The sequence below is a fragment of the Gopherus flavomarginatus genome, chromosome 6 (assembly GCF_025201925.1).
Source record: "Gopherus flavomarginatus isolate rGopFla2 chromosome 6, rGopFla2.mat.asm, whole genome shotgun sequence".
Classification (NCBI taxonomy): domain Eukaryota; kingdom Metazoa; phylum Chordata; order Testudines; family Testudinidae; genus Gopherus; species Gopherus flavomarginatus.
In genome coordinates this window covers 136,310,111-136,452,008 of record NC_066622.1, presented here as the reverse complement: position 1 = coordinate 136,452,008, position 141,898 = coordinate 136,310,111, and the positions used below count along the sequence as shown (strand labels likewise).

Below are 141,898 nucleotides of genomic sequence, written 5' to 3'. Positions count from 1 at the left end.
GAGGGAAGGAGCCAATCAGGGGGCCCCCTGAACAGCTGATTGGCGGCAGGTGGGAGGTGCTGGGGGGGAGGAGCTGGTCAGCGGGGCTGATCGGCGAGTGGCTGGTGGGTGCTCCAGCCACGGAGTTGGCGCCTTTGGTCTTGTTGTTTCTCTGAGCCGTTGTTAGTTTTCCGCTCTGGCTCCTGAACTCCAGCGCTGGTTTCTGATCTGGCCGTTTTGTCTTTTCTCTCTCCTCATCCAGGTCCATTCAGCACCCCGGTCCCATTCCTACAGAGCGTCCCCATGTACCCGTGCCCTAGCGTCAGCAGCTCTGGAGCGGAGAAACGCAAGCACTCCGCGGCCTTCCCCGAAGGCAGCTTCCTAGAGCCATCGTCCGGGACAGTGGCTAGCCAGTATATGAGCCAGGGGGCTTCTGCTGGTGAGGGCCAGTCCGCACAATCCATGGTGCCTTGTACCTCCACGCAGCACATTGTCGGACTGCCCAGTGGCCCGCAGCCAGTCCACTCTGGTTCGGTCTTCAACCCGTCTCACTATCCCAATAGCACGTCATCTCAGCAGTCTGTGCTATCCCAGTACGGCGGACGCAAGATCCTCGTGTGTTCTGTGGATAACTGTTACTGTTCCTCGGTGTCCAACCACAGCGGGCACCAACCGTACCCCAGGTCGGGTCACTTCCCCTGGACAGTCTCTTCGCAGGAGTACTCCCACCCGCTCCCCCCTGCTCCGGCTGTTCCTCAGTCGCTTCCCGGACTTGCCGTGAGGGAATGGATTGACGCATCCCAGCAGCACGGGCGGCAGGATTTCTATAGAGTCTACGGCCAACCTTCCACCAAACACTACGTCACCAGTTAACCATCAGACTCCCCATAGAGTGTTGTTAATTACACATTCGGAGCTAAAAATCCAGTTTTGTTGCTTTCTTTTTAAATCGCACCCAATTTTCTTCCTTCCCACCTCTTCGGAATTTGGGAGGCTCTTTTCTCTCATCTCTCTCTCTCTCTTTTTTTTTTAATATTGGTTTTTAATTTAATTTTTTCAAAATTCCTCCCTTCGCTGGAAAAAGATGAGGATGAAATTAATGAAAAGAAGTGAATGAGGTTTTTCAATCAGACACCTGGTTTCGAATTTCACATGTACCTGCTACTTTCTAGTTTGGAAAACTTAGAGGGATGGTGGCTCCTTTTCTATTTCAGTGTCTGTGGGTTCTTTTTGGTTTGCTTAATTCTTATTTTTTCCTTCCCTTAAAAAAAAAAATTCTATCATTGATTCAGTAAGAAACGATACTTGTAGATTTTGGATTTGTTTTTTTTAAAACAAGGCTTATCTTTTTCTGTGTGTGTGTGTGGAAAGGCCACTTATCATGCATCCTGGCTTTTTTTTTTTTCCTTCTTTTGAAGATTTGTAAATACACAATGGCAGGAGATTTAATGCACAAACAAACAAAAACAAAAAAAAAGGGAAAAGAAACTTTAAAAAAAAAAAGAATAAATAAGAAAAAATATTTCTGTTTTAGTTTCCGGGGGGGGAAGCGTCGCCAAGTTGCACACGCCCCTTCCCGTGTATCGCTGATGCAACTTCCTGTAACAAGCACTTTGTATAAAAAAAAAAGTGGACTTCCTGCTATAAGGCACAGGTATTTATTCTGTAACCAATTTTAGAACACAAAAAAAATATTCAAATAAATGTGATCACTTAGTGCAAATGCCTCGCTTTGCTCCCCCTCCTGCCTCTCCATGGGCCCCCCAGGGAACAGGGACCCATCTCTGCTCCAAAAGAAGGCTCTGACTTCATTTTAAAGAATATTCTCCAGTTAGGTGGGTTTGTCTCTTTAATTCAGGCGTTGGAAATGACCTAATGAGCAGTGCCCAGGTTGGGGGAACACACGCAGGCTTTGGGCCGCTCGCACTGATGTAAATCTGGAGGAACCCTTTTACAATCAAGGGGCCCGATTCTGCAGTGGGTCAGTGCTTTGGATCGTTGCGGTTGACCTGCTTCTCCGTTGCTTTGCACACTTTACCTGATTCTCCTCTCATCTTACTCCAGTTTTGCCATGGTGTAAATCTATTGACTGGAGCAGAGTCACTCTTCATTTATGCTGGAGGGAGCAGCAATTCAGCCCCCTTGCGTCGACCTTTTGCCCTAATGCAGCAGAACACTTTAACACATGCTTCAGTCCTGTTGATTTGACTTCCGTTGGGTGCTGAGCGGGCGCCTTCCCTTGTTCTGATCTGGAGCATTTTACATTCACTCTGGCAGAGGAGTGAGCGCAGTCCTTTGACTTCAGTGGGCCTACACCCGGTCATAGGGGTTACTCCAGGTAATTGCGTGCGGAACCAGGCCCTCATGCTGGTTCTACCTGGTGACGTAAAGTGTAATTACTCCTGATTCTCGCTGATGGAGCTCGAGATCCGAATCGGACCCATTTTCTTGTCAATATAAACTGGTCCCCCGGGGAGAGCCATAATTGGGCTATAACGTACTAAAAGCTGTGACCAAGCAAGGTTTATTGGGGTATGGGGACAGGACGGAGATTGCTGTCCCAAGGAACTAGAGTGAAATCTTGTTGACTACAGTGTGTGTAAGGATCTGCCTGCCTTTATCAAGTAGCAGTGAACCCAATATGGATACAGTTCAGAGCTGCCCCGGGCACATCGGGGGCTGGATTGCACTCCCGGCTGTGGCCAACTAATCGGTCCCAGGGATGGGTGGGCGTTTCACGTCTCTGCTTTTTATAGCGTAGCCCGTACTTAGGCCAGCCGACCTGGAAGCTGTGGGGGCGGATCAGAGAGCTGTAGAGACGAGTTCTAATTCGTGTTGACTTCCACAAACCACCGAACTCCCCCCTTTTTGCTGCAGAAGCAAGTTGAGAGGTGCAGCCGGTGAAATCTGGCTCGGCTCTGAGCTGGTGCCTGTGGGTTTAGGGCCGTTGACTTCACTCTTGACTTACATGGGCATTAGTGGCATCTGGCCTGGCCCAGTCAGGACACCAGACTCCTTCCTAGAGGAACATTTTCGTTGAGCTCGTCTGATGTTTTGGCTTCAGACACCAGGGAGTGGGAGGGAGGCTGTGAGGTCCAGAAACATTTGTGGTTCCTGAACTGGTGACAGCTTCCCATGCGCCCTCCCTGTTAGCTGGCGGAGGGCTGCGTGCTGGGGAGAAGAGGCAGGCGTAGTCTAGGCTAGCGCTGCTGAACCCAGGGTCTGGGCATTGGCTGCTCTGCCGCAAACAGAACCAGAGTCAGCGCCTGGGTGTGCTTGGACCTGGAGTTCCCATTTGGGCCCCTCTGATCCACGCTGCCTGTGCATGGCCCTCAGTCAGCGCCGTCTCCCGGTCGGTCACAGGAACAGGAACTGCGGCTGCTGTCTTTTTTTCCCGACCTGCCATGTGCAAACGTGACGCGCTGCTGCTTCTCCCCAGTGGCTACTGACAGGCGCATGGGCTGCAGAAAGATCCTCACACGGGCTGCGTAGGCATGAGTGTACCAGGGTAAGACATCGTACAAAGGGATCAGATCCCACTGGGGTTTGTGTTCTTCTCTTTCCTGTTGCATTTGAACATGTAGACATGGAATAAAGGTATTTTCTGTCCCTGTCCCCCTCCCGCCCCCCCCATTCAGCATGTCCCCTCCTCTGGTTCCTTCCTCCCCCTCACCTGGCCCTGTCTCCTCTTCCTCTGGTTCCCAGGAGGCCAAAGTTCACAGGCTGATGTGGCTTGGTGGAGGACTGGTGCTCAGAGAGAGCTGGGCCTGCTCCCATGCTCCTACAGAAGTAGCTCTGTCTATTACAGCAGCACCGAGAGGGTCCCTGGCAGGACCAGGCCCGGTTGTGTTCTGCTCTGTACAGACCCTTAGTGAGAATCAGCCCCTGCCCAGAAGAACTCGTATCCCAAATACACAAGAAGAGTGGGAAAGGAACCGATTTGCCCAAGGGCACCGGCAGAGTCAGAGATAGAACCCAGGTCTCCTGAGTCCCAGCCCATTGTATTATCCACTGGACCCAATGGCTAAACTCTCAAGTGTCTGTCTATGCTGCAATGAAGGACCCAAGGGGCTGGGTCCCAGAGCCTGGCATCCAGCTGAGTCAGTTGACCCAGGCTCAGAGACCCAGTGCCGTGGGGGGTTTATGGCAGTGTAGACGTACCCTTGTTGGCTTTGTTGAGAGACAGATCGCGCCGCTGGGTTCTCGTGGGATGCCCCAGCGGGCCATGGCGCAGCTCCCCCCTCCGCAGAACGGGGCGGGGGAGTGAGCCGAAGTGGTTCCTCTCTCTCATGCAGTGCGAAATGCAGTGGTAGTTCCTCATTTCGGCCCCAATCCAGCAAACCACTTACATATGGAACAAAGCGGCCGTCTCTGCCCGCGATGAGATCCCAGGGGAAGGGCTTTGCTCAACAGGGAATACAGCGAAGCAGGCGCTTAAGGCCCTGTCTGAATCCGCTACGGAGGGTCCAGTCCTTGCTTGACTCAGCTCAGCATGTCTGTTTACAGCGGAGGGGCAAACGGGATGGAGGCACTGAACGAGAAGCCTTTACTTTCCCCCACCACAGTGTTCCCATGAGAAGGAGCTGCTGTCCTGGAAGGGGGAGGGGAGGACACCTCAATTGCTGTTTCATTCCTATCAGGTTGGAGCAGGAACTAGTCCTGTTGTGTAGGGGAGGCTCATCCTTGCTGCTGTTTGAAGTCAGTCGGCTTTGATGGCAGCAGGGCCTCGCCCTAGATTTCCTCCCTCCCCCCACCCTGGTATGTCATTGCTCTGTCCTCCCCACCAGCCTTTCCTCCAACATTTGTCGCTCAGGTGTTGAGCGGGTCTCCGGAGCTGGGCTGAGACGCCCGGGCAATGGCGCTGTCACATAGGGACCAGAAGGCCCCCGGCTGCAGGCAGTTTGCCTCTGGCAGCTGCAAAGTGTTTCTGTCATGCAACCTGCCCCATACGGCTGGTGGCCTCCGCAAGTGTTTATTGCCAGCCTGTGGGTTAGGGACGCATAATGAGGCCTCTTGGAAGCCTCATCAGCCAGGCTGAACAGGGCGCGGGTCCAAAACTCGTGCGGGTTTTAGAGGAGCAGCTTCGCAGCCCTCACTAACCAAATAGCTAATGCAAGGAAACTAAAATGAGAGTTTGTATTGCAGTACGTTGCCCAGTGGGTCTGGGCTCCGCTGCCCTCTGCTGGCTGCAATCAGCACTGCTGAGCTCTGTGTCATAGGCCCTGTACTGAAAACAGCTCATGGAAGTTCTCTTTTAGCACAACTTGTACAGTCCTGTGCATTCGGAGGAGAGATTTTTTCCCTGACATTCTGGGTGATCGTGAGGCACAGCACAGAGACCCCCAGGACGTTCTAAGCCACTGTGGATTTGCTACAGGAACATTCTTCCCATTTTACAGTTAAAGAAACTGAGGCACGGAGATTGTGACCTGCCCTGGCCTTTGACTCCCTAGGTGACCTCAGCCAAGGAATTTCACCTCTTTGCCTCAGTTTCTCTTCTGATAAAATCTGTTTCCCCCACCCTCTTTTTTGCAGCGGGTCACAAGTTTCCATGTATTTCTTTAAAGTCCATATGCAGAGAACTATAGAGAGGTGGGGTTTTGCGGGGAGGGGGTGGTTGATCTGTGATGGTTCTATACAAAGGTGATGTCAGGCATCCAAGAGGAACAATAGTCTAGAGATCATTTTTTGAAGTGGGAAAAGGTGCAGCGGGGAACTCTGCTAACAGGTTAAATAGACACAGCCTATTAAAAATGATATTGTCCATCACTCCTTCCTTTTGCTACTAATGACACCGGTGAGTGTCAAAATCGAATCCCGGCACTGCTGTTTACATTCCTTTTGCACTTGGACCGCGGGTCTATCTCCCCTTGAATACCCTTGAGTCCTGGTTTGGCGCGTGTTAATGAACATGACTGACTATGCTCGTGTACAGACAAGCTCCCACGGTGGGAAGTTGAAGCTAGAGCAATTCAAACTGGAAATAAGGTGTCAGATGAGATGGTGACAATGGACCCTTCTGGCCATTAAAATCTACACCCCAAACATTTCTACCCAGCCGCGAGGCCAGCCTGGGGTTAAGCATATCTAGTAACAAAGGGTTGTGTCCTGTCTACACTAGAATTTATAGACATGTCAATACGTGTTAATACCCAGCTAAAAACTGACATGGAGCCAGACCTAGCCTGGGCAGCGCAGTTTAGTATTAGATTTTTGTACAATTTCTTTCTTTCAAAAAGATCCAAAATCTGTACTTTTGTGCCAGGCAATGTTTCAATAAAGAGGGGTTCTTTACCCTTCTGCCTGTGCCTTTGTTTCCTGGCAGGCTGGGTAAGATGGTCCCACTTTGGTTCTCTTTGCACTGCTCAAGCAATCAGAGTTTGGTACCCACTTGTGAGCAACTCATCTGCCCTGATTGCCACGGCTGCTTTTTCCACCAGCCATGCTGCCTGTGTTTGGACTGGCAGAGTCTGGGAACATCTGGCCAGCTCTCACCTCCTGCAGGGTACAGAATGCCATGGGGGCGTGCATTACCAGGTGGAGCAGTGCCCTCTCACAGAGAGCTGGATGGATGGATGGACACCTGGCCTCCCCGTCATAGGCAGGTGGTTGGGGATCACCTCTGTGCAGCGGTATGAGGTCTGGAACCAGACTCCAGGAAGACCGCCATGTGGCAGTCTTGGGCACAGCTAGCTGGTGGTTCGTATTTGCCTTGTTGGGAAGCAAAGCGTGGCTGGAGCACCCATGTTTCCCAAGGAATCACAGACCCAGTGAAAAGCTGGAGTGCAGACAGGGCCTTGGGGGGAAGGAGCGGAAATCAAAACTGGGTGTGAGGCTGATGTAGGGGCGTCCTTGCATTGGCCATCTCCGAGGCGCCTGTCTGGGCTACAGAGGGACTGACGTACACGTTCGTCTGACCAGCTCCCACTACTCCAGTTCAGTGTGTCTACATGACGGTATTTGTCCCCTCACAACAGAGTGCCTGCAGTGCTGGTCCGCCCAAGCCTCCTCTACTCACAACCATGGTCCCATCAGTGCTGTCTGTGCTATCCTATCCCATCCCATCCTGCTGCTGCTGCTGGGGGCGGTGAGGTTACAGGTGCCTCTCACCCAGGGCAGTGCTTTCGGGGCCATCCTCTCACTAGGAGGAAAGACTTAGCTGATCACACAGCTACACCTGGAAGGGACAGAAGCCAGTTAGTGATCTAGGCTTGGTCTGGAGTGACACTGGCATGGTCTGTCGGGATGGGTGAGTGGGTAATAAAACCACTCCCCTGACCCCCCATAGCTATCACATCCCAGTGCGGACACGGCTGTGCAGCCAGAAGAGGGCTTCGGTGGGCAGAGTTAAGTTTGGTTGGGGAGTTGGTGATCCTACACTGGCAGCAGAAAACCCCTTCTGCCGGCGTACGCTGCCTTGACACTAGGGACCTAGGATGGCACAGTTTCCATGGTGTAGTCATAGCCCCGGTGACCTCATCTGCAGCAGGAATGAAGCGAACCTGGGTGTGGTAGGATGTGACTCACGTGTGGAGTCGGCCATGCTATATCCTGCCTGCGTGCTCAGAGCAATCTGTCTTGTGGCTGGGTGCTGGGGCGGAGGCTGACAGGACCTTCCTTCCTGCCTTGCCCCCTCCCTTCCCAGCAAGTGGCCTGGCATCTCTTACCATGCAGCTAGGCCCACGCAGCTCCAAGCTGCCTTGAAACCTGACATCATCACACTGTTCCCATGCACCGTCCATGCAGTCAGGTTCTCGGGGCCAGAGGGAGGAGAGGCCACAACAGTGTCTTGCAGTGAACCCGCCCCCAGCAAGAACAGAATTCCCTGCATGTCAGAGCAGGCACCACACATGTTATTTTAACATGGTGGTTGAAGCACAGATGGGCTGAGGTCTGTTTTAAAATGGAAAAGCTGTCAGTCCCTCTGCAGATCGATGCACTTTGGCTTGTACTGGCCTGCCTCAGAGAATCGGACAGCCCATTACACTGCACCCAGAGAGAGGATTTCTTTGTAAGATGTTCTGTTGTTATTAACACAAGTATCTAGCACAGAAGCTCATTGCTTTACAGTCTCTATATAGGGAGCTCGCTCACCCACGGCTAAAATGCAGCCACCTCTGGGGTGGCTAGAAATATGGCCAGTTACTAACACCACGTTGATAGAACCCGGAAGAATCCCATTGCTTTGCAGCCCCCGAGCCCGCTTCTGCTCTCGCTTGTGCTGGTGTAAATCAGGAGCAACGCCATTCAGGGCAAGGGAGCTGCTGGTGGGAATCAGCTCAGAATCTGGCTCTTTGCGTCAAGCGATCACCATGGAAATGCAGCTAATTCTGGAGTGGAATGGGACAGTCATTCCTGCGCTCCAGCCCTTCCTCTCTGTTCCACCCATCGCTGGCTCTCAGAGCAGTTTCACATCCCCAAGGTTGCTGCTGCCCCTGCAGCTTAAGTCCTCTGTGTCACTGTTGCAAAGTTATTGTGCTGCATTATCATCACCGTGTGCTGTGCAATGAGCCAGCCTCACCTGCTAAGCTTGGCCCGGGTGCCGGCTCCGTCAGCACTTCTGATGCGCTGCCTCTCAGCTGCTGGCCTTTCTCCCCAGCCCCCACTGCCTTTTCCAGCTCAGGCAGAGCCCGGATGAGCACAACTCGGGAGAGGAAGGACGAGCGGCTCGGAAATCTAGGCAAAGCTATTGCTTGGCCCCTGAGCTGGACAGCTCGAAAGTTCAAAGGAGGCTCTTCCCTGGCATTCTGCTTTGGGGCCATCTCTAGGCCAAGGCAGGGTGAAAGCAGCGTGAAGGGAGCAGAGAATGTGGCTCGGGGCATTTCTACATTGCAGCCAAAGGGGTGACGGCAGCACCTGTAGGATAGGCCAGCAGCCAGCTAGCAGGGCTCGATAGAGCGATAGAGCAGTGGCATGGAGACTAGGACCTCAGGTAGGTACCCACCATTCTGGGCCAGCTGGTATGGCTTCTGCTAACCCTGCCACTGCACAGGGCCGGCTCTAGCCATTTCGCTGCCCCAAGCATGGCGGCACGCCGCGGGGGGCGCTCTGCCGCTCGCCGGTCCCGCAACTCCGGTGGCCCTCCCACAGGTGTGCCTGGAGCCAGCCCTGCCACTGCATTTTCGCTGTCTTTAGCCCAGCTAGAGCTGCAGTCACCTCTCCCCCCTCCCCCGGATTGCACTGTAGCTAGATCCTGAACCTCTAACGCCCTCAGATGTCATGGAAGGTGCTCGGCTGACCCAGGAGAGGGGAGCCCCTGTTTAGCCATGCAGTAGACACAGCACGGGCTGTGGCAAAGCCAGCTTCCTCGCACGTGCTGCACTCAGCTGGGAGCCAGCTCACAGGACTGGCATGCAAGCCCCAGGATCAGTTCAGTCCCAGGGGCCCGCCAGAACTATCGCTGTGGGATTGGGCTATCGCTGGAAGATTGGAAGCAGAGGGCCCAAAATGCGCAGCCCGGGACTGTTGGTTGGATATTTCCCACCTACTCCAAATCAGGAAGCGTTGGAAAACTCAGGGCCAGTGACATTCCTGGAGTCGTGCCATTGCAGCCAGGGTGTTTGGTGCTTTTAGGAGCCTGCCTGTCCTTGTAAGAGCCAGGAAAAATCTGATCCTGCCACTGGGTCCTTCATTGCTCCAGACCCTTCAAGACAGATCCTCTCCTACTGCTGTGAGCCTCATCTGAGGACCAGCCTACCTCCATGCCCTCCGTGTGCTCTTCTGCCATGCAGCCTGGGGAGCGTCCAAGCCTTTAGCACAGTGGGGATTAGCCCAAACCTGCCAGAACACAATGATTTCTGTCCCTGGGTCAGCCCAGGAGAGCTAAACTCCCACTGGCATATGGGCCCAGCACAGCTCCCATTTCAGTGCCATCCACCCACGTACACACCAGGACAGAGGAGGGTCTCAGGGAGCAGATGGCAATGCTGCAGTCACAGCCTCCGTTCTTACGCTGCCCGAGCCCCTTGGTCAGACAACGAGGGATCTGCCTCAGGCAGGGGGATGTTGGTAGCGACTCAGAGTGGGGGGAAGTGCCAGCCCACAGCACAGGCCCGTCAGCGTCAAACCACAGCCCAGGAAACGAAGCCACTTTGGAGCACGGATCTGCCTGGCATATCTGCCTGTCTGTCCATCTGCCTGCCGGCAGCCTGGGTGGTATCATTCACCTGGGCTTCTGGTCTGGCTGCATGTGAAGAACTAGGGAATGTACAGGGGCTGTAGGGGAGGCAGGCGGGCAGCAGGAGACTGCTGGAGTGGCGGGAAGGGGACCGAGGCCCAAGGTCATGGGCAGGGAGAAACCCGTCCTGCCTAGCTGGAAGAACTGTGCGTGTAACTCGGGACTGTTGCCCTGTGGCTTGTTCTCGTTTTATGCTCGAACATTGAGCAGCAGGGACAGCACCAGCCCTTGTTCCCTAGGCAGTCTTAGTTCATTTCCTTTCCTTTCATCACTCACTGCCTACAAAGCCTCCTGCGTCAAGCCCTTTCACCCAAGCAGCTGCACCTGCAAAGAGAATCCGACCTGTGGTCGCGGTCAGTTTCATTATGCAGTCAGCTCGCTGCACAGGGACGACTCTGTCTTGGTGCTCGAAGCTGGCACCTGGACGGATTGCAGGGGAGGTTGCAGGAGAGCGGTGTGGGGGTTGGATGAATACAGCAGAGGGGCCTTGTCTGGTTCCTGGGCCAGGCTTTTAGCATCCCGGCTCCAACATTCAGCAGCGGTCTGATTGAGCTACTCCTTCCTGCCGGAGAGGAGGACGGCAGACAAGGCAGCTACTGCTCAGCAAGCAGAGCCAGCTCTAGTTTTTATGCCGCCCCAAGCAAAAAAAATTTGGTGCCCCCCCCCGCTTTTTTGTGGTTTTTACACGTTTGCACAGCCCCTGATTTGCGTTGCTTTCCACTCTGCTCAGCAACGGCTGCTGATGGCTCTTTAACCTCATTCCAAGGGCATCTCTTAGGTTCAAAAGAAAGACGGGGCTTGTATTCATTACTTGGTTTATTGGGGGCAACCTGTCTTATTAAAGGAAAATCTCTTTTGTATTTGCTCTTCTTTCAGCGCTTGCCCCTCCAACTTCACTTCCCACCCAGACTGGAAGCGAGATCAGAGAGTTTCACTCCTTTTAAGTCTAAAAACCACCAGTGTTTCCTTCCCTCGCTTCTCTCTCCTTTCGGTAAAAGGTTCCTGGTGTCTTTCCCTTTCACCTTAATTGGAAGGAATGTCCCCTGTCACCCCTCTCCCCGGTCCCCGCTTTCCCATCAGCACCCTCCTTCCAGTGACCTGCTCCTCAGCGAATGCCTCACATGTCTAGGGTCGGGAAATATCCTACAAATCAAAAGGGAAGCGGGGGTGGGGGGATTAGGACAATGGGGTCTGGGGGTGCCACTCAGTCTGTTCCAGAGCTATGAAAAAACCTCACCTGGACAATTCAGTTCCCAAATCCTTCTCTCCTCTTCCATAACACTAGCGGGGTTTGCATCCAAGCAGCTGTGAATTACACTCGTTGTTTTACCGCAGCGAGACAATAATCCGCACGAGTTACTGGATGCTCTTTTGCTAGCAGGGCTGCACTTTAAGGCGCTTGGGTTTGGGAACCCCCTCCCCCTTTGCGGATCTGATGGCTCTGCAAAAAGACCAAAAGAAAGCAGCAGCCGGTCCTCAGCTGGTGTGAATTGACACTGACTTCAGCTCTGACCATTCCCACCATCTGAGGAGCTGCCCCCAAAGGTGTTTCTCTGCTACACCTAGCACGTGTGACACAGGTCCGGGAATATCTCCACCACCCGAGGCCCCGAGGCCCCGAGCCTGCTCTCATGAGAGAGAAGTCAGCACAGATCCTTGTCAATCCCTGCATGACACTGTGGGATTGGGTTCCTGGGCACACCTGGCTGGCCGGGGGAGTCCCAACAGGCATAAACAGCAGCCTGCCCCAGGCCGAGACTGAGTTTTCTCTCCTTTGACCTCCAATAAGCTCTTCCACATGGTGACATCCCTGCTGGGTGAGCTGCAGTTGCTTCACACACTGCTTCTATAGCAGTGAACAGGGTGATTGTTTGCAGGACCAAGTGACCCGCTCTTAAACCCCATAGACCACATCTAATCACACAACCTGCCTTCCCTAGACTCTGGCCTGCTGTATGCACAGGGGAGGACAAAACCCTGCATTAGCGGGGTCCTTTTCCTCTCTCTCCCCTGATCTAGCACCTGCAATGAAGATGTGGCTGCGCAGTGCAACCGCCCAGTGGCCGCTGATGCGCTGAGCAGAACCACAGGCCCATTCCCGAGCTTGGATCCCCTCCATGAGCAGAAACGTGCCATCTCTGGAGGAATATTGTCAGCAAGGACCCTGCCCTGGTGCTGAACTGATCCGGATCCGGATCTCCGCCAATCCGCTGTCGATTCCTTCCCCAGGAGTTTATAAGAATGTCTGGACAGGATCTATACATCTGTTGTGCCGCCCCACAGTCAGCTACACCCTGACACGGGGGAGCTCTCCTGGGGCTTGTGTTGTGTGGGGTCTCACTGCCCGTCGTGAGCTCGAGGAAGGAGCAAGGCTGGAAATAGGATGTTGGAGTCCTCACTCTCCAACCCTTCCTGAGGCGAAACTCCCATTGAGTGCCGGGGGGTGGGAGGGGTAGGCTCCAGCCCTGTGCCTTTCCATGCAGCCCTGCAAAGCACATTCCCCTGGCAGATCTTGTATCCGTGTGGCTGGGCCTGCACAGGAGAGGGAGAGAAGCCAATTATCAGGCAACCTAGCGCCTCGCATCTTTCCTGTGACACGGGCAGCACCTGCCTGTCTTTCTGGGCTGCTGCTTGGCAGAGGGGCTGTGTTCAGGGGGGAGCACGTGTGGGTCCCTGGGTGCAAGCCAGGGCCACGGGCAGCAGCTCGGGAAAGCGCTTGGTTCTCAGACAAGCAAAGAACACATGGGACTCACCTCGTCATGTCCAGAGTAGCGCAGAATGAGCCCGGGATGGCGTCTGGTGTCGCTTTTGTTCGGAGTGTGTTTGAGTCTGACAGTTACGTTCATGGGAGTCTTTGCTTCTCCCAAAGCCACCTGGGTGGAAGCAGCAGGGTGCTGCCGAAATACAGAGACAAGGAGAGAGAGGAGATTGCCTCTCCTGGAAAAGTGCCCTTATGCCCTGTCTCTCTGACCAGTCCTTGTTTCTTTAGAGTCAGGTCTTCTTTTGACACTGCCCTGTCAGATCAGGTGCCTTTGGCTGGGGCAGCCTGCTGCAGCCATACAGAGCAATTGGGGGAATTGGGCTCCAGCGGTGATGGTGGGGCAGAAATGGGGCTGGCTGCATCAGCCTGACCCCCTGTGTACGCTACCTATTTGTACAGACAGGTCCCTCTAGGTTTCCCTAGGAGCGCCCAGTCTGGAATTTCTCTCTCGATCCAGACACACGAGTGTGAAATAGCCTGAACTCTGTGTTAGCCTTGCCAAGGGTCAGTCCACGTTTGCTTAGAGGACAGGGTCAATGCACGTGTCATAAACAGATAGTTAAGGGTTAATGTCTGTTTTACCTGTAAAGGATTAACAAACAGGGAACCAAACACCTGACCAGGGGACCAATCAGGAGACAAGATACTTTCAAATCTCGGTGGAGGGAAGCCTTTGTTTGTGTTTTTTGGGTTTTGCTTTGCTCTCTCTGGGCTCTGAGAGTGACCACACGTACCTACAGGCTCTCTAATCTTCTATTCCAATTTTGTGAGTACAAAGGTAGATAGGCGGTATAGTCTTTTTATTTGTTTTCCTTTATTTGCAAATGTGTAGTTTGCTGGAAGTATTTTAAATTGTATTTTGCTGGGGGGGGGGAGGCTTCTTTCTAGTTTCTATAAGCTGACAGACCCTGTAACTTTTTACCATCTAAATTGCAGAGATAGACTTTTACCTTTTTTCTTTCTTTTTATTAAAAGCTTTGCTTTAAAACCTGTCTGATTTTTTTCTCCTAGTTAAGGCTCAAAGGAACTGAGTCTGTACACACCAGGAAATTGGTGGGGAGAAGGGAAAGAGAGAATGGGGGAGAAGGGGAAAGTGAATTTCCTCTTTGTTTTAGATTCACGGAGTTTGAATCTGGATTGCCTCTGGGTGAAGGGAAAAGAGGAGGGGGGAAGGTATCATTCCTCTCTGTGTGGTGATTCAAGGAGTTTGAATCACGGTGATCTCCTAGTGTACCCAGGGCAGAAAGGAGCTGGGAGGAAGAAATGGGGGGGAAGGGAAATGGTTTATTCCTCTTTGTTGTGAGACTCAAGGAATTTGGGTCTTGGGGTCCCCAGGGAAGGTTTTGGGGGAGACCAGAGTTTATCAGGCACTCTACTCTAAGTCCTGATTGGTGGCAGCACTACAGGATCTAAGCTGGTAATTAAGCTTAGGGGAATTCATGCCAGTACCCATATTTTGGACGCTAAGGTTCAGAATTGGGAATTATATTATGACAGCACGTGGGATCCAGCTGTCAGGCTGAACTTCACTCTGCAGATCCATTAATCAGCTGTTTGATCTCTCCCCTCAGGTGCCTTACTGCGTTCTGACACTATAAACCATTGGGGTTACAAGGTATCCCAGTGAAGACCCTGCACTGGCTGACACGCTGTGCTAGCCCCTATGTGCTCCCCTCTTCCCAGGTGTGCTGGCCCCTTGCACACCCCTGAAATTCAGGATTGAGGGCTTCTGAGCTTGATGCAAACTGGTTAGCTTGAAAACGGTACCGATTTCCATTTGAACCCTGCATGGATTGGAGCCCAGAGAGGCAAACCTGATTGGAAACAGTGAGGTCTGTGCTCGGAGAGGTTCTTGATTTCAGCTCCATTGGGATTTTGAGAGTGGCTCTGCAAACCCTTCCTAGCCTGAGTAATCCTTACTCCACAACTTGTTCCACCAAAGCCAGTGGGGTCAGTCCCATTAGTAGGGATGGCAAGATCTTGAAGAGAACTAGGCCCTGCAGACATTTGTCTGGTCAAGCCCCAGTTTCTGTTCCCAGCACCTGAGCTCTTCTAGCTTTCCATGTGCCCAGCTTCTCTTTTCTAGCGGGCAATTGTACCGTAAACCCCGTGAATCTCGAGTAAGCCCATGGACCGGTGCTCTTTTCCTTGCAACACCCGAAAGCCTCAATTCCTGGGAAGAGGATGGCCGGAATGCCGCCCCTGGAAATGTGCCGCCCCAAGCACATGCTTGTTTTGCTGGTGCCGAGAGCCGGTCCTGTCAGCAAGGCTGCCGGACACCAGGACTAGGAGGGCACAGTGATGCTCACATAAGTTATCGGTTGGGATCGAGCCAGGGACGGGGACCTCTAGCACAAAAGGCCAGAGCCAGAGTCCATTGAAATCAATGGAAAAACTCCCAGTAACCGCAGTGGGATTCGGCTTACGCCCTGAAAGCATAAGCCTTTCCCCTCCGCAGTAATTCTGGGCTGGGAATAAGACAGCAGCCGTCAGAGAGGGAAGACAAAGGCCTTCTGCATAGTAAACTCTCCCTCTGTGACTCAAGTGCAGGGCCTGTTTTTCCATAGCAGCACAGAGCCAGATGGACACCTTTTGCTTTTATTAGTTCCTCTTGATTTCTGGGCAGCTGGTGCCTTTTCAGTTCAGATGCCCCGTGCTGGATCTCTAGCGCTGTTAGCTGAGGCGAATCCGAACCCTCTCCTTGAGGGAGGCAGCGCCGGCCACAGGTACTAGCGTAGGCATAAAATCATGAATGTGGAGAAGGCTGTGGCCTTCCTCCCCAAGCAGCGCCATCTCAGAGTGAGAGAGGGGCATTCTGGGCCTGGGAAAAGCCACCCCACCGAGGCAGAGGTACTGTTTTAGAGGCAGAGAAAAATTCCAACAGCCTTCCCAGGGCACTTGCACCTACAGTTGCCAACCCTCCAGGATTCATAGAATATCAAGGTTGGAAGGGACCTCAGGAGGTCATCTAGTCTAACCCCCTGCTCAAAGCAGGACCAATCCCCAGACAGATTTTTGCCCCGGATCCTTAAATGGCCCCCTCAAAGATTAAGCTCACAACCCTGGATTTAGCAAGCCAATGCTCAAACCACTGAGCTAGCCCTCTCCTCTGGAGTCTCCAGGAATTAAAGATTGTCATGTGATGAATACATCTAACCGAAATTGGCCACCCTACTCGCCTCCAGCTCAGCCCTTGCAAGAAGGACTTGTTGCTTCTGCGGGCGTGTCTGGCTGGGGGAACTTCCTGGGTGTAGAGGTAGCAAGTGTTCAGAATTAACAATCGCAAACGAGGCCTGCCCCAGTCAGTCCTCATCACAAGATTTTTCTGTCTCAACCATTTCCCAAGGCAGACCTGGCTTTTCGACTAAATGAAGCCTTATGTGAAAGGTGCCTGCTTTCCATCGAAAACTTCAGTTTTTCATCAACAAGCCCCAATACCCAAAAAGCAAAATATTTCCTGCCAGGGAGCCTCATGCAGCCTGTCGTTCCACGTCCCTCTTCTCCTCTATGGGCCAGGTGCACCATGATGCACCACAGCCAAGAACTCCACCAGGAGGGGAGATGGTGGTGCATTGTAAGAAATGCAGTCTGAGCTGGGAGCCCATGAGGTTCGCCAGTGGGAGGGAGCCATTTCAGATTTCAACAGAAATATTTCAGTTTTTCACTGAAAAGTCTAAATTTTCAATGGGGGTTGGAAAACTCTCATTTTTTTTACCAGCTTTACCATCTAGCGAAGCTTTCTATGGAGCATTTGAGCTCTCTATATAGAGCCAAGTCCTGAAAGTGATGAGTACTCCCAGCAGTACTCATCACCCTTGCTTAATTTGTGCTGGGGCTTGCCAGGGCTATGCCCCGGCACCTCTAGGCCTGGCAGTTCACAGCCCCGGGACCTCTGGGCTTGCCACGTCAGTTACGAAAGTAAAAAAAAAAAAAAAAAAAAAAAAAAATCACTTGAACTCCAGCACTTCTTTCATTGCAAATTAAGCACTGCTCATCATCACCTCTCAGGATCGCCCCCACCTTGCCTCTGATGGACAGGGAGACCTGTACTTATAGGGCTCCAGCTCCGCCTCCTTGCAAAGCCCCGCCTCCTAGCGGCAGTCCCCATGGGAAATCCAGTGGGCATGCTCCGTAGGATCTCTGCTGCTTTAAAAACCCAGGAATGCTTTGAGAAGGAAGAACAGTGGCTGCAGCTCCTGCTGGCCAGACTGCATCAGGAAAGTGAGGAAGCTTTGGGGTTGTAGCGCACAGCGTGTGTGTCCTGTAGCTTATACATTCAGCCATGATCACAGGGAGAGACACCAAGAGGCAGAAACAAAAGAGAAAAGTGACTGGAAAAGCAATGGTGAGGGAGGAAGGGGTGACGCCTCTCATGTCACAGCTGGCTTTGGCCCCCTCAGTCTTGGAAACTGAAGCCTGACTGGGGGCTTGTCTACGTGGGGAAGTTGACTGGAATAGCTCCTGGGGGGGATACGCTGTTCTGGGATCCAAGTGACCAATTCTGTAATCGAGTCCCCATGGGGAGCTAGTCCAGTCAATGTCCCTGCAGAGAAAAGGTTCTAATTGCGGTACCCCTATAGCCCATGGCAAGGGGTTGCTTTCACTGCTGGTTGGGGCACTCCTGGCTAATGCACCCATCCTGTGTATTCATGCTGCACATCTTTACCCCACCAGCAGATTTGGCCCTGGGCGTTGATCGTGTGCCCCTCACCCTAGTATTGGGCCTGGCAGGGGTTGAATTCTCAAGGTGGTTCTCCTCCAGGTAGGCCTTGAATGTCTTCTGCAAGGCAAAGGTGGTTTGTCCGTCCACCTGGTGCCCAGATGCGTGTGCTGGATCTTGTCCGCTGTTACATCGAAGGGATTGCTGTGGGGCAAGGTAACGGCTCAGCAGCCCTGGGGGCTGACGTCCAGTGTTTTCCCCAGAACAGATGCAGCCCAGGCAGCGGCTGGATGAGCTCCCCCATACTGCCCAGCTGCTGAGCTTTAATCCTGATACATGGGCAGGGGAATTTCTGGGGACTTTCTACCCAGGCTGCAATTCTTGCCTCAGGCCAGGTCTGCGTTTGCCTAAGGCTGGGGAGAAAGGATAGAGGAGCCCAGCCAAGGAACAAGCGACAAGCTGGGGGTCCCAGCCCCTTCGCCTGGCTGGCCTGTTCTTAGCATTGAGGTAGTGCCTAGGAGGCCCAGCCCCCCCAGGCCCTGGGAACAGCAAACAGCACCCAGTGTACTGCTGAGACACCGCCCCCCCTCCATGCCAGCGCAGAGCCTTTGTCAGCCGCGGAGGACCCTGTGCGGGGGGATTCTCAGGCTGCCGTCTCCACCTCGCTTCCGCCACCAGCTTCACTGTGAATCCTGGCCCTGGCTCCCAGGCACAGAAATGCTACGGGAGCCCCTTGTGGTGAGACCAGCCCATGGGGTGCAGAGACGCCTCCAAAGGTTGTGCTGTTTCTCCCAGCCCGATCCCAGCTTGTCGGGAAGCTGGGCCTACACCAGAGCCAGCCCCCTTGCCACATGCAGAACATAGCTGGCCTGCAGAAAGCTGCCTGGCTCTTAAGCCAGCAGCAGTGGTGGCTGCTGCACCTGCTGGTTCCCAGGCTCGCTGCTGCCTGGACAATCAGTATTATCCCTGCCTTGCCTTGCTCCGGGTAACCTGGTCCTGACCTTCGGCTCCGGCATCTGGCTACTGCCTCCAGCTCCAATTCCTGGCTACTGACTCCAGCTCCAGCCACTAGGCGTGACTGCCCACGCCCCAGTCATTGACGCAGCCCCTGCAGGTCACCCGACACTAATTCTGGTGGGAGCTAGGTCTGAAGCAAAGCCCATCTCCCTTCTGTGGCTCCTGGCCGGGCGAATCTCCAGCCGCAGGAGCAGAACCTGTGTGCTGCCTCCCTGGGAGGGAGGGCAGGGGGAGAGAAGGACAGGCCCCAGCCGAGCCGGGGGGTGGAGAGAGCTGGATCTGACCTCCTTCCATGTGCTCTGCTCTGGTGCTGTGCAGTCACCTAGGAACCATGGGGAATCAGTGGCTAGTCTGGATTCCCAGAACAGTTTCTGAACAGCTGCGTGGCTCATAATAATCCCCCGAAAACCGGCCTATAAACTGCCTCCCTGCTCCAGCTCCGAATTGCCCAAGAGTTTTTGCAAGGGCTTAACCGGGCTGGGGTGGGGGTGGATAACTCACCCCTGGCCCATTCCCTCCCGCTACGGCTCCCAGTGGATGGCTCAGCGGAGAGGACACCGCCCCTCCCCCCCGCCAGCCTTCCCTCTTGGAACCCCCTCTGCTGTGGGGGGGGGGGGGTAGGAGACAGGAGGTGAGCCGAAGGTGGCCCCTTTGGGATGGGGGGGGCCCAGGGTGCTAGCTGGGAAATGGAGGCGGGCTGGCAGGGCAGAGTGCTTGGGGGGGAGGGCCCTGCATGGGGGAAAGGGGCTCTAGGGAAAAGGAGGCCCAGGGGCGAGAAGCGGGGGGCTCAGATAAAAGGTATTTTAGGGGAGAGTAGGGTGAGGTGGCCCTGGAGAGATGGAGTCTGGGGGGCACAGAAGGGAGAAGCACTGGAGTGTGTGGGGGGGAAGCTTGCAGGGTAGAAGCCCAGGGAAAGCAGCGGGTTGGGGGCCTTGGATGCCTCAAAGCAGCAAATACAATTTCCTTCCCTGGCCACTGGGCCTGAGATGGGTTGTTGTGGCCTTTAGGGGATCATTAAAGCCCCAAATACAGCAGGGAGAGGGATTTCACCCCTCCCCTCTCTTAAATACTCCCCTACCGCCCCTGCTCCCCATCCTCTGAAAGCCCGAGTGTATCAATCAAGCTGCTCTCCATCCCCCACCTACACACAGACCCCTCTGAACCCTGGCAGCTCTGCCTTTCCCTTGCACTGAGGGCAGGAGACTGCCAAAGATAGATAGATAGATATATTGGTCAAGGTGGCTAGCAGGGACGGGGTCCCCTTAAGAACTCCGTGCCCTGTCGCCTCTGAGCGCGTGTTATGGTGGATCAGTTGCAGACAGGATCTGTGGAGGGCTGCGGGTTTCCTTCCCAGGGCTTTGCCTGGCTTCCATCGCTGGGACACACGCATACACACAGAGCCTTTGTCCCATTGTTTATCGCCGGCTGTAAACACGCAAGGCTGCAGCTGTATTTAAAACAAAAATAATTCAACACCACCAGCCCTGGAACGGGAGGATAGGCCACGGGCTGGGTGCGAAACGGCGGCCCTGCTTTCAGAGGGGTGGAGCCCGTCTCCGACGCTTTGGAGGAGGACCTCCCAGGGTAGGAGGATGTGGGATGCACTGCCCCCAATGAAGATCTCATCCTAACACTGATCGATAAAGATCAGCTGAAACACTGCAGCACAAGGTTTTCTATTCCTTGTTGTCCATACAAGTGTCTGGTCCATCTTGCTGAACTTGGCCTGTGGGACACCCTGGGAGGTGCTCGGCACCTCCAAAAATCAGGCCCGACGAGGTCACGCTGTGGTGCCCAAAGGCTGGTCTCAGCGCCTGCTTGTTTTCATACCAAGCGCTCTGCTGGCAAAGTGGCCACTCGGTGGCAGGAGGGTGAGTCAGCGTGAACATGTCCCAGGTGAGGAGTGACTAACCAGGCCCACCGGGCAACCAGAGAGATGTGATGGTGTTCCTGCTTTACCCCAACCTGCCGGCCCAGGTGGAAGGACAGCAATGTGTGCTGGCTGTTCATTCCCATCCCTTGTGGCTTACGCAGCTTGCCCACCAATCTATAATAACACAGCTACAAGAGCCCCTCTTCCGCTCCCACGCAGATGTCTCGGCTAAGAGGCCAATTCAGACTGTGTTCAGGGAGCCCGATAAGAAGGATCGCCTGGTCCTGGTAACTTAGCTCTGCCCATGTTCCAACTCTCCTGGTTTTGTCACGAGCCTGGTGCTATTTGGTGTTTTTCACAGAGGCTCAGCACCGGGAGGCGTGTGATTAGGTGCAACGCTCAGCTTTCGTTTGAAAAAAATACAAGTTTCTGGGCCTCAGCGTTGCAGAGAAAAGCTTGAAAATGTGCCCCGCGTGCGACCTAAAGGCTCAAAACCCAGAAGACCAATTAAAAGAACCCTAATTTAAAAAAAAAATCTGTTTTCGGGGATTTTCTTTGTTTTTTTGTTTGTTTTTGAGGCCTAAATCACAATACAGCCCTTACCTATCACTTTCCATGATGGACGTGCTGCATAATAAACACACTAACCATTTTCAAGTACATAAAAGGTTGTTACCAGGAGGCAGGAGAAAAGTTGTTCTTGTTAACCTCTGAGGACAGGACAAGAAGCAATGGGCTTAAATTGCAGGGTTAGGTTGGACATTAGGAAAAACTTCCTGTCAGAGTGGTTAAGCACTGGAATAAATTGCCCAGGGAAGTTATGGAGTCTCCGTCATTGGGGATTTTTAAGAGCAGGCTGGACAAACACCTGTCAGGGATGGTGTAGATCAGTGGTCCCCAATGCAGTGCCCGCGAGTGCCGTGGTGCCCGCCAGGGCTCCTATGTGTGCCCATGTGTACAGGACAAGCATCCACTGAAATGCCACCAAAAAGCGACGTCACCGAGAGGCATTGCTGCCGAAATGCCGCTGATTTTCGGCAGCATTTCAGCAGCGGCGCCTCTTGATGACGCTACTTCAGCACGGATGCCTCTTGACGTTGCCACTTCTCGGCGGCATTTCAGCAGATGCTTGTCTGCCAGCCACGGTCCTTGGTGGCTCGTCGTCTGGCGCCCGCCACCTGGAAAAGGTTGGAGACCACTGATAATACTTAGTCCTGCCATGTGTGCAGGGGACTGGACTAGAAGATCTCTCGAGGGCCCTCCCAGTCTTGTGATTCTATAATGATCGAACACTCCCGACAAGTCCCAGTGTAGCTCTGGCGTGTAGAATGGTCTCTGGATTTGGTTCTGTTGGGCCAGCTGGCTCAGCAGGAGCACTGGGGGCTGATCGGTGATAAATGATGAATTGCAGGAGCGAGTCTCTAACGAGGAGCCAAGGACAGCTGCTGGAGATTTGCCTTTTGAAACATTTTAAAGTGAAAAATGACCTTTTTAAAGCAACTTTTTTTTAGTGGAAAACTTTCCTTTTTTTTTAATGGGGAAAGACTTTTGTGGAGTTTTTTTTGTTTTTTTTTTTCAGTGACTGGGTCTTCCCCGGCCCCTTTTCCAGTGATACATTTGGAAAATAAAGGGGCAGGCGGGAGAAATAAAAAGAAAGGGGACGAAAACTCAAACATTTGAAAACCAACTCATGTTTGCTTTAGTTGGGTTTTCCAATACTATAAAAAGTCAGTTTTTCTTTTGGGGCGGGGGGGGATAGTAAAATTTTCCAAGCTTTTCAGAAAAAAGGTTGAGAAAATGAACAAGTTTCTAACTGTGTGTGAACGCTCCCCACTGTGTTGGGGTCATGCCTAGCCCCGGTCGTCCTGCACTGGGGGACCAGACAGCCCCTGGGGCACGGTTTTGCAAGGGAAAGCTTTGCTGGTGATGCTGGGCATTGTCTTGGTTTCATATAACTGACCTGTTCCTAATCTCTGCCAGCCAGTGACCAGACAATATGCCTCTTCTGCAACGCCCGCTCTGGCTTCTAGACCTTGTGTCTGCAGCTGCCATCTGCACACGCGCGCTTTGAGCAGGACGTGTCCTGGCTGGCCGCATTCCTGTTTGCACTGGAAATTGCAACCTGGGCCCAAGTTGCAACAAGCCAGCTGCAGGCTTCTGCCGACGGCATCTTGCACCGTAACCATCGCCGGGCACATCAGCAAAGCTGGACAGAGGCCCCTGGTTCATTTACTCGCAGTGCTCAGCACTGGTTGCCAGGCACCCAGAGGTGAACCAAGGGCTGTAACTGAATGTATTTCATTTGCATCAAATCATAACAAAAATAGACGCTGTGACCATGCTCAAGGTGCTCTGCTGCTCAACATGACCATGTAACCCAGTGGTGGGCAACCTCCGGCCTGCCACTTACAGCAGCTCCCATTGGCTGGGAACGATGAACCGCGGCCACTGGGAGCTGCGGGGGGTGGGGGGGACGTGCTTGCAGACGGTCACTGCCAGCAAAATGTCTCACGGCCAGCAATCAGATTATGACGCACGTTGCCCACCACCGATGTAACCCCAGTAGCATGAAACAATCCATCAAGGAGACACCTGGCTGGCCAGCCACCTCCAAAACCGCTTCTTTCCACTGCTGCATCGCTCTGGGAGCGCATGCTCAGCGCTCTGCAAATCCCACCGTGGGTAGGGATCTTTTGCCGTGTGCCCAGGCCACCAAATCCAGGCTCTTCTGGATCACGCAGGGCAGCAAATTGCCCCGAGGTGGCCTGCTGGCTGCCACATCTCTTCCAATGGGTGGGAGCAGCTCAGGCATCTCCACTGGCTGCAGCTGTGGCAGTGTGGCCCAAGGAGAGAGCTCAGACCCAGGCCATAACCAACCCCTTAACCTCCACCCAGAGACCAAGGGGTAGCCAGTGCAGACCCCAGAGCACAGGATTCGGGCGCTCCCAGCGAAATGCCCCGCACAGTCAGTGAGCTGCTGCATCCTGCACCAGCTTCCCCCTCCGAACGGAGTGTCTTGCAATAGTCTAAACCCGAGGTGACAAAGGTCTGGATGATAGTGGCCGGCTCTGCAGCCAAAAGGCAAGGTCGCAGCCTCCCAGCCAGATGCAGAGGGTGGAAGCTGAGTGGGTCGCTGCTCTGCTGGGACCGTTACACAGCAGGGGGGAATTGCCCTTAGGTGGCCAACCCTGGTAACTAATGGAGGCTGCACTCCCACTGTCAAAGGGGCTGTGATTACCTCTGCCATCTCCTCCAGCAGCTTCCCTCACACTCATCCCTCTGTCTTCTCGACTGGACACTGGCTGAGAGGCTGAAGTGCATCGGATGAGACACAGATATAGAATCATAGGACTGGAAGGGACCTTGAGAGGTCATCTAGTCCAGTCCCCTGCACTCGTGGCAGGACTAAGGATTATCTAGATCATCCCTGACAGGTGGTTGACTAACCTGCTCTTAAAAATCCCCAATGATGGAGATTCCACAACCTCTCTAGGCAATTTATTCCAGTGCTTAACCACCCTGACAGTTAGGAAGTTTTTCCTAAATTACAGCCTAAATCTGCCTTGCTGCAATTTGAGCCCATCACTAGCTTTGCTCTCTTCCAGTCTTCTGGAATCTCTCCCGTCTTCCATGAGTTTTCAAAGATAGTCGCTAATGGCTCCACTATCTCCTCAGTCAGCTCCTTGAGTATTCTAGGGTCCGTTTCATCAGGCCCTGTGACTTGAGGACATCTAACTGGTCTAAGTAATTTTTAACATACAGCGTGAGCGTCATAGCATCCTGAAAACCCAGCACCATGTGCCTCCTATGCTATGAGTTCTGCTCAGTCCAAGCTGCACGAGCAGGCTGGAGAGAGAGAACCTTCCACTCTGCCCCACTGCAGGGAATCTCCACCTGCCCACTTCAATAGCCTCTCGTCCTTTGCACCATCTCACTGGCTGATCATGTGAGGGCAAAGAGCACAATTGCCAGCTATCTATGAAAGCGGAAGCCTTGTATTGTCCTAGCATGGCATGCCCAGTTGCATAGACAGCCTGTGCCTAGCAGTGCACCTCCCCAAATACACTGACACACACTCACCTCCCAGACCCTGCCACAAAATCGACATAGCTCAAAAGGACAGGAACAAAAGCCCACACTCCCCAGCACTTTGTGTTTCTAATTCAAGAGACAGAGAGCTCTCTGCAAGGAGACAGTTCAGAGGCAGGAAGGCAGAACCGAATGGGCCGCTAGCAGCCCCTAAAATCTGACCTAAGCCAGCCATGCCTAAGCCAGAGATAATTCATTTAGTGTCTCTGTCACTCTGCCTCCTGCAGCCCAGATGTTGCCAAAGTGGTTTAGTCCTAGTTTTGATTAACGACTGTGATTTTTGCAACGCTCCCGAGCTGGCCAATAAAATGGACTCTTCCTTCCCCGTTTCCAGCTTCGATTTTGATGCACCCAAACCAGCAAATGGGCAAAAGTCTTATGCTGAACTAGACATCAAATCAAACCCCTCTGGTTCCCGGCTTCTGCCACACTGGCCCTGTTCTATTGAAACCTCTAAAACAAACGATGCCCGAGGGACGGGTTAATCTTGTAAGGGAAGCATGTTTCTAGCTATGCTGATGCTTTAAAAATCATGTACCAGGTTCCTTCTCCACATTACGCATAACGTGGCAGCTTACGACAGCTGAGAGGATGTATAAACTCCAGGCTGCTTTCACTATTTATGCTCTTCGTTCACTTTCTGCATTTCTCCTGGTTTGGCCAATGAATAAACTTAGGTCAGCCAGTTTCACCTTGTCTAGTTCATCTCCGGTCACACGACTAGCACAAGGCTGCAGGGTTGGGATTGTAAACACTGCAGGGGAAAGTTTATTTGAGCCAAACCTGACTGGTTCATGTCCCCATTCATATCTCTTGTTTAGCTGCAATTTAAAATCGGAGATGAAAATACGTGGGCCTGGGGTGCCAATCTAGCCATGTTAACGCTGTACAGCAGAGGCTCAGTATGCTGCTCGCTCTCCAGTTGAAGGTAGTGATACTATAGTGGTTATGCTGGAGGGTAGGGCTTTAGTGAGCTAAGCTGGAGGCCGGAAATACCTAAATTCCTTCCAATCCCAGGTTCAAATCCCAAAAGGGGTCAGCTCAGCCCTTGCTCCTTCCAAGGTAGAGAACCATGTCTAATGAAATGCAGTATCAGATGAGATCTTGAAAACCAACATGCTGCATGGCACCCTTGGTCAAAAATGCTGTTTTCAGTGTCTGCTCAGGAGGCACTTGGCTGCTGCACTCCACCCCAGAGGCAACTGCATTTCAGCAGTGCTTGTCAAGTTTGGTGGGGTTCCAGGGGTGACAGCAGCATTATCATGGGAATGCATAACACTTCAGGGCCAGAGCCTGCGTCCCCTGGTGTCACTGACCCTTGGGTCACCACCTGATGGGAGCAGGATTAATGGACCTCTATTTTAGGAGCAAGTTTCTTCTCTTACTAAGTCACTTTTAGCAGAAAACAGCCGCCAGCCTCCCCTTCCCCCACTCCATTGACCCACAACCTCGTCCGTCATGGCATTGGCCATTGGGCCTGCCAGCATTGTCCTCCACGCCAACATGGGACCATTCAGCGAGCTGTGCGCTCGCATCACTTCAGCAGCCTCAGTGGCTTTATAATGGGGACGGAGTGGCTCCTGGCTAAGGCACAGGACAGGGGAGCAGGATGCCTGCTGCGTCCTATTCCCAACTGTGCTGTCTAGCCTTAGGCAGGTCACACCCCACCCCTGCTCTGTGCCTTAGTTTCCCCATCTGTAAAATGGGGGCTATGATACAGACCCGCCTCACACGGGCACTGGGCAGCTTAGCTCAGTGGTGTCTGGAAAGCATATTTAGAGTATTGTTTCTGCTCAGCCCATTTTATTATGCTGGTGTTCTGGCATTCAGCTTCTGAGCCCCCCGATGCCCCCCGGCATAAATCTGCCAGAGTTCCCATTGATGCCAAGGAAGTTACTGCAGAGCTAGGGGGCCAGTCCTGCCTCCATTGACCCCAGTGAGAGTTTTGCCCTTGACCTCCATGGGAGTGGGATTTAGCCTGCTGTCAGTGGGGATGTACTGATGGAATGGCACCAGAATAACAGACTCCTGTATGGAGAATGCCCCTGGTTGCCTGCTCCACCATTCACACTGCACCCGACGCACATGCATATGGCCTGCCCTGGAGCTGGGCTTTCCTTGGGGATGTTGCCAGCGAGTGTTTCAGTTTGACGTGTCAGCCAGGATCGTGGGAGCTTATCATGGGCATAGATAGATCAGCTAGACAGGGCCAATGCTTGGGTCCTCGTCCCTTATAGTAAAAGTTTTCTTTTGTTATACACAGACTCAGTGCTCGGGTTGCCTCTTAGAGGCGCCGAGGGGTGGTGGTAAGTTTTCCCCAATTGCTGGGTAGAGACTCGAGCCAGTTCTGTTGGGTATTGTTAGGAGACACCAGTACTGAATAGCTGAAAGCGTCATTTGGCTGAAGGCGATGAGCAGCGTGACCATGAATCTTCCCCTCATTAAAGCTCACCTCAGACCCTCCCATTGCTCGTTACCTGACGGCTGGATTTTCGGGGAAGGTGTGTGGGGTCACTATTGCCACCCCTCAGGGTACGGCCACCCTGGCGCTAGAGGTGTAATTTCCAGCCCTAGCTATGCTAGCACTGAGCAAGTGAATGGGCTAAAAATAGCTGCACCTGCGCCAGTGGGGCTAGCCCCTTCTTCCCCTGAGTACCTGTTGAGGGGCTCGGCCAGGATCTTACGCAGGTGGCTAGCCTGTGCGGCCCCGGCCTCACTGCTGTTCTCAGTGCACTCACTCGCTCAGAGCTCACGTGTGCTCGCCTGCCGGAGCTGGGAATTGCAATCCGGCTCCAGCGTAGCCACACCCCTCAGCCTGGCCACAGCCCCTGCCATCCACGCATGTCCAAGCGCCTTACACCCTTGGGTGGGCTAACCCTCCCAGCCTTCTGCACAGGTCAGGATCATTATCCCCATGTCACAGACAGGCAAACCAAGGTCCCTGAAAAGCTAAGTGATTTGTATCCAGCCAGCACATCTCACGGAGCCATTAACTGGCCCGGTACAAACTCCACAGAATCCCCCACTTCCCTCGCTCAGAGGGGCCTTAGTCTCTGCGAAAGCGACCAGTTTGTTGAGGCTTCACTAGGCAAAGCTGCCCCTTCCTTGACCTTCGATCTCCCTGCCTCCTTCCGGATGGGAAAGCATGTCTCCCAGGAGCTAGGAGCTGGCTGCTGATTCCGTGCTGGGCCTGTCTCTGAGAGGCGCTGGCCCGGCCTTGCTTTGTGTGCTGGACACCTCAGGCCATGGGGAGCATGTTCTGGCCTCAGGAACGTGGCTCAGGCTGGTGCGATCTTTGCTCGGTCCCTCATCTCCTGTCAGTGTTTACACCGGAGGAGGCTTGGCAGCTCAAGCCAGGAGGGGCTGTATAGTAGCTAAGGGGAGGCAGGGTGGCCAGCACACAGGCGGGGCAAGTGAGACAAAAGCAGGAGAAGCGAGAGCAGCTGCCATCTGGAACCGGATCTCACTGGAGGGACAGCGAGGCCACGACAGGAACATGGGGGGGTCTCTGAATGGCTGGAGCAATCCCCTATCAGCCAACCCCGTGTGTCACTGCGTGGGGGGGAGTCAGGGCCCTGCACCCCCCCACTTCCTGAGATTCACTGTCACTCTCGGCCAGCCAGCAGAAGAGAAGGTTTATTAGCTGACAGGAACACAGTCCAAAACAGAACTTGTAGATACAGACAACAGGACCCCTCACTCAGGCCCATCTTGGGGGGCAGGGAGCTTAGACCCCAGCCCTGGGCCCACCTCCATTTCCCCAACCAGCTCCAAACTGAAACGCCCTCCAGCCCCTCCTCTGGCCTTTGTCTCTTTCCTGGTCCAGGAGGCCACCTGATCCCTTTGTCTCCAACACCTTCAGTTGGCACCTTTGCAGGGGAGGGGCCCAGGCCATCAGTTGCCAGGAGACAGGGCGTCGGCCATTCTCTGTGCAGACACCATCCCACTGGGGCTCTGCAACAATCACACACCCTTATCCCACCACCTAGATACTTAAGAACTTCATAGGGGAAACTGAGGCACCCATACAGTATTCAGAGAAAACATTAAGAACATTCCCACTTCATCACACCATGACTGTGAACAATTCCTTTCGAGTGGCGAGAAGCAGTCCCTGCAGGGGATGGGACCCCAGCTGCCAAATGGAGCCGCCTCAGCAGAATATCACCTCACCAAGAAGGGACAGGGGCCTTTCACCACCCTGGCACCCCGCCTCCCCCACAGTCACAGGGTCAGTGCAGGGAAGGGAGAGTGAAGGACATTCATTCTGCAGGCAGCCAGTGGCTTTTGTTCAGATGCCAGGGACGGGCCTTGGAAGCACAGTCCCCCCCGTAAAGGACCTGAGGGGGTGTTTTTAGGTCATCCAGGGGCTGGGCAGGACCCCTTGCTCCCCTGCATGGATAGTGTGCAAAGGCCAGGCTTGATTTTGATGGGGCTGCTGTGGGCCTCATGGGGTATTGCAGCCATCCCCAAAATAGCCAGTGTCCCACTAGGAGGCAGCAGTGTTGTCCCTGGGGGATGCTGTGGAGTCAGCAGGGTCGTCTATGATGGCTAACTCTAGGTTGACCAGGTAGCAACTGTGAAAAAAAGGGACAGAGAGTGGAGGGTAATAGGTGCCTATGTAAGAAAAAGGCCCCCCAAAATGAGACCGTCCCTTTAAAAACGGGACATCTGGTCACCCTAGCTAAGTCCAGCCCAGGACTTAGCTCCTGTGCCTGGGGTCCCTGTCTGTGCCCAGAGGCCTCAGTGAAGAATCCCCTTTGCATTCATTATATCCGAGTCCTGGTTCTTCCCTACCACCGGGGAGGCTCCAAGGGCAAAGTCTGAATGGCAGCGGCCCCGTGTGCCAGGCTGTGGGAGGGGCTAAGGCTTAATGTGGTGCATCATGATGCCCTGTAGTGGTGGTCCCAGGTACAGTGCTCCTTAGTACAGGAAACCCCTGCTCTGCTAAGACAGCCTTAGCAGCATACTTCAAATGATCAGCGAGGTGACTCCCAGAAAGACAGGCTCAGCCTGGCCCAGCCCCAGCAAAGTGACTCCCAGCACAGATGGAGATGGTTCAACCCCATGAAGGCACGAGGCTCCCACGAGCTCTGCCAAGACATAAAACCCCATCTGAGACCAGCTCCGTGGATCTCCCAGCAGCTCGGTCCAAGAAGGGGAGATGGCTTTGAGTGGAGGCCAGACTTCTCAGCTCCAGCTGGCTCAGCCTACGAGGAGACTAGGCCCACTAGCTCCCCCAGGGGCAGATTCCCTCTTTCTTCTCCCGAGAACATTGCTCTCTGGCTCTTGGGCTGGGTCTGAGCTGTGGGGATGGATGGGCCCCAGTGCAGCCTCTGGCTAGCGCATGGAGACTGCAGCTCTGGAGACTGCCAGCTGGCAGTCTTGCCCACCTGCTGTCCCGTAGCTGCCTCTTTCCATCACAGCCACTGCTGGGAGCAGCCCTACTGGGCCCTCACAGCAGCTGTCACCCTCACGGGGGTGTCAGTAGCAACACTGGGGATCAGAGGCAGAAGGATGGTATGGGGGAATGGGGATTAAAGCAGCTGTTGCCTCCTGCTGCTGGGGCGGGGGGGCAGGGTGGGGAATCTCTCACACACCCAGCACCCTGAAGGGTTAACTCACTGGTATAGTCTCTCGCTGAGCAAGGCTGGAGCCCATGGGCAGTGTCCCTCCCATTGCTGCCTGCAGCTGCTGTCATATAAACAGGAGGGAAGCCGCCAGGCCGAGGAGGCCAACAGCTGTAGCAGCTGTACTAACTCCTTGCCCTGCCGTGGCATTGCCATCCTGGGAGCTCTGCACATGTCACAGTGCTGGAAAGGCCATTGCTAAGGCAAGACTGGAGGCTGATGAGGAATTGTACAGAAGGCTGGAGGAAGATGGCAGCAGGAAATTGGGTTTGGGTTGGCAAAAACAAGAGGAACAATGCAACCCAACCTTTTTGTGGGAAGAATGGGCATCAGCCCATAAGCAATGGTAGAGATACGGGAAAAATATTAAATGAAAAGCAAGCTGCCGACTGTTATGTGGATGCCTCAAAAGATGTCGAGCTCTGTAGCCGAGGCAGAAGCAGCACTGGATGAAATGAAGTGAAGACTGGTGAAGACGAGATAACTGTTGATATGGTCAAGGCAGTTGGAGGCACTGGAGTCAAGCGGCTTCATAGATTACTAAATGTTTGCTGGGATCAAGCTTGGGTACCCGGAAAGCAGGATCGATGGTGCCTCTTTGGAAGGGTAAGGGTGATGCAAATGATCCAAACGCATATCAGGGGATCACCCTGTTACATCAGCCTCTCAAAGTCCTTGTGAGAGTTTTGGAGGCAAGGTGGGGGAAAATATAGGAGAGGGGCAATATGCCTTTAGGGCAGGAGAACTCTAGACCTGGTATTTGCAGTGAGACTGAAGTTTGAAAGAATGATCAATGGAGGGCATTGTTGCTGTGGAGCATTTGTTGATCTTGAGAAAGCATATGGCTTGGTTCCACCAGAGTTGGTGTTTGGAGTTTTGAGATGGATGGGAGGGGGCCTTCAAGAAGTGGAGAGGATAGAGAAACGGTATTGAGGGTCAGTACCTAAGGTAACAATATATGGAATTTCCGAGAGTTCTGAGGTGATGGTGCAATGGAGACAAGGCAGAGTGCTGAGTCCACTTCTCTTCCTCTGTAGTAGAAGCACCAAGCCTGAGGAGACAAAGAGAGCTAATGAATGCTGCTGATCTGGCCCTTTTGGCTGACAGCAAAAAGGAATGGCTAAATATGGTATCAGACTGGGCATCTGTGTTGGAAGATCCCGGTTTGAAGAACACAAAGAAAGCTGGAGTTATGCAAGTTGAGAAGGTGCCAGAAGCTGGTGATAGACATTTCAGGAGAATAGCTGATTCAGAAGAAAGAATCTGTGTCCTTGGAAAGTACACTTAGTGCCACTGGAGAGAGATGAGGAGAATTGAAAAGAACCCCTTGTGCGTTGGTGGCGGCAGTGAAAAAGGTGGCAGGCAAATAAGGAACAAATTGAAAGGAACAGTGTATGCAGCCTGTGTTTGTCCCTCCTGGCTCTGTGGTTTGGAAACAGTGGTTCTAACCAAGATGGAAGAAAAGATGATATAAGTAGTAGAAAATCATATACTGAAGAGAATGCAGGCAAGTACAGAGTAGGCAGAGTGTGCATGGAAGAAATGAGGGGTAAGATGAACTTGAGACCTTCAGTGATAAATGGGATGGAGAGGGCATGTTTGAGGGGGGCTGGACATCTGATAAGAATGGGAGAAGAATGACCAGCAAAGAAAACCAGGGATGAAAAAGAAAGCAAGCAAGGACATGGAAGACTGAGGATACAATGGAAAGACTCTGTTGACCTGGTGGTGTCTACATGAGGACTGAGGTCAGCTTAACTATATCTCTGTGTAAAATTTACACCCCTGAGTGACAGAGCTAGGTAGACCTAAGTTTTAAGCATAGACCAGGCCTAACTTAGAGAAATTTTCAGTCAAACCCAGGAACAGAACTCAGTACCTTGTGTTCTATAAGGTAAAGACTCCTACCACTGGAGCCAAAGGGGAATCTCTGTTTGTGCTAGCAGTGGTAGGGCTTTCATGCTTCAAGGGCTGTAAAAACTCTAGGACAACAGGATTGCTCTGTCACACTCGCCCACACACTAGTTGCCATTCCAAAGAGCTGTGATGCATGCAAACACTACATGGCATCTTGCAGTTTCCAAATTCTCTCGTATCCCAGCAGTGCCCTAGGACCCAGCTCACTGGGTGGGTGGGCAGGGAACAGCCAATAGCTACAGTCCCCGAGGAACCTATAAATTCAGGCCAAGTAAGGCCTTTTCTTTCATTTCAAAATGGCTGCCGTCAAGACAGTTCTTAGCCCTAGAGGCCAGGGGTTCAAAGTAAGTCAGTCATTTTAAAGTGAAAGTTGCCATGCCCTAAAATAAAGTGTGTGAGAGAGACACACACCCATCGTCTGTCATGCAACAGTCCAAACCCATGTGGAATTCAGTCCATTATGTCTTGGTCTCTACTCCACTTTTTCCATCTAGAATTTAAAATCCTGTCATGACCAAGTGCAGGATTCTGAGCTTGTCATGTTCATCAGTCTCACTTGCTTCAGATATGATGGGCCAAAGCAGGGGGGAAAACACAGCTTTTTAAACTGGGGTCTTGGAAGAGACATAAAACAGGGAAGCTGTTTCTCAAGTATTTTGTGGCTGTTGGGAATTTCTGAACACTTTCCAACCTCTGCTTTTGTTTGACCGGGGAGCTGCAAAATCTTTGCTGTTTGACTAAAAAAAAACCCAACGACGCCTTTGTGTTATGCAGGTCAGACTAGGTGGTCACAATGGCCTTCCTGGCCTCGGGATCTGTGAAAATAGTAAAGGATCAACTGTGAGCAAATGTGCTTTTAATTTGCCTCTAAAACAAATCTCTTTCAGGTCTGCCTTGTGGGTGATCAGCTACGTCTTCCAGGCTGGTGAGTCGACTGAGTAAGGAGCATCTCTGCCAAGGGTAAGACTTGAGGATTTTTCCCAGACTTACTAGTCAGCAGTTCTCTAAGGCTTTTCCTTTCTGTATCCCTACCGTGACACAATGGCTAAGAGTTCTGATCCCAGATTTGCATGTGACTGCCTCTGTGATCTTCGGCAAGTCATTTTACCTGGCTGTCTCCTCTATGGGGTGAGACGCTCCTACTTCACTGAGGGGCGGGCGGTGGTGTGTTGACAATGAATGTGTCAATCAAAGTAAGTACAGTGCATTGAAGCTGTAGGTGCACAGTGACAGTAGTACTCTCAGAGCTAATCGGGTGTGTCCAATGTCTCTCTCCAGCGGCTGCTGCTACAGGTCATAAATCTTAGCACTGCTGCAGCGAGTGGGGGGTAATCTCTGTACCTCATGCGACAGAGGCCTGTGCATTTGGGGTTGAAGATTGAGATTTCTCTTCCTGGGTGCTACGTGAAGGAAGTGGAGCTGAGTTGATGTCTGTTCGTTTATGTGGCAGATGTTAATTAGTTTGGTTTGCCTTACACTAGTATATAGTATTACAGATGCCATTTGGGAAGTAGAAACTACTTAGGACTGGATTAAAAGGTCTGGGGATGTTGTAGGAGCAGAGGGAAGATCCATTCTGGCACAGTTGGTAAAATGTGCTTTGGAGTTGTTTTATCATTATACTGAGGCTTGGCAGAATTCCAGCTTTATTTTTTGACAATATCAATGTGTATATTTTTAAGCATTTTTTCTATTTTATCCATTTCCGTTTGCAGAGTTGCACAAAATTCTGGGTGCGAAGGCATTTACTGTTCTTCGTTTCTATTTCAGTGTTGCAGGAAATGATGGGCAGGTCAGCCAATAATTATCTCATGACAGTAGATATGGAGATTCCAAAAGTGAAAGCTTTATAACCATTAAAACACAAATTGTTCACATCACATGACAGCATCTACAAAGTAAATGTCCTTAAATCAAACTCGAATAGGTTCTCAAGCAATGTTTTTCTTACTTTGCCCAGCTGAACATTTCGATGATTATCAATGGAAATGTTTTTTTGTGGGTTTGTGTGTGTATAGTGAAATTATGGATAAAAACCTAATTCTTCTAAGCCTAATTATACTTTGTGTCGTCAGATGCTCCTGGTGTGGTGCTCTATTCTAGTCAATGTTGATATCAATCGGCTGCGTGCGTGTTCCCTCTGTGTGCTGCCCTGGCTCTGCGCAGATCGCTGACCCAGCAGACCCCGAGAGAACCCCCAATGACCACAGACTCTAGTGAGGTATGAAGGCACCCGGGCCAGGTTTATTGTTGAAGAGAAACACAGTCTCCAGCTCTCCGGCATAGAAGTCCAAGGTGCTGCTAAGGTGCTGCTAGCTAGTACATATGTGCTCCCTGACAATGGACCAACTCAGTCAGTGGCAGGACTTTCCACTGCCCACTAGGCTGGACAAAGACATCCATTCAGGGTGCATTCTTATCCACGGGTACAAACAAGTTACACATCACTCCTGATGCATTGAGGTGCAACCCCTCTACATAGCAAGGTACAACCCCTCTACGTAGCAAGATGCTGCCTCTCACCTTGTACATGTTGGTTCAAACAAAACTCTATCCATCATATTACCCTTTTGGCCCGGTCATTGGGATGGGTCAGCCTGTTCCCTGTTATCTGTGTGGAGTGTACAGTATGCGAATGTTCTGATATCTGGTGTCCAGCACCTTTTAGGTCTGTCTCTTTTTGCAGCATCAGCCCTTTCCTTGCCAGCTTCTGTGGGCAGGGGCTGCCTCTGGCTCACAGCTTCACTTGGCTTTGTGTTAGCGAAGTCTTGACCATTACTTTAGTTCAGGCCTTAGGCCTCATACTGGGCCTCTGATAAGGGTTTATGTTTCAGGGTCTCATCTTACTACACTTTATTTGTCCCACTCTTTTGAGCCAAGTATCACAAAGCTCACGGCAAACAATTAAATCCCACAATTTGTTGGGAGGTGAGAATTGTCACGCACACATTCACTCACTCACTCACACTCACACACTTTACAAAGAGAAATGGAAACAAAAGTAGAATCATTTGTCTAAGATCACACACTGAGCTTACTTAGATTATAAACAGCTTGGGGCAGGGACTGTCTTTTTATTCTATGTTTGCACCGGGCTGAGCACAATAGGGCTCTGGTCCCTGACTGGGGCTCCTAGGAGCTACCACAATACGAATCATAAATAATCAGTGGGCTGCCAGGACTCATTGCTCTAACCGCTAGATCAGGGGCGGGCAAACTTTTTGGCCTGAGGGCCACATCGGGGTTGTGCAACTGTATGGAGGGCCAGCTAGGGAAGGCTGTGCCCCCTCTAAACAGCCTGGCCCCTACCCTCTATCCATCCCCTCCCACTTCCTGCCTGCCCCCTCAAAACTCCCAACCCATCCAACCACCTGTGCTCCTTGTCCCCTGACCACCCCTTTCTGAGACCCCCCCACTGCCCCAACCACCCCCCCAGGACCCCACCCCTTATCCAACTCTCCCTGTCCCCTGACTGCCCCAACCCCTATCCATACCCCCACTCCCTGACAGCCTCCCCCTCCGGGACTCCCATGCCCATCCAACCGCCCCCAACTTCCTGTCCCCTGACGCCTCCCCAGAACTTCCACCCCATCCAGCTGCTCCCTGACTGCCCCTCAGGACCCTCTGCCCCTTATCCAACCTCCCCACCCCCTTACCATGCTGCTCAGCACAGCATGAGCTCACAGCCCTGCCGGAGCCAGTCATGCGCTGCCCAGCAGGAGCACAGGGTCAGAGTGCTGGCGGTGCAGCAGCGTGGCTGCAGGGGAGGAGGGACAGCAGGGGACAGGCCAGGGACTAGCCTCCCCGGCCGAGAGCTCAAGGGCCAGGCAGGATGGTCCTGTGGGCCAGATTTGGCCCGCGGGCCGTAGTTCGCCAACCTCTGTCCTAGATCATGCTGCCCCTCAATTTGACTCTCACTGAGTGTTTTACATGGAGGCAGTATGCATTCTCTCTGGGGCTTGCATCCAGGCTGGAGAACATTTCCACTGCACTGCTTAGCAAGACCTTTCCTGTGTAAACAGTCCTTGTCTGCTTTGCACTGAGCCTCCACTATAGATTTCCCAGGATGCTGGCAAGGGAAGGGAGGGTGCACGGGAAACCTGACATGGCATGTTATTTTATTGATAGGCTGCTTCGTCCTGACTGGGGGCAGGGGGAGGGCGGGTTAGAAACAGCGCATCAATAAACAACTCGAGTTGTGAATGGAGAGAGACGGATTAGGAGCCGGGTGAAAACGTGTCAGAATGCAGAAAGAAAAATGAGCAGCTGGCTGAGCAAAATTGGTATCTGATGAAGGCCGCGGGGCCTGGTGGAAGCAAGACACCAGGGCCTGGTGACACTGATCGAGAAAGACTGATGAAGAACAGCTGGAGCTGGTTGCAAACATCTGGAGAACCAGGGCTGGTGTGAGGGCAAAGTCTAATAACTACAGTGGCTCCAGCAGCTACTTCTCGGTGTTTTACTTCGTGGCCTCGATAACGCGTCAGCAGGAGTTTAATTAAAAGGTTGCAATTGATGTGTGTGCAGGCAGGATAGGAGCAGTCACTTCTTTGGTGAGAGGAGATGGAAGTGTAGCTTTAGATACCGGGCCCCTGCCCACCCCCCCAAACTTAGATTAGGTGTAAAACTTGGGAACATTGAGGCCAAATGCAACTTCCTTGGGCTAGTGCCTGAGAAACAGGATTGGAGAGGTGCAATCGACACAGGCCTGGGCAGTCCAGTCCTGTTCCAAAGCCCAAGCTAATCCAATTGCACCAAGTTGGCATAAACAAGAGGGGCTACTATTGGGAAGGACATTTTCTCTGAGCATCTCCGGACTTCAGAATTCACTCCTTCCTCCTAGTCTGAAATAATCGAAGTATGATAGCCTGCAGGTCTTATCATTTTTCTCAGGCGTTTGAAAATGAGGTAGGGTGGGGGGAAGTATCAAGGATGGGGGAATTGTTGGAAAGGGAGATAACTTTCAGGGTTTTAAGTTGCCTGGGTCACTAGCACTTAAGTTATAATTAACTGGATAGCAGCTTAAAAGTACAGCTAAGCGCAGTGGCAAGGCCCCCAGGGCATATGGATAGGAGCCTTTTTGTAGCATTTGCATAAATCTAAATAAACAATCAGGGTAAGGATGGGGAAAAAAAAGTTTGATTGTAAATCTGATTTTAGTGTGAATCTAGAGGGTAACGTTTGTAACCTAAGGAATCTTTAAATGAATTTCTTGTCCCTTTCCCAGTGTTTCCGTTTTATTGAGTCTTACATGAGTTGGTGGTTTTCTTAAAGCCCTAGCTGCTGGAGTCAGGTGATGGGTTGAGGACTCAGCTTTTGTTAATAAATTAAAGGAAATGCCGAGCAGAGAGAAATGTAACCTCTCCTAGCTGTAACAGCAGAAGGCAAAGTAAGACATGCCCCCCCCAGGTATTACTGTGTAAAACTCATGATTTTTAAGCCAATCTAATAATTTTGGCAGGCCCATCTCATGATTTTGGAATGCCAGGCACAGTTCTGCTTGTCAGTATGATTTATCACAAGTCATTGGGTTGGATGCAGGCATTACTGGATGAAATTCTCTGGCCTGTGTTATGCAAGAGATCAGATTTGGGGCTCATGCTGGACCCTTCTGGACTTGGCCTATGAATATCCAGGAACCGAAGAGAGCTCCTGGTTCACTTGTCTTCTAAAATTCCTTGAATTTAAAATTCTATTTCAGGGGAAATCTTCCTGGTTCATTAGAAGTTAAACACAGAGCTTAAATATGATGGGAAGCATACTTAGATGTCATCAGCTGAAACACATACATCAACCTCATCAATATGGAAGATAACATCATCCACTCTTGGAAATTATGAAGGAATATTAATTAGCCAGGATCTGGGTAGTATAATAAATCAAAACCCTCGCTGCGTAAGATAAATCACTGTTGGGGGGAAGGGGGGGGAGTAAGTTCCCAAGATTGATTATTGTTTTATACAGCACCTTCCTACCTCAGAGAACTTTGCAGATATATAAAGATCACTGCAGCTGCTTAACAGCTGATAGCCCCACAACACAACTGTGTTTTTATTTAGATTTGAGACAGTAGCTAGAGACCCCAAATGGGGATCAGGGCTCCATTATGCTAGGAGTTGTACAACACACAGGCCATGTCTAAACTACAAACTGGGATTGCCGGTCCCTGCCCCAAAGAGCTTAGTTTAATAGACAGGGGTACAAAGGGTTGGATGGGAAACAGACTGACCCAAGGGGTGTCTCAGACAGCAGATCAGTGGCAGAGATAGGTTTAGAATGCGGGTCTCCCAGTTTCTAGTCCAGCACCTCCATCCACTAGGCCAGGCTCTCTCTTCCTGACGTGGCCCTCTCCCTCGCTAACGTGGCTGAGGAATTTCAGAATGTGCTGCGACAGCTCGAGCTGGAATTGAGCTAAGATGCTGCATGGAGCACCTTTGCTCTGCGGGGTGGAAACCCTGGAATCTTCCCCAAACTCAATTGCCCAGGCCCTTGGTTTGACATTCACCCCCAGCAGCACGGCATCCCCTGCCTTGGTTTGTCGAGCATTTGTGTGTTACGAGCTAAGAGGGAAGCGTGCCTGCCTCCCTACTGAGTCATCAGCACTGCTTTCGGCAGCATCCTGAGGAAATGCTGTTCTGTCTCCTGTCCGCGGGCTGAGTTAGATCAGAGAAAGAGACGGCAGCATTCCCAACCATGTGGCGCTCCCTCTAATCCACTGCTGGCTTGGCGGGTGCCAGGCAGTCTGTTACTTAACCAGACAATTATATGAACTCAAGAGGAAGCCATCTCTTCCCGCGCGCCATCATCCTGTCTCCAGAGGGTGTTGGTGGCAGACGTACCTGTTGGAGCTACAGTGGTATGATGCCACTACCTGTTGGCTTGGTGTATGGAACTTATCCGGTCCCCATTGCAAAATCCTTAGTATATCTCTCCTCACACCCCCGTGCAAGGTAGGACATTGTACAGATGGGGAACTGAGGCACCTGGAGCTCCAAGCTTTGGCGCATGGCCTGGAGTATAATTTAGGACTTTGCCCCAGATGTCAGTGGAAGGTTTGCACGAAGATCAAGGGAAGACTAGGGACTGCATAAAGTCCCTAAACTTCCATCTCCCATTTGTTCAGTGCTTTGCTCTCACATTCAGCTCCACTCAGTGGGAAGTCTGCTCCCCTTCAGGGCCAGCGCTGTTCCAGCCCTTTGTTTCTCTTCCTCTTCCCTGTCTGTGTGTCACTCCTTTCTTCCTCCTGCATTGCCTTCCTTGTGGGCTTCTTCCCTTCCCCATTCCATCTGCTAAAATGAAGAGCAATGGAATAGTTAATGCTGACATTTTATGTGACTTCATTAGACTTCAGTGTTAACGTTCCAGTGGGATTAATGGGGGCTGGCCTGTTCACACCTTTCTGAGTTATTTTTTCAGGCTGTCTGCAGACTCAGGCAGACGTCACTGCATTGGTTATGCTCCGTTCACACGTTCCAGGTTTACTTCCCAACCACAAGGCCTAGAAACATACCTGTTAGAATGCAAACTGAGATTCTGTGTAATCTGAATGTGCCACATGCATACGTCAGCAGAGCTGGGCACTTTGTGCCAATGAGCTGAAAGGTGTGTGTTATTTTCTAAATGATCTGCCCTTTCTCGCTCCTAAGTAAAGAGCAATGGTGCTTTAGAATCCTGTGCAAAGTTTCTGTGCGTGCGTATGCACCTGTTATGTGCTACACCGATCATGTGCCATCAAAGATTTAACCTGTGGACTCAAAAATGCTGAGTTCTGGGAGTGGGTGTGTTGAAGCTATGGGGGAGTTTGGGGACCAGTTCTGGTCCTGGGGTGAGGCAGCTGGTCTGTGGAGATCTTCAGCAGGGAGCTCTGCGCCCCGAGAGTGTGTCCAGAGCCCTCAAGCTAGGGGCAGTGCATGGACCCTGTTGAGTCTCCCGAAGCTGAAAGCACATGGTAGGGTTCAGTCTGGCGCATGCCCAAGAAGTTAACGAGCTCTGTGACAGGGGCACCCGTTCTAGTGTCCCCATTTTCAAAAAGATGTTGAAAAATTGGAAAAGATGGAGAAAAGAGCCAGAAAAAATGATGTTAAAGGCTGGAAAAAAATACCTCAGAGCGAGACTTAAAGAGCTGAATCTGTTTAGCTTATCAACAAGAAGACAGAGAGGTGACTTGATCATGGTGGATAAGTCCATGAGGGGGGATATGATAGAGGTAAGGGGGGCTATGACAGAGGTATATAAAATCATGAGTGATGTGGAGAAAGTGAAGGAGGAAAAGTTATTTACTTGTTCCTATAATATAGAACTAGGAGCCACCAAATGAAATTAATGGGCAGCAGGTTTAAAATAAGTAAAGGAAAGTTCTTCTTCACACAGTGCACAGTAAATCTGTGGAACTCCTTGCCTGAGGAGGTTGTGAAGGCTAGGACTATAACAGGGTTTGAAAGAGAACTAGATAAATGCATGGAGGTTAAATCCATTAATGGCTATTAGCCAGGATGGGTAAGGAATGGGGTCCCTAGCCTCTGTTTGTCAGAGGTGGTGATGGATGGCAGAAGAGAGATCACTTGATCATTACCTCTTAGGTTCAATCCCCCTGGGGTACCTGGCCACTATCGGTAGACAGGATACTGGGCTGGATGTACCTTTGGTCTAACCCACTATGGCCATTCTTATGTTCTTAAGTCCCTTTGCAGAGAGGAAATAGCAGGAACTAAGGTGCTCTGTAATCTAGTGACGAAAGGCAGAACAGTGGCTGAAAGCTGAAGCCAGGCAAATTCCGGTTAGAAAACCCTGAAGTGAAGTGGTGGGTTCCCCATTGCTTGATCTCTTCAGATGCAACCTGGATGCCTTTAAGAACATAAGAACGGCCCTACCAAAGGTCCATCTAGCCCAGTATCCTGTCTTCCAACAGTGCCCAGTGCAAGGTGCCCCAGAGGGAATGAACAGAACAGGGAATCATCAAGTGATTCATTCCCAGCTTTTGGCAAACAGAGGCTAGGGACACCATCCCTGTCCATCCTGGCTAATAGTCATTGATGGACCTATCCTCCAGGATCTTATCTAGCTCTTTTTTGAACCCTGTTATGGTCTTGGCCTTCACAACATCCTCTGGCAAGGAGTTCCACAGGTTGACTGTGTGTTGTGTGAAGAAATACTGCCTTTGGTTTGTTTTAAACCCGTTGCCTATTAATTTCATTTGGGGGCTCCTAGTTCTTGTGTTATGACAAGTAGTTAACAACACTTCCTTATTCACTTTCTCCACACCAGTCATGATTTTATAGACCTCAGTCATATCTCCCCTTAGCCATCTCTTTTCTTTTCTGAAATTTGGGCTCCAGCCAACCACAAGTGAGTGGGCTCAGTATGGAGAGAAATGGAGTCAATGTGCTATTCAGGAGGTCAGCCAGGTGATGTAATGGCCTTTTCTGGCCTTGAACTCTATGATTCACTTTCTGCTTGGAAGACTCTCTCAGGGCCGGTCATGTTCTTCCTCTCACCTCACCCCAGGAAAGGTTAGACTCTAGTTCATAGTTCTGCTGGGTGGGGTGAGTCCCAAAGCTGCCCAGTTAATACACAGGGCTCTGCTTATAACCAGTCCTTGACTCCTCTCTGCTACAAATCATGGAAAATGAAGCCCCGTGCGAGGTTACCGGAACTGATCTCACCGCACCGCTCCGCATTATAACAGCGCAGGAACCCCCCTGCTGCCCAAGGGATCCCTCGCTCCATCTGCCTGTGGTATTTGCACCACGTTTTTCCCTGATAGCCAAGGGGAAAGGAAAAGCAGCGATGTTCTGCCGAGCGTCTCTGCACCGGGCAGGTGGAGCCAGGTTCTGGGGAGATGGGAATGGGGTAATAAGCAAGGATTGCCCGGCTCCTGATCCAAAGACCATTATGCAACTGACATCAGCAGATACGCTCGGTTGCTCACGAAGCGCTGTCCAGAGGGAACGTGAGGGCTTTTCTTGGCAATTTTTAGTTTGACTGTCAGCTTGATTTATGTTTCAATTTGCATCGCTTTGCATAATGTACCCATAATGTACTTAGCAGTTTGGTTTGTTGTTTTAACACCGTTAAAAAAAAAAAAAAAGCCCAAACCTCGAAGGCCTGATTTTCAAATAGAACTGAGCCAGGCACTGACAGGGCCCAGAGATGGATGCATCACAGGGAGGAATTTTATCCCTTCTTGCATTGGCTGGGTACATGGTGGGCTTCCTGTGCAGAAGCTTTGGGCTATAGGTTGCTCATTGCAATAGCTTTTTCTGCCTCAAGCCTCCATCTCTCCTTGTACTGTCTGCTGTTAGATGCAACGTCGTGGGCCGGTGCTTTGATCTGGTCAATCCCACGTCCCCTCTTTATTATTTAGTTATGGTGCTTAGAAGACCCAACAGAGATCAGAGCCTCCTCGTGCTCGGTGCTGTACGAACACAGAGGAGGAGACAGGGCCTGTCACAAAGAGCTTGCCATCTGAATAGACAAGACAGACATGGGGTGTAGGCAAGAGAGCGGATTGTTGTTCCCCATTCTACAGCTGCAGAACTGAGGTGCAGAGAGATTAAGTGATGCGGCCAAAGCCAGATTGGGAGTCTGTGGCAGAGCTGAGAATAGGCCCCAGGTCCCCTGAGTCCCAGCGCAGAGCCCCATCCTGCCCCTTTGGGGGTGTAGAGGTCAGTAGGACAAGCCCAGGAGAAGCAGCAGAAAGTGATGGGGATTCTTAGCATCCCTAAGGGAGGCAGGACCATAAGCAGCAGGTAGAGCAGAGCAGGGTGAGCCGTGGTGCTGCAGTTTCTCCAGCTCCTTTCATCCAGGCCTCTCCGAGCCCTTGGCAAATATTCAAACCCCTTGACCTCTCCTGGGGGCTGGGGGCTCAGCACCCCTGGATACACGGACTAATCTGATCCTTCTCTGTGCAGATGACAGCACCACTTAGCCCAATAACCTCAGCTTCCAGAGTCCTGCTCCTTGGAGAAGCTGGGCTTGGCTATCCAGCGTCACTAGCTCCCGCGTGCCAGGACTGCAGCGAACACATCAGCATCACAGGCTCCCAGGCCCTGCCCCATCACTGCTGAAGGGGAATCGCCGTTAGCTGCAGCAGTATTGGGGCTTTCAGCAGCTTTGCAGATGGAATGTCCGGGACATGCACCCTCCAGATCCCTGACCAGGAACAACCAAAGAAAATACTGCCCCCTGCTCCCAAAGAATCCCTCTTGGGTTTTCCGCTGATCTCAGTTTGTGCTGGCAGAGGACTTTGGGAGGTTAGTCTCTGCTATGTGGATACTCAGGCAGCATGAGTGGGACCAGGAAAATGCAGCCATCCAGCCTCACTGCCTTGATTTGAGGCATCCCCTGGGCCTGATCAGCATGAGCAGCAAAATCTGTGCAGAAAGTCAGTGGTGCCTCCCCCCGGCCAAAAGGAACCCCTGAAATAGAAAGTGCCGTACATCGCTGGTAGAAGAGTTAATCACCAGAGATCGGCCTGGGAGTAAGTGCAACAAGAAACTGGCCCCACCACAGCAATGGAGTTTCCTAAAGAAGAAGCTGAAGACCTATCACATGAGACCCTGGAGGCGTGATGGAGCAGCGAGGTTGTGAACCCCACAGGTCTGGGATGGCCTGAGAGCGCTGCAGGGCTCGGTGTCCATTGATCTGAGATGGTACCTTCGGTAACCTGCAGGAAATTACACCGCAACACTGCTTCCAGGGAGGAGGCTGCCGCTCTAGGAGATGAGGAATGCCGGTTCTGATCTCCTGCCCACCTGAATTGGATCCTGGGCGCCATTCGCTCATCGCTGGTCCCCAAGTCAAGAGAAAGGAAAGGGGGGGTGTTGGGCAAGTGGGGATCAGGCCTTTCCTCGCAGCAGAGTTTCACAGGGCGCCTTGTTCTATCCATCCACTGGGGATCTCTTAAATGGGAGAGAATTTCGTTTTCATCGAAGGGAGTGACTGATACACATTGGCTCCAGATGTGCTGCACAACACTCTACCTGCACAGCTGGGATGGTGCACCTCAGTCCTGACCCGCAGCCCCCTGTACTGCTCCTGGCCTCCCCCCGTCCAGTTCTGCTGATGCTCCTCGATCCCGCAAACAATGTGTGTTTTAATCCAGCTAAAGGTCAATGTACACAGCTAGGAACAAAGAATGTCGGTCGTACGTATAGGATGGGGAGACTCTGTCCTGGGAAGCAGTGACTGAAAAATACCTGGGGGTCATGGTGGATAATCAGCTGAACATGAGCTCCCGGCATGATGCTGTCGCCAAATGAGCTAATGTGATCTTGGGATGGACAATCCCGCGTAGGAACAGAGAGAATATTTTACAGGAGGTTATTTGGCACTGGTGCAACCACTGCTGGAATCCTGTGTCCAGTTCTGGTGCCCGTTCTTGATGGATTGGAGGGGGTCAGAGAAGGGGGTCAGAAAACCTGCCTGGTAGTGCCAGACTCAAGGAGCTTTATCTATTTAGCTTAACACAGAGCAGGTTAAGGGGTGACTCGGGTCACTCGATCCGTCTATAAGTGCCTACGTGAGGAACAAATATTTAATACCAGGCTCTTCACGCTAGCACAGAAAGGTAGAACACGATCCAGTGGCTGGATGTTGAAGCTAGACAAAGTCAGGCTGGAAATAAGGCGTGAATATTTAACAGAGAGTGTAATTAACCACTGGAGCAATGTACCAAGGGTCGTGGCGGATTCTCCATCACTGGCCACTTTAAAATCAAGCTGGGATGTTTTTTGGAGAGATCTGCGCTAGGAGTTTATATGGCCCGTGTTCTGTGGGAGTCAGGCTAGATGGTCACAGTGGTCCCTGCTGGCCTTGGAATCTCTGAATTCTGACCTGCAGCTTCCCCCACTCACAGCTCTGCCAAGGCCCCTCAGTCCTGACCTGCAGCCCCCTGCTATGACAGCACTGGCTCCCCTCCCCACAACCTCCAGCAATGTCAATGCACTTCAATCCCAGCCCCACCCCCCAATCCAGCCTGGGCCTGGCCTCCCCCACTGCTCTGCCACTGCCCTTCCGTCTTGCCCTGCAGCTCCCCTGCTGTTCCACTCTTGGGACCCCAGCACCCCCGAGCTCTGACAATATAGCTTAGTGGTATAGCCCCCCTGGCATTTCAGTCTCACCAGAACACATGCTGCCCATTGTGCCAAGCTGCGGCCTGAGTTAATGTCCCAAGGGAGTTAGATCTGGCTAAGCACATCTCCGAGGTGTGGCTGTGAAACAGAATGGCCCTGGGTCACTACCGCATCTCCTCGGCATTGAGTAGACCATGCATCAGCTGTGAACTTGGCCCAGTCTCCAGAGGCTGTCAGGTTAGCATCTACCCCGTCTCAATGCCAGCCAGACCCCACCACGGCCAGAGAGTGATGGAGCCTGTGGGTTGGTTTCATGCCCTTGGGTCACATGCGAGGGCTGCAGAGTTTGGTCAAATCCTGGAGAATACGTGACGTTTCCATGTGAGATTTAAGAGGCCTCTTTTGAGTCTCTGTAAGATCCAAAGCAGCATACAGGGAAGGGCTGGGGGCATTATCTAGAATTCTTGCCACACACCCAAACCGACCTGAAAAGAACATTAGTCAGATCGCAAAGCCAAGCACTCGAAAGCTTGGAAATGCCTGAATTAAGGCCGCCTGGGTAACCTTAATTCAGCCCCCTTGTGCATGTGCATTATGACGTAGTCGTTAATTGCACGATCACACTGTGTTTTTCACAGGACCCCTGCTTCATTCAGTGCCCAGGATGGCCAGTGCTCCCTTAATGAGCAGCTATTCAATATCTGGGCTTCTCTCCATGAAATATGTGGCCCTGGCCTCACCACGCACTGTTCAACCTTTGCTCTGAAGGTTTGTTTCCTCATGCGCTTTTCTACGGGGCTCATCACTACAGTACCAGAGTGCTTCATAGACATTAAGAGATTTATTTTCACACACCCCCACCCGGTAAGGTGAGCATTGTGCTATTGTCCCCATTCTACAGGTGGGAACTGAGGCACCAAGATTAAGGTCCAAAGTACCCACACATTTGGGGTGCCTAATCTGAGCCCTGGAAGCTGATTTTTCAGAGTATTCTTAGGGTACTTCCTATGTTCAAAGCCGGGGACCCGCTGACTTCAGTCACAGCTGTGAGTGCTCTGCACTTCTGCAAATCAGACCCCAGGATCTTGAGCCAGGCACCCAAAAATGAGAGACGCACCATCAGCGACAACCTGTGAAAAGTTGGGTTTAAGTAACTTGCCCAGAATCACCCAGGAACTCTGCAGGAGAGGCAGGGACAGGATCCAAATCTCCAGAGCAGCATTCAACTTGCGTTCACCATGAGCCCATCCTATCTCTCTGCCTGCAAGCCCCTGCCTCACTTGCTACACACCTCCCAGCATCTGCAATGGCGCGGCCCCTACAAACAACCATCTCCATTTCACAACCCTGGCTCGTCCCTGGAACAGAGCCATCCGTGGAAAACTAGTATGTGATCGTGTAACTAAAGACTGGATCATGAGGGATAAGCACAAGGCGGGGTGGGGGGTGGGTTTCTGTGTAATTTCCCAGGTTTTTTAAAAAAAAAGCAAACTGAAAAAACTAGAAATTCCATCATGGGGCGCTATATTGACACCCATGTAGATTATCAGCAGGGTTGGAACCTTTAGATCTACTGTACAAACTTCTGCCACTTGACAGATTGGAGTAACCAATAGCAGTAGTAGGTTGTCATCCTCTGTGTGGAACTTGGGTGGTTCACGCCTATTTGCTGACAGCAGAGACACGATGAGCCTCAAGGTTGTTGGGTTCCATTCCAGGCTCTAGAGGGGAGTGTACTGTAGTGGACACAGACTTTTCTGACCCTTTCCCCTAAGCCTGACCTCTTCTGCCCCACCCAGCTAACCTCAGTCTCCCCCCACCTACTGGCGCCAAGTCCATCCCCCAACATTTCCCTCCCTAGTTCCCCTTCCCAGTCTCTTGCCCAACCAATCCCCAGCCGACCCCCTCTCCCAGCCTCCATTCCCAGTCCCTCCTGCCGTCCCCCGCAGGCACCTTCTCCCCATCGACTCCCCCCACCCGCCCTCCACAGGTCCCGCTCTTGTTCCCTTTGCATTCACATCAGGCCGCTTCCTCTTTCTCACAGCCTGGGCCCAGCGGGCTCCCTGCTCTCCGTTTAGGTGCTCACCCCTTGCTGAGCCTAGCACGGCCTGCAGCAGCCTGGAGCTGCAACTGCAGGGAAAGGCAGACACAGCCGCAGGCTGGAGCGTGCCCAGGTGGACAAAATCTTCAGGGAACCGAGCTGCTAAAATCTAAGGTCTACTGAGCATGTGCAAAATGCAGCATTTTCTGTGGCTGATAAGTAGGCTCGGCAGAACTCCATTTTGATCATTTCAGTGGATAAGACTGATATTTTTAAGCATTTCCCCCCGTTTTGATTGATTTAAATTTTCACAGTTGCACAAAGAGCTGGGTTTTAAGCATTTTTATTTTGATATTTATCGATCTAAATGTTCACAGTTGCGGAGGGGCGGGCAGTAAGTACTTAATGCCAGTAAGCATTGCGATTCAAAGAATGAAAGCTTTCGAACCAGTAAAACACTAATTCTCAGCATCCCATGTCAAAATATGCAAAGTAAATATCTTTAAATCAAGCCCTAGTAAGTTCTCAAACAGCGTTTTTCTTACGTTGCCTGTCAGTGAATTTCTATTATTATTAAGGCTCCGTGTTTGTCATGGAAGTCAAGGATTCAGTGACTTTCTGTGACTTCTGCAGCAGCCCATGTGGCTGGCCCGGGATCCACCTGAGCAGCTCGGGCAGCCCCTGGGTCAGGCACACTGGCCACTGCTGGAGCAGGCTTCAGCCTCCCTGCCCCCCAGTAGCAGGTGACAGGAACTCCCCTCCCTCAGCTCCTAGCTCCACATGCTGCCTCTGCTGGCAGGCACCACCCCTGCAGGTCTCATTGGCCACGGTTCCCAGGCAATGGGAGCTGTAGAACCGGGATCTGGGGCGGAGCAGAGGCAGGACGTGCAGCTTGGAGCTGGAGGGTGCTGCTGGGTAGGGAACCTACCTCAGCCCCGCCAACTCCCCACCCTGAGCACCCATGGTGCTTCCTGGGACTTCACCTCCCTCCAGGGTGCCGCCCCAGCACCTGGTCTCCCCTAGGGTCACCCACCCATGGTGTTCCCCCAAGTTTTAGTCAGAGGTATATAGTAAAGGTCATGAACAGGTCACAGGCCATGAATTTTATTTTACTGCCAGTGACCTGTCCATGACTTTTACTAAAAATACCTGTGACTAAAACGTAGCCTTAATTATTATCAATGAAAAGATTTCTTTAGTTGGGTCTGTGCGTGTACAGTGAAATTTATGTTTACTGACATTTACTGATAAAATCAAATACTTCCAAGCATACTATATCTTGGCTAAATTTGGGCGGATGTTTGTGGGAATGGCAAAAGGCACATCTCTGACCCAAAGGCCACTCCTTCCAAATTTCAAGTCCCTGCAGCTCCCAAGCATGGGGCACTAGAGCTTTGTAAAGAAAAGGTCTCAAGAATTATATTAACATGGGCGAAACACTGAATTTTCCCCTAGCCTGGTTCTCAGAAATGGCAGAACCATTTTGGCTGAACTTAAAACACATATTCAGTGTGGGGCAGACATTTAACATGGAAAATTTCAGCCCAAATGGTTCAACTTTGGGAAAGTTATAAGCAACTGAAAGCAGGGACTTATAATGGAAAGTGTCAGGCAACCTTAATAAAAGGTGCTACCAGAGCTGTCTATAATAGAGGTGGCATCCATATATATGTGGGTGGTGGGTGTCTCTGAAGAGCACAATCTGTTGGCATTGGGTTTAGGGTATCCTGTATTGTTTATAAGTCTGTCCACTATAGCTGTGGTTGTATATGGTAATTTCTGTATAGTCCTTTAAATGGAGCTCTCACCCTTATGGGGTCTGTGGTCTTTCACTCTAACACAGAGTATTGATCGTTCTGGACTCATCACACCCCAGCTTCACCAGTGCCCCATTGCTCTTCCATGAGCAGCTGGCATCACCTGTCTGTGCACTGCAGCATTGCAACTGGCCATTAGAGAATCATAGCAGCAGAGAATCCTGTGGCACCTTATAGACTAACAGACTTTTGAAGCATGAGCTTTCGTGGGTGAATACCCACTTCTTCAGATGCATGTAGTGGAAATTTCCAGGGGCAGGTATATATATGCAAGCAAGCTAGAGATAATGAGGTTAGTTCAATCAGGGAGGATGAGGCCCTGTTCTAACAGTTGAAGTATGAAAACCAAGGGAGGAGAAACTGGTTCTGTAGTTGGCAAGCCATTCACAGTCTTTGTTCAATCCTGAGCTGATGGTGTCAAATTTGCAGATGAACTGAAGCTCAGCAGTTTCTCTTTGAAATCTGGTCCTGACGTTTCTTTGCTGCAGGATGGCCACATTAAGGTCTGCTATTAAGTGTTCTCCTACACGTTTTTGTATATTGCCATTCCTAATATCTGATTTGTGTCCATTTATCCTTTTCCGTAGAGACTGTCCAGTTTGGCTGATGTACATAGCAGAGGGGCATTGCTGGCATATGATGGCATATATTACATTGGTGGACATGCAGGTGAATGAACCGGTGATGGTGTGGCTGATCTGGTTAGGCCCTGTGATGGTGTTGCTGGTGTAGATATGTGGGCAGAGTTGGCATCGAGGTTTGTTGCATGGATTGGTTCCTGAGCTAGAGTTACTATGGTGCAGTGTGCAGTTACTGGTGAGAATATGTTTCAGGTTGGCAGGTTGTCTGTGGGAAAGGACTGGCCTGCCACCCAAGGCCTGTGAATGTGTGGGATCGTTGTCCAGGATGGGTTGTAGATCCCTGATGAGGCATTGGAGGGGTTTTAGCTGGGGACTGTATGTGATGGCCAGTGGAGTCCTGTTGGTTTCTTTCTTGGGTTTGTCTTCCAGTAGGAGGCTTCTGGGTACACGTCTGGCTCTGTTGATCTGTTTCCTTATTTCCTCGTGCGGGTATTGTAGTTTTGAGAATGCTTGGTGGAGATTTTGTAGGTGTTGGTTCTGTCTGAGGGGTTAGAGCAGATGCGGTTGTACCTCAGTGCTTGGCTGTAGACAATGGATCATGTGATGTGTCCGGGATGGAAGCTGGAGGCATGAAGGTAGGCATAGCGGTCGGTAGGTTTTCGGTATAGGGTGGTGGTAATGTGACCACCACTTATTTGCACCGTGGTGTCTAGGAAGTGGACCTCCCGTGTAGATTGGTCCAGGCTGAGGCTGATGGTGGGGTGGAAGCTGTTGAAATCGTGGTGGAATTTTTCCAGAGTCTCCTTCTCATGGGTCCAGATGATGATGTCATCAATGTAGCGTAGGTAGAGAAGGGGCGTGAGTGGACGAGAGCTGAGGAAGCGTTGTTCCAGGTCGGCCATAAAAATATTGGCATATTGTGGGGCCATGCGGGTGCCCATAGCGGTGCCACTGATCTGGAGATATATATTGTCATCAAATTTGAAATAGTTGTGTGTGAGGATAAAGGCACAGAGCTCAGCAGCCAGTTGTGCTGTGGCATCATCAGGGATACTGTTCCTGACAGCTTGTATTCCATCTGTGTGTGGGATGTTTGTGTAGAGAGCCTCTACATCCATGGTGGCTAGGATGGTGTTTTCTGGAAGGTCACCAATGCTTTGTAGTTTCCTCAGGAAATCAGTGGTGTCACGGAGATAGCTGGGAGTGCTGGTGGCATAGGGTCTGAGTAGAGAGTCCACATATCCAGACAGTCCTTCAGTGAGAGTGCCAATGCCCGAGATGATGGGGCGTCCAGGATTTCCGGGTTTGTGGATCTTGGGTAGTAGATAGAATAACCCTGGTCGGGGCTCTAAGGGTATGTTGATTTGTTCTAGTGTTAGTGTAGGGAGTGTCCTGAGTAGATGGTGCAGTTTCTTAGTGTATTCCTCAGTGGGATCTGAGGGAAGTGGCCTGTAGAATTTGGTATTGGAGAGTTGTCTGGCGGCCTCCTTTTGGTAGTTAGACCTGTTCATGATGACAACAGCACCTCCTTTATCAGCTTTTTTGATGATAATGTCAGGGTGGTTTCTGAGGCTGTGGATGGCATTGCGTTCTGCACGACTTAGGTTATGAGGCAAGTGATGTTGTTTTTCCACAATTTCTGCCTGTGCACGTCGGCGGAAGCATTCAATGTATAGGTCCAGACTGTCACTGCTATCTACGTACTACACAGACCACAGTGAGAGATTATGCCATACTCTACCAAAGAAACTGAGGAACCACCTGATCAGCATCCTATACAGCAAACAGGAAAACATCAGAAAAGAGCTCTCCAACCTGGAGACTCCCATTAATAACCAAACTTCCATACAAACGGACTTCACTAAAATAAGACAGGAGATCTACATTACTCACTTCACCTCTCTACAAAGGAAAAAGGACTGTAAGCTGTCTAAACTCCTACCTGCCACATGGGGCCACAATCATGGTACCCCCAACCCACTCAGCAATATCATCAATCTATCCAACTACACACTCAGCCCAGAAGAAAAGTCTGTCCTATCTCGGGGTCTCTCTGCCCTGCCACCCCCACCAACATGATACAGTTCTGCGGCGATCTGGAAGCCTACTTTCGCCATCTCCGACTCAAAGAATACTTTCAGGACAACACTGAACAGTGCACTGATACACAGGTACTCTCCCACCAACAGCACAAGAAGAAGAACTCCACATGGACTCCTCCTGAGGGTCGAAATGACAGTCTGGACCTATACATTGAATGCTTCCGCCGACGTGCACAAGCAGAAATTGTGGAAAAACAACATTGTTTGCCTCATAACCTAAGTCGTGCAGAACACACACAACAAACCTTGATGCCAACTCTGCCCACATATCTACACCAGCGACACCATCACAGGACCTAACCAGATCAGCCACACCATCACCGGTTCATTCACCTGCACGTCCACCAATGTAATATATGCCAGCAATGCCCCTCTGCTATGTACATCAGCCAAACTGGACAGTCGCTACGGAAAAGGATAAACGGACACAAATCAGATATTAGGAATGGCAATATACAAAAACCTGTAGGAGAACACTTCAACCTCCCTGGCCACACTATAGCAGACCTTAAGGTGGCCATCCTGCAGCAAAAAAACTTCAAGAGAAACTGCTGAGCTTCAGTTCATCTGCAAATTAGACACCATCAGCTCAGGATTAAACAAAGACTGTGAATGGCTTGCCAACTACAGAACCAGTTTCTCCTCCCTTGGTTTTCACACCTCAACTGCTAGAACAGGGCCTCATCCTCCCTGATTGAACTAACCTCATTATCTCTAGCTTGTCTGCATATATATACCTGCCCCTGGAAATTTCCACTACATGCATCTGACAAAGCGGGTATTCACCTACGAAAGCTCATGCTTCAAAACGTCTGTTAGTCTATAAGGTGCCACAGGATTCTTCGCTGCTTTTACAGATCCAGACTAACACGGGTACCCCTCTGATACACAGAATCATAAAATCATAGGACTGGAAGGGACCTCGAGAGGTCATCTAGTCCAGTTCCTGCACTTGTGTCAGGACTAAGTATTATCTGGACCATCCCTGACAGGTGTTTGTCCAACCTGCTCTTAAAAATCCCCAATGATGGAGATTCCACAACTTCTCTAGGCAATTTATTCTAGTGCTTAACCATCCTGACAGTTAGGAAGTTTTTCCTAATGTCCACCCTAAACCTCTTGCTGGAAATTAAGCCCATTGCTTCTTGTCCCATCCTCAGAGGTTAAGAAGAACAATTTTTCTTCCTCCTCCTTGTAACAACCTTTTACATACTTGAAAACTGTTATCGTGTCCCATCTCGGTCTTCTTTTCTCCAGACTAAACAAACCCAATTCTTTCATCTTCCCTCAGGGCTCATGTTTTCTAGACCTTTCATCATTTTTGTTGCTCTTCTCAGGACTCTCTCCAATTTGTCTACATCCTTCCTGAAATGTGGCACCCAGAACTGGACACAACACTCCAGTTGAGGCCTAATCAGCGTGGAGTAGAGCAGAACAATTACTTCTCACATCTTGCTTAACAACACTCCTGCTAATACATCCCAGATCGCTGTTCACATTTTTTTTGCAACAGCGTTACGCTGTTGACTCATATTTAGCTTGTGATCCACTATGACCCCCCCAGATCCCTTTCCGCAGTACTGCTTCCTAGGCCATCGTTTCCCATTCTGTATGTGTGCAAGGATTGTTCCTTCCTAAGTGGGGTACTTTGCATTTGTCCTGATTGAATTTCATCCTATTTACTTTAGACCATTTCTACAGTTTGTCCAGATCATTTTGAATTTTAATCCTATCCTCCGAAGCACTTGCAACCCCTCCCAGCTTGGTATTGTCCACAAACTTTAAGTGTACTCTGCATGCCATTATCTAAATCATTGATAAAGATATTGAATAGAACCAGACCCAGAACTGATCCCTGCAGGATGCCACTCATTATGCCCTTCCAGCACTGATAAATACTCCCTGGGAACCAGTTTTGCACCCACCTTATAGTAGCTCCATCTAGGTTGTATTTCCCTAGTTTGTTTATGAGACGGTCATGGGAGACAGTATTAGAAGGTTTACTAAAGTCAAGATATACCATGTCTAGCACTTCCCTCCTATCCTCAAGACTTGTTACTCTGTCACAGAAAGTGATCAGGTTGGTTTGACCCGATTTGTTTTTGACAGATCCATGCTGACTGTTACTTATCACCTCATTATCGTCTATATGTTTGCAAATTGATTGAAATACTGAAATTGCGGAAGGTCAGGTGCAGAGGGGAACATTACATGGAGTCATTGAAACTCTTGGTGGGGGAAGTGGGATTGAAGAATTTGTATGCCTAGCTTCGCTCCTTGGCTTTGTGGATGTTGGGTTCGGCACACATTCGAGATGGTCTGGGAGCACAATCACACCCAATCCCCGGGCTCCCTTGTCCCTGGGTTGCAGCACTTGGAAGTGCCATTCTCCAGAGGCTGAACTCTGTTGGGTCAGGGCGATTTACGTTTGAGCTCTGAGCTCACATTCAAAGGCTCTGCTGCTGTGGTGGCTCACGCCAGAAAGTGCTGCTCACTGTGCCATTGTTCCCTTGCCAGAGCTCTTCTGCCGTGCCCCTGCCTTTGATCCAGTTCCCTCTGTCCGATCGGATCTCGCTCAGCACATTCCAGCCTCAGTTTCCAGATTATCCACACGGACAAGTGGCGGAGGACTTGACTGTCAAGGCTCTGGTGAAAGACACTCATTTAAAGGGCCAGCACCTCCTTTCTTTAGAGCAACCCCCCTAACAAATGGAGCTCGGTTGAACAAAAGCTTCCTTTGTTCGATGTAGAACATGATGCGGAGGGATATTTTGGTGAGTGGGGGAGGAGGCCAGTCAACTCCCTAAGAAGATCTGAGCCCAGGGAAAGCTGGGGGGGCCAAGCTGCGAGCACAACAAGATTTTGAAGCATGAATGTGATTTAAAAAAAAAATCTCGAGGCACAAACTCAATGGAATCCTTTAGCACTGGAGCTTCTGGGAGACAGGACCCCCAACGAGGGACCATCCTCTCCAGCGGGCCCCCGAGCTGCCGGCTCCAGAACAAGGAAGGTGCACAGAGAATCCAGATGCTGATTTCCCCCCCTCCCATCCTCATCCCCATCCTCTTTCTTTTTCTTTTTCATTCCCTTTTTTTGCATCTCTCCTCCCCGGGGCTGCTTCCTTTGCTACATCTGGGCCAGGAGGTGAATTGGCCTGGTTGCCTTAGAAACAGAGATGAAGGACACACTTCAAACAAAACCAACAGCGATTGGTTTTGTCTGAAGCTGGCCTGAGGCTTTCTGTCCAACGATTTAGGGGTTTGCTCCCTGCCACCTAAGCATCTGCCCAGTGGCTGTGTGCTGCCATGGGGCATTAGGTGCTTTTACCGCTGCTCCAGGGACTCAGTGGGGCTAAAAACGCCAGTCAAGGAAAGGCAGGACAAAGCAACAAATCCCGGGGGTCCTCGCACTGCCTGCCTCAGCCCTATACAGCCCATGGTGACCTGCCCCTCCAGCGAGGAGACTAAGAGGCTGGGGTACTTTGAGTGGAGCCTAAGGCATGGGGTCCCCTCCCCCTCGCTCTCTTGGGCAGGCAGTGTGGTCTAGTGGTCAGAGCAAAGGGGGCTCCTGGGCCGTTCGACCTGGGCTCAGTTCCAGATGCTGCCAGTGCCTTGCTGCAGAGCTAGAGGAAAGGAATGAAGGTGCCAATGGGTTTAATTCCCCCTTTGTGTGGCGCCCAGCCTGGCCCCTTTCATAAGGTGGAGGATTGCTGGGGGCGAGGGAGAGCTGAAATGAATAAGCAACAGGTTTGAAACAAACCAAAGGCAGTATTTCTTCACACAACGCACAGTCAACCTGTGGAACTCCTTGCCAGAGGATGTTGTGAAGGCCAAGACCACAACAGGGTTCAAAAAAGAATGAGAGAAGTTCATGGAGGACAGGCCCATCAATGGCTGTTAGCCAGGATGGGCAGGGATGGTGTCCCTAGCCTCTGTTTGCCAGAATCTGGGAATGGGTGACAGGGGATGGCTCACTTGATGATTCCCTGTTCTGTTCATTCTCTCTGGGGCACCTGGCACTGGGCACTGTTGGAAGACAGGATACTGGGCTAGATGGACCTTTGGTCTGGCCCAGTCTGGCCCATTTTTATGTTCTCCTGGCTGTCCAAGCCCACCTGGGCCAAGTAACACTGGGACCTGCTGCACCCGGCGTGTGGGGGGTGAGGACAGACACACCAGGGGAGTCCCCCAGAGAGATGGAGAAACCCAGCACAGAGAGGCCTCTGTCTCGCTCCTTTGCAGCATGGTGGGGGGGTGGTTCCTCAGAGCCCCCCCATTCCTCCACTGCTAAATGCCATGTGCTGCCAATGCCCTCTGCCAATGCCTTCCGATCCTGACTGCCAGCTCAGCCTCCCCCGCACGGTGTCTGCACACACCCGCACAGTGTCCATGTACACACCCCCACACCCCCTCTTGTGTACTTGGGGAATCTTGGGTCTCAGCTGAGCAGCGACTCAGCCAGCTCTGCGGCAGTTAGTGCAATGGCCCAGTGGGACTAGGAGATTTACACTCCCTTTCACTTTGGAAGTAGTGGGGGCAGGGCGGGGAGCCTGGCAGACCATCGCGCTGAGCCCGGGGCATGCAAAGGGGACTCATTCCATGGCTCCTGAGGCTACGGCACGACGCGTTCGGCAGATACTGACGCTGTGGCAAGATTAGAGCCATTTTGCTGTGACTAGATTTAAAGGGGGTTTGTTAGAGGAGAAGCCAGCAAGGGACAGCCCCTCGAGCCGGGACTGTCACGGTGGCTGCTTGGGAGACGACAGCCATTGGAGGGAGCATCGGGGCCTCTCTGAGCATCGGGGCCTCCCTGATTTGCTGCTTCTGTGCTCACAACTGACCTCTGCAGTGGGAAACTGTTCCACCCAGCCCTGCACCTTGGGCCTCTGACAGACGCCAGCCGGGGCTTTCTCATGGGTGTCCCAGGGACCAGCAAGGGGCTCTGGATGCCCATAGACCTTTGTGTTACACATTCAAAGCCAGCACTCCAGGGGGCTGATCCATTGGGATTTGGATGAGGCCCCAAAGCCCTTCTCCCAAGGAGAGAAAGGCAGGGTGTGCGGTTAATGTCCAGACTGGCGTCAGGTGACCTGGGTTCCATGTCTGACCTTGGGCAAGTTGTGTCTCACCGTCCCAGGCTGTAAAATGGGTCTAACACAGGGCCGCCCTCCAATAACAGGCCAGCACTGTGCCCAGCCTGGGCCTTAGCCGGGGCCGCCCTTCAATAACAGACTAACAATATACAGAGCTTGGGCCGTATCTGGAAGGGGAAAATGAAAGACACTGGTTAGGATGGGTGAGGCTACAGACCATGATAATTGCAAAGCCTCTAGCATGTTCTTTGCACAGCGTCTAGCTCCTTGCAACAAGCAGGCAGGTGCCAGGCTGCCTGCATTTCTCAGCGGATTGCAACCCCCTCAGCAGCTGGTGGTAAGGTGCATCTCCCCAGGGCACTGCCCGCCCTTGTTTGCTCCAGCGGCAGAGCCCGGGGGCCCAGGAGTGCGGTGCCAGCAGAGCGCGGCGCCGCTCGCTGGAGAAGCTGCCATTGTTTGCCTTCAATCAAGATGTTTCAGCCGGAATCAAAAGCCCCAACTGGGTAAATCATCATCACACAAAAACTTCTGCCTGCAAAATAGGTCAAGTCAGACTCCACAGAGCGTGAGCGTCGGCAGGAAGAAAAGCGACAGCTGTGATCTCCAGTATGGATGGAGAAGGGTATAAATAGAGAGAGCACCATGCATATGCATAGCCGCGTACAGCTGTTGGGCCGTATGTTCATTAGGGCCAACTGTTTAGGAGTGAGCGGGAGGGGGCCTGCTGGCTGGGGAAAGGGAGTTTATCCTGACGTTCATAGGCAGAAGTGTGGAGAGCAGCCGCCCCGCGGACAGCTGTGCATCGCTGATTGCTCCTGAGTCAGCAGCTTTCACTGGGCTCCGAGGCTACTTCAGCCCGGTGCTGGCTCCGAAGCTGGAGATCGACCCTGGCCCTGCCCCTGCTGAGAGTCCGTTAGCTGGCGCAACTTAGGAACCAGCAGGTGGCTGCTCCGGCCGGGGTGGGTCTCTTCTGGCACCGTAGACAAAGGCTAAGCTCATCCTGAAAAGCCAGTGCGGAAGGGGACTGGTGTGTGGGAAAGAGGGTGTGGCCTAGGGGTTAAAGCACCAAGCTGGGCTGCGGGAGACATGGGTTCTGGTCCTGCCTGCTGCTGAGCAGCTTTACCTCTATGGAAAATAGCGCACGCAGTAAGGTGCCGCTATTGGTGGGGTTCCGCGCCAAGCGCAGTGCTGCTTGAGATGAGCGAAGAGAGGTAGGACCTGGATCTTGAATGACTTGGCCCTCTCCTAGGTGCAGTTGGAGCTGTTTGGCTGTGTGTCCTAGCCCCTCTACTGCTAACAGCTAGTGGAGACTCCCCCTTAGCTCAAGAGCATTCTGGAGTGGGAGGGTCTGGGTGCCTGTGGCAGGCAGCAGTGACACACATGGCCAGGGATTGGGTCCAAGACTTGCCTCACAGGGGTGCTGAAGGTGTACGGAGTGAAAGAGTGGTGAACAGTGCACCAAGCACCCGGGGCTGAGCAATAAATCAGGTGCCTAGCAGAGGTGGTGTTTAACCAACAAGCAGAATCAGATTCCCTGCAGCTCCTGGGCACCTGCCTGGGGGTAGGGGGTCCTTGTTTCAGAGCTAAGAATCTGCTCTACTTTGCTTCCTCTAGCAACGCTGGCTTCGCTCCCCATAGGAAGGCGCCCGCATCATTCATGGAAGCTCACAAGCCAGCAAGGGAGGGAGTGAGCAAGTGGAAATTCCACGTGGAACAAGAGACTAGGCCACTGGGTCATCAATTTTCAGGTGGTTGCCCCGAGATGGGGAGAGCTGTTGAAGGACAACGCTGGTCCGGGAGCAAATTCACATGGGGAATCAGAGGTTCTTGCACAGCGTCCCAACAGCAGTCGTGGGGGCAAACAACGTATTTAGTGTTGAGAGAGAGCAGGACAAATCAATGAGTGTGATTGTATGACAGGGTTGCTTGTGCAGGGGAATTGGGGGGCATGGCTCAGCAGTCCTGGGACTCACCTTTGGTGTACGTCTTCTATTCCTAACACTCATGCTTCAGGGTTTCAGCCAATGGCTGCACGGGTCAGGAATAAATCTCCTCTAATGTATTCTGGGTTGGTTTTTGGTCTCATTCCTCTGAAGCATCAGGGATGGCTGTGGCTGGAGATGGAACCAGGTGGGGGGCCAGGGACCTGAGGTGGCACTGGGCATTCCCTCTTTCAGGTGCTTAGAGCTGGCTGGTTCTTGCTCACATGCTCAGGGTCGAACACAACTACATGTGTGAGTTTCCCCCCGGGTCAGACTTGCGGGGATCGCAGGGCTGAGGGAAGGGGGACAGGGGTTGCCTTCCTCTGCAGCGTGTGGGTGCAGATCACTTGCAGGATTATCTAGGTGTATCTCACATAATTGTTTCCCTGCCATTGTGGGGATCTCAGACTCTGGTGCCCCTCAGGCCCTCCTATTCTCTGCCTGTGGCACGTCATAGCTAGGTCTGCAGTACTTAGTCTGCTTTCGGTTGCTGGGTCTAGTGTGCAGGGGCTGGGTGGTGCTGGTGGCCTGCGATATACAGGTGGGTGGACTAGATCATTGGGCGGGGCATGATGGGATGCCAGGGGGCATGAGGTGGGGCCCAGCACTGTGATCAGAAGGGTGGTGACAGACGCATCCCCAGAACACTGGACGTTCCGCTACTGCCGAGAATGGTGTGACCCCGCCCACACGGCGCAAGGGTGTGCCGGCAGGCGTGGAGCGGAATCCTTTTTGGAATAGCCGCGGCTTCCGTCCCATGCTCGGTACGAACCCACAACCAGTTTTATATCTGGACCGGTCAGGGGACAAACCCTGAGCACCAGGACTGGCCGTCTTACAAGCAGACGAATGGCCGGCCGGGTGGCCGGGCCAGGGCAGGGCAGCAGTAGGGAGAGCACACAGAGGGGTGGGGGCGGGCAGTGGTCAGGGATGGGGAGGGCAAAGCAGATGCAAGCAGCAGTGTTCAGCTTGCAGTTCTCAGCCTGAAGAAACAGCCTTTCTGGGGCTCCCTGCTCCAGCCGCTGGGGAAGGTGCTGGAGGAAGAGACTCAGCCAAGCGGGGCCAGCGTCTCCCCTTCTGTAGGTGCAATAGCTGCTACCTTGGCAGACACTGGGGATTGAACCCAATGTGTCTGCCATGAGGAGGGGCTGTCTTCATGCTGGCCCTGGGCTGTGGGCTCGGGGCCTTTGGCCCAGTGCTCCCAGGTGCGGACTGTGGGCTCGGGGCTGCAAGCCAGGCACTTGCCTGTCAGCAGTAAATTTACTTTAAAGTGAATGAAATGAACAGCAGAAGCCCTGTGGGGCCCTCTAGTCCTCATCCTCCTGCCCCACTCCCCACCCTCAGATCGGCCTAATCCCCTCAGTCTTCAAGCCCTAGGATATCACTGAGCTGTCTCTGGCCTCACAGGTGCTGGGGGGGAGGTGCTTGAGAATATAACATAAAATCTGGGGGGTTAGGAGGGAGCTGGGAGGGAGGCAGCTGCCTTGGACTAGCGCATTAGCCAGGAGAAGCCCTGCTTTGTACAGCCCCATTGTAGAGACAGAGCTAAAACCCTCTTGGGGCAGCACTTGTTGAAGGGAGGGACTGGTTTTCACGGCAGCACTGTTACTTAGCTGCCATCTTCCCCACTTGTGTCGCCTTTGTAGCCTAAATACATGATGTATGGGGCAGTCATGGGAGGAGAGGAGAGCTGCTGCCTCTTGGTGGTGATGGGGGGCGCGTTGCTTCTCCTCTCACTGCTTGTCTCCGGGATGGCTCACAATGGCTCGTCAGCAGAGACCTGGGCCTTCAGGACTGACCATGTGAGCCAACTCTCATTAAAGCCAGTGGGAGTTTTCCCACAATGGGAGATGGTCCAGCCATTCGAGCTAAACAAGTAACTCGTTAATGAAGTAGCAGGCCCTTAGCTGGCCACTAGAGGGGGACATGGCTATGCTCACTCAACCACCACGCGCCTGATCTTACAGCAAAATCTCTCTCCTTCTAAAGCCTCTGTTCCTGCAGCCCAGAGGATTTCAGTGGAGCAGACAAAGGCATATGTGGTTTTTCTCCTGAAACGCTGGCATGCGCACAAGGCTTTGCCAGGGAATGACAAGTAGAACTTTTGACACCTGTGTAGTCTGTTCTGCCCAAATATATTCCCCAATAATGTTTCGCAACTTAAGCGTGAAAGGATCCCCAAGCATTAGTAAACGAGGGCCAATAGGGCAGAGCCTGGGGCTACAAATAGCTACCGCTAAAGGAGCATTCATGTGTTCCAGGATTGTTTGTATAACGCTCTTGTTTGGGAGACTGTCAGAAGCCTGAAATCTGTCTAGGTTTTCATAAGGTGGCTCATCACCATGGTACTGAAGGAAACGTACAAATCTCTGCCTTCCAGTCCTGTTGGAAGGAATAAGCTAGGGTGACCAGATGTCCTGATTTTATAGGGACAGTCCCAATATTTGGGGCTTTTTCTTATATAGGCTCCTCTTACTCCCCAACCCCTGTCCTGATTTTTCACACTTGCTGTCTGGTCAGCCTAGAATAAGCTTAAAGTTATTAAAGTATGAGAATGCTGATGCATTGGGGTTCTTGCAGGAAAGTTCTTGTGCCCCCTTCTATTCCCAGCCTCTATCACCTTTCTCCCTCCAAAAACCTGTACACCAAGCAGAGTTTTGACCCCCAAAAAGGGAGATATACCAGAGATCCCATGAAAATCCACTAGGGACTTTGCTTTTAATTTTACATGGAAGGCACCCAGTTGCTGTGGTGATGCACAGTGGTAGAAAACCTGAAGATAGATGAGTCTAAGAAATGGGTTTGCACATAGCTGTGAACACAAGACGGACGGTCGGCCCGTATTTGCCAACATAAGTCCTTCCATATTTACCAACGGCTTGATTGTTCCAGCAGAGCGAAGCTATCATGTGATCTCTTCACCGCGGAGGTGATTTCTCAGATAGTTGGGGCCAAAACCAAAGGACTGCCATCTTGGGCAGGCCTCTGTTCACTGGGGAGCCAGCATAGGGAGAGACAAATTGGGGTGCCATATTCCTTGTGGGCTGTGTTAGTGAGCAGGCCAGCGGCTGGACTCTGAAAGCACCGTTCTTCCGCCCCCTGGTTAAGAATGCTCCTCTGGAGCACATCCAAAACGGCTTTTCTCTGTTGACAAGAGCACCATTGAAGGCCGTCAATTTCCACTCAGTTGTAGGAGGGCTCAGGTTGTGCTCTCTCTGCTGGCTGGCAGTAGCACAGCAAAAAATATGGTAAGGTCAGCCCATGAGGGTAACATCTCTTTAAAAATCTCTCCCCTGGATGAGTTAGTTGTAGTTTGTTCCCTGACAGCTTCTAATATACATCAGATTTTGACCCTAAGTTACTTGACAGTTTTCCTTTCTTTCTGGAGTATTTATACAGAGCCATATCTTGCTATCTTTTTATACTCTGTGCATGGCTGTAGTGTCTGACTGTCATGGTGCTTTACGAAGAGAAGATCTAGTACCGGCGCGTCCTCTGTTGGTTCAGATTTCCTTTCATTATGGTGATCAGGGACAGACATCTTTACCACCACGTTAAATGTGAAATATGCATGTGTGAGTATGTGTACACACACACACACACAGAGAGTTCTGAGCGTGCACACACACACACTGTTCTGAGCGCACGCACACACACAGTGTTCTGAGCACACACACATTTACACTGTTCTGAGCACACACACACACACACACACTTACACTGTTCTGAGCATGCACACACACACTTACACTGTTCTGAGTATGCGCGCACACAGTTCTGAGCACACACACACACTTACACTGTTCTGAGCACGCGCACACACACACTTTCACTGTTCTGAGCACGCGCACACACACACGTGTACACTGTTCTGAGCGCACGCACATACACACACACTTTCACTGTTCTGAGCACGCGCACACACACACACACTTACACTGTTCTGAGCGCGCGCACACCCACACACACTGTTCTGAGCGCACACACACCCACACACACTCTTACACTGTTCTGAGCGCGTGCACTCACACAAACACACGTTCTGAGCACAGACACCCTTTAAAGCCACACTCCAGCTTCAGTACACACTAGGGTGACCAGATGTCCTGATTTTATAGGGACAGTCCCGATTTTTGGGTCTTTTTCTTATTTAGGTTCCTATTACCCCCCCACCCCCTGTCCCGATTTTTCACACTTGCTATCTGGTCACCATAGTGCACACTGACTGCAGATTTTACCGGAGTTGAGTTTCCTACCAGCACTGGAAAGGGAAATAAGCAAACAGATTGCAATAAAAAAAAACAAACCCACAACAACCTTAAATGCAGCCAACTGACCCCTAAACTGCGATTTAGCTGGGAGCCAATCAAAAGCCTCCAACATGAGCCCAATTCCACATACCAAAAAAACCCTAAAACCTTAATTGCAATTACTTGGTTGGCGCAGCAGCTCAGTGGGCAAAGCTGCTGGGACCTATTTGAAAGCAGCCTGGACGCTTGTTACAGACAAACATTCTGTCTGGGTAGCTTGCTGCAAGCCACAGATGAGCTGCGCTAGCAGGGTGTCTGCTTAGCGGCGTTGGGGATGTAGCCGGGAGAGTGAGATCTCCAGCACACCAGTCCCAAAAGACTCCCACATTCTGCTCAAGGTTTTAGTCAAGGATAGAGGCCTGGTGTAAACAAGAGACACGTGTTGGCTAAACAGCAATGGAAAACGTGCTATTATTTCTCCTTCAGCCGATGGGTTGTTGGGTTGATTTTTATTTTTCCCCTCCAATACATTCAAGTCCTTTTAGAGCACTACATTCATCATGTAGCTGTCACAGCAAGGTTTCTGCATGTAGGGTAACTGTGGTTCGCTATACCAGACACATGCAAGGTCGCACGCAGACCTGTCGTAAATTACATCAAGGCCAACTGTAAATAGAAACAGGAGAGAGGAAATGCAGAGAATTGGGGATGGGCAGGGGACAATATATAACATTGTGGAAGTTCAGACAACTCCTGGGGTGTTCACTTGCCACAGAAATATTTTTCACATCCAATCCATTAGGCAAATGAGATGTGAAAGTATTTCCTAGTTTGCTTTAAAAATATCAAGGATCAGTGTAAAAAAACAAAAAAATTAAAAAACCCGGTATGACTGACTATCACATTTTTTTCCAAGGGCTTGCTCATCTGTTAGCTATCCTAAACATAGCGGGAACCTACTCTCAGTGTTTTAGAAATCTCCGACTGCTGATCTGTCTTGTTTGTCTGGGGTAGCGTTGTAGGAAGAGGTAAAATCCAGCAGTTTTGCCAAAAATGTCAAACCTGGTTTCATTTCAAAGTGTTCGAAACCCAACCGTTTTCTGGTTTTCCACACACAAAAAACTTTGCTTTTTAATCATTTTGATCAAACGTTATCCAAACTGTTGGTGAAAGTGTTAATCTTTTTGATATTTTCAATAAAAACATCAAGCATTTTTTTTTTAAAGTGCATCTTTGGCACACAAGCCCCCCTCCTCCGAACAGCAACCCAGTGAAGTCCAATGCCAGGGTTTTTTTGCGAAATATGTTGGTGTTGGATAAAGCGCCATTTTTCAGGGGGAAAAGACGCCTTGTTTCAAAAAACTGTGAGGCATTTTACTAATACCTAATGTCTAATTCTTTGATGAGAAGAGGCAGAGTTGAAATGCTGAAGGTATTCTGTAGATAATAGGATCCTTTAAAAGTCTTCCTTTTGGATGGTCTGAAAAATAAAGACCCAACACAACCCCAAAACCTTGGCTGAAAACAAAATATAACGTCAAAACACTGACTTCTTGTTTCTACTAAATTTTTATTTATCGACAAAGACATCTAAATTATACACTGAATTTTACAACATGACCAAATATTGCAAATACCCCTTTTGAGCAAATTCAAAAAATGGAACAAACTATAGAGCGTGGATGGGCCAGATTATATGCTGAAATAAGACAGAATTGGACAGCCTAGTCTGTGTGCTTTCCAGGGGAAGAAAATGCATCTTCGAATATGGTTTGTAGGCGCCCTAGCCCAGTGAGGTGTGATCCTGAATGAGGCTAGTGGGTGCTATTATCATACAAATATATTTAATAACGAAAGCACAGTGATCCCGTGCAATAAGAAAGAATACAAAAATCTCGAATGTGCGCAGAACATAGTTGGAAAATGGGTAAAAAGGAGAACTTAGTATGTCTCGAGCCAGTGTTATCCCAGAATTATTGATGTTCCACCCAGAGCTTTAACCATTACACCCTCTTTCCCCTTCTAAGAACCCAGACAGAGCTAGCAGAAGGCTCTCTAATCTATCAGACAAAGGCATTAGCAGGAGTCAACGGCTGGAAGTTGAAGCTGGACAAATTCAAACAGGAAATAAGATGCATGTTTTTAGAAGTGAGGGTAATTAACCATTGGAACAGCCTTCTAAGGTATGTGGTGGATTCTTTGTCACCTGGAGTCCTTAAATCAAGGTTTGATGTCTTTGTAAAAGAGAGATTCAACTTCAATCACAAGCCATTGAGCTAGATGTAGAAATTACTGGGTGGGATTTAATGGTCTCTGTTATACAGGAGGTCAGACTAGATGATCATAATGGGCCCTTCTAGCCTTGAAATCTACGAAGCTATGAAATCTATGAATAAGCTCCACCCATGTCAATGAGACAGTTTGTTTCCATAGAAACTTCCTTAAAAGGGGAAAAAGCAGACGCAATCAGAAGGACAAAACCTAAACACCATAACTGGCATAAATTGAATGTGACCCTGGCGGGTGCAATGGAGATTTTTTTTTTCAACGATGGCAGGTGTTCCAGATGGTTGTAACCAGTCTGATACTTTGTGTTTAGACAGGTGGTGTTGAGAGAGGAGAGAAGCTTTGCTTAGCTGATCAGGGTTGAATGGACTGTAAATATATTAAAATAAGAGATGGCAGGTGAATTGTGTCTCAAGTACTTTTTAATTCCCATCCGGGGGATGCATGGAGGCTTGTTTACCACAAAGGGAAAGTTTATGGTCATCAGTATGGGATGGTCATCAGTATGGGATGCTCTACTTAAGTTCCCCTACACACATGGAAATAAAACTCTGGTAGTGCCTCACACTATCACATTGTCTCCATTATTGCCTGAACGGATTGATTACTTGTGTCTCCTGGATTTTAGCAGGGAGCATTGTGTGAATAGATGCCCACACCAAAGATGCAAACAAGTCTCTCTACATGCAGGCATATAGCTATTGATCCAGCAAGCCATTTCTGGACTCAGTGACCAATAAAGTCAATTTCCCCTTCAACGTTGGGACAAGAAAAATTTAAAAAAAAATACAATTTCCAAGTGCATATATGTCTGACTATGGAAAAAACAGAAAATCTTTTCAAATGCAAACAGTTCATTGCGACGCACATTATCAACTGCTTCTTAGCTGCAAAGAAACGCGTCAATATAGTTTGCCTGCTTGTTAAAGACGTGATTAAAGAGAAGGGAAGAGCCTAACTCAAGGCTCTTTTAAAGTGGCCGGGAGCTAAGGTCACAGGAGCATGGGTTTCTTTTAAAACTGTTGACGTTTAGGGGTCCGGAAGCATTTCAGAAACACTACACTTTCAATGCAGCAAAGGTGACGTGTTTCAAGCCTGGGAGCCCATATTCTGAAGCTTTGCATTTAGCCTCTTAAACAGCACAACCTCGCTCTTTGGAAGAGAGCTGCGATTGTTTACAGGGGGCGGATGCATTAACAACAAAGCAAAGGTGACCTTTCAGACACATGCTGCGAGGCGTTACTCCAAACATGTGCTGCAAAGATTCCTGGGGTTCCGGATAAGGTACTGCAGCTGGAGGTGAGAGTTACTGAGCAAGCTGATTTTAAACAGCTCTGCCTGCGTGTCTTATGCTGCTGTCTTGCTCATTCTGCACGAAGCTGTAACCATGTCCCCTTGCGTATTTAGCTATCGCTTAGGAATTCACCTGAGCCTGTTTTATTCCCCAGTCTTTTGGTTTTTAAACTGGGGCTAGATCACTTCAATCGTCACACCATTCTCCTGGGTTTGGAGACAGATGTACTCTGGCTCTCCAGAAAGCAGGATCACCAGGGTACAGGCAGGGCAACCTTTTCCCACACTGCCCGCCAAGCCGTCTCCTAGCGATGAGAGGGCAGGGCATGGCTGTGGTCATTCTTTGGCCTTTATGCTCAGCAAGCAATGCTGCCAATCAGGATAGTGGATTTTTAAAAAACAACAATCTGTAAATCTGCATGCTAGAAACTAGCTGGACTGAGAGCCAGCAGATGCTTTTTGCATTGGACACAACTGCTTTCAGATGACAGTGACTCTTAGTCCCTGTCAACTTGGGCTGGATTTGAACTGGGGACCTAGAAATGACAAGCACCGCCCCCCTCCCCGACACATCCATTTGGACTGAAGTTGTAGGATTTGTCAGCCAAGGGAAAACGAATTATCATCTTGGGAAGCAGGAAGGAAAATCTTGCCCTATCTGCCATTATTCCAATCCCTAAACATACAAGGGAGTAATTCTATACTGGGAGATTCTTTCCAACCGTGGCCGTTTCATGGCTCCAGCCTCATGATGCCTAGGATCAGAAAGCTATCCCCACCACAAAGCCATTGTAGATTTTTATCCCACAAGCCCCAGTGCACCTCCTGAACTGAACGATTTTAGAGAAGGCAGAAAATACACTGTGTGTTCAAAAAAGAAAAAAGTGGGAGCAGTTTTACCTTGTTCTAGGAACTGAAACATGGAATTATCTGAGCTTTGCTGCACAGTTACCTCGATGGCCAGGGTTTGTGGAATACTAAGCTTACCCTCAAAAATATAACCGCCCGTCCTTGCACTCAACATGGGTAACCGCATATATGCCAGCGTGAGGTGGCCTGCGTTTTACTTTAGCTGGAGGAAAAGCTACCCTCACTCCTTGCCTTCAAACTGTCAAGAGCTTGGGTTATACATACATGCTCCTCTCCCGCTTCTAGGGAGGGGTGCGGCGTCACTGCTGTGTCTGGTTAAGATGAAGGTCCTTTTTAGGGCTACCGGGCGCAGGGAATGACATGAGAATTCTACCCACCTTCCACGAAATGACATAACGAGCCACACTAGCTACCGAAACAACACCTGATTTGTCACTGGGGAAAAGCTTTGACTGCCATCTGAGAATGGCCAGGATGACTGTGGAACCAGTGGGGGCAGGGCATGCTGTGAACGTCTTGGTGACTACAAAGCACAACCTTCCGGCCCACTGGAATTCTCTAACCTGAATCACAAGCTTCCTGTTGTTTAAAATCACATTTCTAATCAGCTGAGTGTGGAGACAGTTAATACTATTTATACAGAGGGGGGGCAAGTACAATTCCTTTATTGGGAAAAATAACTGTACTAAGGAGCAGGTAAAGATCCGATCCCAGCAGCGGGTTTAACTGTTGTTGTTCCCTTTTTTTAACAGCTGTAGCTGTGCACAGATGGAAAAAACATTTGGTCAGAAAGCAGCAAATTAGCGCTTCCAGGATAGAATTCAGCTTCCACAGCTCCTCCAGTTCTATGCAGCTCAGGGGAGGGGTCATTTCTTCTTTGCATTGACATTTTTGCAGACCCAGTTCATGCCGTCCTTCGGACAAAAGGTGGACACAGAGAAAGGCACGTTAGTTAAGGAAGGGGATATGGACTCCTCAAGCTGTCATTTGGAAAACATATTTGTATCACTCTCTCCCCTACTTCCCCACAATGTGACATGTAAATTGCAAATGCCCCTTTGTTCAGTGGCTCCTGTCGCAGAGCGGTTATGGTCAGAAAAGGGACTTAGTAAAACAAGGGTTGTCTTCTCATTCCACCGCTGTGTCCACGTCCTCGGCAGTAGGACTGACTTGTCATTAAAAGATCGAGGCTCAATTCCAGGTTCTGCTATGGACTACTGAAGCCCTGGGCAAGTCACTCAGTCTTCCTGTATGTCAATTTCAGAGGATGCTGGCCCTAAAGTTAGGATGCTAACTTGGGATTCGGGGTCAATAACCTGCTAGGCCACAGACTTCCTGTCTCGTTGTGCCTCAAATTCCATCTGTACAATGGTATAACAGCCCTGCTCTGCCTCACGGGGGTGTTGGGAGGAGAAATACAGTAAGGACTGTAAGGCATTCAGATGCACCTGTGATGGGGGCCATATAAGTACCTTAAATAGACAGACTTCCCCATCTATGATGATAACACTCCTCTACCACACAGGGCAGTTGGGCATCCTAATTGCCCGTAAAACAAGTTGGGATTTGTGAAGAGAATGTTCCAGCAAAGAGATCATCATTTTACCTGCTCGTGCGGCTGCCCTAAAAGCCCTGCAGAGCTGACCCAATAAGGAGAACGTGAGCTGGATTCTCGTCAGCCATGTGCACCCTCTAAACTGCCCCCTAGAGTCCAAGGCAGAGTCTTTAGTTAGTATGAAAGATGATGTTCAAAGCAGGAGGAAGTCAGCTGGATTTTCAAGTCTGAGGTTTGAAAATCCACCTTTGGACTTGTAAAGTGGGCAGATAGGATCGGGGGCAGCAGAGAGAGGACAGGGAGCCCCAGTGGGTCATTCGTAGAGTCACTTGGCTGACTATTACTACACCTTTAAAGTCGTTAGACCTTAACAATATTTGAGCAGCCTGCTAGTAACTTTCTGCTCTGTACAGTGGCAGTGTTGTATGTCGTTTCCTGCTCTCTTATTTCTCAGGCCAGCACAGAGTGGGAGTAATAGGTTAAGAGCTTGATCTTCCCAAGAGTGTTGTTAAGAGAGACGAGATGGGAGAGAGAATAGCTTTTAATTTACTCGACCAACTTCTGTTGGTAACAGAGAGAAGCTTTTGAAGTTACACAGAGCTCTTCTTCAGGGCTGTGTAAGCTTCAAAAGCTTGTCTCTCTCACCAACAGAAGTTGGTCCAGTAAAAGATACCACGTCACCACCTTGTCTCTCCAATAGCCTAGGACTGACATGGCGACAACTATGCTGCATACTACAGTGGAAGAGTGTTGTTGGCACATCACAGCAGTCCCTTTTAGTGAAGAAAAGAAATGCATACATTGGTTCTGAACAGAGTCCTGTCTAGCTCTTAGCCGGAAGGATAGTGGCCACGCAGAAGGTGTTAAAGAGGACACTGAATCCTCAGGGCTTAATCAGAAGCACAGAGGATCTCAGTTTGAAAACAGAAATTTATCCTGGTAGCTGTCCCCTTGGGTACTTCTTATCAGAAGAGATCCAGTGGTTTTCTAAACTGACCCTTGTTGCAGTTTTAAATGATAAAACCAACCCAGTGGTGTATCAATTTAAATGGGATATACACAGACAAAGGCCTAATTCTAATAATGGGTCTAACCTCAGGGAGGGTCACTTTCTTTATTTTTATTTAGTATTGCAGCAGAGATCAGTGTGTGCAACAAATTGTCAGAAATCCTCTGACCAAATGGGAAAAGTCCAGAGTAGATTCATTTAAAGGCCCAGTAGCTTTGTGTTTTCCCTTCAGTAACAATGTATAACCTATGTGTAAAACATGTAATGCTTTAAGCAATCAATAGAGTGGGTTAAAGCGCATCACTTTAGAGAGAGAGATTCTCGAGGTACATGAGGCCATAGGTTTACAATGGAGCTAGAACGAGATATGTTGAAGCCCTCAGCTTGGTTGCGTTCTTTAGAAATCTGCATGATTGCTTGCAAAGGGTAAAAAATGCTCCCAGAATGATTTCAGTTTCCGCAGCGTCTTAAGCAATAATCACATTTGCACACATCATGGCATACAAGGCAAGCAGAGCCCCTCATTCATTTTGAATGTAGGTTTACTTGCTGAACCAGAACAGCTGAGACAGCTTAAAGTAATAAATATCAGCTGACACCCTTTGCTATTCAGCACAGTAATCCCATAAACAATACATCACTGCAAAACAACAACCGCGCATCCTATCTCCCAGCTAATCTGACCAGAACCTGAATTTACAGTGATTAAAACTCAGCCTGGTGCCATTAGGGAGCTCAGGGAAGGGAAACCAGCCCACTGGAGCACCAGAAAGGCGAGGGTCATAAAGCGAGTTTATGATGGGATTTACCATGGCTGGGAGCCTAAGCTGCATCAACCATGTAACGAGGGCAGAAGAATGACAAAGCACTCTGAGATGAAGGGTGAACTCCAAGGGGTCTGAAATCCAAACCTGGCTCACCTAACTTTTACAGCAGGATTTATGGAACGAGTTAATTTTAATATCTAATTAGTTCACTGGGGGCGTGGGGGAGATTAACATGACCCAGTAGGAAAAGATGTTTGCTATATCAGAGGCATGAATAACATACTCTTATCTGCAAGCACTAAAGATAGCTCAAATGTTTCTAATGCAACTTTATTGTGCCTGGCATCCTTCCTACACAGGGTACCCCAGCATGCTTTGCAGAGAGGTAAATACAATGGAAGGGAAGAGAAAAATATAGATATGGACAACACATTGTCAGCAAAGGTTTGAAATGGGAAGGAGAGTTGCTATGGTGGAGAAACCCAGGGAGGCTGTTTCAGATGGGAGGCCGTGCACTGGAGAAGGCTCTTGCACGAAGTATGGAGGAAGTAGAGTGGGGGAAGAAAAATGGTAGGTATGAAAGACAGAACCAAGTTCATAGAGGATTTAAAAACAAGAAGAGCAATTTTTCTTCTCTCCCTCGTCCTATATTTTCTTGCCTGTACGTATTTGAAATTGACTCTTTATGAAAAGTACCTCATTCCTACAATAACAATTAAACCCTTGTTTGTGCTTTATGTATTTCAGCCACAATAACTAACTTTACACTCTTCTGAAGCAGTGTGCTTTGGCATTAGCAGTTATTCTAAGGATGAACATGAATACAGTAGTAATATTCCCTTCCCAAGCAGGTATTAAATCTAACGCCATAAAGGGAGAGAGAGTTAGAATTCTTTGGATTTTACAGCTAGTAAACATCAGTAAAAAAGATGCTAAACAATGAACCGAGGGAAAAAGTCCATGCACCTTATCGAATAAATCCCCTCGACCCACAGAGCCCTGGCTACAAATTCATGTCAGCTAAAGCCCTGGAGAAACAACACTGCAAAGCATCTCATGGAACAATAGTGACGAGGCTACTTTCCACGTATGGGCAATGTCTCTTGTGCATGGCAGTCAATGAGGAGGATTCCTGACAGGGTAATTGGGGGTACTACAGGGTTATTGCCAGTAAATGCCCCTAGCTTTTCTTTTCTGGAAAGCTGGATTCAAATCCTGAATTTTGGTCACAAGAATTAATGAGACTGATGGCCACGCACACAGAGTATGTCTACACTGCAATCAGAGAACATAAGAACTGCCATTCTGGGTCAGACCAATGGTCCATCTAGCCCAGTATCCTGGCCAATCCCAGGTGCTTCAGAGGGAATGAACAGAACAGGCAATCATCGAGTGATCCTGTCATCCACTCCCAGCTTCTGGCACTCAGACTACGGATACCCAGAGCATGGGGTTGCATCTCTTCCCCATCTTGGCTAATAGCCATTGATGGACCTATCCTCCAGGAACTTATCTAGTTCTCTTTTGAACCCTGCTATAGTTTTGGCCTCAAAACATCGCCTGGCAACGAGTTCCACAGGTTGACTGTGCGTTGTGTGAGGAAGTACTTCCTTGTGTTTGTTTTAAACCTATTCATTTCATTGGGTGACCCCGGTCCTTGTGTTACATGAACGAGTAAATAACACTTCCTTATTCATTGTCTCCACACCATTCATGAATTATTAGACCTCTATGACTGTCGTATCCCCCCCCAGTCGTCTCTTTTCCAAGCTGAACAGTCCCAGTCCTGCTAATCTCTCCTCCTCTGGAAGCTGTTCCATCCCCATATTCATTTTTGTTGTCCTTCTCTGAATCTTTTCCAGTTCTAATACAGAGGTGTGACAGCAGCTATAGCTTGAACTAGCTATCTCCGATAACAGCAGCGGGCAGCTGCATGGGTTAGTCACTTGAGCACAAAGGTTCTGCGTGCACTGGTAGGGCCTGTGCTGCCATGGCTTCACGGCTATTACTGGAGCTAGCGAGATCAAAACTAGCTTGGCCATGCTGCAGATGCTGCAGACACCCCTCTGACTGCAGTGTAGACATACACTAAAGCACCACGCAATGTGGCATGACTGGCAGTCTCTCTACTCAGGACGGACCGGACATTGGAATAGTAGCAGGCCAAAGGTGAGCTGTGTTGGCAGATTTGGAGAGGGTTGCTGCAGGCTGGGATTGGCTGACTGCACTCGACTTGTTTTAAACCCCATGCCAGCAGCTCCTTAGCTACAAGAGCAAAGTAATAAAAGACTTCAAATACAAGTGAACAAGTCCCTTCCGCCCCCTAGGAACCTCCTGATGTCTGCTCCGATGTGATAAACCAGAGATCAGGCACAGCCACAAACTTCTGACCCCTAATCATGACCTTAAGGGCAGTGAGGCTTAATCCCGTCAGGTAAACCTGGGTCTGCCATAATCAGTTGGGTCAGGGGAGTTCAAAATTCGCCATCTTGGATGTTTTCAGCATATTCCTTAGTTCAAATGTTACTTTCTTCTCTGTCCACGCTGCTAAGATCCTGCCCCAGTACCTAAGATTTCCAGGCTGCTGCTTCTATCATCATGCTATAAGTGGCTACACATTTTTTGCCTAGATGTAAATTTCTTTTTAGACGCTGTCATCTTGTATTCCTGACACAGTTCTGACAATTCTCTCCCTGCTCCCTCATTAAACATCACAAGGCTCTCTGCTCCTAGCTCCGCTGTTCCTGCAATCCCTGTCTTTGTCCACCCTGGTAGAGCTACTGTTATCCGAATGGGATTTTAATGCAATTTAAAAGTGCAGGGGGCTAACCTGCGGGGGTTCCCTCTAACCCAGTCACCTTTATTCACGGCTTTCCAAGGAAGCTGCTGTGACCTTTCTCAAGTCCCAAAAGGTTAATGTTAAAGGACAAGATGACAACGCAGATTCCCTTCTTAATTAACATTTTTATTAATGAACCTATTTCAAATAATAGTTAAATTCTCTAAATTTATATCGTTCTATTAACCATAATCTAATCTCATTAACCTTGAAATCCCCAGTCTTAACTACCCAATTCGATACACCGTGGTGCTATCAACTAAACTAATTAAATGACCTTCAAACTGGTTCCCCTTCGGTTATTGTCATCATTTATCCTTGCTCACCGTTCTTCCTTGGGGCCGTCACCAAACCTTCCCTATGAACTCAGTTCCTGCACATACTCATTCCCGAGAAACCCCTCTTATCAAAATCCATTGGTATCGTCTCTCAGGTCTAACTGGGTGCTATGCTCCATTGACAGCAATGGCAGCAGGGTTGTTCTCTTGGTTTCATTCTAAATACCTCATGCTTTTTGGCTTCCAGCATCTTCATTTATTTTTCTGTCACTAAACTCAACATTCTCTGAGAAGTTCTCAGAGTAGTGCACAGGGATCTGAACTATAGCTCCCTGTACGACAGCGTTGTGCAGAGATGCTGTAGCATGAACCTCATGCGTTTGTCTTAATCCCAGCTCCTTAAATGTGTTGTTCTTTCCCCCTCCCCATATTTTGAGGGGTGGCCTGCCTCTGTGGTTTCATGGGACAAACCCCAAAGGACACGAGGCTAAGGCAGGATAAATACTACTCCTTAAGTTGAGCCAACTGAGATATAAAAACTTTGCTCTAGTTGTATTTCCAGAAAGGTTGTCTTGTTCAAAAGGCCAAAGTGAGAGCCTCTTGCTGTCTGGTTTGATGATGTTTGTGTCACCATCGAGGTGAAGTGCTGTCTGCCTATCTAGATATCTATCTGAGGTACTTATGTGGCCTCCATCATTGCAGCATCTGAGCATCTCATGTTCTTTAATGGATTTCTCCTCACAACACCCCTCTGAGGCAGGGCAGGGCTGTTATTCCCATTGTACAGAGGGGAAACTGAGGCATAGAGAGACTAAGGGATTTGCCAACGTCACACAGAAAGTTTGGAGTGAAGCAGGAACTTGAACCTAGGTCTCCCAAGCTCTAGGCAAGTGCCTTAAACGTAAGACCATCCATCCTCTCGGAGCTCATTGGGAATGGGGATGGCTATTCACTCTACAAGCTCTAGGGCAGGTTATGACTTGCCCACCCTTCCACTGGATGATCACGGCTGTAATAAGCTGCCATCTCTGACAGTACCAGAAGATGGGGGTGACAAAGTGAGACATTATCTGGCACACATCTAAATGCATTGCACTTAGTTTAGGGTGATGAACAAAACATTTAAGTCTGCAGATACTTAATGACTTGGCCCCTGCCCTCTGCTATCTGGACAAGCACAGGAGAGGATTTTACTTCCACATACTAGGTTGTTTTAGACTTTACTAGATACACACAGGTGCACTGCACACATCTGAAGGCACAATAAGAAGCAGCAGACAATAGGAAAGCAGCCAGGCACGTCTAGAAAGACTTGGATCAGCTGGGGAGAAAAACATTTTTCAGCTAATAGAGGTAAAGCTGATAATCTCATTTTTCAGCATTTAATTCTTCCACACCCAATTGTGTTTACAGTTGTTGGGCCAACACAGCTCCCTCCTGGAGAAATGAGTAGGAGCAACAAAGTGGGTGAGAGCCTGGGGTGGGCAGGTAGGCAGAGGGAAGAGGTGACGGGGGATGCATGTAAACATTTGAAATATAAACTTGTGTTCCTTTTTGCTTTATTTCTTCAAGAGTATTTCATGGTTCAATAATAGCCATTGTGGGGCAAAAATTAATTAGGAGACAGCAAGTCCCAGTCACCTACCGAGCTAGTATAACGTTATCATACCCTCTAACAGCACCACTTCAAAATAAAGATTGCAAGGCTGAAATATTTCACCAGCTTGGCTGCAAATGCAGCCAAGTTTATGTCTAGGCTAAATAAACAAAAGCTCTTACAAGGCCGCTGTCCGGTATATTTAGGCCTACACTTTGGGGTCTGTAAAGACAGATTTTTTTTTTTAATTCGAAGGAAAAGAGTTGGGTTGGAATGTAAACATTCTCCTGCAGTGGTTGCAACCCAAATATTCAAGTATTATCCTAATGCAAGAAAGCGTGAAACTGACTAAACTTAAGTCCCATCTACATTACAAAAAATTACCATGTTGTAGGATCTGGTTACTATGTGGTAGCACCTGACAAAGTTAAAAACACATTTCAGTCTTGATTCAGGAACGTGGCTCAGCCTACAGAGTTTTAGCCACGTCAGGTGCTACCATCATAAGCAGGTCCCACCATTGGGTAGTTCTTTTGTGCTGTAGGCTGGACCAAAGTGAAACTGACCAACCTCTCTCCACTGTCTGAGCTGAGGCAAAACCCAGCATCAGTGGAAGTAAATTCGATTTTGAAAGTTTTGCGCAGTAGTAATCTAAGGGGTTAACAGCACAGATAAGACAACTTGTTTCATGAAATGGTTAACCTGACAGCATCTCTTTAAAATAAATAAATGCCTTCCTGTAACTTGATTAAGATATTCTGTCTTCTGACCAGTTCTTGTGATCACTAGCCTCCTTCAAAAGACCACACAGCTCCTCCTCAGTTAGTAAGGTATGTTGGCACAACAAGCCCTCGCTACCACCTCACCTGCACGCCTTCTCCTGTGAGGGCTGAACAAGACTGGATCTGCCAGATTCTGTCACGGATGGTGTGTAGATTCAGTCCCTCAGCAATCTCCGAAGCAGGGGCAGCCGTAAGCAAATCTTGCTTGTTAGCAAATATAAGTACAGGGACTCCACTGAGCTTTTCTTCATCCAAGAGCTCGGCCAGCTCCTATATCATTTAAAAAGGGGGTTGTGGGGGGGAGTGAGAGAAGCCTTTAACCGCCAGAGGTTGATCATGTCTCTAATTAGAATTATATTTAGAGCAAATGTTGGAAGTGAATGCTCCAGTGAAACCTAGATCCCATTACAAAAAAGCAAGAGTGTATACAATCATCTGTGCTCAAGGTTCAGAAGCAAGTTCTTTCAATTACAGGTTACATGAGTCTTTAGCTTAGTTTGAAATTAACAGTTGTCTTAAAGGCTACAACTCTGCATTTTGTCAATCCCTGCTCTCTGGATACTAACACAAAATACAGCCAAAACCTTGTCAATGGAGTTATTGCCTGACTCATCCTTGAAATCAGGTGGTTCTATCTCTAATATATTTGAACCTCTGTGATGATACTGGTAACAAGCTTGGATTTTTGTTCTAAGTTTTATGAACTGTAACTCATAAAAGAGAATCTTGTTTCTGAAACAAAAACCTCCCTCCCACAAGGAAGCTATGTTACCTACTGAAGGAATGCTGAAAGCCAGGCTGGACAATAGGTTTTATTGGCCAGACTTTAGTTTCACTTGCACGACAGGTTGCAGGGTATTTTGCAAAACGTGCTCATTGGGGAGTAGATGGCTCAGGAGGGTGGGAACTAAGCCTTTTACCTATGTGTCCCGGCCCAATTCACTGTAGATCCACAGTGATCAAAAGACCTTAACGTCTGATGATTGTGCAATGGCCTAGTATGAAATGAGAGGGCAGCTTCGTGTCACTTCTTAACTAACAAATGTCCATGTGACAAGCCCAACACAGCTGGCACTAACTGGCACCCCATATGGCAGTCTTTGTAGAGAAGCCAAGAACTGAAAGGGTATGGAATTTAGCAAGTCTGAACTGCTAGAGATTGTCTTTGTTTGGGGATGCGGGAAAAAGATCTTGCACTGCTGTGCAAGAATGAGTTGCATCACAGATCAGATTCTAGGCCAACAAAGCAATCTGCTTACATTTTGAAAACCAGGATAAAACAGAATTGAGTTACAAAACTTTTCAAAAGGTTTCTGATTAGACCTTAGAGACAGTCAAGTCAGTATTTACAAATTTAAGTGGAAATCATAAGAACATGATTCCTTGTGGTCTTGTTTTGGCAAGATTCAGAAGGACCTGAAAAGGTTTAGGCTTTAAACATTTGGTTCCATTTTTTCTGGTAGAGGTGAACAAAGGGTAGCCCCTTCATCAAATTAATAGACAGTTAATAATTTGTGCTGATGCTGAAAGGAAAATCCCACTTGAAATGCAAATTTCCACACACAAACAATAACAAATATATTCCTAACTTCTATAAGAAAAGGGCGTTAAGGAACCTTACTTCAGAGAGAATTGAACATAAGTTACTTACCTGACCTGTTTCTTCAAACCTTTTTCTATCGGCGCTGTCAATGACGTAGATCTACAAGGGAAACAGGCGAAGGAAGACACTGAAGGATGTAGTAGCCTGTGTAAAACTGAATTGAATCCAGTTCCCAATAGCAATCCTTATAATTTACACAGGCACAAACATTTATGTAAAGTGCTGTGCAAACGTTAACTACCCCTCCCCATACCCCAGAAGGTAGGCAACTATCCCTATTTTACAAATGGGGGAGAAAGGGGTTGTGACTGGTCAAGGTCAGAGAGGGGGTTGCTGGCAGGCCTGGGATCAGATGCTCAGTACAGTAAATCAGGCTGCCTCCCAGTAGGAATGTGTCCAGATAACACGGTTAGTAGTGGTTTGACATAGAAGAAATGGACTGAATTGGTCATGGAGATTGAATTGCCTTCCAGGGCAGGGCTAAGGCCATTGGACAGGGGGCAGCGTGAGGGGAGCTTGCACTTCTACTGCTTATGCTCTCCCTGTTTGTTTTATGGAGAGGTCTGTCAGTTCGGCATCTTTCACCAGCACTGAATTAGTTAGTTTCCTTCCTTGGTAGCCTAAGAACTTGGTTTTGAACCCTTTGGGGGTAAACGTAAAGGAGCATAACCTGAGGAAGAGGTTTTAGCTCCACACAGTCTTTCAGGCTCTTTGAAGTTCTTGCTAGATATGCATTTAGTAAAGCCAGCTGCTCTCATCTCTCTGAACTATGCCCCTGGTTCATCGCTAATGTGGTTGAAACAGTTCAGTTGTATAAAACAATAGACAGGCCTAAATAAGTGTGATGTCTTACTGTTTGCATATAATGTAACACAGGAAGGATTACACGGACCAAAAATCAACCTTATCTGTTACAGTCTTGGCCTTCACAACATCCTCTGGCAAGGAGTTCCACAGATTGACTGTATGTTGTGTGAAGAAATACTGCCTTGTGTTTGTTTTAAACATGCTGCTTATTAATTTCATTTGGTGACCCCTAGTTCTTGTATTATGAGGAGGAGTAAATAACACTTCCTTGTTCACTTTCTCCACATCAGTCACGATTGTATAGACCTCTATCATATCCCCCTTAAATTATCTCTTTTCCAAGATGAACAATCCCAATCTTATTAATCTCTCCTCATATGAAAGCTGATCCATACCCCTAAACATTTTTGTTTCCCTTTTCTGTACCTTTTCCAATTCCAATATATCTTTTTTGAGATGGGGCGACCACATCTGCATGAAGTATTCAAGATGTGGGCATACCAGGGATTTATATAGAGGCAATATGAGATTTTCTGTCTTATTATCTATCCCTTTCTTAATGATTCCCAACATTCTGTTTGCTTTTTTGACTGGGAAAGGCTGGAGTTAGTATGGACTTAATATACTGTGAGGAAAACTGGTATGCTTGCCAAGGGAAGAGGTAACTGGTGACCTCATGCATTTTTTCTCTACTTACTCTGGTTTCATGATTCTTACAAGTCAGAGCTGATGCACATTGGTGGAGGACAGCATATACATAGGAAGCTTGCAATGCCACTGCCCATACTATATTGGTCCATGCTCAGTGAGTAACCTGAGGGATCTAGTGTCATTTCAACATCTTTCCTAAGCACTAAACGATATAATAAATAGCTACAAATAAATAGTTAAAAATAAATAAATAACTATAATAAATAGCTATTTAAAATGTCATTAAGTGCTTTCCTCAGTGAGGATGCCATATCTTATCTACTGTTGGCAAACTTGTTTAATTATACAACAAGGAGTATCAATGGCTGCCACCCTGAAACGCTAGCTGTTTAGCTACCACACACAGGAACACTATGTAATTGTTTAGGACAGGAAGTGAGGACACCATCTCCTGCCAAAAGTGGGATAGTTATGGGACAGAACATAATTCTCCAAACTGAAATTTGATCAGGGCACTGAGGCTGACACCTCTGCTCTTGTCATGAGATGTGTGGTGACGATGACTGGTCAGGTCCTGAGCCTCACATCTCACCTGAAAGATGAACTCTCCATCACCATCTCATGCTGTTGGGGCATTAGTTCAGCACTCACAAGGAGTGCCCCTAACACTCACCGATCCTTTCTCCAGCAGCCACTGGGTTTTCTCTGGGGGTCTCCTATTGGCACTTAACTTGCGAGATCTGACTATATTACAGTTTGAGGTGACAGGGCTTCAGGCAATCCCCCAGTGCACAGCACAACGCCAACCAGCTCAGCACATGTAGAGTGCCTACTTCCAAAGCAGAAAGCCACATGAGAAATCACTGCAGGTGTGTGTCTGAATATGCAATCATCCAAACAGACGCACCTTATTAGACAGGGTTAAGCTTCCAAATATCACAGGTGTGTAGAGCTGGAGTATCTCCCATTCAAACACATCTGCACTGATTTGAATGTGCAATCACTTCATGGTTTTCAAACATTTTTGGAGGGTCCTCTCTCTTTGTGCAATGCAGTCCTGAATGGAGCCGAAGCAGGAGTCTTGGGACAGTACCTTATCTTGGCCCCAGAGTCCCTGCATTGCAAAGCCCATCTGAACTGGTTACTGGAGGGCTAGCATGGGCTCTGTGGCACAACTCCAGTTTAAATTATCTTTGTAAATGTTGTGCCAGAGTGGACACAGCGTGAGAAATACTCACTTGCATTTCAGGTGCTTTCTAAAAAAAAAATGGGCCAATGTCAAGTCTGGTGTAAATGGGTTGTAATTTCCATGCAAATGGTGGTGGAAATGGGTCAGGAAGCGACTGCTACCAGCTGCTGTACAACTCCCACCTTCCCATCCACCAGTGCTACAACTGGTCCTTCTTCTTCGAGTGATTGCTCACATCCATTCCAGTTAGGTGTGCGCGCCGCGCGTGCACGTTCGTCGGAAACTTTTTACCCTAGCAACTCCAGTGGGCCGGCAGGTCGCCCCCTGGAGTGGCGCCGCCATGGCGCCCAATATATATCCCTGCCGGCCCACCCGCTCCTCAGTTCCTTCTTACCGCCGTGTCGGTCGTTGGAACTGTGGAGCGCGGCATAGCTGTCCTCCACGTCCCTAGCTCTCCTTGTTCTCTATCGTTATCTCTATTGTAGTTGTTAGTTAGATTGTTAAGTAGATAGTAGTAGTTAACTGATAAGTAGCTGTAAATAGTTTTTCGCCGGGGGCTTAGCCCTTCCCGGCACCCGGCACCGGGCTCATGCCTGGTTCGCCGGGCTTCAAGCAGTGTGCGGCCTGCAAGAAGCCTATGCCCACGAGCGACCCCCACGACGCGTGCCTGAAGTGCCTGGGGGAATCGCATAGATCCGACAAGTGCCGCATCTGCAAGGCTTTTAAGCCAAGGACTAAGAAGGAGAGGGATCAAAGGCTCCGGACTCTCCTCCTGGAGGCGGCACTTGACCCGGCGGCTTCGCAGGCCGTGATGTCGGCGCCGGCACCGGATCGCACCGGCACCGAGAAGACTCCCCGGCACCGACCTTCTCCGGCACCGGGGACAGAGCCTAGGCCGTCGAAGTCCACTACTCCGGCCAGGCACACCCGAGTGGAGCGCCCGGCCTCAGTATCGGCCGCGGCGCCGCCGGCACCGTCGACTCCGGGCCCGGCGGGTCCGTCGAGTCCGGTGCCGCCAAGCTCCCCCATGACATCTGGGGTTGAGATAGTGGTGCCATCTACACCAGAGGCCTTCGCCTCGGCACGGGACCTCATAGCCCTGACCGAGCCCACGCAGCTACCACCCCCGGTACCTCCGGTGCGGGTTGTGTCCAGAGGCAAGCCTATGATGTCGGCACCGTCCCGGGACTCTCGTTCTCGCTCCAGGTCCCGACGTCAAGGTCACTCCAGATCCCGCCGCCGCTCGCAGTCCCGGCACCGCTCCCCTCAGCGGTACCGGTCGCACTCGCGGCACCGGTCGACACCGAGACGATCGCGGTCGGACTCCAGCCGCCGTTACCGGCACCGCGAGTCCAGGAGCCGATCCAGACGTTCGCCGCACCGGTCGACCTCCCGGCGCCGAGCTGGTGGCAGGTCCCGGTCCCGGTCGACCTCCCGGTACCGAACCGGTGGCAGGTCCCGATCCCGGCACCGAAGCGACACCCGGTACCGATCCAGATCCCGGCACCGTGGCAGAACTCGGTCCCGCTCCCGGCACCGTTACGACTCCCGGCACCGGTCCCCGGCACCGAGACGATCGCCCGTGCCGGCCCGCGCGGACCGTTACCATCCAGGGTCCGCTCCGCCATGGCCCTCGAGGCAGCCGTCGGTGTCTTCGCTGGCGGACAGTGGCTACGCGCTGGGCACCGACCGGCAGGCGGCGCTGTTCAGCGAGCCTCCACAGCAGGACGCAGCCCCACAGCAATGGGGTTTCTGGACACCCTGGGCGTATCATCAGGCCCAGGGCCCCCAACAGCTCCCTGCTAGACCGCCGACTGCAGAGCGCAGGGCACCTGAGGCCTCGTTGTCTCGCCCCCCTCCCTCCCCGGATGGGGAGGAAGGATCCAAGCAACAGGACCCCACGTTGGCTCCTGAGGCAGAGGCGAGGGCCGAGGGAGACCCCCCTTTGGACACCCTCTTGCCAGGGGTCTCCTCATCTTCTTCCCCTGACGAAGCGGTGGCTGGGACCTCCTCCAACAGCCCCCCCCCGCTGGACCTCAGGGCGCACCAGGACCTCCTCCGGCGAGTAGCCCAAAACCTGAGTCTACAAGCCGAGGAGGTCTCGGAGGTGGAGGACCCTATTGTCACCATCCTCTCCGCAGACGCTCCCACCAGGGTCGCCCTGCCGTTCATACGGACCATCCAGGCCAACGCCAACACCATCTGGCAGTCTCCGGCCTCCATTCCTCCCACGGCGAAGGGCGTCGAGAGGAAGTACATGGCTCCTTCTAAGGGCTACGAGTACCTCCACGTACACCCGACTCCGTGTTCCCTGGTGGTCCAATCTGTCAATGATAAGGAGCGTCATGGCCAGGAGGCTCCAGCCCCCAAATCCAGGGAGGCTAGGCGGATGGACCTCCTCGGCCGTAAGGTGTACTCGGCGGGAGCGCTGCAACTCAGGGTCTCCAACCAACAGGCCCTGTTAAGTAGATATGCCTTTAACTCCTGGGTGGCAGCAGACAAATTCAAGGAGCTGTTGCCACAAGACGCTCGTCAGGAGTTTGCGGCCATCTTAGAGGAAGGCAAGAGGGTCGCACGCACGTCCTTGCAAGCCTCTCTGGACGCTGCGGATTCGGCTGCCCGTACCCTCGCGTCGGGTGTAACGATGCGTCGCCTCTCCTGGCTGCAGGTTTCCGGCCTTCCGCCGGAGCTCCAGCACACAATACAGGACCTTCCTTTTGAAGGCCAAGGGCTGTTTTCGGATAAGACAGACCCTAGACTAAAGAATCTAAAAGACAACCGCGTCATCATGAGGTCACTGGGGATGCACACTCCAGTGACGCAGCGCAGACCCTTCCGGCCGCAGCAACAGCAACAACAGCGAAGGCCGTATCTCCAGTTCCGCCAGCGGCAGGACCTTAACAGGCGCCGCGGCAGGAACGGAAGGCGCAGGCATTCGGGGAACCAGGGGGGCCAAAACCAAGGCTCCTCTAAGCCCCCGCCTGGTCCCAAGCCTTCATTTTGAAGGTGCGCCCGAGGGCGCAGTAACAGTTTCCCCATTGGATCCTTTCCCCCCGTTTTCCAACCGCCTTTCTTTTTTCCTCCCGGCCTGGTCCCTCATAACATCAGACCGCTGGGTTTTACGCACGGTGCAGTCGGGATACCGCCTGCAGTTTGTTTCATTTCCTCCTCCCCGCCCCCCTTCCTCGTCCCTCTTCAGGGACCCCTCTCACGAGCAATTCCTTCGGCAGGAGGTGCAGACGCTCCTCCGCAAAGGGGCTATAGAGGCGGTACCGGAGAACGAGAAAGGCAAGGGGTTTTATTCCCGCTACTTTCTGATCCCCAAGGCCAAGGGAGGCCTCAGGCCCATCCTCGACCTGCGAGAGCTCAACAAGTACCTGGTGAAGTTGAAGTTCCGCATGGTTTCCTTGGGGACCATTATCCCATCCCTGGATCCGGGAGACTGGTACGCCGCCCTCGACATGCAGGACGCGTATTTCCACATTGCTATCTGGCCACCCCACAGACGTTTCCTTCGCTTCCTTGTGGGGTCTCTGCATTACCAATTTGCAGTCCTCCCATTTGGTTTGTCCACGGCCCCGAGAGTGTTTACCAAATGCATGGCAGTTGTTGTGGCGCAGCTTCGGCGCAGTCGGATCCACGTGTTCCCGTATCTAGACGATTGGTTGATTCGGGGCACGTCGGAACAACAAGTCTGCAACCATGTCCGTGTGATCACCGACATGTTCGCCACCCTGGGCCTCTTGGTGAACACAGACAAGTCCACCCTGGCCCCCACACAAAGGGTGGAATTCATCGGGGCCGTCCTGGACGCCACTGTGGGCAGGGCCTTGCTGCCATTGCAGCGGTTCCAGGCCTTGTCGGCAATCGTGAAACGACTACAGACAGCCCCCCTGACGTCAGTGAGGACGTGTCTAACCCTGTTAGGCCACATGGCGGCCTGTACTTTCGTGACCAATTACGCTCGGCTCCGCATGAGGCCGCTCCAGTTGTGGCTCATCAGTCATTACAGGCCGACAAGACAGCCACTAGATATGTTAATCACGATCCCCCAGAGGGTCTTAGATTCTCTCGGTTGGTGGCTGGACCAGTCAGTATTGTGTGCGGGTCTCCCCTTCCACCCATCTCAGCCCTCGGTGTCCCTAACAACAGATGCCTCCGATCTCGGCTGGGGGGCCCACGCAGGGACCCTGAGGACGCAGGGCCTGTGGTCCCAGGAGGAGGTGGGGCTACACATCAACATGCGGGAGTTGAGAGCGGTCCGTCTTGCTTGTCAAACGTTCTGTCATCAGCTCCAGGGTCGTTGTGTCGCGGTGTTCACCGACAACACGACGACCATGTATTATATCAACAAGCAGGGCGGCACCAGATCCTCCTCCCTGTGCCACGAGGCGATACGACTCTGGGACTTTTGTGTAGCCCACTCCATTCACCTCATGGCTTCCTTCCTCCCCGGAGTACGGAACACGCTGGCGGATCGATTGAGCAGATCCTTCCTGTCACACGAGTGGTCCCTTCGCCCGGACGTCGCCCTCTCCATCTTCCGGAGGTGGGGTTATCCCCGGGTGGACCTCTTCGCGGCCAAGGGGAACAGGAAGTGCCAAGCGTTCTGCTCCTTTCAGGGCAGGGAACCCGGGTCGATAGCGGATGCCTTCCTCATCCAGTGGTCGACCCACCTGTACTATGCATTTCCCCCATTCCCGTTGGTCCACAGGGTCCTTCTGAAGGTGCGCAGGGACAGGGCTCATGTGATCATGGTAGCCCCGGCGTGGCCCAGACAGCACTGGTACCCCATGCTGCTGGACCTGGCCATAGCCGACCCAGTTCCCCTGCCCCTTCATCCGGACCTGATTACCCAGGAGCACGGGACCCTCTGTCACCCGGACCTGCAGTCGCTGCACCTAGCGGCATGGCTCCTGCGTGGCTGACTGGCTCTGAGCTGCGCTGTTCCACGCCGGTGAGGGAGGTGCTCTTGGGCAGCAGAAAGCCGTCTACAAGGGCGACATATTTGGCCAAATGGAAGCGATTCTCCTATTGGTGCGTAGAGAGAAATCTCCGCCCTATGGAAGTTTCAGTAGCCAACATCTTAGACTACATTTGGTCCCTCAAAGGGCAAGGTCTGGCCATATCGTCGTTACGAGTCCACCTAGCGGCTATCTCCACCTTTCACCCGGGTGCGGATGGTCACTCTGTTTTTTCCCACCCGACGGTGTCTAGATTCCTTAAGGGGCTGGAACGTTTATACCCTAACGTCCGTCCCCCTGCTCCAACCTGGGATCTTAACCTGGTGTTGTCCCGACTCATGGGGCCCCCCTTTGAGCCGTTAGCTACTTGCTCCCTGCTTTACCTCTCTTGGAAGACGGCCTTTCTAGTAGCTATCACCTCAGCTAGACGGGTGTCGGAACTCCGGGCTCTTGTGGTAGACCCCCCATATACGGTCTTCCACAAGGACAAGGTGCAGCTGAGACCACACCCTGCTTTTCTCCCCAAGGTGGTCTCAGCCTTCCACGTCAACCAAGAGATATTCCTCCCGGTTTTTTTCCCGAAACCTCACTCCTCAGGCAGGGAGCAGCAGCTCCACTCGCTTGATGTCCGTAGGGCTCTCGCGTTCTACGTGGAGAGGACCAAGCCCTTCCGCAAATCCCCCCAGCTTTTCGTGGCAGTAGCGGACCGCATGAAAGGGCTTCCTATCTCCTCCCAGAGGCTATCCTCTTGGGTAACGTCCTGCATCAGGACCTGCTATGACTTGGCCCACGTCCCTACGGGCCGTGTGACTGCGCATTCTACCAGGGCGCAGGCGTCGTCGCTGGCTTTCCTCGCCCGTGTGCCCATCCAGGAGATCTGTCGGGCAGCGACCTGGTCATCGGTCCACACCTTTGCTTCCCACTACGCCCTGGTCCAGCAGTCTAGAGAGGATGCGGCCTTCGGATCGGCTGTGCTCCATGCCGCGACTTCTCACTCCGACCCCACCGCCTAGGTATGGCTTGGGATTCACCTAACTGGAATGGATGTGAGCAATCACTCGAAGAAGAAAAGACGGTTACTCACCTTTGTAACTGTTGTTCTTCGAGATGTGTTGCTCACATCCATTCCACACCCGCCCTCCTTCCCCACTGTCGGAGTCGCCGGCAAGAAGGAACTGAGGAGCGGGTGGGCCGGCAGGGATATATATTGGGCGCCATGGCGGCGCCACTCCAGGGGGCGACCTGCCGGCCCACTGGAGTTGCTAGGGTAAAAAGTTTCCGACGAACGTGCACGCGCGGCGCGCACACCTAACTGGAATGGATGTGAGCAACACATCTCGAAGAACAACAGTTACAAAGGTGAGTAACCGTCTTTTTTCCTCACTTCCCATTTTCTTACTCCTACAAAACAGGGTTTTCCAGTTGTATTGAGTAGGCTGGGGGAGAGATGAGGGGTTCTTTCTGCTCCTCCAGGCTTAGAATGATCCTTTATTTTCCCATCTCTCCTCCCTTGCAGTAAATGCAGTGGGAACGTGGTGGTTTAATTGCTGCTACAAGCTTGGCAAGGGAGAACTGGGAATCACACGGCCTGCAATATACCCATGGAGACTCAGTAGCTATCTTCACAATGCGCAGACTTGAAGTGTCTGCTGTAGCAGTTAAAGGCTCCCGGGCTGCTGCTTTGCAGTGCTGACTTTTGCCTGCTTGCATAGTGCTTAGCACCATAGATAATCCCTGACAGAGCAGTCATGATCATTTTATACCCACCCTATGTTTTGTGCCTTGATTGCCTATACAGGAGCTCACTGACTAAGTTGGCTCTGCTGTTTTTGAAAGCCTGTAATGGAGAAAAGACCTCCCCCTCTTCAGCCTTGCACTGGCCAGTCTCTCTCTCACAGCTCCCTCCTTGTAAAGTCTCACCCTTCTGCTTTGGGAAGGCAAGTGACGCAGGCTTTGTTGTAATGGCTGGCTCCTAAAACATGGTACTCTCCTTCCCAGTACAGCTCCTCAGCCCATCCCTCCCTGCATTCAGCAATTAAAGTCACTCTACTCCGAGATGTCTTTTTATGTCAACCTTGGCCCCCTCTCTGTAGGCCCATCCTCTACCCCTGCTATAATGATGCTGAGTAGCCTAGCTATTTAGTATCTGTTGTGCATTTTATTGTGCAGTGCCTTGATGAAAGGCAGCATGTTTAGTGATTAGAGCATGGCATGCTACAGGAGATTAGGAGCCTATTCCTGGCTCTGATATCGACTTTTAATTATTATTTTGTATTGTGGTAGCCCCACTCCTAGGAGCTGCAGTCATTGACCAAGACCTCACTGTGCTAGCTGCTGTGTAAACATAGAAGAAGCAAGTCCCAAAGAGCTTATAATCTAAGTAATGTAAGACTTTCTATGTGGTCACAGGCAAGTCACATTCCATCTATGCCTCAGTTTCTCCCATCTGTAAAATGATGTGATAGCAACGACTTACTGTTCAGGTGAGCTTAGCTGGTTGGGGGTGTGGGTTAGAGCTTAGGCTCTGCTTTAACTCAGCCTGGAACTCACCCACTTTGCAAGTGAGGATGCAGGCTAAGTCACTCAAGTGCTGACAGCTCTCCAGTCCCTTTCCACAAATCCCCAGCCCAGAGGACAGACAAGTTCTCTCGCGATTGACAGAACCAATTGGGAAAGAATCCTAAGGCGTCTCAACACAGAATCATGGGACATACTCCCAGGCATACACAGATGAATGCAGAAACAATGAGGATACAGTAATGTGGTTCGAGCTCTGCAGTGGGGATGCTCACACCCAGGCAAGGCTAACCCAGGTGCTTACACCTGGGTGCCAATCACCTGGACAACTGTGCAGTGTAGACATAGCCTCAGTGATCAAAGCACTGGGTTTGGATTTCCTAAACTTACTGGCACCACAGGTGCTGTTGTTGGCTGAGTCATCAGCTTTTAAACCTTTTATAGGGGTTAACTTGAGTGCCATACAGCTAGGCAGTGTCTGTCAGATGCTACCTCAAGATCAAAGGCCCTTGCTGATCTGTACAGACGCTACAGAATCAGTAGAACTTTTGATAAGAGTGGGGGATTTGCCAATATTCCTCCTCTTCCCCTGCTGTGCAGGGTTGTGTGTGCCAGCTAGCTGCCACTCTGCCCTCAGAAGTGGCTGCATTTTGTGTATATTCTGCACAGTGCTCTAGGATGAAATGTGTCCCCTCCTGTAACTGTAAAGGCCCTACATTATAATTAAGCATTTAGTTAAGGTTTTCATGTTTAGAGCTTTACAAACATTAACCTTGAAATAGGTATGGAAGGATAATCTAGTAATGAAAGATAGGGTTCTCTTCCTGCCTCTCTTCCACAGACTGCTCTGGCTGACCTTGGGCAAGTCATTTAACTGTTCTGTGCCTCTGTTTCCCCATCTGTAAAAGGAGGATAATACTGAACCTACCTCACTATTTGTAGCTTAATTCATTAGTACCTGTAAAAAGCCTTAAGATTCTCCAGTGGACACTGCTACAGATGTGCAAAGTATATGTTAACATGCCATTAATACCTGAGGGACTTGTAATTGAGCATGTATAGGAGTGATAAGCACAATGTGCTGGAAAAGTCAAAAATAAATTTGAAACATTTCTGCTGATTCCACCATTTCCCACCATGTATCCAGTCTTGCCAATGGGTTCGGAATGATTAATGTTATGCCAACAATGGTGTTACTCAGAATTAGGGCGTTTAGCGCTGCCTGTCTTTCTGCCTGAGACCTTGGAAAGCCATTGCATTAACAAGCACTCAGCTGTGGCCAATACTTACAAGAACATCAGTGTTTTCAAAATAGTTCCTCCAGTACGGCCTGATCTTCCTCTGTCCACCAATGTCCCACACGTTCAGCTTAAAACCTTGAGACTGTACACTTTTAATGTTAAAGCCCTGTAATGAGCATAAGTAAAACCACACACTGTGTTAACCTGAAACTCACGATCATATTCATCAGAGCGCACCATTAGCAGCTTATATATCACATTACTGAAAAGCATGGCAAGATACGGCCGTGTTGCTGTTCAGATGAATCAGCTGTGGGAGAGGTGAAGAGGAAAGAGAACAGCAACCTTGCATATGTTCCTGGATCAAGGGCTGACACTGTCATGGCTACAGAGACATATGTTGCTGTTAATGTCTTTGGAGTGCTCAGAAGGGTGGATACAGCAAGAGGTGAGAGAGAGATGCTGATAAGGAAAAAAACAGAGGGCACTGTGAGAAGCAGGCCTGAGCCTGTGAAAACTGAGCACACAGTACAGTCTAACCCAAAGCCAGAGGACTAAGCTTCATTTGACACAACACTAGTGCTCAACTCAAAAGAACAGCTGCATATCGGAAGGGTCCGTTTCATCAACTAAAGCTCCAACTGAAAGGGTGTTCAACTGGAAAAACAGGATGTGGTGTGGCCTGGCAACGTGCTGCCACATGACCCAGGGGATCAGAGCTTGGAATCTGAGCGTGGGCTTTTGCGCTGGGGTGCCGGGGGATGGGAATGCTGTGAGGCAGTGCACTCTGCTTCTAGGGGAGGGGGAGAGATGAGCACCTTGTATAGCTCTCTAGCAGCCTCCTCTGGTCAAGTCAGGAGTGGTGCTGATGGCATTTTGGACTGGAGGGACACAATTGCCCCAATGGGGAGCGCTGAAGCGGGGCAGTAAAAGGCAACAACTCGGGATGACATGAATTGTGGGATTCAAGATCTGTGGGATTCTAGGAATGCCCAGGGGGAAAGAAGCAGGGAGCACAGACAGAAATGTACAAGTGCTGCACTATCTCCAAATAGATGCTCTTTATTTTAAAACAAATGGGACCAAACTCTGATTTCTGTTACACCTGGGTAAATCCCAAGTAATTCCACTGAACTCCATGGAGTTAACCAGATACACACCAACATACCTGAGGTCAGAATCTGGCTCAAAGGGTGAAAAATTTACATTCGCCAGCTATATACTGATTTGGGACTGGCTCCCTTTCTGCAGTTGAAAACACACCAATATAATGATGATATCCCTTCTAATTTAGTTCTGCATGCAGCCTTTTAACATTTCACAGGCATAGCTTGTATCTCAAATATGGTTAACATGGCGTGTGGAATGGAAACAGAACACACAGCAGCCTGTGGGCCCAGGAAGAACCTTCCTTACCTGTGTCGGTGTGATGTGGCTGATGTCTTCAGATGCCAGCTGTTTCAGGAGTGTGGTCTTGCCTGCATTATCTAGTCCCAGGAGGAGGATTCTCACCTCCTGGTCTGGTGCACTCTTCAGTTTGCGCAGAATTGACAGTAAACCCTGCGGCAGCCAGGAAATCCGAGATGTTATTTCCCATGCTGAAACTTTTTCCCCTCTCCACAGCCTTGCCCTCCTCCCTCCGCTTCGCGGAACATGGCAGCAGATCCCACCACCAGTGCAGACAGAATCTGAGGACTTGCCCCATCCTTTCATTCTTCCATTTCTCCACTTCGGTTCTCCCAGTGCCCCACTCCCACATGCAGCATCACCTTCGGTCTAGGAGCACACAACTGCCACTAATATCACTCAGCATGCCAGCTGATGGGGGCTATTTAAAGGACTGAGGTGCCCAGCTCAACTCCTGTAGCCTATTCAGTATTCACTGCACCAGGAAGCATCTCCCAAGGATGAGGTACATTAACAAGCAGCAGTCAAACCACCAGGTGATCTGGATTATCTTTACCACCAACAAAACCCCATTAATCCAAATCTCCCTCTCACAAAAGTAGCTCAGATCACTGTACCTCATGGTTAAGAAAACTTCAAACATCAGCCAGGCTCAGCCTCAGGATTAGGAAACAGAATCGGCACGTCGGTTTATTTACAATGCAAACCACTAGAAAATAACTGTGCACGTGAACACAACATAAACCTGTGCTGGTGTCAATGCTCAGACACCTGCACTACTATGAAATAATGGTCAGCGGAAGAGCATTCTGGGTGCTGGCATATAACTGAGTAACACTGGTTACTCTACTTTGATTCAGAACCCTTCTGACAAGCACAGCCACACAACAGAAAGGCAGTGCGGCAAGAGTCAAGAGCTCTGACAGTGATTTGCTAGGTGACCTCAGACAAGTCACTTAATCACTCAGTGCCTCTCTGTCCCCTCTCACACCCATTCTTCATCTTGCCTGTTCAGAACATAAGCTCTTCCGGGCAGGGACTAGCTCTTATCATGTGTTTGTATGGCACCTACCACAATGGAGCCTCAATGGAAATCTTGCTATCACACTGAATTATAATCATCCTTCCTCTCTGGGATGTGTCTGTGGAGGAAAAGCCTCTTCATCCCTTTTGGGTCATCTGGTTTTCAGTCCAGTTTCTACTGGTCAGATGTTCCCATAAAAAAAAACTACCATAAGAGGCACTGATTGGCAGCCATGTGTGCTCTGTGCTCAGACCAGTAGGACCTGGAGCCAGGAACTCACAGTTCAAATCCTAGCTCAGACCCAGAGGCCCTCCAGGCATGTCACTGAACTTTAGTTTTGGAAATGGGGATAATGATACTTGCCAATCTCCTGAGGGTGGTATGAGGATGAATTAGTTATAGGTTGTAAAGTGCTCTGTGGATGGGAAGAGTTCCGAGTTCTACAAATTTTTGTTGGAGGCCAAGGACACAATGGGCCATGGAGACTGCTCCTGAAGGTGGCTCCCTCTAGATCAGGGTTGAGACACATTGGCAAGGGAAATGGGAAACCTATCCTGCTACTGTCTCTGCACTACCATCCTATTCTGTGGATACAAGACTTCAGGATCCAGTGAAATTAACTATCAGCACTTTTCTTTAGAAAGCAGCCTTTTAATGTAGCAGTCCTATTCCAGTGCAGGTGGTATTAATAAGCTCCAAAGGAAGATCTCACTACACAGACCATCCCAGCTAAGCTTCTGATAACACTGGAAAACCAAAGTTATATATGACACCACCTCTGACCACCTGTAACATGGGCATTAATTGAATATCAATCAACTAAACTATCTGACACAACTAAATGAACATACACCATCCCTTGTACAGGGGGAGTTTTTGAGGAGGAGTTATTTAAAAAAAAAGTTTTTGTAGGATGCAAGTAGAAAGTTAACAAATGTCAATCCCAATTCTAAGCTTTTAAGAAGTGATAGCATAATGCTAACGCTAAGCTCTCAAGCCTGGAAATGCAATGGTAAGATTGAAATCTCAACCTTAATGCTACCTTTTTGTGCCTGTCCTTAATACTGTCTGTGTCTATCATAAATTGTCAGTTAATAAAACTGGAAATTTATACTATCCAAAGTACTGTATTTTGTTAAATATATATGTGATGGTATCACCCAGATCTGGATAGGACTGCTTTGTATTAGATGCTGCACAAACATAAAGGTAGACACACTCTAACCCCAAAGAATTTACAATCTAAGATGACTAATGGCAAAGGGTGGGGTAGGAGGACAATCAAGTACATAGACTTTCAGACTTATTCATCAACAGGCTGACAACTTAAAAAATACAAGTTTAACCACACAACTAGTAACAAATGTGTTTGTGCACACTAGAATTTACAATAATGTAACAAAGGCTAAGGCACAAAATGAGCTACACTTAGCAAGGGATATAAAAGGCAATAAGAATATATTCTTTAAATACGTAAGGGGCAAAATAATGATGAAGGAAAGCGTAGGCCCTCTACTTAGCAAGGAGGGAGAGCTAATAACTGATGACATCAAGAAGGCTGTGGTGTTTAATACCTATTTTGCTTCAGTCTTTACTAAAAAGGTTAGTGGTGACCAGATACTAAACACAATTAATATTAAGAACAAGGGGAAGGAATGGAGGCCAAAATAGGGAAAGAACAGGTTAAAGAATATTTAGATAAGTTAGATGTATTCAAGTTGGCAGGGCCTGATGAAATTCAACCTAAGGCACTTAAGCAATCTTGAAACTGTTAGAAATGATCTTCAAGAACTCACACAGGACGGGTGAGATCTCAAAGGACTGAAGAGGGGCAAACACAGGACTTCTCTTTAAAAAGGGCAGGTGAAGGGGTTTACAAACCCTACACTGGAGAGCAATGGTTAGCCTTGCAGGAGACATGTCTACCCTACCTGACCACTAGGCAGCACTGTGGGTGGTGGTGCATCTTTTATCGGGGAACAGTGTCTGTCAGATGGGACCTCAAGATCAAAGGCCCTTGCTGATTTGTACAGACACTACAGAATCTGTAGAACTTTTGATAAGAGTGGGTGATTTGCCAATATTCCTCCTCTTCCCCCGCTGTGCAGGGTTGTGTGTGCCAGCTAGCTGCCACCCTGCCCTCAGAAGTGGCGGCATTTTGTATATATTCTGTACAGTGCTCTAGGATGAAATGTGTCCCCTCCTGTAACTGTAAAGGCCCTACATTATAATTAAGCATTTAGTTAAGGTTTTCCCGTTTAGAGCTTTACAAACATTAACCTTCAAATTATAGATCAATCAGCCTAACTTCGATACCTGGAAAGATACTGGAACAAATTATTAAACAATTAATTTGAAAGCATCTAGAGGATAATAGGGTTATAAGGCACAGCCAGCATGGATTTGTCAAGAACAAATCAACCTAATTTGGTTCTGTGACAGAGTTACTGGCCTACCGACAAATACAAAACGGTAGGCTCATGTCACTGACTATGTGTTGGTCTGACAGCGGGACCTATGAGATGTGCACATAACCCGAGTATTACACGGAGCAGATTGAGGGACTGACAACTGTCTTGATTGATCAAAGTTTTCCCTTTTTATTCAGCCAAAAATGTGTAAAAACTAGTCAGTTAAGTATTCAAATGTTGCCTGTCTGAAAGATCCGTCAACTGCTGAACAATTCTCAACACAGCTAACTCTTCCAACAATTAGTGATGACTTATCTGCTGAAAGATTGTCCCTGCACAATACAATCTATAATGCTGTTCTGGACTGTGATAGATATACAGTTTGCATGATAGCATTTCAGTTTGATGATGATGATCCTGAAATATTGAATCTTCTTATGCCAAGTGGCAAGTGCATCACATGCTCTTAGCTGACCCGTCCACTGAAAGCAGGATAAGAAGTTATGGGTTTAATCTGCAACAAGGGACACTTACGTTGGATATTAGGAAAAACTTTCTAACTATAAAGCAGTTAAGCTTTGGAATAGGCTTCCAAGGGACGTTGTGGAATCCCCATCATTGGAGGTTTCTAGGAACAGGTTAGACCAGGGGTCGGCAACCTTTCAGAAGTGGTGTGCCGAGTCTTCATTTATTCACTGTAATTTAAGGTTTCATGTGCCAGTCATACATTTTAACGTTTTTAGAAGGTCTCTTTCTATAAGTCTATAATATATATCTAAACTATTGTTGTATGTAAAGTAAATAAGGTTTCAAAATGTTTAATAAGCTTCATTTAAAATTAAATTAAAATGCCAGACCAGTGGCCAGGACCTGGGCAGTGAGAGTGGCACTGAAAATCAGCTGGCTGCCGCCTTCGGCACACGTGCCATAGGTTGCCTACCCCTGGGTTAGACAAACACCTGTCAGGGATGGCTTATGTTTACTTGATCCTGCCTGATAGTAGGGGACTGGACTTGATGACTTCTCAAGGTCTCTTCCAGCCCTACATTTCTGATTCTAAAAGTCAGTGTGTTAATACCCAATTTAAATAATAAATGTAGACGTACCCAAAATAAATAGCAACCCTCTAATATGCACAAGTTCTACTTCCTTACAAGGGTAAAACTGCTAAATAGAGACATTCCCAAATTTCCCACCATTTTGCTTATTCGTGATAGGTTTGATCTGAAGCCCATTGAAATCAATGGGGAGTACTGATTCCAGGGGGCGTCGAATCAAGCCCTATTATTGTAGTTACTGTTCAAGCTAAACGTGCTGATGAAACATTAATCCTGTTCACAGTACTGCGTGCTAAGAGTAGAGCAATACATTCCCAGAGCAGGTCAAGATTAGGAACCTTTTTAACTTTAAATTCAACTACAAGAAACCAAATGCAAAAGAATAAACTGCAAAGCACCACTTATCTACCACTAAATACTTCTCAGGGGAGGAATGAAAAACAAATGTTAACAGACCCTCTACTATTGCTGAATGATGAACTTCCAAACTAACACAGCAGCCTACAACAAATAAGATCAGCATCGTTCCATATTCTATCCAACTGACACTTCTTGTTGCATGGTTGATCGCAGGATTATCTGGGTTAGCCAATAGAGAAGGGGTTATTTATAGAAATAAAAGTATTCTCTAAGGTATAAGGTAAGCTGATTTAGAAGGCTAGAAGGAAAGCAAGCCAATATATAGATGTGGACTCTACTTTAGTAGCTCTATTTGCATATACATTATATAGCTCGTGTATGCAGTTAACATGCAATCCAGTTTAAATCAAGACACAAACTCTAGTTTGGGCTACCAGTAATTCAAAAACGTTACTGTTCTAAAGTTACATCTATATATTCTGATTCTAGTAAATAGATATTTCATATCCAGGAGAAGCATCACTCAGTAAAATCTGTGGGGATTTTTAAAAATTCAGCCTTAGAAATACCTAAATACTAGGTCCGTCGATTAATCGCAGTTAATTCATGTGATTAACAGTGTGATTAAAACTGCAATTGATCACAATTTTTTTTAATCGCTATTACTTTTTTTTTTTTTTTAGTTAAACAATAGAATACCAATTGAAATTTATTAAATATTTTGGATGTTTTTCTACATTTTCATATATATTGTATTCTGTGTTGTAACTGAAATCAAAGTATATTATTTTTATTACAAATATTTTCACTGTAAAATGATAAATAAAAGAAATAGAATTTTTCAATTCACCTCATACAAGTACCGTAGTGCAATCTCTTTGTCCGGAAAGTGCAACTTACAAATGTAAATTTTTTTGGTTACATAATTGCACTCAAAAACAAAACAATGTAAAACTTCAGAGCCTACAAGTCCAATCAGTCCTACTTCTTGTTCAGCCAATTGCTAAAACAAACACGTTTGTTTACATTTACAGGAGATAATGCTGCCCTCTTCATATTTACAATATCACCAGAAAGTGAGAACAGGCATTTGCATGGCATTTTTGTAGCCAGTACTGCAAGGTATTTATGTGCCAGATACGCTAAACATTTGTATGCCCCTTCATGCTTCGGCCACCATTCCAGAAGACATGTGAAGGACATAAATCCACACCGTGTAGAGGCCAAGCATAGGAGTTTATTACACACAACGCTGCAGGAGTGTCACCTGGCTTATTAGGCTCAGAGACACTGTCAGTCAATTGATTACAATAAAATATATAGATTTTCCATGGGCGGGGGAAAGTGATGGGGTAGGCAGTTCCACATCCCGGGATAGGTTTTGCAGCAAGACAAGATAGCACATTAGCCAATGGTTAAAAGGTTACATAATGTCTCCGCCCATGGTCTTAAGTTAGCAAGTTAACATTTAATTAATACTTTGATAAAATGTTATTAGTATAAAATATATATGTTGAATTCTGATTTTGGGTTCATAGGAATGGAGCAACTCCTTTGATTGTCCAACAGGTACATTCCTAGGGGATGTCTTAAGGCAGGCATTGGTCCCTGGGAAGGGAGCTGTAAGGATACCATATCTTATACTGATGTGTCAACTTTTCATAAACTCAAGGTTGGATCTGTGGGAAGAACGTTCCCTACAGAAAAGACTGACCCAATAGGAACAGGGATCCTTTGTTCAATTTGCAACTCTGAATAAGACACAATTATTTAGTTCTTAGCTCCAACACCTGGCAATTTGCTGACCAGGCCTATTTTAGTGAAACAAGATTATTTGTTTACCCCAGCTTTCTCTTAACTAATCACTATTTGCTAGGCCTCTGGTCTCTTGACCAAACTCTGGACTTTGAGTCTGAGAAAGAGCTGGCACAATCCATATACCAGGTTGTTATATAAAATGCACATGGATTTTAACCCTTCAACATGCTTCCATATTGATGACGCACATTAAAAATATAATGCATTAATTAAATTTGTGATTGAACTCCTGAGGGGAGAATTGTATGTCCCCTGCTCTGTTTTACCTGCATTCTGCCTTATATTTCATGTTATAGCAGTCTCGGATGATGACCCAACACATGTTGTTCATTTTAAGAACATTTTCACTGCAGATTTCACAAAATGCAAAGAAAGTACCAGTGTGAGATTTCTAAAGATAGCCACAGCACTTGACCCAAGGTTTAAGAATTTGAAGTGCATTCCAGAACCTGAGAGGCACATGGGATGGAGCATGCTTTCAGAAGTCTCAAAAGAGCAACACTCCGATGCGGAAACTACAGAACCCAAACCACCAAAAAAGAAAATCAATCTTGTGCTGGTGACATCTGACTCAGATGATGAAAATGAACATGCGTTGGTCCACACTGTTCTGGATTGTTATTGAGGAGAACCTGTCATCAGCATGGACACATGTCCCCTGGAATGGTGGTTGAAGCATGAACGGACATATGAATCTTTAGCACATCAGGCATGTAAATATCTTGCAATGCCAGCTACAACAGTGCCATGAGAACGCCTGTTCTCACTTTCAGGTGACATTGTAAACAAGAAGCAGGCAGCATTATCTCCTGCAAACGTAAATAAACTTGTTTGTCTGAGTGACTGGCTGAACAAGAAGTAGGACTGAGTGGACTTGCAGACTCTAAAATTTTATGTTTTTATTTCTGAATGCAGTTTTTTGGTACATAATTCTACATTTGTAAGTTCAACTTTCATGATAAAGAGATTGCATTACAGTGTTTGTATTAGATGAATTGAAAAATACTATTTCTTTTGTTTTCTTCAGTGCAAATACTTATAATAAAAAATGAATACAAAGTGAGCACTGTACACTTTGTGTTCTGTGTTGTAACTGAAATCAATATATTTGAAAATGTAGAAAACAACCAAAATATTTAAATAAATGGTATTCTATTATTAAAAGTGTGATTAATCTCACAATACATTTTTTTAATCCCTTGACAGCCCTACTAAATACATGAGCTAAAAAGGTGTTAAGTACTCCTTGATGGTTTAGCAGACTAGAAAAAGTAACAATTAATTTACTTGCTGCATAATTCCAGTCTGTGCATGTGCAACCTTTACTAGGCACATACTGATGGACAGATTTTTACTTGCAAACAAAATATCTGAATTAACTTTTGAATGGGAAAAACATTAATGTGGGCAGTGTTATGGATATTGCAGTGGTGCTATGGATGTGCCAGGAGGCAAGGCAAGGATACTACAAAAGCAATCTATTGGTTGGATTGGTGGCAGGGCAGCAGTGTATTGGCAGTTTAAGGGATGAGATGGGTGACACGGGTCAGTAGCAGAACAAGTCTTCAGCTGGGGTTGAAGCACACTGTCCAGCTGAAGAGGTGCACTGGCAACTTGTCAGGAGTGTGAAGGTTACATGTAATTTGCATAAAACTGAACAGACTGCAGCACTTTTAATATGGAGGAGGAAACTGTGGAGGCCACTCAGATGATGAAGCGCTGTATGATAGGACGTATACTCTCAACAGGCTACACCTTTTGGATGAGGGTGGCCATACTGGGCAACTCCAGAAGTGGTGGCATGTATTAAGCAAATAATCTGTTTTAGTATTTGACTAAATTGAACACGAGACCAAAATATCTTTCCTTTGTACAGAGGCGCACAGGACCTCCTCCAACAGGAGACTGACAGCTGAGAGCACCACTCAGATAGCTACATTTTCTGGAAGGTGGGTGGAGATACTAAAAAAGCAAACACAAAGCCACTGGATAATTACCAAGAAATTATATAATATTTAATACTGGGTTCTACACTGTTAGGTGGCAAATACAGAGAAATATAGCACTCAAAAAGCAAATTGGATATGAAAGAAAATTATCATCTCATCAACATCCTTCTGAGAATACAAATATGTGGTTTTATGAAAATATATAATTTCTAGGTTGAAAACACCTACTGACCTATCAAAAGTTTTTTTGTTATAGCTACCTGCGCTAAACTTTTCTTAATACATGTACATAAAAATACAATGACATGTACAGTCCTAAGGTTTGGCAGGTTTATTCAGCTTTGAATCCAAGCGGTGTGGATTTCTAGAACTTGTTGGTGCATGCAACCACATCCTGTGCCATAGAAGCTGTTGAGAGGAAGAGTCACATTTATAAGCCAAATTAGAAGTTGATCTGGGGGCAACTGAGCATTGAAATAATCTGTGTAAATTTCATATCAGAGTTGCCAATATAAGGATGTAATGCAGAAAACTATTTCACGTTATGCTATGGGCTTGAAATATGGCGACGTGGGGCCTATCAGTCACTATGGGGTGGAGTTGTGTCCCCATTAGGGAGAAGCAAATATTCTCTGTTTTGTTGTATTAGTCACAAAGCTCAGATTATGAATTTAGAATATCAGTAAAAACTGCCTTCAGTGACCAGCAAATGTTTACTTAGTCAGTGTGGCATTTAACAAAAGATCAAATAAAATTCAACTGAACTACAATGCTGCTGTAAAGATCATTCTCCTAGCCCACTACTTGACCATGTCACCCCACGCTTTGCCTCCCCCTTCACTATCGCATCAAACAGAAACTACTTGTCTTCACTTTTAAGGCCCTTCATGGCCTAACCTCATCCTACCTATCCTCTCTCATTCTCTATCAAGATGCTGACTCCTGCCTCTGATTGGCCCATGGCGCAACTCCATTACCCATTTGTTAAATCTGAAACAAGCACCTTTGTGCTTTGTCTCATGCTGCTTGTCAGACTTAGGAAGAGTTCCCAATAAACATCTGCAGAGCTACCTCGTTATCCTTCTTCAAAACCCTCCTTTTCCATTATGCCTACAAAAAAACTGCCTAGCACACTGACCAATATTGCCCCTGTACTCTCCTACTGGTTTGTCTATGCACCTGCTGTCTCTTGTTTTATACTTAGATTGGAAGCTCTTGGGGGAAGGCACTACATTTTTGTTCTGTGTTTGTACAGTGCCTAGCACAGTGGCATTCTGGTCTCTGACTGGGGCTCCTAAGCTCTACAGTAAAGAGTAATAACAACAACTTTAAAATCATTGCGAAAGACAGAGGATGCCTATTCGAGGAAGGTTAGTGAAGGTTTCACTGTATTTATATAGTGTTTGCTAAAGTGGGATCAAACAAATGGTCTATCACGTCTAATATCATGCCTCCAGCAGTGGCTAGTAGCTGATGTTTCATTCCTGATCCATTGTACAATTCTGTACACAGTGTGTGAGGGTGGGGAGTCCTTCCTTAATGCAGCTGATGCCCTGAAGCATGAAGTTTGATTAATTTTCTCTTAGCCTGCCTAACTCCAAATGTTACATAAAAGCACTAAGCCTTTTTTCAAAACAACTAAAGAGCCTTAATCTATAGAGCACAGCGTATTCAGTACTTCTAACACAGGCAAAACTAAATCACTTACTTGCTGTGCAAGCTCCAGACTATGGTGTCATTCAATGTATACATTTTTTCCTGCATTAAAATTTAACTTTTGCTGGAGTCAAATCACCTAAAAAGTTTTCCCTGCTCAAACCACTGACATAGTTTTCTAGCAAAAGAGGTCATACCAAGTTTTCTATTTTGGACACTGGGAGATATCTGAATGGGTCCTTCTGTGCATGCCTTTGCATAAGTGCAATCAAACTCTTTTGCATCCTTTAAATTTGGTAGCAATGTGTCACATGCAGATTTTCATAGGAAAAAGACACACACACAAAATGTATATCTATGGGTGTCAATGATGACAATGCCTGCATGCTCTTCTTCCTTCTGTTGGTTTTGGTATTTGAAACTCATGTCTAGTTTTTGGAACATGTTTGTACATATTTCAGCATACCTGTCTTTGATAACTAACTGGTGTATATGAGTAAATGTTAAGACGTACTCTTTTAAAAATAAAAAACCCTGTGATGTAATGTAATTTTATTGGGAAGATAAAAGCACCAACAAACTATTAGACCTTACACAAACATTTCTAAAAGGAGTCACTTTCCAAATCTTATCTCAGAACATTCTCAATTTCTGGAAAAAATTCTAGGTATCAAGGAGACTACTGACAATAAATGGATTGTGGTTTTGCTGAAAAGGTCACAATCAGCCTTAAGGTGCCTGACTGCACTTTTAACTATGCAGAAACTACCCTGTCTCCCTATAATAATTTTGAGCAAGTCACCTAACCTCTCTATAATTCAGTTTCCCCATCTGCAAAAAGGGATAATACTTGAACATCATGATAGAGCACTTTGATATCCTTGAATAAAAGGCCTTACAAGGACAAAATTATTATACTCTTTGCCTGATGCCTGTTAATAAAGTGCCATAAACATGTAAATATAGTTCTTTACAGTAGCAAGAAAGCCACAGGTGCCATTTAACAAAATATTTTCCAAACTTTCAAAAGATGAGCCCTCTTTTAGGACAACAAAACTGACTGGGCTCTCATTGTTAAACTTCACATGGTGGGATTGCAATCTACCCATCTCTCAATTTATACATCTGCTGTGCCCTCACTTCCTTTCTCCAGCTGCTACTTCCTGCCCTCCTCCCCACACTTTGGGGAAATGCTGGTATAGATCTTCATAATATTAAACTTCCACTCATTTCTTATATGCTTTGATGTGCATTGAAATAATTTAAATATCAACATTGTTCACTCATTATTGGCATCAGAATGAGTAACCACTGAAAAGAATGGGGCAATTCGCACCTGAGGGCTATGGTTCTAGGCTCTCTGCAAACTCTGATCTCTGCGGCAGTTTCGCTCCCTTCACATTTTCAAGGTTTTCTTCACAGCCATAACAACTAGAGACTTAGTGTTTGTTGTTTTGGTTTTTTTTTAATGAAAGCTGAGATTCTGGAGAACAATTTATGTCAGGGTCTTTAGCTGGGGTGCTCCTCATGTCTCTCCCCACTCCAGCTAGTCTCTGATGAACCCCAAGGGGCCACACCGCACACTTTGGGAAATGCTGATTTAATATATGGGAAATACATTTGTGTATCTTTCAGTTTAACACTAAGTAAAACATGCACTGAAAACTACCTACTTCCTTCCCGCCCACCCCATCTCATACACACAAAATGCTCAGAAACCATTCAGCAAATCCCAGACTATACCAGTTTGAGACCTTCGGAAAGCAAAAGTGCAACTTCATCTGTCAGCAGCCGCTGCCCAAGTGTAGTTACTGGAGCGCTCCACTGCATTATGTAACTGCCCTCATTCTTAAAGCAGATGTAGTTCCTGTGATGACCACTGTGCCTAGTATGTAATGACCCACCATCAACTGAACAAAAAGGGAACAGGGCCTCTTGGCCTTTGTCTCCATACCTTTTGTGACGGAGCAGTGTTGAACACTGCAGGTTGGGATGGGTGGGGAACGTAGCTTGCAGAACCATCACAGTAAAGATGCTGCATGTGCTATGCTCCTAGCACGCTGTCTGTGTATCTCCTCAATTAGGGAAAATGAGTTTGCCTTGAAGCAGTGTGTGCAAACCAGGCCATCTCTATGGATCTGAGGACTGAATGTAGCCCTATATGTGGGGCTATTGGAGGCTGTTCACCTCTTTGACCCATCCTCTGTCCCACTGTCATAAGCTTGTGTCCCTTTAGTTTCTGCACACACCCTGCACACCATCCTGCCCTAGGGCTAGCCCACCTCATGGGGGGATGGGGTGCTCCCCTGCAGCAGCTGTGTCAACCCCTCCTCCCCCTGGCACTGCATGCCTGAAACTTCTGAGTACCTGCCTGTCCTTTCTCCTCCAATGAGACCCCCAGGGTGACCCCCATCTCTCCCTCTTCATAGTACCCCAGCACCCCATCCAGCCCTCCCCATCCAGGCTTGGCGTGCAGAACTCCTACCCCCCATCCCTTCCTCCCCATCCAGGCTAGCCCCTCCAGTCCATCCCTCCTGCCTCCCCTAGGCTGGACCCCCATCCCTCCCGCTCCATGGCACCATAGCCTCCTCCATCCACCCTTCCCCAGCCAGGCTGGGCCCCCCAGCATCCCACCCCATCCTGCCCTCCCCCCCAAGCTTGGTCCCAACACCCCAGCCCCCATCTCTTCCTCCCAGGCTGGACCCCCATCCCTCCCTCTCCACAGCACCCTAGCCCCCATCTATCCCCCCCCAGCCAGGCTGCGCCCCCAGCCCCCTGCCCCCCATCCCTCCCCCTAGGCTTAGATCCCAGCCGCGCATCCCTCCCCAGCCAGGCTGCCCCCCCGCAACCCCAATCCCCCCTCCCCAGCCAGGCTGCCCCTCCCAATCCCCCCTCCCCACCCAGGCTGCCTCCCCCCGAAACCCCAATCCCCCCTCCCCAGCCACGCTGCCCCCCCGCAACCCCAATCCCCCCTCCCCACCCAGGCTGCCCCTCCCCCTGGCTGCCCCCCCTCATATCGCGCACTCACCATCCTCTACGCGGCTCCGGGGTTACCATGGGCAACTGCGTCATGCGCACCGCCTCCTACGTATAGCGTCACCCTGCTCCGCGGCACGCACGAGCGGGAGGGGGCGGGGTCAGACACATCCCGCCTCGCCCAGTGCCGGCTTCGTGCCCCTTCTTGGGCTGTCCCTGTCCGGCGCATGCGTATTAAACTCCCTTGGCTCCCGTCCGAGATCCTGTGCTGATGCTGGCAACGTGGGGGAGGCCGGCTCTGATTGGCTGACAAGGGCCACGCGTTAGGGAACGGGGTCCACGTGGGCCAGACAGAGGGAGCGGGGCTCTTGCCTGGGGCAGCGGCAGGTAGGGAGCCGGGGGGAGCAGGGCGGTGCAATGGGGGGGGGCATCGTGTCAACTCCGGGAGGCCTGGGAGGGGAGCGCGGCGTAATGGGGGCAGTGCAGCCCCAAGGAGCGTGCAGTGCTGCGGGGGGCTGCAGTGTAGCCCCAGCGGGTGTGTGAAGGGAAGGGAGAGGGTGCAGTGCTGCGGGGGGCTGCAGTGTAAACTCCAGCGGGTGTGAGAGAGGAAGGGAGAGGGTGCAGTGCTGCGGGGGGCTGCAGTGTAACCCCAGCGGGTGTGAGAAGGGAAGGGACAGGGTGCAGTGCTGCGGGGGGCTGCAGTGTAACCCCAGCGGGTGTGAGAGAGGAAGGGAGAGGGTGCAGTGCTGCGGGGGGCTGCAGTGTAGCCCCAGCGGGTGTGTGAAGGGAAGGGAGAGGGTGCAGTGCTGCGGGGGGCTGCAGTGTAACCCCAGCGGGTGTGAGAGGGGAAGGGAGAGGGTGCAGTGCTGCCGGCGGCTGCAGTGTAAACTCCAGCAGGTGTGAGAGGGGAAGGGAGAGGGTGCAGTGCTGTGGGGGACTGCAGTGTAACCCCAGCAGGTGTGAGAAGGGAAGGGACAGGGTGCAGTGCTGCGGGGGGCTGCAGTGTAGCCCCAGCAGTTGTGAGAGGGGAAGGCAGAGGGTGCAGTGCTGCGGGGGGCTGCAGTGTAAACTCCAGCAGGTGTGAGAGGGGAAGGGAGAGGGTGCAGTGCTGTGGGGGGCTGCAGTGTTAACCCCAGCGGGTGTGAGAGGGGAAGGGAGAGGGTGCAGTGCTGTGGGGGGCTGCAGTGTTAACCCCAGCGGGTGTGAGAGGGGAAGGGAGAGGGTGTAGTGCTGCGGGGGGGCTGCAATGTAACCCTAGCAGGTGTGAGAGGGGAAGGGAGAGGGTGCAGTGCTGTGGGGGGCTTCAGTGTAAACCCCAGCAGGTGTTAGAGGGGAAGAGAGAGGGTGCAGTGCTGTGGGGGGGCTTCAGTGTAAACCCCAGCAGTTGTGAGAGGGGAAGGGAGAGGGTGCAGTGATGTGTGGGGGGTGCAGTGTTAACCCTAGCAGGTGTGAGAGGGTAAGGGAGAGAGTGCAGTGCTGCGGGGGGCTTCAGTGTAACCCCAGCAGGTGTGAGAAGGGAAGGGAGAGAGCGCAGTGCTGTGGGGGGCTGTAGTGTTAACCTCAGCAGTTGTGAGAGGGGAAGGCAGAGGGTGCAGTGCTGTGGGGGGCTGCAGTGTAAACTCCAGCGGGTGTGAGAGGGGAAGGCAGAGGGTGCAGTGCTGTGGGGGGCTGCAGTGTAAACTCCAGCGGGTGTGAGAGGGGAAGGGAGAGGGTGCAGTGCTGTGGGGGGCTGTAGTGTAACCCCAGCGGGTGTGAGAGGGGAAGGGAGAGGGTGCAGTGCTGTGGGGGGATGCAGTGTAAACTCCAGCGGTGTGAGAAGGGAAGGGAGAGGGTGCAGTGCTGGGGGGGGCTGCAGTGTTAACCGCAGCGGATGTGAGAGGGAAAGGGAGAGGGTGCAGTGCTGCGGGGGGGGGCTGCAGTGTTAACCCCAGCAGTTGTGAGAGGGGAAGGGAGAGGGTGCTGTGCTGTGGGGGGCTGCAGTGGCAACCCCAGCAGGTGTGAGATGGGAAGGGAGAGGGTGCAGTGATGTGAGGGGCTTCAGTGTAAACCCCAGCAGTTATGAGAGGGGAAGGGAGAGGGTGCAGTGCTGTGGGGGGCTGCAGTGTAAACCCCAGCAGGTGTGAGAGGGGAAGGGAGAGGGCGCAGTGCTGCGGGGATCTGCAGTGGTAACCCCAGGAGTTGTGAGAAGGGAAGGGAGAGGGTGCAGTGCTGTGAGGGGCTGTAGTGTAACCCCAGCAGGTGTGAGAGGGGAAGGGAGAGGGTGCAGTGCTGCGGGGGGCTGCAGTGTAAACTCCAGCGGGTGTGAGAAAGGAAGGGAGAGGGTGCAGTGCTGTGGGGGGCTGCAGTGTTAACCCCAGCGGGTGTGAGAGGGGAAGGGAGAGGGTGTAGTGCTGCGGGGGGGCTGCAATGTAACCCTAGCAGGTGTGAGAGGGGAAGGGAGAGGGTGCAGTGCTGTGGGGGGCTTCAGTGTAAACCCCAGCAGGTGTTAGAGGGGAAGAGAGAGGGTGCAGTGCTGTGGGGGGGCTTCAGTGTAAACCCCAGCAGTTGTGAGAGGGGAAGGGAGAGGGTGCAGTGATGTGTGGGGGGTGCAGTGTTAACCCTAGCAGGTGTGAGAGGGTAAGGGAGAGAGTGCAGTGCTGCGGGGGGCTTCAGTGTAACCCCAGCAGGTGTGAGAAGGGAAGGGAGAGAGCGCAGTGCTGTGGGGGGCTGTAGTGTTAACCTCAGCAGTTGTGAGAGGGGAAGGCAGAGGGTGCAGTGCTGTGGGGGGCTGCAGTGTAAACTCCAGCGGGTGTGAGAGGGGAAGGCAGAGGGTGCAGTGCTGTGGGGGGCTGCAGTGTAAACTCCAGCGGGTGTGAGAGGGGAAGGGAGAGGGTGCAGTGCTGTGGGGGGCTGTAGTGTAACCCCAGCGGGTGTGAGAGGGGAAGGGAGAGGGTGCAGTGCTGTGGGGGGATGCAGTGTAAACTCCAGCGGTGTGAGAAGGGAAGGGAGAGGGTGCAGTGCTGCGGGGGGCTGCAGTGTTAACCGCAGCGGATGTGAGAGGGAAAGGGAGAGGGTGCAGTGCTGCGGGGGGGGCTGCAGTGTTAACCCCAGCAGTTGTGAGAGGGGAAGGGAGAGGGTGCTGTGCTGTGGGGGGCTGCAGTGGCAACCCCAGCAGGTGTGAGATGGGAAGGGAGAGGGTGCAGTGATGTGAGGGGCTTCAGTGTAAACCCCAGCAGTTATGAGAGGGGAAGGGAGAGGGTGCAGTGCTGTGGGGGGCTGCAGTGTAAACCCCAGCAGGTGTGAGAGGGGAAGGGAGAGGGCGCAGTGCTGCGGGGATCTGCAGTGGTAACCCCAGGAGTTGTGAGAAGGGAAGGGAGAGGGTGCAGTGCTGTGAGGGGCTGTAGTGTAACCCCAGCAGGTGTGAGAGGGGAAGGGAGAGGGTGCAGTGCTGCGGGGGGCTGCAGTGTAAACTCCAGCGGGTGTGAGAAAGGAAGGGAGAGGGTGCAGTGCTGCAGGGGGCTGCAGTGTTAACCCCAGTGGGTGTGAGAAGGGAAGGGAGAGGGTGCAGTGCTGTGGGGGGCTGCAGTGTATACCCCAGCAGTTGTGAGAGGGGAAGGGAGAGGGTGCAGTGCTGTGGGGGGCTGCAGTGTAAACCCCAGCAGATATGAGAGGGGTAGGGAGAGGGTGCAGTGATGTGGGGGGCTTCAGTGTAAACCCTAGGAGTTGTGAGAGGGGAAGGGAGAGGGTACAGTGCTTTGGGGGGCTGCAGTGTTAACCCCAGCGGGTGTGAGAGGGGAAGGGAGAGGGTGCAGTGCTGTGGGGGGCTATAGTGTTACCCCAGCAGGTGTGAGAGGGGAAGGAAGAGGGTGCAGTGCTGTGGGGGGGCTGCAGTGTAACCCCAGCAGGTGTGTGGGGGGGCTGCAGTGTAAACCCCAGCAGATATGAGAGGGGTAGGGAGAGGGTGCAGTGATGTGGGGGGCTTCAGTGTAAACCCTAGCGGGTGTACGAGGGGAAGGGAGAGTATGCAGTGCTGTGGGGGGCTGTGGTGTAACCTCAGCAGCTGTGAGAGGGGAAGGGAGAGGGTACAGTGCTGTGGGGGACTGCAGTGTAAACCCCAGCAGATGTGAGAGGGGTAGGGAGAGGGTGCAGTGCTGTGGGGGACTGCAGTGTAAACCCCAGCAGATGTGAGAGGGGTAGGGAGAGGGTGCAGTGATGTTGGGGGCTTCAGTGTAAACCCTAGGAGTTGTGAGAGGGGAAGGGAGAGGGTACAGTGCTTTGGGGGGCTGTAGTGTTAAGCCCAGCGGGTGTGAGAGGGGAAGGGAGAGGGTGCAGTGCTGTGGGGGGCTGTAGTGTAACCCCAGCAGGTGTGAGAGGGGAAGGGAGAGTATGCAGTGCTGTGGGGGGCTGTGGTGTAACCCCAGCAGCTGTGAGAGGGGAAGGGAGAGGGTACAGTGCTGTGGGGGGCTGCAGTGTAAACCCCAGCAGGTGTGAGAGGGGAAGGAAGAGGGTGTAGTGTTGTGGGGGATTGCAGTGTAAACCCCAGCAGTTGTGAGAGGGAAGTGCAGTGCTGTGGGGTGGGGGATAGAGTGTACCACCTGTTGGGTGGATGGGAGAAGGAAGGGAGGGAGTGTCAGTGCTGTAGGGGGTGGGTAGTGTGCAAACCAAGTGGTCAGAGAGGAGTGCAGTGGATTCTGGTTTTGGTGGGAGGGTGCAGTATCTAGCCCAGAGACTCTGAGAGGAGATGGCAGGTGCAGTGTAAGCTGTGTGTGGAGACAGGGATGTTATTGGAGAGGAACCAAGAAGGTGAGTACAGTGCAAAGCCCAGGTTATCCAAGGGGGGAGAGCAGTGCACTGTAATTGGGGGTGGGTGTGTGGCATACAGTGAAAACCCCCAGGGGAGCTGAGAGAGCCAATGCAGTGCCATAGGTGCATCCTTGGTAGAGTGGAGGGGCCTGAGATTAGCTCAGACAGGTGGGGAGAAGTGGAGTTGTAGAACCTGGAAAGGGTGCCAGTGGGGAGTGGGTGTGATGTGGGTGAAACAGGCTGTGTCCTAGAAAGGTAACTTTGGTTGCTGTGTTTTGGATGGACCTGTGATTTGTGGGGGAAGAGTAATCCCCATGGGAACTGGTCAGGGGCTGGGCCAGAGTTTCTGCTGTCAGGATGCACACAAAGCTCTTTGTCCAAATCCTATAGGGTCGTCTTCCACAATGTTTCAGAGTGCCTGAGTTAATGGGTGGGGCCTGCATGATTGAGAGGGAGCAAACAGATTTCCTTTGACACCTTGTACCTGCTGTAGCCTGGGTCATGTCAGGCTAACCATGGGTGCCCAGCTGCAGCCTCATGCGAGGAAGGGGGGGAAGAGGGAGTGTATGTTGGCCTGGGCTAACCAGTGAGGTGTGGGAAAACCTGCCACATGTCACTGTGGTAGGGGATGGAGGGTTGAGACTTGAAACTGTGGCTCATTGAAACCATGCAAGCAAAACCCACTGTTGCAAGACAAGGAATCTTTTGAAACCCAATCCAGTGGGAAGAGTTGACAGCCCTGGGAATATTTGCAGCTGGTGACTCTCTAAACAGACTCTGGGCATAATGAAGGGGCATGGAGCAAGCTCCTGGATCATCTGAAATCTCTCATAAAGCCTGTTGCTAACTGCCTGAGTTCTGTGTTTATTTAAACCAATTTTCTGAAAAATGCAGCCCCCTCTGCTTCCCCCCCTGCCCCAGTAGCTATTTCAAGCTCTGTTAGGTTAAGGCATTTTGATCCCATCAGTTGCTTGATGGAATGTTTCTGCCGTGGCCATAGTAACTCTTCTGGCCCTTTCCAAGTGACTGAATGTTGGTTTGAGCCAGTTTCTCCTTTGGTGGAACTAAAAGGAAACATCTTTCCGGGCTTTGGACAACAGCCACAGAGGCGATGAAATCCTCACCTCCTCACTCTCCCCCTCACCTCGTCCCTTGCTGGGGGCTACCCACCCACATCCCCTTCCTCTGTCCCTGCTTGCTGATGCATCCTCTACACAGTTAGATTATGTTGTCTTCCAGGAAAGGAAAATAAGGGGGAATCCCTAACCTCCATAGCGGGGAGGGAGGCTGCTCTTGGGGTGAGGGAGTAGTTCACTGTGTCCACCCCATCCAAAAGTAGAAGAAAAGACATAAAATCAGCCAAAGCATCATTAAAACATAGTCATGATGTTGGGCAAAGCAAACACTGTACAATTGGAAATGTTCTGAGCTAAATATGTCCTTAGCGCCATTGCATCAGTGGCTTTGCACCACTGAGGTGTTGAGGTTCATAGATCAGTTTCCCTCAGCCCTGAGCTCCATCTGTCTGGTTTACATTTTCATTCTCTCTTTCAGAGCCTGTATAGCTCCACTCCCCTCAAACTCCTCTTTCAAAGCTCTTCTTTAAATTAACTCTTTGACTGCTGTTTTTCCCTCCAGCCAAGAATCTCAAAGGCCTTTAAATCACTCCTGTTTGTAACTCATGACTCTCTCATGTGGTAGGTTATCCCTACGTTCACTGCAAAACTCAGTCCCTTCTTTCTTCTAGTCTTTTTCTGATTTGGCTTTTCTCCCTGATCTGCTTTTACCATCAGTGTTTTCTGTCTCTTTCTTCCCTCACTGTGAGGTGTATCTCTTCCATAGCTGCTTCTCCCTCCCCATGGCCGTTAGAGTTTTTAGAATCCTAGAACTGTAGGGGTGGAAGGAACTCAAGAAGTCATCAAGTCGAGCCCCTTGTGCTGAGCTGGGCCCAAGTTAACCCAGACCTGAGACATGAGTTTGTCCAATCTGGTCTTTAAAACCTCCAGTGACAGGTTGTGGAATCCCCTCCTTGGGAGCCTATTGCAGCGTTTAACTACCATGGTTAGGTTTTAGGAATAGCTTTCTAACCCTAAATCTCTCTTGCTGCAGATGAAACCCGTTACTTCTTGCCCTGCCTTAATGGACTTGGAGAACAATTGATCACCATCCTCTTTTATTACAGTCCTTAACGTATTTGAAGACTGTTACCAGGTCCTTCCTCGTATTCGTTTCCCAATATTTTTAACCTTTCCTCAGAGATCAGGTTTTCTAAACCTCTTATTTTTGTTGCTCTTCTCTGGACTCTGTCCAGTTTGTCCCCATCTTTCGTAAAGTGTGGTACCCAGAACTGGACATAGTACTTCTGCTGGGGCCTCACCAGTGCTGACAAAACAATTACCTCCTATGTTATACATTCAACACTTACTTTAATGCGGCTTGGAATATTAGCTGCCTTTGCAGCTGCATCACATTAGTGACTTCACTCAATTTGTAATCCACTATAACCCCAGATACTTCTCAGTAGTAGTACCGCCTAGCTAATTATTTCCCATTTGTAGTTGTGTATTTGATTTTTTCCCTTCCTACGCGAAGTACTTTGTATTTGTCTTTTATTGGATTTCATGTTGTAGAATTCAGACTAATTCACCAATTTGTCAAGGTCATTTTTAATTTGAATCCTGCCCTCCAAACTGCTGGCAGCCCTTCCCCTCAGTGTCTCATCTGCACATTTTGTGAGAATACTCTCCACTCTGTTATCCAAGTCATCAGTGAAAATATTAAATAGTATTGGACCCAGGACTGACTACTGTGGGATCCCGCAAGCTACGTCCTACTGTTTAACAGCAAACCATTGATGACTGCGCTGGGTACAGTCTTTCAACCAGGTGTGCACTCATCTTACACTAATTTCATCTAGACCACATTTCCCTGGCCTGCTTATGAGACTGTCCTGTGGTACTGTGTCAAACACCACCTTCTTCCCCATGGGCCTGATAAAACCCCATTGAAATGAATGTGTGGGTCTCACTGAGTTCAGTGGGCTTTGGATCTGGCCCCTGGTGACTGGAATGCCCTGTGTATGGTGAGATAATGATGCACATTCATAAAAGGAGTTTAATATTTATTCAGAAGTCAAGCTTACAGGTCTTGGTGCTGTGCTTGATTCAGCTTGGTGGACCGTTTTCTAGCAGTACAACGGCAAGTCACATTCCCATGCACAGTACAAGGTCCTTGGACTCTGTGTGAAGTCCTGATTAATAATTAGGATCCTTTGTGGGCTTTAACTTGGAACAAACTGACAAGCAAAGTGATGAGTCTTTCATTTTCCAGTCTCTTATTTTTCTCCCCCCCCCCCATGTTTCCACCACCAGAACCAAACTCAGAAGCTGCACCTGTGTTTCAAGTGGCTTTTTTTCAACAACGCCCAAGGAAGCTATGTAATATTGGCAGGGCCAGTTGCTCAACTCCTGCCTCCTAGTTCTAGCCACTGGACTACACTGCCTCTGGATTTGCACACTGGCTGACCTTTTATTCCTCTCCTTTGATTGCATCTCTACTGGAGCTGTGGAGAGGTAGGAGACAACCTGTAAGTGAGATGCTCTGTAGCTGGCTGGCTGAATGGAAGCACTGCAGGAGTGGAGAGAAGAGAAGAGAATGTGGCTGATAGCTGAAAAGGACTTTCTGTTTCCTGCTCCCAATCATCCTCCCCAGCCAGTAGAGCATGGCAGTTGTCTCCTCCTCTTTTGATGCTACACCCCTTCCTTCCATTGAGATCTCTAGACCACTCAGCAATGTAGGCAGGACACCAGCACTTGGCAGCTGTGGGAGTAATTTAGTGGGAGATGCCAGTCCATTTCAAAATGCACCCACTTCAGTGGCGGGAAAAGCAAGTGTTATCGAGTGCATTGGTTGGGTATGGGTTTGGCATGGGGCGTCCCCACCCCCAGTGACCACTGAAGTTAGCCAGGCTGCCATGTTTTTTGCAATTATATGATAAATGGCAAGTTAGTTCTAGTGCGGGAGTGGGAATCCTATCAGTGACAATGGATCAAGCCACAGGATTTTGGAATTAGTCAGTCACAGCATGTACACTTCCTGGGATGTCTGAAACTGGACTGCACAGTGCTCTGTGGGGACCGATACTGCCCCAGCAGGGATAGAGAAAAGGATTCTCGGTTCCTTTTCTCCCTCTCATTCCTGTCATTTCCCTAAGGCCCTGTGCTGTGTCAGCTCTCCCAGGCGCGGCGTTAGGAACATCTGTTACCAAGAAGTGGTAGATTATTAGATGCCAAACGCCCAAAGGCGTGCATTCCATTGCATAGCTCAAGGGAGGGCTTAGACTATACGTATTGTGCATTGGAAATAGATCTGGAGAAATGTTCCTTTAAAATATAGCACGGCTCCATGGATGATCCCCAGAACTGTCACTGTCTGGCTGTGTGACCTTTGTCTGTAAAATGGGAAGAGCAAAACTTGCTTCTCGTTGGCAACTGCAGGGAGATCTGCTGGTGGGAAAGGCTGTGTTGGTGCTAAGTCTTAGCAGGCTATTTGCTTTGTAAAATCTGAGAGCAGATCACCACCCTGTTCCTTTCGTGAGCCTGGTCCATCATTTCAAGGTTCAAGTGCTAATGTGTAGGGATCCCTTTAACATGCCTGTAGCGAGGCAGTGGGATACCCCACTGCCCCGCTGAGGGACAAACCTCCCCTACCACCAACGAGAGCGGAGCCACTGAGTCCTTCACCTGCCCCTCAGAGGTCACGGCGCAGACACGGAAGTATAAAAGCTCGCCTGCAGAGCTCAGTCGAGGCCCAGCCACCGCAGGGGCTAGACGTCTGCGGCCGCTGCCAGCCAGAGCTCACGCCTGGCCAGCCGAGCCTGCCCCGCGCCAGCTACCCGAGGAGGACTGGCCGAGCCTGCCCCGCGCCAGCTGCCCCGAGGAGGACTGGCCGAGCCTGCCCCGCGCCAGCTACCCCGAGGAGGACAGGCCAGGACCGCCCCGCGCCCGCTACCCCGAGGAGGACTGGCCGAGTCTGCCCTGCGCCAGCTACCCCGAGGAGGACAGGCCAGGACCGCCCCACGCCAGCTGCCCCGAGGAAGAGCCAGGCTTGCCCCTTGCCCGCCACCCCGAGGAGCTGCTGAGCCTACCATCGGCTACTTACCCAGAGGAGCCGATGTGTTCGAGACCGCCGGTGACGCTAAGCCGACTCAGGGGGAGTGTGGAAGCAGCCCGGAGGCAGCCAAGCCCCGTCTGGCTGCAACACTGCCAGAGCCAATGTCAGTGTGTTGCAGCCAGGATCCCCACTGGCAGCAGCGAGTCTCTGCCGCTGCTAGGGCCCCGGTCTGGGACACAGTGGAGTGGGAGGGCCTGCGTCCCCCCGCCACCCAATTCCAGGGTGGCAGACTCCCCCTTCCCCTGGCCTGAGGAGGCCAAAGCCTATGACTACTGCTCAGCCCTGCCTGAGCATTCAGACTCAGCGTTTGTTGCCCTGCCTTGACCTAGGACGGGCTTAAAACTATCATTACTGCTCAGCCCTGCCTGAGGGCCTGAGCACCCCTGACTCAGCGTTTGTTGCCTCGCCTTAACATAGAGCCAGGCTTAAGACTACTACTGCTCAGCCCTGCCTGAGGGTCTGAGCATTCGGACTCCGTGTCTGCTGTTCCGCCCTGACCAAGAGCCTGAGCCGGTTTTGGACTATTGACTCAACCCCTTAACCGAGTGTGCATTAGTTCCTAGGACAACAGGGCCGCCGGCCAGCGAACTAGAGCAAGGCAGTGGGATACCCCACAGCCCTGCTGAGGGACAAACCGCGGCCACGTCGCTCTACAATGCCATAAAACTCACAGCCAGTTGCAGTCAGTTACCTCGTTACTTTAAAGCCAAGCAACAATTAATTCTAAAAAAATGAGTATATGCTCAGGTGACATCCTCAAGGTAAGAGCTAGCAGCTCAGACTGGGCTCAAAATCCATCAGTTCTTAAACCTACGAGCTTGGGGTGCATTGAAAAACCAGCTCAGAAAGGATAGGAGGAGGAAACAGAGAGCCTACGAGAGTGAGAGAAAGAGATTAATCAGCAAACAAAAAAGCTCCATGTTGGTGTTGAAAGCGTAGGGAGAAAGTGAGACTTGCCAAAGTAGTTAGACCTTGCAAACAAAATTAAAACACATAGCAAAGGATTCTTTGGCTATATAAATAAAAAGTGCAAGAAAAGAACTGGGGTTGCCATGCAGCGACAATGGGGTAGAAATTAAGTGTAAGCTAAGTATGGTCCAAAAACAAATGAATACTTTGCCTCTGTTTTTAGCAAAGCTGAGGATGGAGAACACGGGGTGGCAAAGGCAGGATGACTAGTGTGAATTAGCATCTAGAAATGGAAATAACCACGTCTGAGGTAGGAAGCAGAGCTCAGAGTTTATGTTCTGGTTGGGGAACCAGATAATCATCATTTCAGAACACTGGAAGAATGGATACTTGAAACTGCAAGTCCAGTAGCATGAATTTTTAATACATCTATCAAATTGGGTGTGGTAGAATATGAATGGAGAATGTTAAATATAGACACTATATTTGCTAAAGGGAGTGTGTGGGGGAGGGGGAAGTGATCTGGGAAACTATAGACCCATTAGTCTGGCCTCAGCAGTATGCAAGGCTTTAGAACAAATTTTGAAGGAACAAAATTAACAACATGGAGGTCAATGGAAAATGCAATGAAATGCAACACAAGTTTACCAAAAATCAGGGCCGCCCAGAGGATTGAGGGGGTCTGGGGCAAAGCAATTTCAGTGGCCCCTTCCATTTAAAAAAAAGTTGCAATACTATAGAATACTATATTCTTGTGGGGCCTGGGGCAGATTGCCTCATTCTTCCCCCCCTTCCTCCCCCTGGGCAGCCCTGCCAAAAATAGTGCCGGGTAAACCTGATATTTCTTTCAATAAGGTAAATGATTATTTTAGAAAAGAAATTCAGTAGATCTAATCTATTTGGACGTCAATAAAACATTTGATACAGCGCCACAGGAAATTATTAGTTAAAGTGGACAAGGTGAAGATTAGTAGAGAATTGTAAAATGAGGAAGGAGCTAACTAAAGGGGAGCTGGCAATGGGCAGTATTGAAGGACTGTCGAGATGGGGGGATGTTCTTAGTGGAGTTCCTCAAGGTTCATTCTTGGGTCTAATCTTTAATATTTTTATTCATGACTTGGGCATGAAAATCTGCTGAAAACCCAAAATTGGGAGGCACTGTCAATACGTAGGAAGATTGGAATATTAGAGAGGCAGAGCTGGATCATCTAGAAGACTGGAGTAATATTAAATGTTATTGTTAGGGGGCTTATTCCTTCACCCTCTCACTTCCCTGGTCCTTCTCGCATGAACAGAGAGCAACAATACCCGAAGGCGCAAACAATTCAATATTTATTGGGGTGAACTTCCAGCAAGTATGATTCCAGCTTCCTTCCTTAGTGTCCCCCTTCCCAGCTCTGACACCACAGAGCCTTGCCTGTGTCCCTGTTCCTACCCCTCTCCTTAGCAAAACATGATCCCAATTCCCCCACCTCCAGTCCCTGTTCCCATTCCCCCGTACTTCCTGATTGACTGCAGACTATATAGCAAAACTTGAGTTCAGCTTAGCTATACCATAACCTATCATTTTACTGAAATTTAACTAACCAATCTTAACGTATTGTAACATGGTTATTTAACCAATTATGTCCCACCACCTTAATTGGTTTACACCCAACAAAATTAATTATACAGCAGACAGAAAGAATTACAGAACCAGGCAGAGATTATACAGACAAACAATAGGGAAGTGGAGACTACAGGGATAGTACAATACAGAAATGAGGATATCGCATCCCAGCTTTTGATATGTGAGTTCTTGCCAGACAGGATGCTATCAAACTAAGTTTCTTTTAAATGTTCTAGGCTCTTCCCTTTCTCTGGAGGTGATAGGAATATCAGGACAGGATTATATTCCTAACAGCCCAATAGCACCTTATTTCAGTGTGACTAGTTTAGAATATGAGGATATGACGATACACTTCCCAGTTTATGGCTGCCTTTGCTGCTTAGCAAAAGGCCTTAGCCTAAGAACCAGGCCTTAGACTGTCACAGTAAGAGAAGGCCATTACACAGACAGTGATTTTGATTGTTTCTTTTATACCTCTATAACTAGCTAAGCAATAAAAATACACCTAAATTCTTAAAGTATAGGCCTTTGCAGACAGGCCTAAATATCTATATCCTAACAGTTCTACCATTTCTAGTACAAAACGCAAGGTCATGCACTGAGAGTCTAATAATTTCTGCTATAAGCTGAGGGTGCCCCAGTTGAAAGTGACAGAAAAAGACCTGGGTGTATTAACTGATCACAGAATGACTACGAACTAACATTGTGATGTGGGTGTGAAAAAGGCAAATGCAATCCTAGGAGGTATGTCCAGTAGCGATGAGAAAGTATTCATTCCATTGCACAAGGCACTGGACAAGCCTCAGCTGAAAAACCATCCAGTTCTGCTAACTCATGCTCAAAAAAGAGGAATTTAAATTGGAACAGGTGCCGATCCAGGAGGTCCCTTCCAGGCCTACGTCCCTATGATTAGGACTCTGGCGTTCCTAGCTCCCGGGCCAGTACTGCAATGATTGCTGGCTCTCTAGAATACAAGAATGAGAATACTTGGCATTTATCAGCCAACGAGTTCAGAAGTTGCCCATCTTGCAGATTTTTCTGTAGAACATGTCTTCTTGCGGGGTTTGATAACAACAAACCTACTCAGTCCATTAACCAAGCTGATGGATCTTGTGTATTCTACAGGCCAAAAAATTCCATATCCAAGGACATTATAAAGTCCGTCAAGAATAGAGGAAGTTTGCAGTATTTATAAACCGAGTGCACCGCTGGGCTAAAAGTCTCTGGCATAGGCCCAGGATCAAAGAATGTACGAGCTCTGTTAGCACATACTGCAAATTGCCCAAGCAAAATACCTTCTGTTGTTTCCTTTGGCTTTAAAAAACACAGGGAAATTAATTGCAAAAAAGTGATCTTGATACTGCAAGTTTAGTGTTGGGTCGAGTGCTCAGAAGGCCTGTGCTAGACAGGGGGTCAGACTAGATGGTCACAACGGTGCCTTCTGGTCTTGGACTCTATGAAAAAAGATGGCTAGGAATGCCAAGTTAAGGCTACTTTCTCAATGTTGCTGAAATTCAGTGTCTTAGCTTCTGGTGTTCTTTGTTAACTATAAAACTTATTATATTGCTTGCTTGTTAAATCCCCTGGTGAAATGAGCAGGATGTGCAATGTGCCAAAGTTAATGTCCTAAGAGCAGCATTAACTTCTCCGGAAGTCTGAGAGTTTGAAAGTCTTTGGTTAATTAGATATTGTCCGTGAAGCATGTGGAATGTAGACAGACCTATTTAAAGGAATGTTAAGTGTTATCAACCTTAATATTGCATTAGTGCTAAGTGGGGTTGGGGAGCGTGGTGCATTTAATGTGCATTTGTTGGCGTGATGTAAGTAAATAGTGTGTTGGTAAAGGCTGCACTATGGATTCACTCTCCTGCTGCCTAGCTAGGTGCCTCTGTTCCTGGCAGCAAAATAGAAATCTCTCTTTAAGGCAGACTGTATTTTTCAGGTGAACTTCCAGAGGGATCCAGTCCAGAATTCCAGAGGCTTTGAACTTCCCAAGGAGTTTATCAATGGGGTTAAAAAAGTCCCAAATAAAGTGCCAGTGGGCAAAGCATCTGAAACCGCCACTGTCCCGCAGTATCAGAGCTTGGCTGACATTGGGCCAGGCTGGCTCAGGGGAATGGTTATGGGCAAAGAGTTGTTCTCATTGTAGGTTGCTGGTTCAGTTCCAGTCCATTTGGGAAGGCAGAGGCCATGATGGCTGTGTGGCAGCCTCCATGCAATGAGCTATGAGATCCCAGTACAGTTCCTAGGGAGCAGGTGTCAGTTGTAACACCAGGGTTGGAAGGTCAGAGCACAGAGGGCCAGGAGTGAGGAGCCCATAGAGACAGAGCCTGGCAATGTTGCCCACTCCCCATAGCAGGAAGTCACCAGACAAATCTTGAGAAGTCGCTACACGTAGCTGTTTATAAGTGCTCAAAAGGAGTCAAAAATGTTACTAAACAAAATGTTCAGCATATTCAACAGAGAATTATATACACATACGCACACGCCCAGGCGAGTATAGTCACAAAATCATTCACAAGCCGCTCAATAGTGTTGTTAACATCAATTCCATGCTCTTCTTACTACATTCTGTTGGACACCAGGCCAATAGTACGTCTCAGTTGAGCACGTCCCCAGACACCAGCCTATACTGGAAACCTACTGACCGCTATACTTACCTACATGCTTCCAGCTTTCATCCAGACCACATCACACGATCCATTGTCTACAGCCAAGCTCTAAGATACAACCACATTTGCTCCAATCCCTCAGACAGAGACAAACACCTGCAAGATCTCTATCAAGCGTTCTTACAACTACAATACCCACCTACTGAAGTGAAGAAACAGATTGACAGAGCCAGACGAGTACCCAGAAGTCGCCTACTACAAGACAGGCCCAACAAAGAAAGTAACAGAACGCCACTAGCCATCCTCTTCAGCCCCCAACTAAAACCTCTCCGGCGCATCATCAAGGATCTACAGCCTATCCTGAAGGACAATCCCTCACTCTCACAGATCTTAGGAGACAGACCAGTCCTCACTTACAGACAGTCCCCTAATCTAAAGCAAATACTCACCAGCAACTACACACCACACAACAAAAACACTAACCCAGGAACTTATCCTTGCAACAAACCCTGTTGCCAACTCTGTCCACATATCTATTCAAGGGACACCATCATAGGACCTAATCACATCAGCCACACCATCGGGGGCTCGTTCACCTGCACATCTACCCATGTGATAGATGCCATCATGTGCCAGCAATGCCTCTGTGCCATGTACATTGGCCAAACCGTACAGACTCTGCACAAAAGAATAGATGGACACAAATCAGACATCAAGAATTATAACATTCAAAAACCAGTAGAGAGAACACTTCATTCTCTCTGGACACTCAATAACAGACTTAAAAGTGGCAATTCTTCAACAAAAAAACTTCAAAAACAGACTCCAATGAGAAACTGCAGAACTAGAATTAAGTTGCAAATGGGACACCATCAAATTAGGCCTGTTCCTGCTGTTACTCACACCTTCTTGTCAACTGTTTGAAATGGGCCACATTGATTACATTGGCCTCATTAGCACTACAAAAGTGATTTCCACCCCTTCTTGTCAACTGTTGAGAATAGCCCACTTCCACCTTAATTGGATTGGCTCGTTAGCACTGACACCCCCCCTACACTTGGTAAGGCAACTCCTGTCTCTTCATGTGCTGTGTATTTATATCTGCCTACTGTATTTTCCACTCCATGCATCTGATGAAGTGGGTTTTAGCCCACGAAAGCTTATGCCCAAATGAATGTTAGTCTCTAAGGTGCCACAAGGACTCCTCCTTGTTTTTGTCCTCAGAAGGAATCACATTCCTGGGTTTCTTGGGCTGAGATCACTATAATCTGCAGCGAAGAAAAGTTCGTGGCGGCTAATTAAATACTTTGCTAAAGCCAGGCGCACTTTGGAGAGAGGAGCACATTAGCCAGGGCTTGTTTTTAGCCACGTGTTCTTTCTCACTGCACCATAGTATGTAGCACGCCCTGTGATTCAGAGTAAAATGGCTAATGAATTGGGCAGAGCGGGGGAGTTGACAGGCTCCCTAACCAGGAGAGCTGCATGGATGGAAGGTGGGGTGGGAGGAGACAGGGTCATGTGCCCCAATGGAGCGGGACACCGGGCCTCCAGGGAGGAAGCCTTTACTATAGGATCAGAGGTGGAGCTCCCTTGACTTCACCTTCCCTTTAGTCCTTCCCCTGGTTGGCCTGGGGTTAGCTGCCCAACTGTTTTCAGAAATCATATTCTGGGAGCAGGTGAAGGGGTCCGGCTAAAGGATTTTTGTTTTTTAAATCTACTTTCTTGGCTCCCTGCAGGGCCGAGCTCATGTCAGGCAAATGCCCTCTTCCCCCTGCTCCGGGCCCTGCCTTTCACTTACCTGTTGGCTCAAATCCAGGCTGGCAAGAAAGGGAGGCTAGGCCAAAAGGCAGTTCGGGATAATCCTGAGACCTGCTCCCAACTCTCACTCACTGGGTTTTCTTCCTGGCTCTGGGAGGAAGGATCGTCTCCTGTGTTTGCTCACCAGGCCATTTGATGGGGAAGTTCTGACTGCAAGCCGATCACGTGGCAGGACTCTCGTACAGGAACCTTGCAAGGGTTAGGGGAAGGTTTCCTCTTTAAAGTTCTCCCCTTTCTCTTCCCCTTCAGATCCCCACTAAAACGATGATCAGGCTGACCGATTTTAGCATTGATGCCCCGCGCTGGGACCAGAACACTTTTCTGGGGCGCCTAAAGCATTTCTTCAACATCACAGACCCGCGGACAGTGCTGGTGTCTGAACATGAGCTGGACCGGGCTAAGGCACTGGTGGAAAGCTGCAGGTAAATGTCCGGGCAGCCACTGGATCTGAATGAAAGTAGAAGGCTGTTCGCAACCTGCCCTTGCTGTATGTGAGAGGTAAACCTCTGGGGTGAGGAAAGCTTCCCTCTCTGTTCAGCAGTGGTATTGTACCCTCTTCATCACAAGGGGGTGACATAGCAGCATGTGCTCGAGTGGACAGTATGTGTGGGAGCAACCCCATGCCAGCCAGTAGATTGCATGTGCTCAACCCCAGGGGTTGGGATCAGGAGGGGCATCTCACATTACCCAGCAGAGTCTTTGGCTTCTTACAGATCTGCACGGGCAGGTGCCATAGGGAGCTCTCATGTAGCCCTTCCAGGTAGGGAAGGTGGTGATGATATCTGGACATCCTAGAGGTGGTGGGGCTGGAGAGCAGGGGTCTTGCATAGTGCGGGGATACTGAGGGGGGTATGGAGAACATGGGTGCTCCCCTTTCAGAGCATATACCAAATGCATTCTTGCCCCCCTACGTGAGCCATGCTCACCTAAGCCCATTCTGTAGGCACCCTGCAGGCATGGCAGTACATGAAGGCTGGAGATTGGCAGGAGTCTGATTCCACCTGGGGGTGGGGAGCTGACAAACTCCGAGGACGTTGCTCTTTCTGTTACCTGCAGGGCTGGCCTGGTACCCCCGGGAACCAGCCAGGAACAGCTGTTCTACGCCAAGAAGCTCTACGACTCTGCATTCCACCCAGATTCGGGCGAGAAGATGAACCTGATTGGGAGGATGTCATTTCAGGTGCCCGGGGGAATGGCCATCACTGGCTTCATGCTGCAGTTTTACAGGTAAAGAGCTGCAGTGGGGCAGCAAGAGCCCCTTTCCCAGTCCCCCTTTAAAGCTGTCCCTGTTAGGCTGAGCAGGGAATTGCCCGCAGTGAGTTGCAGGAAGCCACGTCAGTTTGTATAGATTAGCTCCCTCCTGGTGGTGAAGGGCAGGGGGGCAGACTCCGCAGCACCATGGATTCTAATGTCCACCCCACCAGCATGGATGGCATGGTGTAAACACCTAGATAGAGGTTAGTTGGAAGGGCCGGACCCATGATGTGGTAAACATGAAGAGAAACCTGATCTTCCATCTCTGAGCCTTTCTGACCGCTCGGTGCAGCATCCTCCTGAACTATTTACACGGCCGGGACCTTTAAACCTCATGGGCAAATCCCCAGGATTTCCAGTCCAGTCTTATGTTTGATCTGACCCCTGTCCTGAAACACTGGTGATCTTCATGCAGGGAGACAGATGGGCCTGCATAGCACTCGTCATATGCTGCTAGAATGTTATTTACCGGTTGTATTCTTTGCACTATGTGCTTGCCCTCGATCTTGGGGCTCACGACCTTTGGGCTGGCCTCTCAGTCCTCCCTCTCCTCTCCAGGTTGTTGCCTGATCTAGAGATTGTGTATTAATTATATTGATTACTTAAGAATTCCCCATCAACACTCCTGAGATCAGGCCCAGTATTATTAAAATTACCGTTCAGCTGGGAACCCCGATGTGCACGGTTGCAACACTCACTCTTAGGAAATACCTTCTGTATTTGTACTAGTTTTATTAACGCACTTAGTGAAGATGCAAACGCTCCAGCCCAGCGTGGTAGATGCCGCTAATACAGAGTGGGCATCTGAGCATCTGTATACTCCCACCGTCCTTTGCAGAGGGACTGAAAGTGATCATCGTCCTCCTCAGCATCACCAGAGGTGGTCATCCTGGCAACACGTTACATCTCCCCAAGGCGTAGAGGCCGGGATACAACTTTTATAATGTGTTATGTGGACGCCGCTGTGCTTAATGCATGTTTAGGAGGGTTTTCTTTGTATTTCCTCGCCCTACTAATGTTGGGGTGCCCTTCTCCCATAGGTTACATGTTCGTTTACTTCAAGCTTATTAGCATAATGCCAATTAGTTACCATGGCATGCTTGTGGTCAGACAGCCCTCTGTCGTGTCCTATCTTATGATCTAGGCCTACTCCTAGTTAGCATAAGCAGTTAAGTCTTTTGGGCTGTATGCCTTGTTTAGCTAAGATATTTTCTTACAGGACTGAGGCCTGCGAGATCATTATTTACTGCCTTAACTTATGCCTATGCCTGACCTTACAAATACCTGCACCAATAGCTACTCAGTTCAAGTTTGTGCCAAACCCCCACAGCTTCCTCCTCTGCCATGTTTTGAAATTCTGGCCCTTCCACTGAGCCCCAGGAGCTTAAACGTGGTCACCATAGAAATCCTGAGCTCGTGGAGGAAACATGTCCTTGCTCTGAGGTTACAGCAAGTGAAATTACTTGTCACCATTTCTACTAATTCATCTTTTTTTTTGGTTGGGGTTGTTAGTTTCAAAAAGGGATGAAAGGTAAACTGGTCAATTTCAATGTCCCCTTTCGTTGTCAGGTTCCAGCAAGACATGGCTGGGTTGGGATCTGCAACCCGACAGGGAAATGTTAAAATGGAGCACAGAGATAGCAGGCCTTTTTAAAAAAAATGGTAACATTTCTGTTTCATTAGATTTAAATCCCTCCGCTCTGCCTCAGCCTCTAACACCTCCAAATATTTGGGGAAAAAATGAGTCCTTTGCTCAACTAAAGCCATGTCTTTCCTTTGCTTCACTCACATGTTTTTCTTCTTTATTTTATTAACTGATTCTGCTGTTGATTAAAAACCCTTTAATTATTAACCCAAAGCCAGTCCTGGGCTCTGGCTGCTCTTTTTTTAAACTTGCCTCTCCTGGTTCCTTTGTATCATCTGAAATCCCAGATCCCACCTCTCCCAGTGAGTGCCACTGTTGAAGAGAGACCGTTGCGAATCTGTAGCACAATGTTTCCTTTCTCACCCTTGGAAAAACCTCTCCTGCTATGGTGTGTCAGTGGAATTAAAAGGTGCCCCCGTGTTTGCCTTCCCCTGTGTCCCTCCTATACCGTTCAAGGAGAATGTTCTGTAGGGAATGATCCTGGCCTGACTCCAGACAACAGATCTAGGCTGGGACCTTTTCCAGCTCTTGTCATAACATTTCTTCCCAGATCTGGACCTTAGCGTCCAAAATATGGGTGTTAGCATGAAAACCTCCAAGCTTAGGTACCAGCTTGGACCTGGTATCGCTGCCACCAGCTAAGGATTATACAGTGCCTAGCTCACTGTGGTCTCCCCAAAACCTTCCCTGGGGGACCCCAAGACTCAGATTCCTTGAGTCTCACAACAAAGGGGAATAAACCATTTCCCTTCCCCCTCCTCCCCTCCAGGTGTTCCCTCCCTGGGTTCCTGGAGAGATATACAGAAGCAAGCTCCGTGAATCTAAACAGAGGGACTCCCTCCTCCCTGTTTCAAGTCCTTGAAACACAAGCACTGAGAGAGCTAATCTCTCTTCCCCCTCCCCCAGAGGGTATGCAAAGTCAGGCTTAGTAAATCTAACACAAAGAGATTTTCCCCCTGACTTCTTCCTCCCACCAATTCCCTGGTGAGCTGCAGAAAAACTCCAACAGGTCTTAAAAAGAAAGCTTTATATAAAAAGAATGAAAAAGGACATAAAATGGTCTCTGTAATAAAGAGACAATATACAGGGTCAATTGCTTAAAGGAAAAAAATGAATAAATAGAATACAATTCAAAACACTCCAGCAACTACACACATGTAAATACAAAAGAAAACAATATAAACCTATTGTCTTACTATCCTTGTACTTACAACTTGGAAACAGAAGATTAGAAAGCCAGGAGATAGAAAAATCACTCTCAGAGCCGAGAGAAGAGAGAGACCAAGAACAAAGGACTCAAACCCAAAACTTCCCTCCATCCAGATTTGAAAAAGTCTTGTTTCCTGATTGGTCCTCTGATCAGGTGTTTGGTTCCCTGTGTTAACCCTTTCCAGGTAAAAGAACATTAACCCTTAGCTATCTGTTTATGACAGTTCTTGTGTAGAGTCGGGTGCTGGTGGGTTGGTTTGCTGGCCTCTGGGAGGAGCCTGACAAGACCTCCTCACTAGGAGGGGGAGGAGGAAAAAGGCACTTAGCTCCACCTCTTTTCTAAACTTGTATTGCCATTGGCTACCTGGATTGCCAGTCCTCTGGTAATGACCAATTGGATTAATAAAGGTGGAGTCCCCCTTTGCCTGAGCAATAAACTGTTCGGCTCAAGATACTCTCAGCCATTATCTTTATCCCCTTCCTGGCCTTTAAAGGGCGGAGCATCCAGTCCCCAACTGGCCTGTGAAAGATCCTCTCACTTCTGTCCCCCTCTGCCCACAGATCCCCAAGTGCTTTGCAGACAGTGAAGTCACACTGGCAACCCAAGTGAGACAAGGAACGAATCCCCTCTGCCCCCATTTGACAGATGGGTAAATTGAGGTGCAGGGAGTGAGGAGCCCAAGGAGTCCCCATGAGTCGCTGGCGGAGCTGGGGATCTCTGCCAAGATCCTTAGTCCCATCCACATGCCGTCACCACAGACCGTCCTTCCCTTCGAAGGGGTAGGGACACGCCAGGCTGTGGTGCAGAACTCTGCCAGGTTGATGTGCTGCCCGGTGGAGGGAGTGGCTATGGGGGCGGAGCCCACCACAGCCCCACCCCTGGGCTCAGCACAGCTCGGCAGGAATGAACCAATCCCACAGGAACCCTCCCTGCCCAGCTGAGAGCCCAGGCTCCTGCCTGCTGCTTGGCCACCTTGCTGCTCTCATGGAGCATGGCCCTGTGGAGTGGGAGCCAGGACTCCTGGTTCTTTTCCCAGCTCTGCCACTGCCTGCTGTGGTTCCTCAGGCAGGTAGCTATGTCTCAGTTTCCTTCTCAGCAAAATAGGGGTGATGTTTACTCTCACACTCAGCTAGCTCAGCCTTGCGGCTTGGTGCTCTGGCGGGTGGGGGGAGGGCAGAACGCCTGTGCTGAGCTCTGTTGTCTCCCTCCGATAGGACAGTCCCAGCAGTTGTCTTCTGGCAGTGGGTGAACCAGTCATTCAACGCCTTGGTGAACTACACCAACAGGAACGCAGCCTGCCCCATCTCACTCACGTGAGTATCTGCCCCGTGTTTCCTGCCGCCGCCCCAGGGCCTCCTGGGCTTTGCAACCAGGTATCTGCCCCTGTTGCCGGGAGAGGAAATGCCCTGTCAGGAGCAATCCTGCCATTCCTCCCTGGGCACTGGGTGAGATGGGCTCCTGTTTGGTGTGTGACATCTCTAGGCTGTCTCCGAACAGGTGGCGGCTGAGGCGCTGTGGCGCTGGTAGCTAGGCATAGCGCTGCTTTTGCCACGCCTAGGATCAACCCCAGGGCAGAGTCTAAAAGCACATGGGACTGGAGGCTGCCTGGCTTAGATATCCGTACCTGAGTCGTTTTGACCTCAGCGAAGAGCTGTCCCTCCCGTGGGCCCCTGGACGCACCCAGAAGTCCCTCTCCCCAGGCTCTGTGTTAGGAGTTCGTCAGAGGTGACCCGCAAGGGGGGCCGGCCCTTCCCACCCACCTATGGAAGGGACCATTGCAGCACCTGCTGCTCCTTGGGGTCAGAAGGCTGATTTAACCCTTCCACTGCCATGGGAACTATCACATTGGGTGCCCTGTGCTGCCACCAGCTCCTGGTTGCCCCTCACTCTGCCTCTGGACACCAGGGACTTAAAACTGGGGAGGGAAGGAAGGAAGGGTCTGCAGGTGAACCCCATTGCCAAAGGTGCTGACTGCTGGGGAACACTAGGCCCTGGGGCCTTCATTCCATCCAGGTCGATATGCTGAGTTGCAGGGGAGCTGGAGTGGGCTGGGCATTGCAGTCATCAGGGTCCGTTCCACTCTGCGTGGACAGCGATCTGCCCTGGTGTCCTTGGCCAACATGTCCCCTCTTTGCATCACAGAGCAGCGTTGTATGGGGTGGCTGCTGCCCTACGCCCCAGAGGTGGCTGCACGTCTTTGGAAAGTTAGAAAAGTTGATAACTGCAGGAGCTGCCTAAATCTGATGTGCCAAGAAGGAGAGTTTGGGAGTTGGATGTCAGCAAGGGCATGTAATGAGCCACAGGATTTCAGCTCTATAAGAAGAATATTCTGGCTCCTACCACAGAGGGTCAGAAAGCATGTTACAAACACTGAGAGACGTAATATCAACCCATTTCACAGATGGGGCAACTGAGGCACAGGAACAGAATCCAGTTTCCGCACCTCACAGTCCTGTGCCTTAACCATGAGGCCGTGCTTCCTGCGTTCTCTCCCCCAAGTGGAACCGTTCCCAGGGTGTGAACTGCAGCCCTTTGGGAGCTCCACGTGGGAGCCAGTCCTGAACCTATCTGGGGGAGTGCTCAGGATGTGCGCCTCTTGCCCCCCAGCCTCTCCCAGGGGACAGGCACTTGTTCAGGCAGCCTCTGGGAATTGCTGAGTTATGTGGTGTTTTCCCCCCATGAATTACTGTCTAGGCAAATCGGAGTGGCTTACGTCACTGCCACGAGCACAGCCCTGGCGACCGCAGTGGGACTCAACCTGTACACCAAGGTACCGCGGAGGGGCTCCACTATGCGTACATGCGGTGGGGAAGACACTGTGGAGCGGGGGTAACTGAAGAGAGCATTGGTGCAGGGTGGGAGGCTCTCTGCTTGCAAGCCAGAGGGACTTGCCTTCGAGGGCGCTGCTGGCTCCACCGCTTGTCAGATCCGCTTCTCCTATGGTGCCACTGAGACAGGTCCATGCTGGTGCCCTGGCTGTTGCAATCAAGTGTAAGCTGGCCCCAGGTTGAATACAGAAGCAAACCTGCAGCTACTCTGCGTTCTCCCCAAAGGCTTTCTGCAGGAGTGTCAGTTCCATGGACAAGCTGCTGATTCAACAGCCCCTTTAAAGGTCCAGAGATCTGGCGTTCAGCGTACACCGCAGGGGACCTGGTCTTTCCTGTCCACTCTAGGAGTTGAAATCCCCTTGCTGTAATACAACTGTTCTCCTTTCCCATACTACACCCTTCCTCCCCTTTTAATAACATGGCGGTCACGACCCCGATGCCTAGTTGTGATGCACACGCCCCAGTTCCTTGTCCGAAGCGCCTTTGCAGCTACGCCCTTCCCCTAGCATACAGCCATGCAAATGTGGCTTCTGCTGGGACCATCTCTCCCTCTCTCTGAAGATACCAGCAGGTTTCTGGGTAGATCCCAGTGCCCAGACCCGTCTCGTTAGGCTTCTCATTGCGGTCTGCCTCTCATGTTCCTTGCAAGGCCTTTGGGTGCTGATCTTCCCAGCCCTGTTGATGCATTCGGAGGTACTCCAGCACTAGCCCCAGGTGCAGCCGGACACAGCTACTAGCTGGCCAGGCTGTTGTAGCACAGGGGAGTGGGTTGAATATGGAAGTTGGGACTCAGAATTTTTTTCCGCCTGATTTAGCGGCTGGGTCTGATTTGGGTGAAAGGTGCTGGCCAACAGCCCTGAGGGTTGGAGGGTTTTGTTGAAGGCCTGGTCCATGCAGCAGCAAGCAAGCTTCCCCATCACATCTCTGCTTCTGAGAGTCAATCCTGCCCGTGAGCTCAATGCCCGAGTCAGTCGCTCCTCCCTGCTGAGGGCGCCAGTTCTCACGCTGCGTGTTGGGCTGCTGGCTTCCTGCTGGGCTGAGGCCCAGCAACTCCTCTCACCTAGGGGATGCTGAGGACGGTTCCAGGCCTGTTGTGATGGCCATGCTCACCTCCGTCTTTTTCCTTCCTAGAGAGCCCCACCCCTCGTGGCACGCTGGGTCCCGTTCGCAGCCGTGGCTGCTGCCAACTGTGTGAACATCCCCATGATGAGACAACAGTAAGTCTGTCTCTGTTCTCCAGGATGTGCTGCGGCCTATGGGACCTTGCCAAAAACCAAAGTATGGGGGTCTGGAACCGCAGGCAGAGGTGACTTTTGTAATGAGGAGAGAGGCCGTGTTAACCAGTGGTTGGAGCCTAGATCCGAGAGCCAGGACTCCTGGGCTCTGTTCTTGTCTATCACTGGCTTGCTGTGAGGGCAGGTCACTTCCCCTCTCTCAGCCTCGGTTTCCCCATCAGTGTGATGGTACTGAGCTAGGCTGTTAATGTCTGGACATCTCTTGACGCTGCACAAAGCTTGATGTACATGTTTGATATTATTCCTAAAAGCCAGGACTTGCCTGCGCGGCTGAGAGAGCCGCCCCCATGTTCTAAACTGTCAGCAGGACCGAATGGAAAGCGTCTGCCTTGACTTGTAGCTAGGGGTTTGGGTTTGCACTGGGTTATTCTGAGCCCAACTACAGCTCAGGTGTTTTAGGAGTAAAAACAGCTGTTGATTGGCGGGTTTAAACACACCGATCTTTGTCTTTAACGTCCCATCTGGGCTGTGAATGGCTGTTTAGAGGCTGCTGGAAACAGGCCACAGAGGAGGAGGAGCCTGTTTAAAAGGCCCACTAGTGGTCGTGTGAGGTAGTGTTTGTAAGCAAATCTCGCTGGCAGTGGGTAAGTGGGGGATTCTCAGTGTCTGTTTTATAAACACAGGCTCTCTAGGCTTTTCTGCTTTGAGGCTTTTTAACCTAAACCCTTTAACTCTCCCCCACCTGAGTGAGGGCCATCGCCAACTGGTGGCTGCCTAGGCTAAGACTAAACATTGATCTATTGGCATGTTGCTGTGAGGTCATCCTTCAGAGAGGCACTTGCATCTTCCTCTGCAGTGTCTGGTTGCTATTGGTGACGGGATGCAGGACTAGGTGGACCACCAATACATGGGGGTTGCCAGACCAAACCTGACCATGAAGGCCTGTATCTGGCCTCCTTCAGTGTAGTTGACACTTCAGAGGAAAGTGGAAAAACCCCTTGATGGACCTGGCAAAATGGACCTGGAGAAGAGGGCCTTTTCTTCCTGACCCCTGTGGCCCTGAAGCTTGAGGCCTGGTTGTCTTTATCTTAGCATGTGTAATGGCATTGGGTATGGCGGCTAACGGCATCTGGGGCTCTCCTGCTATGGTTCCTGAACCAGCAGTTGAGTGCTGTCCGCTGAGGGCCTGCTGACAGCTCTTTCCCTCTGATAACGCACCAGGACTGAGGTTCTGAGGTCTTGGTGAGCTTGATCTAAGTTTGACCTTTATTTGTCCAGCTACGCGGTAGCGTGGCAGGCCTGACACTGTGCTCACAAGGATGTGTGTGTAAAATTTCTTTCCAATGGCTGGTCTAGAGGCTAAGGCACCTGCTGTAGAGCGATCCGGGGGTGTTCTGTCTTAGCCCAAGTGGCAGAGGCGTGGAGCTGTGGACAGGGGTTCTGCAGAGGCCGTCTGATCTACTGCCTGCCTGTCTAACGAATCCACTGCTGCAGAAACCTGACTGGCTGTGGTTGGGCAGGTAGAGGGGCAGTATCTGAGAGACTTTTGTACATGTGGATGGTTAGCTTGCCATGAGGGGCCCAGATGCTCCAGGGATGGACACCATAGAAATGCATGAACTGTGCGGTTAGAACGATGTGTATTATTGATGATCAGATTTTCCCGACTCTTTAAAACCAAACCTGCGTCTCGGTGACAAAATCTTCTTGCTGTGTCTGGTGGGGCTGGGGTATTAACAGATAGCAGAGCTGTCACCACGCTCCTGCAGTGGTCCTGTGAGATGGGTAGGTGCTATTTCCAGCAGCCTTCCATAGGTGGCAGCATTGTGCAAGCAGTTCATTTCACCCCCTCTCTGCCCGGTTTGTGGCCGGAGAAGGGCAGCCCTGGGGTTTAGCGATGAATCCTGCGTCAGGACGATGGAGAGGGGGCTGAGCTGGCTACCTGATCTCCTTGCCAGAGATTTACTGGGCACATTGTCTGAATCATGTATTAGAACACCGACAGGTGAGTCTTGCTATGGGCGGTTGCAGCTGCTTTATTCTGATGAATTTGGCGGCAGAGTGGTGGGCCAGAAGTGGATAAAGACCAACACAAAGTGGTCTGTATGGGTAGAAACAGGCCAGGAGTCATAGTCACCATGGCAAAACTCTACTTCTTTCCTATGAACAATCATAGATTCCAAGGCCAGGAGGGACCCTTATGATCCACAAGTGTGACCCATGGGTAACGCAGGCCAGGGACCCTCCCCGAAATAATTCCTGTTTGAATTAGGATAGCACCTTCCAGTAGGGTGCAGGGAAGGGGTACCAGTTGTGCCAGACAAGGCGGGTGGGAGCTGTCCATGCCATCTCTGTCTAGCTGGAGTTATTGTGGGTGATGCCAGCCTGGGGTGCTGCTCCAGCCCAGAGAAAGAGATGATAAAGGAAGGAGCCACAGGTGATTTGGGGAAGGGCACATTGTAGCACCCGGGACCCCACTGTGGTACGTGCTGTACAAACACACAACAAAAACAGAGACACTGCAACCCATCCGCCCTCCTCATTGGCCCTCGTTCACGTGGTTCTGACCCTCGTAGCAGAAGGTTTGAAAAGGACCTGATTCTCCATCGCCCCCCATCTTATCCCTGCTCAGATCAGATGACTGCCCTTCCAGCTGGGTAGCATTTTACACCCACAATGTACTGGGCTGCATGACGACACCAGGGTCAAGGGCCAAATCCTATAAACCCCGAGGGAGCCAATTTTGGAGGTGTCTGCAGCCCTTGTGCAAAGGTAGAGTAGGCGTGGCCTAGAGTTGTGGGGAGGGGAGGTGTGAACCATTCTGTACTGTTGCGGGGAGGAGAGGAGGGCCCATCCTGTTTTGGTGGGGCGGGGCTGACCCAGGAGGCTGAATTTGAGACACTCATGGTTCCCTGTTTGTGTTTAGGGAGCTCATTAACGGGATCATGGTGACAGATGAGAAGGACTGTGAGCTGGGCCATTCCAGGGTACGTTGCGGAGCAGGGCGGGGGGCTGTTACCAATGGGTTCTGACGGCCTGGCTGCTTTGCTCATGTGGCACCAATGCCGCAAGCCGAGCCGCCTGAAAACCGTTGAATGCTTTTCCGGGATCGTGTCTCCGCGGAAGCTGATTCCGCAGCTGGCACAGGAACGGGGGTGGGGTGCGGGGCCCGTGAGACAATCTGCGGAAAGATCTGAGCCAGGCTTGCCTAGTTCTGATACTAACTGCCACTGCAAGGCCAATCCGGACTTGTTCGCTCCCGTTCCCAGAGGAGGGAGGCTGGGGGATGGGACTGGAGTAAATGACACAAGTGCTCCAGACCTTGACACCCCCCCACTCCCCCAGTGGCCCACGAAGGTGTTGGAGCAGCAAGCACGGACCAGCCCAGCTGGCCGCGTTACTTCCCCATCAGATGTAGCCCTTGGAGCCGGTTGGCTGACCTTTCTTGCTTTCAGGTTGCTGCAGTCAAAGGAATTACCCAGGTGGTGATCTCCAGGATCGTCATGGCAGCGCCTGGCATGGGTGAGCACCAGCGACACTGCCCCTGCAATCTGTGGGGGAGACAGAGGTGGCAGTCTGCAACCAGCCCAGCAACCCACCAGTACAGGGGCTGGCGGGAGGCGGAGGAGGGATGAAACTAGGTCTGGAAGCCATTTGGGCGCAGAAAGGCTGGTGCCTAGGATACGCCAGTGAGTAGAGCGAAAGGTTGGGACCGGCTGATGTCTGGGGCCTAGTCCCGGCTCTGACACCCAGAACCTCTTTCTGCCTCAGTTCCCCCATACAGTGGCCCAGCGTACCTGCCTCTTGGGGTGGTTTGTTTTGTGTCTGCAGAGCGCGCCAGGACCCTCTGATGGAAGGGGCTGTATAGACAGTCCAGGTATTGCCTGTGGGGTCTAAAGGACCGTTTCCCTTCTCCTCCAACCCCTGGGAATTCCTCACACCCCTGGTCTTTAGCTCCCCTCCACCACCACCCCATGCACTTTGATGGCCCCATGAATCAGCCACTGGATGGAAATCTTCCCTGGGTCATGATGCCATCTGGTACCTGCCACCAGGGGGCTCTGGAGAGCTACAGGAGATGCCCCCTTCCTTTCCCTGCCCTTGGCTCGGAGTAGGGGTGCTTGCTCTGCTCCCCAGTCAGAAGGTGGGCCAGGGCAGGGATTTTGGCCCTCCTGGGTGTAAGCGACTGGCAGTGGGAGCACCGGTGTGGTGGCTCTGACACGAAGCATGTCCCTGGCCACTGGGAGCCAGGCAGGAAGACCTCAAGGGGTGACCTTCCGTGATGGCTTTTTCCTTGTGGTTGGATCTCGCCTTGCTTGGCCTCTGGCTCTTCAGTGAGCTCTGGTGGCAGAGAATGAGGCAGCTGGGCTGATAAAATCCTGACTCCTCTCTCTCTCTCTCCTTCTGGCTAGTTCTTTTGCCAATTCTCATGGAGCGGCTGGAGAAGTTCCCTTTCATGAAGGTGAGTGGTCCAGGAGGGTCTGAGTTCCTCCTCCATCATCTCCATCCAGTGGCATCCTGTCCACATTCATATCCAGCTCCCCTCTCCCTGGTAGTCAGACCTCCCCGTGGCTCTGTTACCCCCTCTTTTCTCCTTTGCCCTCCCGGACCATCTGTAGGGGTTGGGTTCTCTCACTTGTGCTCTTTCCTCGATTTCCCTCACCTCTGCTGGCCCTCTTGGGTTATCGGGGCCCACTGGAGCTCCAGATGACCTTAAGGGAGCCCCAGAAAGCATGTGGGTATCAGAGATATGAACTAAGGATGTGCCAGACTAGATCTGATCACAGATCCACCAAGCACATTGAGCTCCTTGTGGGAAAGACTTCCTTCGCCCCTGGCTGGGTTGGACGTTGGCTATGATAACTTCAGGGACAACGTCCTGGGCTCACCTTCTCCTGGGCTGATTTCTTTGCAGAGAATTCAGGTCCTCCACGCGCCTTTACAAGTGATGCTGGTCGGAGGCTTGTAAGTATCTTCCTTCCTGAACTGCCACCCTTCCTCAGCTCCGGCCTTGCAGCTTTGGGTTCAGCAAACAACCTTCTAAAGAACCCAGTCAGCATCTGGCCTTAACAGGAGCAAACAGCTGGCTCTTTCCAGGCAGGGACTCTGAAATTCAATCTCTTTCTTTTCCCACCTTCTGTCAAGCTCAGAGGCCAGGGCTTCCCTGCCACAGATGAGAACCTCAGTAATAATAATAAATCATTAGTGGATTCTCTCAGTGCTCCTTTGAGGCAGGTAATAATTATTACATCCCCATTTCAGAGCTGGTGAAGCAGAGACACAAATGGGGGGAGGGTTGCAACTTGCCTACCGCCACAAAATGAGGCAGAACTAGGCGATGGGACCCAGGAATCCTGAGGCCATCCCCTACTCTAACCACTAGACGACATTATCCCGCTATCACAAGTCCCAGCACCTGGGGAGGAGAAGCTGCTTGCTTCTCTCGTGTAGGGTGCTTGTCACATCCTTAATGGCACCAGTGAAACCTGGCTGAGTCACATGGGGGCTGCGCCCCCCTTCACTCCAGCACAGCGCGTGATGATCCCTAATGTAGACAGGCCCTTGCTGAATCCTTGGGTGACTGATCTCCAGAAGAGAAGGAGAAAGAAACATCAGGGGCAGACCAAGGATCTGCACTACACTGGGCCCTAGTCCCATGCTGTGGATCAGAGGAAGGGGGAAGGACCATCTTTAACCCAAGGAGAAGGTCCCCCTTGGTGAAGGTTGAGCCCAGGGTCCCTGCTATGCTGCAAAGGAGCAGATGCTAGACCATACCTTCCCCAATGGTATTCCCTCTCCTCTGTGTCTAAATCCCTTGGACCCAAGCAATGCTAACTGCTGTGGGCTCTCCTGAGGCGTGTCAGGGACCATCCTCCAGGTTCCCGTGGGCCCTCGCTCTCAGAGCCTCCGAGCTGCCCCAGCTACAGGGGAAATCCAGGGGTTGCCAGCACTCTGGAGAATCAGGCCTGGAGCAGTTGTAACAGATAGAAGAAGGAGCAGTCTGCCACTGGGACAGGGGACCCCACAAGGGAGGTCCTGCCCTGCACCAGGAGTTGGGGGCCCAGGCTTCATCCTACTGGGCACGTCCATGCCTTGGCTTTTCCGACACTCCCATGCTATAGCTGTGGAGGTTTTGTGAAGACAGCCCTGGGTCTTCTCGAGGAAGAGAAGCATTATCCCCATTTTACAGCTGGGGGAGACTGAGGCACCAGACAGATTTGCCCAAGATCACGTACCGCTGCAAGTCTGGGTGTGAGCTGGGAATTTAACCCCGATGTCCGGACTCCCAGTTCAGCCACCTTGCCAGAGAGAGCTGCCCGGAAGGAAGCTTTGGAGTGAGAAGCCGCTCTGCCAGGCCGAGTGTGGGTGGCCAGTTCACTAGTGTTTGTATAAGTGTCTGGGGCAATGTGCTTACCTGCACCTTGGTGTTAATCAGGTGCCTTGGACTTAATTAGCGCAGCTGGGAACTGAACCTTTGCCCCCGCACCAAAGTGACATTCACCGGAGCAACGCCTAGGGTGCTCTACATGGGTGTGTAGCTAGATCGCTCCACCCAGCACCGAAATCAGCCAGCCACTGTGCCTGGCCACATGGCTGGTGTGCCGCAAGCCATGCTGGGGCCTTTGAAGAGAGGAGGTGGGGAACAGAGCAAGGATTCCCCAGAGCTAACGCCCCACCTCATGGGAGCTCAAATGACCATGAGGGGTCCAGCTCTCGGCTTTGCACCCTCCAGGAGAGGGCACTCTTGCGGGCGCTGTCAATGTCACCGAGGGTTGGCGCTCAATGCGAGAGCGGACGTTGTCGCGGGTAACCCTTAGTTTTCTCTGTCCTTCAGCCTCCTGTTCATGGTGCCGGTTGCCTGCTCGCTGTTCCCACAGAGATGGTACCAGCCGCACTGCTTCTCCCTCCCTGAGAACCCCTCTCCCAAGCTATCCTCCACATACCCGGGGGTTGCAAGTATCTTCTGGAAAGGCCTTGCCTGTCCCTGGGAACTTGGTCATCTTGAGGGCTTGCAGCCAGTGCTGCCCTTCCAAAGGGTTTGACCTGTGCACAGATGCTAATCCCCACGCTGTGCGCTCTGCCCTGAGTGGGGGAATGGGGGAGATGAGTCCCAGTCTCTGTGCTCTGCCAACTGCCCTGGGATCATGGGGCTGGACTCCCCAGGTCTGTGCACTCTGCCCCCTGCACTGGGATTGGGGCTCAGGATGGGGCTGGACTCCTTAGGTCTCTGCGCTCTGCCCCCTGCCCTGGGATCAGGGCACGGGATGGGGCTGGGCTGGACTCCCTAGGTCTCTGCCCCCTGCCCTCTGCCCTGGGATCAGGGCACGGGATGGGGCTGGGCTGGACTCCCCAGGTCTCTGCCCCAGAATTGGGGCCAAGAAGGGGCTGGACTCATCAGGTCTGTGCGCTGTGCCCCATGCACTGGGATTGGGGCTCAGGATGGGGCTGGATTCCCCAGGTCTCTGCACTCTGCCCCTGCCCTGAGGGTAGCTCATATTAGCCGATGACTTGCTTCCATGACCACTGTTAAGATCTGGCTGCAAAAAGCCTGCCTCCTGCCCTGCCCACCCCCTGGCCAGCTGGAGAGAAGGCCCTACTCAGACCAGGGACACTTCAAGTATGGTCAGGGAGAAGAAGTGCAGAGCAAATCAAAGCCTGACTTACCCTCTCCTCTCCCTGCAGCTCTCTGGCGCTGTCTAGCCTGGAGCCGGAGCTCCGAGCCACCATCCAGACCAAGCATGGGGACTGCGTGCCTTACGTCTATTTTAACAAGGGATTGTAAATCGAGCCTCTACCTCGGGAGCCATCCATGGCTCTGCACCGCGCTCCGTAGGGCCACCTGCAGCTGCAGGGCTGTAAGCTGGAGATGGGCTCAGGACACACCAATCAGACCTGGATTCCCACCCACCCTTGGCTGCCAAAGTATTGTGGGGTAGGGGCAGATCTGTGGGTGACTTCTGGCTCCTCTTTGGTTTAACCCTGTATCTTCTGCTCCCCCAACCAAATTTGGGGCCTGCCTCTGAGTGACTGACACCTGCTGAGAGAGCTCCGTCTGTTGCACTGGTGCTGGCCTGCTGGTGGACAGAAGCGGAAATGTGCCATCTTCAGCTAAGCCGTCACTGGGCCCCATAGGTCAGCAGATCCCTGGGCCTTAGCAGCGGCTCCTCCTTGTCACTGGTTAATCCAGGGAAGCGCACCTCCTGCTGCCTTAACCCCTCCCCTTGGGTCTGACCTGTGGGAGGCTGGAACAGGACCTCGGCGTGCCCGGATCCTGTTCTCTTAGGCGTTGGACTGATGCCACCTGTTAAAGTGCCTGAGAACTGGTTTGATTGCTGTAGGTATCCCAGCCAGGCCCCCCGATGCAGAGCATCTGGCTGAAGGCTCTTGCAGTCCTGTGCCCCTCTCTCTGTGACAGATGACTGCTCTGTTCCCCTGTTTAGATGGCTCCCTCCCCTGCTAGCAGGATGAGGGTAGCTGGGGTAATATACTCATGGTGCTATCTCTCCTCTGTTCAGGGAGGCAGGATGGCCTCTGCCATCCCTGTTGCGGTACATATCCAGTACACTTGATGCCCGTTTCTGTCCAGCTGTGAACTGAATTCTGCTCTCAGTTAAACAGGTGCCATTACTCCAACTACACCCCAGACTAAGTGAGGTCAGAATTTGGCTGTGGTCTTTGTTCTCCTGCCTTCAGAAGGCACCAGCCTCTTCTGACTAAATAACTAATTAATAACCAAACGTGGTTGCAGTCTTAAAAAACAGCCAGGGCCTTTCTGTTGTCGGCATTTGAGCAGTGCAAACAGAAAACTGCACGTGCAGTTTGAGCACTTGCATGCACAAAGACCGGTGTGTTTTGAAAACATGTCCCTCACCCTCAAGTATTTCAGGTCCCAGATTTGTCTTGCTTTGCAGTCCATGCAATGGAGTGCGAAAAGCCCTGATGTTTTTATGCTCTCTTTTTTTAAATCCATCGTACCGTTGCCTGTAATTGGAAGAACGGATGATCACCACTGTTTGTTTGTGTAGGTCCTACCCAGCACTCAACACAATCTACTCTTGGAGCTGTGCTGGCATCAGTGCAGCTGGGCCACAGAGTGGGGACAAGGTGGGATCTCTGTAGATTTCAGCTTCCTTTAAGGTGAGGGAGGAAAACTTCCTGATTCACTAGAAACCTGCTGGGTAAGGAAATGTTAGTTGTAAGCTTTTGAGTGGGAGAAGTTGTTACAAACAGCGGAGGGGGGGTGGGAAATAAAATCTGAGGATTTTTAAAACTCTCGCTGTCGTCGCTGTTGTGTTTTATGTGGACACTTGCTTTAAAGAGCCTGCGAGGGACATCTCTGTGTATTTGTGATGGCTGCTGATATTTGCAACCTGAACTGCCTTGCGGTTTGGAGCATTTTGAGGATCTGAATGTTGGGAGTCCAAATTTTACCCTCATATGAGCACACGAGGTCACTCCCTGCACGATTCTCAGGTTCCAGTTTGGTCTGTGCTAAAGCCGATAGAATTACTGAATGGGTGACATTTTGATGGTGCTTCCCACCCGAAGCACTTTACTAACGGATATACAAAGTCGTCCATGAGTGTGTGTCTATATCCTTAGGTTTCACTTCACCCAGCACTGAAATGCAGTCACCTCTAGGGTGGAACGTGACAGCTGTTTAGGAGCAAATAGCAGCCCTGCACAACGTTTTAGGACAGGAACTGAAGAGACACCTGTCAACCTCCCCAGTTGGAATTCAGCACCAGTTTTAGCAACTGGCTGAGACCTTGTCTGCACTAGGACTCCTCTGCTAAGATTTCCATTGTATTGCCATTTATTATTCCTATTTCCATAGGGGCTAGGAGCGCCAAATGTGGACCAGCACGCCTGTGTGCTAGGTGCTGTACAGCCACAGACTAAAAAGTCCATGCTGCCCTCTAGTGATGCAATGCAATAAACATATGGTTCTAATTAAAACATTTTAGTTTGTCCTCCAACATTAGATGAAATTAATAGATGCAGTTTTCGTTCTCTTCCCTCAACCCCGAATGGCATTACTGGGCAGAGTTAAGGTTGCTTGGGGTCCCTAACTTGTCTTTTCATACCTTAACATAGTTCGATTTCTTTTAAATTAAGCTTAATGCTGACTTTCCTGGTGTTCTAATGCTTGGTTCTGGGATAATTACAACATCCCTGTCATGTTTTATGCCCTTAAGTTACTGAACTGTACCTCAGCTCCAGCTTCTCCTGGTTGGGGGTGTGTGTGTGTCAGTCAGTCAGTCACAGTGCAGGGGGGAGGAAGGTGCGTCTTTATTAGTGAGCCAAGGATGTGTGGCTGGGGTGGTGTATTGGGGAAGGGGTAGTGCAAGAGGGTGGGGCGTGTGTCCTGATTGCAGCGACAAATGTCCGATAGTTTGGTTATTGCCATGGAAGGGTGAGGGCTTAAATCCGTCCTGGGGACACACACACTTAGCAAGTAGTTCCTGCGCCAGGGAAGGCCCTACAGACTGCGTCTCTGCCACCCAATCCTGGCCTGCTGGCTGCCATTAGAGATGCCATCGACCAGGTGAGACACTGGCTGGCCTCTCTTCTGCCCTTGCCTGCAGAACGCTCCAGGTGGCAATTACAGCACCTAGGATAATAACCTTGCTGTCCTGGCCCGAGGGGAGCAGGTTCTAATGTCCAAGGCTGTGTGAGCTGGTCTGTAGCCACGTGGCCACCTGGCCAGGGAAGGGCATGCCAGCAGCATACCCTTCTGACTGGCCTGGCAAAGAGCAGTCTGGGCCATGGCCAGGAAGTGTGGTGGGCTGTTTGCAATGCCCCTTGGCCTTGTGGGAGATGAAAGTTGTGACCACCCCGTGAGCGCAGTAATGTCCATCCTCGATTTGCAGGCGGCTGTGGCTTTGACGTACAAGGAGTGCGCTGGGGCTGGGGGGGATGAGCAGCAGGCGAGTGCGTGGGCTGGAGATCAGTGTGAGTACGAAAGGCTGAACTGAGCTTGACTCTCCCTCTGCCTGCTCTGAATGTTTCAAGACCAGCACTGAGCCCAATGGCCGATTGAACGGTGCCTGCTCCTTTCCCTCCTCTTGGCAAAATTGCTCATCCATTCCTTGCTGCCTCAGTTACTGCAATCTCCCCAGCTGGCCTGCTCCTTCCAGTCCATCCCAGTCGCTGTGTCCCTAATCAACAGTCCCGTGTGACCAGCTCCGCTGAGCTCCCCATTGTCCTAGGCAGCGAGCCCAAGCATCCTGGCCTGCTTTGAGGGCAACTGGGCCTCCACATCTCCGCCTTGGTCTCCTTTTCCTCCTTTTCCCTTCCCCTTCCCCCCTGCTACCATCGTGCTATCTATGATCTTTGTCCCCTGCTTGAGGCACCCTCCCAAAACCCATTCACCCCAAACACCTCCCTCAATGTCTCCCCTAGGAGAAGCCAGCAAACAATTGTTAAAAGCCCTAATTGAGTGTCTTATTGATTACCACCTGATCTTCTCATGGTTCCCCCATCTCATCCCTGTCTCCTCCTCCCTCCATCCCTCTTTTCTTATGATTCTTGCTTGTTAGATCTGAATTTAGGCCCTGATCCTGCAGCTGGCTCTGGATTCTTGGGCTCAGGTGGGGCCCCATTGCCTGCATGGATCTGGCTGTAGGATGAAGGTTTCAGATTCTAAGCTCTTGGGGGCTGGGAGCACGTACAAGGCCTCAGCCCCCCCTTTGGGCGCTTGTAAATAACAAACAGGTCGCAGCTGGTCAGCTGGACAATGGCTTTGAGTCTGGGGCGGGGGTTTTCTTGCTGTTCTGCTGTTAGGACATAATGGAGGTCATTAGGTATCTCAGATATTTCTAATCCCCAGTGAAATAAGGGCCAGTTTCTCCTGGGGAGGGAAGAGGCCCAAGAAGAGGGGACTCACTCCTCTTTCCTCTCCCTCCCTGCAGCTTTTTTGCACTGGCTGCACAAGAGCAATTTGTCTGGAATTGTGCTGAGTCTGTGGCAAACACACCACACCCGGGCTCTGCGGTGTGCATACCAGCCGGGTCTGTGCTTGGAGCCAAGGAGCCTCATGCCCTGGTGTTAACAAGTCGATTCTTGTAACACAGTGTGCCACTGCTATTCAAAACACACATGCCCGTCCTACTTCGGCATTAAGGTCATTAGCTTCCTGAGGGGACTCCTTCCTGCCACGAGAACTCAGATGTGCTTCAGTTTTGTTGTTGACATGACTTCAGCAGCTGATTCCTCGAGGAGATGCTAGATGGACTAAGATACCAACAGTGTTTGAATGTTAAGACTGATTAATCCCTTTTGCTAGAGATGGGGACACCAGTTTTCTAGTTTGATTCCTATGGTGCAGCCATGACATGCTTAGGGAGAACACAACACTGAAGAAGAGAGTCTGATATTAGGACTATAGTTGTTGTTCTGAGTTTTGGCAGGATTCCACAGTCCTGGGCCATCCCTGAAGAAACCAGTGTCTCCCGTGCACACTGGTTGTCCCTTGGGTGTAGACTGCTCCATTGTGTCAGAGCAGAGCTGTCCATGGCAGCTGGCTGAAGCTGGAGGTGGACTTCTAGGTGTCCTGCTCCCAGACTGTCAGGGCCTTGAAAATAAAGGCTAAGATTTTACAGTTGAGGCCATGTTCCACAGAGAGCCAGAGGAGGGAGTGGAGAACAGGGGATGGGATCCTGGTTACATGGGTTGCCAACAAGCCAGCTGCTGCTGAATTTTGAAATACATACCCGAGGTTCCTGGTGGCTGTTAATTCCAATACCATGCAGTTGGGATGTGCCTGCACCCTTGTCTTCGTCCAGTGTTACCGCTTTGGGGACTGCATGGCCTTTCTATGATGTGCTTAAAATTACATCTTTGGGCAAAAATGGGCCCGTTCCTTTTCAAGGA

General features: G+C 50.2%; 3 protein-coding genes across 5 annotated transcripts in view; 2 read left to right on the top strand and 1 right to left on the bottom strand.

The window, feature by feature from the left end:
* Positions 1–1,702, top strand: part of TRIM8 (tripartite motif containing 8) — a 38,029-nt gene extending 36,327 nt beyond the window's left edge. Inside the window, exon 6 of the mRNA XM_050958135.1 lies at positions 242–1,702. Within this exon, the coding sequence (XP_050814092.1) occupies positions 242–852 (611 nt within the window). The 3' untranslated portion in view covers positions 853–1,702. The remainder of the gene's footprint in view (positions 1–241) is intronic.
* Positions 1,703–63,549: 61,847 nt separating this feature from the next.
* Positions 63,550–104,117, bottom strand: ARL3 (ADP ribosylation factor like GTPase 3). 3 transcript variants are annotated; one of them, XR_007775030.1, is made up of 7 exons: positions 104,001–104,117; positions 90,706–90,849; positions 89,339–89,455; positions 77,969–78,019; positions 76,402–76,587; positions 64,426–64,521; positions 63,550–63,707 (listed from the first exon to the last, which is right to left on the bottom strand). XR_007775030.1 is itself a non-coding variant. In XM_050958249.1 (6 exons), exons 1-6 carry the CDS (start codon positions 104,001–104,003, stop codon positions 64,498–64,500), a joined length of 525 nt encoding a protein of 174 aa, XP_050814206.1. In that variant the 5' UTR covers positions 104,004–104,117; the 3' UTR covers positions 64,192–64,497. The 3 variants fall into 3 exon arrangements, 2 of the variants coding, with proteins under 2 accessions (XP_050814206.1, XP_050814204.1); XM_050958249.1 differs by lacking the exon at positions 63,550–63,707 and having other exon boundaries at positions 64,192–64,521; XM_050958247.1 differs by lacking the exons at positions 63,550–63,707; positions 64,426–64,521 and adding an exon at positions 64,592–68,404 and having other exon boundaries at positions 104,001–104,116.
* Positions 104,118–104,290: 173 nt separating this feature from the next.
* On the top strand, positions 104,291–137,078 carry SFXN2 (sideroflexin 2). Its single transcript, XM_050958205.1, has 12 exons — positions 104,291–104,335; positions 121,100–121,272; positions 121,907–122,077; positions 126,174–126,272; positions 127,654–127,729; positions 128,919–129,004; positions 131,949–132,009; positions 132,478–132,544; positions 133,435–133,484; positions 133,938–133,987; positions 135,858–135,905; positions 136,706–137,078. The coding sequence occupies exons 2-12, from the start codon at positions 121,115–121,117 to the stop codon at positions 136,803–136,805; spliced, it is 966 nt and encodes a 321-aa protein (XP_050814162.1). The 5' UTR covers positions 104,291–104,335; positions 121,100–121,114; the 3' UTR covers positions 136,806–137,078.
* Positions 137,079–141,898: the final 4,820 nt, after the last annotated feature.

What these genes read in the sequence shown, in the direction of transcription:
- SFXN2 (XM_050958205.1), top strand. Translation starts at nt 121,115, where the DNA reads ATGATCAGGCTGACCGATTTTAGCATTGATGCCCCGCGCTGGGACCAG. An exon ending in GCACTGGTGGAAAGCTGCAG is followed by an intron (nt 121,273 to 121,906) that starts GTAAATGTCCGG and finishes TGTTACCTGCAG; the next exon opens with GGCTGGCCTGGTACCCCCGG. An exon ending in GTGAGCTGGGCCATTCCAGG is followed by an intron (nt 132,010 to 132,477) that starts GTACGTTGCGGA and finishes TCTTGCTTTCAG; the next exon opens with GTTGCTGCAGTCAAAGGAAT.
- ARL3 (XM_050958247.1), bottom strand. An exon ending in GCCACATCACACCGACACAG is followed by an intron (nt 89,456 to 90,705) that starts GTAAGGAAGGTT and finishes TGCTCATTACAG; the next exon opens with GGCTTTAACATTAAAAGTGT. An exon ending in TTGAAAACACTGATGTTCTT is followed by an intron (nt 78,020 to 89,338) that starts GTAAGTATTGGC and finishes TTTCCCTTGTAG; the next exon opens with ATCTACGTCATTGACAGCGC.